This window comes from Ranitomeya variabilis, chromosome 8 (assembly GCF_051348905.1).
Source record: "Ranitomeya variabilis isolate aRanVar5 chromosome 8, aRanVar5.hap1, whole genome shotgun sequence".
Classification (NCBI taxonomy): domain Eukaryota; kingdom Metazoa; phylum Chordata; class Amphibia; order Anura; family Dendrobatidae; genus Ranitomeya; species Ranitomeya variabilis.
Genome location: NC_135239.1, coordinates 78,609,433 through 78,753,611, shown reverse-complemented (window position 1 = coordinate 78,753,611; position 144,179 = coordinate 78,609,433).

The window sequence follows — 144,179 nt, the reverse complement described above, 5'->3', positions numbered from 1 at the left end:
GTGGTACTGAACTTGTGTACTTCATCGCCTCTGTTCACCTGTTTCCATCAGGATGTGGGAGTTGTCTATTTAGCCTTGCTCCTCAGTCATTTCTATGCCGGCCAACAATGTTACCAGAAGCCTTTCTGTTGCATGTTCCTGCTCCTAGACTACTATCAGCTAAGTTGGACTTGTAGTCCTAAGTTTGTTTTGCATTTTTGTTCCAGTTCTCTGTGTTTGAATATTTCTGAGGCTGGAAGCTCTTGTGAGCTGAAATTGCCACTCTGGTGTCATGAGTTGATATTAGAGTCTTAAAGTAATTTCAGGATGGTGTTTTGAAAGGGTTTTCAGCCGACTGTGTAGTTCCCTTTTCTGTCTTCCTACTATCTAGTAAGCGGACCTCAATTTGCTAAACCTATCTTCATACTTCGTATGTCAATTTCCTCTAAAATCACCGACATTATATGTGGGGGCTACTGTCTGCCTTTTGGGGAAAATTTCTCTAGAGGTAAGCCAGGTCTGTATTTTCCTCTGCTAGGGTCAGTCAGTTCTCCGGCTGGCGCTGGGCGTCTAGGGATAAAACGTAGGCACGCTACCCGGCCACTGTTAGTTGTGCGGTAGGTTTAGCTCACAGTCAGCTCGAGTTCCCATCTTCCAAGAGCTAGTCCTTTTGTGTGCTTTACTACGGTCTCTTGCCATTGAGAACCATGACAGCCCCCCTTAGCGGCGGAGCACCAGTACTGCAACGACCAGGACTCTGGGGCGCTGCATATGCAGATGCATCCGGATGTGGAGATTTGAGGTGTGCGGCGACCGCACGGAAACGCAACATTTTTCATTCCCGAACACCTCAAATCACCACATGCGGATGCATCTGCATACAATGCACATCCCTGCGTACCGAATGTTAAAGATAGGTACGAAGGGAGAAGTAGGCAGAGCATGGGCAGGGTTTCAGGGAGAAAGAACGGAGGAAGTACGCTGCCATCCGCAGCCCTCCCGTATACAAGTGTGAAACCAGCCTAAAGGTGGAAAACACCTTTAATTGATATAAATTATTTAACAATTCCCTGACCATAGAAATGTAGATATTCTGTTCCGCTAATCAAGTTCAAAATATTTAAACTACCGTATATACTCGAGTATAAGCCGACCCGAGTTTAAGCCGACCCCCCCTAATTTTGCAACAAAAAACTGGGAAAACTTAGTGACACGAGTATAAGCCTAGGGTGGAAAATGCAGCAGCTACCGGTAAATGTCAAAAATAAAAATAGGTACCAATAAAAGTAAAATTAATTGAGACATCAGTAGGTTAAGTGTTTTTGAATATCCATATTGAATCAGGAGCCCCATATAATGCTCCATACAGTTCTTTATGGCCCCATAAATGCCCCATATAATGCTCTATGCAGTTCTTTATGGCCCCATATAATGCTCCATGCAGTTCTTTATAGCCCCATATAATGCTCCATGCAGTTCATTATGGCCCCATAGATACCCCATATAATGCTCCATGCAGTTATGGCCTCATAGATGCCCCATATAATGCTCCATGCAGTTCTTTATGGCCCCATAGATGCTCCATATAATGCTCCATGCAGTTCTTTATGGCCCCATAGATGCCCCATATAATGCTCCATGCAGTTCTTTATGGCCCCATAGATGCCCCATATAATGCTCCATGCAGTTATGGCCCCATAGATGCTCCATATAATGCTCCATGCAGTTCTTTATGGCCCCAGAGATGCCCCATATAATGCTCCATGCAGTTCTTTATGGCCCTAAAGATGCCCCATATAATGCTCCATGCTGTTCTTTATGGCCCCATAGATGCCCCATATAATGCTCCATGCAGTTCTTTATGGCCCCATAGACGCTCCATATAACATTGTGCCACATGTAATGCTGCTGCTGCACTAAAAAAAAAAAATGACATACTCACCTCTCGTCGCTGCCCGCTGCTCCTCAGCATCCCATCTCTCCGCACTGACAGTTCAGGCAGAGGGCGGCACGCACACTAGTACGTCATCACACCCTCTGACCTGAACAGTCACTGCAGAGGACGCAGAAGACAGGACGGCGGTGGAACGAGGGAAGGTAACTATGAAATACTCACCTGCTCCCGGCGCTCCTGACGTGGTTCCTGCATGTCCCACAGTCTTCGGGAGTGGCAGCTTCTTCCAGTAGTGAGCGGTCACATGGTACCGCTCATTACAGTAATGAATATGCGGCTCCACCCCTATGGGAGTGGAGTCCATGTTCATTACTTTAATGAGTGGTACCAGTGACCGCCGAACAGGGGAAGAAGTGCAGCGCCCGAAGACCGTGGGACATGTGTATTTGACAGGCGTCGCTCCCCCTCACCTGCCGACCCCCCGCGCCTTCCATGACTCGAGCAAAGCTGAGAGGGGCATTATCACCCCATTTTTTTGGACTGAAAATCTCGGCTTATACTCGAGTATATACGGTATATATTCTATATACATTTTTCCCGCCTACAAAGAATGGAGAAGTCTGTAATTTTTATCTTAGATAAACTTCAACTGTTAAAGGCAAAATCGGAAAATAAAAATTGAAAATCACATTGCACGAATTTTTAATAATTAAATTGCATTTTATTGAATAAAAAAAGTATTTGATACAATAGAAACTTAAACAGAACTTAATATTTGGTACAGATACCTTTCTTTGCAATTGAAGAGGTCAGACATTTCCTATAGTTCTTGACCAAGTTTGCACACACTGCAGCAGGAATTTTGGCCCACTCCTCCATACAGATCTTCCAGGTTCTTTCGGGACTGTCACTAGGCAACATTGAGTTTCGGCTCCCTCCAAAGATTTTCTATTGGGTTCAGGTCTGGAGACTGGCTAGGCCAATTCAGGACCTTGAAATCTTTCTTACGGAGCAACTCCTTAGTTGCCCTGGCTGTGTGTTTCAGGTCATTGGCATGATGAAATTCTCAGTCATGACCCATCTTCAATTATTTTAGTGAGGGAAGGAGGTTGTTAAACAAAATCTCCTGATACGTGACCCCATCCATCCTCCCTTCAATACTGTGCAGTCATCCTGTTCCCTTTTGCAGAAAAGCACCCCCAAAGTATGATGTTTCCTCCACCATGATTTAAGGTTGAGACGGAGTTCTTGGGGTTGTGCTCATCCTTCTTCTTCCTCCAAACACGGTGAGAGGAGTTGATACCAAAAAGTCCTATTTTGGTCTCATCTGACCACATGACCTTCTCCCAACCCTCCTCTGGATCATCCAGATGGTTATTGATGAGCTTCATATGGGCCTGGACATGTGGTGGCATGAGCAGGGGGACTTGGCATGTCCGCCAGGATATTAATCCATGACAGCATAGTTGGTTACTAATGGTAATGTTTGAGACTGTTGTCCCAGCTCTCTTCAGGTCATTGACCAGGTCTTCTCATGTAGTTCTGGGATGATTCCTGACTAGTGTTGAGCGATACCTTCTTATATTCAAAAGTATCGTTATCCGATTGCATCGGCCGATATCCAAAAAATATCGGATATCGCCGATATCGATACCCGATACCAATGTAAGTCAATGGGACACAAATATCGGAAGCTATCCTGCATGGTTCCCAGGAAACTCTCCTTCAGGCCCTGGGCTCCATATTCATGTAAAAAATAAAGAATAAAAATAAAAAATATGGATATACTCACCCCTCCGACGGACCCTGGCTCTCACCGGTGCAAGCGTCTGCCTCCGTTCCTAAGAATGCAGTGAGTGAAGGACCTTCGATGACGTCGCAGTCACATGAGCGGTCACGTGAGCGGTCGCGTGACCGCGACGTCATAGAAGGTCCTTCACTCACTGCATTCTTAGGAACGGAGGCAGACGCTTGCACCGGTGAGAGCCAGGGTCCGTCGGAGGGGTGAGTATATCCATATTTATTATTTTTATTCTTTATTTTTTACATGAATATGGATCCCAGGGCCTGAAGGAGAGTCTCCTCTCCTCCAGACCTTGGGAACCATACGCACCGCACACGCCTGGGAACTTATAGGAACTTCCGATTCTGATTTCCGATATCACAAAAATATCGGAACTCGGTATCGGAATTCCGATACAGCGAATATCGGCCGATACCCGATATTTGCAGTATCGGAATGCTCAACACTATTCCTGACCTTTCTCATAATCATTCTTTCCACACAAGGTGAGATCTTGCATGGAGCCCTAGAGAGAGGAAGATTGACAGTCATCTTGTGTGTCACAGGTTTACTGTGACAGAGAGAAGACAGAAGACCACAATATCTAATTTCTCCTACATCTGCACTGATTAGAAGCACTTCACCATCATATTAAATGGTGCAAGTTTCTTTTAGCAGTGCAGGAGTTAATCTGCTCACTTGAGAGCTCTGGGAAGTTTTCCCGCCTTAAGCCTCAGCTGTGCACTGTTTGCCACTCCCATCTCCTATATTATCTGGGCCCTGACTAGAACTCACTGTCAGAGTTAGCTTTTGTTGTATGGCTGGAAGTTATTGGTGGTTGTGAAGACACAACATTGTATCTTTATTAACCAGACAACTATTTTTAGCAAGCCAGGAAGAATAGGCTGTTATCTATATGTTGACTTTTGAATTTAAAGGTACCGTCACACTCAGCGACGCTGCAGTGATATAGACAATGAGCCGATCACTGCAGCGTCGCTGTTTAGGTCGCTGGGGAGCTGTCACACAGACGGCTCTCTCCAGCGACCAACAATCAGGGGAACGACTTCGGCATCGTTGAAACTGTCTTCAACGATGCCGAAGTCCCCCTGCAGCACCCGGGTAACCAGGGTAAACATCGGGTTACTAAGTGCAGGGCCGCGCTTAGTAACCCGATACTTGTTGACTTCGAAAATAGAGGAGCAAAAACCAAGCAAGTAGATTAACCCCTTAATGACCACTAATATGTATTTTTACTGACCTAAGATAAAAGGGAATAGCATCACCATACAGGTGACAATCCAGTAGCTGTCAGCTGTATACTATAAGGGATAACCATAACCAAAGTTGAAAAATTGAATTTTTTTTTACATTTTTGTCAAATTTCTGACATTTTTTATAAATAAACACAAAACATATTGACCTAAAATTACCATTGCCATAAATTACAATGTGCCACAAAAAAATCTCAAAATCAATGAGATCTGCTGAAACATTCCAGAGTTATTACCACATAAAGGGACACTAGTCAGATTTCAAAAATTTGGCCCAGTCACTAATGGGTTAAATAATCAAATAATGCTACTTAATCTCATCTCCATTCTTACCCTTTATGTCAATACTGATTTATAGACACTTGTTAAGTATAAAAAGAGGTTACACACATCTATAAAGAGAGAGACAGAGAGACTGAGCGACAGGGAGAGAGAGAGACTAAGAGACAGAGAGCGAGGCAGCCAGAGATCCTGCCAAGACATCTAAACATCCAAGGGACCCTTCAGGACTGCTGTTAATACATCATGGCTCCCTCATGAGGGACACAGATCTATCATTCTATAGGAAAGAATCTGGGGACCTCGGCCCCAGTTGGAAAAATACAGATCTGCTCCATTGACTATCTCTGAAACATGGATACATTTGCAGAAAGACAGGATTGGGAGCAGCCAGTTGCCTGACTCCATGGAGATGTTCGAAGAAGCCAGGTTGTGACCCTCAGGTCAACTGGCCTTGCACCTCAATGGACTGTCATCTTTCTAAGCTTGTTACCTCCTCTGTGTGTGCATGACACAGGTGGGGTAGTCGACCTTGGAAGATGAAGCCAGGTTTTGACCCTCGGGTCAACTGGTCTTGCACCTCAATGAACTGTCATCTTTCTATGCTTGTCGTTACCTCCTCTCTGTATGAGTTCCACAGGTGGGGTAGTTGAACATGGGAGCTCTGAAGTAACAGCTGCCATTTTCCTGGCTAGTCAGCAGAAGGGTGAGATTCTGTAATGTGCATCATCTTTGGGTAGTGTGCTGGGACTGTTCTATGTGTTATCTGCCTGTTTTGTGGTTCAATAAAGTATTGCCACACTGTTTTACCCTCACCTTGTATTGTCTGAGTAGCGTTATGCCCACATTACAGGGAGAGCGGGTGTTCAGCAGGATGATCCGTGGTCCATGTGGTTTCAACTAGCAGACCTGGGCACCCACCGACCCCTCATGTCTGCACAGTGGTTAATATTGGAGAAGACGTTTGGTGGATTTATTTGTAACTGTTGCTAGGTTTTGGGTGTGTGACAATTCCCTTTCTTCTCCCATTTTGGTTTAACGCCATCCTCTACTCTCGATGCATTCCTCTGTTGTATGTGTGAGTATATTTGTATGTTTGGTATTTTTGTTGGCGAACAGAGCCTGGTAGGGCGCCCCTAGCATTAGGGACCATGAAGGAGCAACTGGTCCCGAGATTTCCAACATCAGAGTTGTGACATTGTGTTTCTTCTATTTTCTAATAATTGTGCCAACATTTGTTGCCTTCTCACCAAGGTGCTTGTCTATAGCACTGAAGCCAATCTTAGCCTGGTGTGAGCAGCTCTTTAGTCTTTACCATGGTGAAGAGGTTGGTGTGTGATTGATTAAATTTGTGGCAGCACAGTGGCGCAGTGGATAGCACAGCAGCCTTGCAGCGCTGGAGTCCTGGGTTCAAACCCCACCAAGGACAACATCTGCAAAGAGTTTGTATGTTCTCTCTGTGTTTGTGTGGGTTTCCTCCAGGCACTCCGGTTTCCTCCCACATTCAAAAAAAAGACATACTGATAGGGAATTTAGATTGTGAGCCCCATCGGGGACAGTGTTGATAATGTGTGCAAAAACTGTAAAGCGCTGCAGAATATGTTAGCGCTATATAAAAATAAAGATTGTTATTATTATTGTGTGGAAAGATGTCTTTTTTCATTCAAACAGGTGAAAATACTAAAGTTTGAGTGCAGAGCAGGTGGGCTTCTTAAAGAAAAACTAACAGGTCAATAAAAAGTATTTTAAGGGATTACATGTTCACACATACTTCATGATAGTGGTAAAATTTCTTTGATATTACCTGCGTTTATTTGTGAAAAAAATGGAAATTTGGCGAAAATTTAGAAAATTTCGCAGTTTTCCAAATTTGAATTTTTATGCAATTAAATCACAGAGATATGTCACACAAAATACTTAATAAGTAACATTTCCCACATGTCTACTTTACATCAGCACAATTTTGGAACCAAAATTGTTTTTTGTTAGGGAGTTATAAGGGTTAAAAATTGACCAGCAATTTCTCATTTTTACAACACCATTTTTTTTTAGGGACCACATCTCATTTGAAGTCATTTTGAGGGGTCTAGATGATACAAAAATATGCAAGTGTGACACCATTCTAAAAACTGCACGCCTCAAGGTGCTCAAAACCACATTCAAGAAGTTTATTAACCCTTCAGGTGTTTCACAGGAATTTTTGGAATGGTTAAATAAAAATGAACATTTAACTTTTTTTCACAAAAAATTTACTTCAGCTCCAATTTGTTTTATTTTACCAAGGGTAACAGGAGTAAATGAGCCCCAAAAGTTGTATAATTTGTCCTGAGTATGCCGATACCCCATATGTGGGGGTAAACCACTGTTTGGGCGCATGGCAGAGCTCAGAAGCGAAGGAGCGCCATTTGACTTTTCAATGCAAAATTGACTGGAATTGAGATGGGACGCCATGTTGCGTTTGGAGAGCCCCTGATGTGCCTAAACATTGAACCCCCCCCCCACAGGTGACACCATTTTGGAAAGTAGACCCCTAAGGAACTTATCTAGATGTATGGTGAGCACTTTGACTCATTAAGTGATCCACAGAAGTTTATAATGCAGAGCCGTAAAAATAAAAAATCATCAATGTTTTCGCCCCCAATTTTTTATTTTCCCAAGGGTAAGAGAAGAAATTGGACCCCAAAAGTTGTACAATTTGTCCTGAGTACGCTGATACCCCATATGTGGGGGTAAACCATTGTTTGGGCACATGGGAGAGCTCGGAAGGGAAGGAGCGCCGTTTGACTTTTCAATGCAAAATTGACAGGAATTGAGATGGGATGCCATGTTGCGTTTGCAGAGCCACTGATGTGCCTAAACATTGAAACCCCCCACAAGTGACACCATTTTGAGAAGTAGACCCCCTAAGGAACTCATCTAGTTGTGTTGTGAGAGTTTTGAACCCCCAAGTGTTTCACTACAGTTTATAACGCAGAGCCGTGAAAATAAATATTCTTTTTTTTCCACAAAAATTATTTTTTAGCCCCCAGTTTTGTATTTTTCCAAGGGTAACAGGTGAAACTGGAACCAAAAAGTTGTTGTCCAATTTGTAATGAGTATGCTGATACCCCATATGTGGGGGGGGAACAACCGTTTGAGTGCATGGCAGAGCTCGGAAGGGAAGGAGCGTCATTTGGAATGCAGACTTAGATGGATTGGTCTGCAGGCGTCACATTGCGTTTGCAGAGCCCCTAATGTACCTAAACAGTAGAAACCCCCACAAGTGACCCCATATTGGAAACTAGATCCCCGAAGAAACTTATCTAGATGTTTTGTGAGAACTTTGAACCCCAAGTGTTTCACTACAGTTTATAACGCAGAGCCGTGAAAATAAAAAATCCTTTTTTTCCACAAAAATTATTTTTTAGCCACCAGTTTTGTATTTTTCCAAGGGTAACAGTTGAAATTAGACCCCAAAAGTTGTTGTCCAATTTGTCCTGAGTTCGCTGATACCCCATATGCGGGGGGAACCACCGTTTGAGCGCATGGCAGAGATCAGAAGGGAAGGAGCGTCATTTGGAATGCAGACTTAGATGAATTGGTCTGCAGGCGTCACATTGCGTTTGCAGAGCCCCTAATGTACCTAAACAGTAGAAACCACCTGCAAGTGACCCCATATTGGAAACTAGACCCCCCAATGAACTTATCTAGATGTGTTGTGAGAGCTTTGAACCCCCAAGTGTTTCACTACAGTTTATAATGCAGAGCCGTGAAAATAAAAAATCCTTTTTTTTCCACAAAAATTATTTTTTAGCCCCCAGTTTTGCATTTTTCTAAGGGTAACAGTTGAAATTAGACCCCAAAATTTGTTGTCCAATTTGTCCTGAGTACGCTGATACCCCATATGCGGGGGGAACCACCGTTTGAGCGCATGGCAGAGCTCGGAAGGGAAGGAGCATCATTTGGAATGCAGACTTAGATGGATTGGTCTGCAGGTGTCACATTGCATTTGCAGAGCCCCTAATGTACCTAAACAGTAGAAACCACCCACAAGTGACCCCATATTGGAATCTAGACCTACCAAGGAACTTATCTAGATGTGTTGTGAGAACTTTGAACCCCCAAGTGTTTCACTACAGTTTATAACGCAGAGCCGTGAAAATAAAAAATATTTTTTTTCCACAAAAATTATTTTTTAGCCCTCAGTTTTGTATTTTCCCAAGGGTAACAGGAGAAATTGGACCTCAAAAGTTATTGTCCAATGTGTCCTGAGTATGCTGATACCCCATATGTTGGGGTAAACCCCTGTTTGGGCGCACATGAGAGCTCGGAAGGGAAGGAGCACTGTTTTACTTTTTCAACGCAGAATTGGCTGGAATTGGGATCGGACGCCATGTCGCGTTTGGAGAGCCCCTGATGTGCCTAAACAGTGGAAACCCCCCAATTATAACTGAAACCCTAATCCAAACAAATCCCTAACCCTAATCCCAACGGTAACCCTAACCACACCCCTAACCCTGACACACCCCTAACCCTAATCCCAACCTTATTCTCAACCGTAAATGTAATCCAAACCCTAACCCTAACTTTAGCCCCAACCCTAACCCTAACTTTAGCCCCAACCCTAGCCCTAACCCTAACCCTAGCCCTAACCCTAACCCTTGCCCTAACCCTAGCCCTAAACCTAGCCCTAACCCTAACCCTAGCCCTAACCCTAACTCTAGCCCTAACCTTAGCCCTAGCTCTAACCCTAACCCTAGCCCTAACCCTAATCCTAACCCTAGCCCTAACTCTAACCCTAATGGGAAAATGGAAATAAATAAATTTTTTTAATTTTTTAATTTTTCGCTAACTAAGGGGGTGATGAAGGCGGGTTTGATTTACTTTTATAGCGGGTTTTTTAGCAGATTTTTATGATTGGCAGCCGTCACACACTGAAAGACGCTTTTTATTGCAAAAAATATGTTTTGCGTTACCACATTTTGAGTGCTATAATTTTTCCATATTTTGGTCCACAGAGTCATGTGAGATCTTGTTTTTGGGGGGATGAGTTGACGTTTTTATTGGTAACATTTTCGGGCACGTGACATTTTTTGATCGCTTTTTATTCCGATTTTTGTGAGGCAGAATGACCAAAAACCAGCTATTCATGAATTTCTTTTGGGGGAGGCGTTTATACTGTTCCGTGTTTGGTAAAATGGATAAAGCAGTTTTATTCTTCGGGTCAGTACGATTACAGCGATACCTCATTTATATCATTTTTTTATGTTTTGGCGCTTTTATACGATAAAAACTATTTTATAGAAAAAATAATTGTTTTTTGCATCGCTTTATTCTGAGGACTATAACTTTTTTATTTTTTTTTTGATGACGCTGTATGGCAGCTCATTTTTTGCGGGACAAGATGACGTTTTCAGAAGTACCATGGTTATTTAGATCCGTCTTTTTGATCGCGTGTTATTCCACTTTTTGTTTGGTAATATGATAATAAAGCATTGTTTTTTGCCTCTTTTTTTTTTTACGGTGTTCACTGAAGGGGTTAACTAGTTGGACAGTTTTATAGGTCGGGTCATTACGGATGCGGCGATACTAAATGTGTACTTTTATTGTTTTTTTATTTAGATAAAGAAATGTATTTATAGGAACAAAATTTTTTTTGGGGGGGGATTTTTTTTGGAATTTTTTTAAATTTTTTTACACATGTGAATATTTTTTTTTTACACTATAACATTGCCACGGGGGTATCATGTTATAGTGTAAGATCGCTGATCTGACACTTTGCTGTGCACTGTGTCAGATCAGTGATCTGACGTGCACTCCTGGAGGCTTCCCGGCGCCTGCTCTGAGCAGGCGCTGTGAAGCCATCTCCCTGCAGGACCCGGATGCCGCAGCCATCTTGGATCCGGGCCTGCTGCAGGGAGGAGTAGGTAAGAGACCCTCAGAGCAACGCGATCACATCGCGTTGCTCCGGGGGTCTCAGGGAAGCACGCAGGGAGCCCCCTCCCTGCGCGATGCTTCCCTATACCGCCGAACCAGTAATCATGTTTCATCGCAGTGTGCCGGGGGTTAATGTGCCGGGGGCAGTCCGTGACCACTCCTGGCACATAGTGCCGGATGTCAGCTGTGATAGTCAGCTGACACCCTTCCGTGATCAGCCGCGCTCCCCCCGTGAGCACGGCCGATCGCATATGACGTACTATCCCGTCACTGGGAACTAAGTTCCAGGTCACCTTGACGGGATAGTACGTCATATGGGATTAAGGGGTTACATTTGTTTGGTGATCTGAAACATTTAAATGTGACAAACATGCGAAAGAATAGAAAATTAGGGAGGGAGCAAACACTTTTTCACACAGCTGTATATAGCAGAGGAGAGTGGCCAACACTGAACAACTGAGACAGTCCCAGTAGGAATGCTTCAAGAGCTTCAACTGAACAGATTAATCTCCACTGTTTAATATGATGACGAAGTACTTTTAAACAATGCACGAGTAAAACCAGACTCTGCGGTCTTCTGAACCCCCTCAGTTGCGGTATCTCCATGACACTTAGTCTACCATCCACAGATGGATGGTTTGGTGGAGAGGTTCAATAAGACCTTGAAGGCCATGCTCAAAAAGGTCATAGAGAAGTACTGCCAAAAGAGACTGGGACTGTTTACCTTACCTTTTATTCTCCATCAGAGAAGTCCCACAGGCCTCTACTGGTTTCTCCCCTTTTGAATTGTTGTATGGCCGCCACCCCTTTAGACTCCTAGATGTAGCCAAAGAGACCTGGTAGGTGGAGTCTACGTCCTACAGCGAGGGTGAGACTCTTTAACCCTGGGTATTGGGTACTAGTGCTGGAACCTATGGTGGAGAGTAGGGTTGAGCGAAACGGGTCGATCATTTTCAAAAGTCGCCGACTTTTGGCTAAGTCGGCGTCTCATGAAACCCGATCCGACCCCTGTGCTTGTTGGCCATGCGGTACGCGACTTTCGCGCCAAAGTCGCGTTTCAATGACGCGAAAAGCGCCATTTCTCAGCCAATGAAGGTGAACGCAGAGTGTGGGCAGCGTGATGACATAGATCCTGGTCCCCACCATCTTAGAGAAGGGCATTGCAGTGATTGGCTTGCTGTCTGCGGCGTCACAGGGGCTATAAAGGGGCGTTCCCGCCGACCGCCATCTTACTGCTGCTGATATGAGCTTAGGGAGAGGTTGCTGCCGCTTCGTCAGAAGCAGGGATAGCGTTAGGCAGGGTCCACTAACCACCAAACCGCTTGTGCTGTAGCGATTTCCACTGTCCAACACCACCTTCGGTGTGCAGGAACAGTGGAAGCTATTTTTATTTTTTTTTTCCTCAGCGCTGTAGCTCATTGGGCTGCCCTAGAAGGCTCCGTGATAGCTGTATTGCTGTGTGTACGCCACTGTGGAAACCAACTGCTTTTTTCAAAGCACATATCCTCTTGTTCCTTTCTGCACAGCTATCTTTTTTGTTTGTCCACACTTTTTATTTAATTTGTGCATCAGTCCACTCCTATTGCTGCCTGCCATACCTGGCTTAGATTACTGCAGGGAGATAGTAATTGTAGGACAGTCCCTGTTTTTTTTTTTTTTTTTTTGTGGGAGATTAAGATTGGCATTTCTGCTACAGTGCCATCCCTGTGTGTGCCATCTCTCACTGAGTGGGCCATAGAAAGCCTATTTATTTTTTCCGTGATTTGTGTTCTAAATTCTACCTCAACACAAAAACACTACATCAATCAGTGGTAGAAAAATATTGGCCTCAGTCAGGGCTTGTGTGCCACTGCTGTGTGTGCTATCTCTCATTCAGTGGGCTATAGAAAGCCTATTTATTTATTTATTTATTTTTCTTATTATTTGGTTTCTAAAGTCTCCCTGAAAAAAAAAAATAAATAAAAAAACAGTGGGAGAGTAATATTGCCCTTTCAGCTTGTGTGCCAGTCTTGACTCCTGGGTGTGCCACCTCTCTCTCATTCAGTGGGCCATAGAAAGGCTATTTATTTTTTTGTTTTTTTTTATATTATTTGGTTTCTAAAGTCTCCCTGAAAATAAAAGAAAAAAAACTTAAAAAAACAGTGGGAGAGTAATATTGCCCTTTCAGCTTGTGCGCCAGTCTTGACTCCTGGGTGTGCCACCTCTCTCTCTCTAATTGTGGGCCATAGAAAGCCTTTTTTTTTTTGTTTTTTTTTTAATATTATTTGGTTTCTAAAGTCTCCCTTAAAAAACAAAAAATACATAAAAAAAACAGTGGGAGAGTAATATTGCCCTTTCAGCTTGTGTGCCAGTCTTGACTCCTGGGTGTGCCACCTCTCTCTCTCATTCAGTGGGCCATAGAAAGCCTATTTATTTTTTTGGTTTTTTTAATATTATTTGGTTTCTAAAGTCTCCCTGAAAAAAAAAAAAACATAAAAAAACAGTGGGAGAGTAATATTGCCCTTTCAGCTTGTGTGCCAGTCTTGACTCCTGGGTGTGCCACCTCTCTCCCTCTCATTCAGTGGGCCATAGAAAGCCTATTTATTTTTTTTTAAATATTATTGGGTTTCTAAAGTCTCCCTTAAAAAACAAAAAATACATAAAAAAACAGTGGGAGAGTAATATTGCCCTTTCAGCTTGTGTGCCAGTCTTGACTCCTGGGTGTGCCACCTCTCTCATTCAGTGGGCCATAGAAAGCATTTTTTTTTTCCTTGATTTGTGTTCTAAAATCTACCTCAACACAAAAACACTACATCAATCAGTGGGAGAAAAATATTGGCCTCAGTCAGGGCTTGTGTGCCACTGCTGTGTGTGCTATCTCTCATTCAGTGGGCTATAGAAAGCCTATTTATTTATTTATTTTTTTTCTTATTATTTGGTTTCTAAAGTCTCCCTGAAAAAAAATAAAAATAAAAAAACAGTGGGAGAGTAATATTGCCCTTTCAGCTTGTGTGCCAGTCTTGACTCCTGGGTGTGCCACCTCTCTCTCTCATTCAGTGGGCCATAGAAAGCCTATTTATTTTTTTGGTTTTTTTAATATTATTTGGTTTCTAAAGTCTCCCTGAAAAAAAAAAAAACATAAAAAAACAGTGGGAGAGTAATATTGCCCTTTCAGCTTGTGTGCCAGTCTTGACTCCTGGGTGTGCCACCTCTCTCATTCAGTGGGCCATAGAAAGCCTATTTATTTTTTTTTTAAATATTATTGGGTTTCTAAAGTCTCCCTTAAAAAACAAAAAATACATAAAAAAAACAGTGGGAGAGTAATATTGCCCTTTCAGCTTGTGTGCCAGTCTTGACTCCTGGGTGTGCCACCTCTCTCTCTCATTCAGTGGGCCATAGAAAGGCTATTTATTTTTTTGTTTTTTTTAATATTATTTGGTTTCTAAAGTCTCCCTTAAAAAACAAAAAATACATAAAAAAACAGTGGGAGAGTAATATTGCCCTTTCAGCTTGTGTGCCAGTCTTGACTCCTGGGTGTGCCACCTCTCTCTCTCATTCAGTGGGCCATAGAAAGCCTATTTATTTTTTTGGTTTTTTTAATATTATTTGGTTTCTAAAGTCTCCCTGAAAAAAAAAAAAACATAAAAAAACAGTGGGAGAGTAATATTGCCCTTTCAGCTTGTGTGCCAGTCTTGACTCCTGGGTGTGCCACCTCTCTCATTCAGTGGGCCATAGAAAGCCTATTTATTTTATTTTTTAAATATTATTGGGTTTCTAAAGTCTCCCTTAAAAAACAAAAAATACATAAAAAAACAGTGGGAGAGTAATATTGCCCTTTCAGCTTGTGTGCCAGTCTTGACTCCTGGGTGTGCCACCTCTCTCTCTCATTCAGTGGGCCATAGAAAGGCTATTTATTTTTTTGGTTTTTTTAATATTATTTGGTTTCTAAAGTCTCCCTTAAAAAACAAAAAATACATAAAAAAACAGTGGGAGAGTAATATTGCCCTTTCAGCTTGTGTGCCAGTCTTGACTCCTGGGTGTGCCACCTCTCTCTCTCATTCAGTGGGCCATAGAAAGCCTATTTATTTTTTTGGTTTTTTTAATATTATTTGGTTTCTAAAGTCTCCCTGAAAAAAAAAAAAACATAAAAAAACAGTGGGAGAGTAATATTGCCCTTTCAGCTTGTGTGCCAGTCTTGACTCCTGGGTGTGCCACCTCTCTCTCTCATTCAGTGGGCCATAGAAAGGCTATTTATTTTTTTGGTTTTTTTAATATTATTTGGTTTCTAAAGTCTCCCTTAAAAAACAAAAAATACATAAAAAAACAGTGGGAGAGTAATATTGCCCTTTCAGCTTGTGTGCCAGTCTTGACTCCTGGGTGTGCCACCTCTCTCTCTCATTCAGTGGGCCATAGAAAGCCTATTTATTTTTTTGGTTTTTTTAATATTATTTGGTTTCTAAAGTCTCCCTGAAAAAAAAAAAACATAAAAAAACAGTGGGAGAGTAATATTGCCCTTTCAGCTTGTGTGCCAGTCTTGACTCCTGGGTGTGCCACCTCTCTCATTCAGTGGGCCATAGAAAGCCTATTTATTTTTTTAAAAAAATATTATTGGGTTTCTAAAGTCTCCCTTAAAAAACAAAAAATACATAAAAAAACAGTGGGAGAGTAATATTGCCCTTTCAGCTTGTGTGCCAGTCTTGACTCCTGGGTGTGCCACCTCTCTCTCTCATTCAGTGGGCCATAGAAAGGCTATTTATTTTTTTGGTTTTTTTAATATTACTTGGTTTCTAAAGTCTCCCTTAAAAAACAAAAAATACATAAAAAAACAGTGGGAGAGTAATATTGCCCTTTCAGCTTGTGTGCCAGTCTTGACTCCTGGGTGTGCCACCTCTCTCTCTCATTCAGTGGGCCATAGAAAGCCTATTTATTTTTTTGGTTTTTTTAATATTATTTGGTTTCTAAAGTCTCCCTGAAAAAAAAAAAACATAAAAAAACAGTGGGAGAGTAATATTGCCCTTTCAGCTTGTGTGCCAGTATTGACTCCTGGGTGTGCCACCTCTCTCTCTCATTCAGTGGGCCATAGAAAGCCTATTTATTTTTTTTGTTTTTTTAATATTATTTGGTTTCTAAAGTCTCCCTGAAAAAAAAAAAAACATAAAAAAACAGTGGGAGAGTAATATTGCCCTTTCAGCTTGTGTGCCAGTCTTGACTCCTGGGTGTGCCACCTCTCTCATTCAGTGGGCCATAGAAAGCCTATTTATTTTTTTTTTAAAATATTATTGGGTTTCTAAAGTCTCCCTTAAAAAACAAAAAATACATAAAAAAACAGTGGGAGAGTAATATTGCCCTTTCAGCTTGTGCGCCAGTCTTGACTCCTGGGTGTGCCACCTCTCTCTCATTCAGTGGGCCATAGAAAGGCTATTTATTTTTTTGGTTTTTTTAATATTATTTGGTTTCTAAAGTCTCCCTTAAAAAACAAAAAATACATAAAAAAACAGTGGGAGAGTAATATTGCCCTTTCAGCTTGTGTGCCAGTCTTGACTCCTGGGTGTGCCACCTCTCTCTCTCATTCAGTGGGCCATAGAAAGCCTATTTATTTTTTTGGTTTTTTTAATATTATTTGGTTTCTAAAGTCTCCCTGAAAAAAAAAAAACATAAAAAAACAGTGGGAGAGTAATATTGCCCTTTCAGCTTGTGTGCCAGTATTGACTCCTGGGTGTGCCACCTCTCTCTCTCATTCAGTGGGCCATAGAAAGCCTATTTATTTTTTTTGTTTTTTTAATATTATTTGGTTTCTAAAGTCTCCCTGAAAAAAAAAAAAACATAAAAAAACAGTGGGAGAGTAATATTGCCCTTTCAGCTTGTGTGCCAGTCTTGACTCCTGGGTGTGCCACCTCTCTCATTCAGTGGGCCATAGAAAGCCTATTTATTTTTTTTTTTAAAATATTATTGGGTTTCTAAAGTCTCCCTTAAAAAACAAAAAATACATAAAAAAACAGTGGGAGAGTAATATTGCCCTTTCAGCTTGTGCGCCAGTCTTGACTCCTGGGTGTGCCACCTCTCTCTCATTCAGTGGGCCATAGAAAGGCTATTTATTTTTTTGGTTTTTTTAATATTATTTGGTTTCTAAAGTCTCCCTTAAAAAACAAAAAATACATAAAAAAACAGTGGGAGAGTAATATTGCCCTTTCAGCTTGTGTGCCAGTCTTGACTCCTGGGTGTGCCACCTCTCTCTCTCATTCAGTGGGCCATAGAAAGCCTATTTATTTTTTTGGTTTTTTTAATATTATTTGGTTTCTAAAGTCTCCCTGAAAATAAAAGAAAAAAAACTTAAAAAAACAGTGGGAGAGTAATATTGCCCTTTCAGCTTGTGCGCCAGTCTTGACTCCTGGGTGTGCCACCTCTCTCTCTCTAATTGTGGGCCATAGAAAGCCTTTTTTTGTTTGTTTTTTTTATATTATTTGGTTTCTAAAGTCTCCCTGAGAAAAAAAATAAAATAAATTAGGTGGGAGATTAATATTGACATTAGTGCTTGAGTGACAGTCCTGCGTGTGTGTCATCTCTGTGATTTTGTGCCACAGAAAACAGAGTGTGTAACATTGTGCCTGATTTTCCTTGTGGTCTCACCAACCTGTTAAGGGATATTGAAATCATACTGAAGTTATAGCTCACCGTGTAAGTTGTTTGACAGCAACAAATAAAGTTACTTTGGTTAAGATTTTAAAACAATGAGGAAGTCTGGTGCAAGAGGTCGTCGTGGGCGTTCATTGTCAGCTGGTAATGATGGTAGTGGTAGTGGAGCATCAGGTGGTCGTGGGGATAAAAATATTCCACCTAAGTCTGGAGCTGTGGAGCCAGTTTCGTCGTCAGGCTACACAAGGCCTCGAACGCTCTCTTTTCTGGGAGTAGGAAAACCGCTTTTAAAGGCGGAGCAGCAACAGCAAGTTTTGGCTTACATTGCAGACTCAGCCTCTAGCTCTTTTGCCTCCTCTTCCGAAACTGGTAAATGTAAAAGCAGCGCGTCGCTTGTGGATGTTCACGGTCAGGGACAAGTCGCTTCCTTGTCCTCCTCAGCAAAAACTACAACAAGAGAGAAGGATGCAGCAGGCGACACAACGGGTCACTCCATGGAGCTCTTTACACATACCGTCCCTGGCTTAGAAAGTGAAACATTTAACAGGCCATGCCCATTACAAGTAGATTCTGACATGGAGTGCACTGATGCACAGCCACAGCCAGAGTACTATGCTGCTCCTTTGACTCAGACCACCACATTGCCCTCTCAGGGTACAGATCCACAATCAGACCCTGATGAGACTATGTTGCCCCGCCACGAACGCTATACCACCGACCGACACAGTGACACAGACGAAGTTGCACACGAGCTCGAAGAGGAGGTAATAGATGACCCAGTTATTGACCCCGATTGGCAGCTATTGGGGGAACAGGGTGCAGGCGGCAGTAGTTCAGAAGCGGAGGTGGAGGAGGGGCCGCAGCAGGCATCAACATCGCAACAGGTTCCATCTGCCGGGCCCGTATCTGGCCCAAAACGCGTGTCAAAGCCAAAACCTGTTGGAGAACAGCGTGGCCATCCGGTTAAAGCTCAGTCTGCAATCCCTGAAAAGGGATCCGAGTCTAGGAAGAGTGCAGTCTGGCATTTTTTTAAACAACATCCAACTGATCAGCGCAAAGTCATCTGTCAAAAATGTTCAACTAGCTTAAGCAGAGGTCAGAATCTGAAAAGTCTAAATACTAGTTGCATGCATAGACACTTAACCACCATGCATTTTCAAGCCTGGACTAACTACCAAACGTCCCTTAAGGTTGTAGCACCCTCGGCCAATGAAGCTAGTCAGCAACGCAACATCCCTTCCGTCACTGTAAGGCCACCATTTTCCGCACCACCGGCAGTATCTGTGCAGGTTTCTTTGCCAGCCAAAAGCAGTCAGGGTCAGGGAACCACCAGTTTTGTAGGAGGAAATATTGCATCTAGGGCACCGACGGAAACAATACCGTCTCCAACCGTCTCTCAGTCTGCCATGTACACCGGCACACCCGAAAGTTCCACGATCTCCAGCTCTCCAGTCCAGCTCACCCTACATGAGACTCTGGTTAGAAAAAGGAAGTACTTATCCTCGCATCCGCGTACACAGGGTTTTAACGCCCACATAGCTAGACTAATCTCGTTAGAGATGATGCCCTACCGGTTAGTTGAAAGCGAAGCTTTCAAAGCCCTGATGGAGTACGCTGAACCACGATACGAGCTACCCAGTCGACACTTTTTTTCCAGAAAAGCCATCCCAGCCCTGCACCAGCATGTTAAACAGCGCATCGTCCATGCACTCAGGCAATCTGTGAGTACAAAGGTGCACCTGACTACAGATGCATGGACCAGTAGGCATGGCCAGGGACGTTATGTGTCCATCACGGCACACTGGGTGAATGTGGTGGATGCAGGGTCCACAGGCGACATCAATTTAGGGACAGTTGTGCCTAGCCCACGGTCTAGGAAACAGTTGGCTGTAGGCGTTCGCACCCCCTCCTCCTCCTCCTCCTCGTCCTCCTGCAGAAGCTACAGCTCTTCCACAGAACGCAGTCTGCCAACCACTCCATCGGCAGATGACACTGTTGCACACCAGTTGTCCCATTATGGGCCAGCTACTGCCAAGCGTCAGCAGGCTGTATTGGCTATGAAGTGTTTGGGCGACAACAGACACACCGCGGAAGTTCTATCCGAGTTCATGCAACAAGAAACGCAGTCGTGGCTGGGCACAGTAGATCTTGAGGCAGGCAAGGTAGTGAGTGATAACGGAAGGAATTTCATGGCTGCCATCTCCCTTTCCCAACTGAAACACATTCCTTGCCTGGCTCACACCTTAAACCTGGTGGTGCAGTGCTTATTGAAAACTTATCCTGGGTTCTCCGACCTGCTCCTCAAAGTGCGTGCACTTTGCTCACATATCCGACGTTCGCCTGTACACGCCAGCCGTATGCAGACCTATCAGCGGTCTTTGAACCTTCCCCAGCATCGCCTAATCATAGACGTTGCAACAAGGTGGAACTCAACACTGCACATGCTTCAGAGACTGTGCGAACAGAGGCGTGCTGTTATTTATTTGTGGGAGGATACACGGGCAGGCAGTAGGATGGCAGACATGGAGTTGTCAGGTGTGCAGTGGTCTAAGATACAAGACATGTGTCAAGTCCTTCAGTGTTTTGAGGAATGCACACGGCTGGTTAGTGCAGACAACGCCGTAATAAGCATGAGCATCCCCCTAAATGTCTGCTGATGCAAAGTTTGACGCACATAAAGGAGCAGGCGTCTGCACCAGAGGAAGAGGAAAGCCTTGATGACAGTCAGCCATTGTCTGGTCAGGGCAGTGTACAGGACGAGGTAGCGGGCGAAGAGGAGGTGGAGGACGAGGAGGATGATGGGGATGAGTATATTTTTAATGCCGAACCTTTCCCGGGGGCACAGGAAATTGGTTGCGTGTCACGGCCGGGTTCTGGTTTTTTGAGGGACACAAGTGACGTAGATTTGCCTGCAACTGCCCCTCAACCAATCACAACCGGAGATTTGACAACTGGAACTTTGGCCCACATGGCGGATTATGCCTTACGTATCCTAAAAAGGGACACACGCATTACGAAAATGATGAACGATGACGATTACTGGTTGGCCTGCCTCCTTGATCCACGCTATAAAGGCAAATTGCAAAATATTATGCCACATGAGAACTTGGAACTAATATTAGCAACCAAACAATCAACTCTTGTTGACCGTTTGCTTCAGGCATTCCCAGCACACAGCGCACGTGATCGTTCTCACACGAGCTCCAGGGGGCAGCAGACTAGGAGTGTTAGGGGTGCACACATCAGAAGTGGCGTTGGACAGAGGGGTTTTCTGACCAGGTTGTGGAGTGATTTTGCTATGACCGCAGACAGGACAGGTACTGCTGCATCAATTGAAAGTGACAGGAGACAACATTTGTCCAGTATGGTTACTAACTATTTTTCATCCCTTATCGATGTTCTCCCTCAACCGTCATTCCCATTTGATTACTGGGCCTCCAAATTAGACACCTGGCCAGAATTGGCAGAATATGCATTGCAGGAGCTTGCTTGCCCGGCAGCAAGTGTCCTATCAGAAAGAGTATTCAGTGCTGCAGGTTCAATATTAACCGAAAAAAGGACTCGTCTGGCTACCCAAAATGTTGACGATCTAACATTCATTAAAATGAACCACAACTGGATTTCGAAATCTTTTGCCCCACCTTGCCCGGCCGACACCTAGCTTTCCTATGAAAAGCTCTTGCCTGTGAATTACTTTTCTAATGTCTAATTTGCTGCAGCTGATTGTACAGCATACGACATGTTTACACCTCCCTAAATGGCCAAACTCCCCACACGGGGCCGTGGTATCGCGACTTGGCGCAAGCACCCGTGAGACTGCTGTTTGTCTGAAGAGGTGGGTGTGCTCGCTTTTGGTTGACGGCATTGCTACTGGGTCCCTCATAGTACAATGTAGTGTCTCTGGCGGTGGTGGTGCGCACCCAACGTCAGACACACCGTTGTAACATGAGGGGCCCTGGGGCGGTCCCGCCGGCCTCAAGAGAGTTCCCCCCTACCCCAGCTCAAAATGTGCTCTACCACGTCCAAAATTATGTCGCACAGCTCCACCAATCTTTAGTCTATTCGCTGACATCATTCAATGTCTGGCACTGACAATACAAATTTGTAGACATCTATGATGCAACTTAAAGTAGTCTGTGTCTGTGTCCTATATTGGCACCATTAAATAGTTACTGCCAAATTACTATGTCAGAAACTCAGTAGATGAGCCCACCCCTGTACCTAAGTATGCCACCTTTTTTTTTGTTTTGGTTGTTTTGCGAGACATTAACATCTATTTATATTTTGGGAGTACTGGGACAGACACTCCTTGCACTACTCCTCCACTCACCACCAAGCTGCCTGTGTATCCATGTAACCGCTGTAAAGCTGCCATGAGCCTATTGTTTGTTATTTTAGGCCTTTGATAGCCTGTCTGCGGTCCCTACTTTAAATACTCCTCCACTCACCACCAAGCTGCCTGTGTATCCATGTAACCGCTGTAAAGCTGCCATGAGCCTATTGTTTGTTATTTTAGGCCTTTGATAGCCTGTCTGCGGTCCCTACTTTAAATACTCCTCCACTCACCACCAAGCTGCCTGTGTATCCATGTAACCGCTGTAAAGCTGCCATGAGCCTATTGTTTGTTATTTTAGGCCTTTGATAGCCTGTCTGCGGTCCCTACTTTAAATACTCCTCCACTCATCACCAGCTGCCTGCCCGTGTATCCATGTAACCGCTGTAAAGCTGCCATGAGCCTATTGTTTGTTATTTTAGGCCTTTGATAGCCTGTCTGCGGTCCCTACTTTAAATACTCCTCCACTCACCACCAAGCTGCCTGTGTATCCATGTAACCGCTGTAAAGCTGCCATGAGCCTATTGTTTGTTATTTTAGGCCTTTGATAGCCTGTCTGCGGTCCCTACTTTAAATACTCCTCCACTCATCACCAGCTGCCTGCCCGTGTATCCATGTAACCGCTGTAAAACTGCCATGAGCCTATTGTTTGTTATTTTAGGCCTTTGATAGCCTGTCTGCGGTCCCTACTTTAAATACTCCTCCACTCATCACCAGCTGCCTGCCCGTGTATCCATGTAACCGCTGTAAAACTGCCATGAGCCTATTGTTTGTTATTTTAGGCCTTTGATAGCCTGTCTGCGGTCCCTACTTTAAATACTCCTCCACTCATCACCAGCTGCCTGCCCGTGTATCCATGTAACCGCTGTAAAGCTGCCATGAGCCTATTGTTTGTTATTTTAGGCCTTTGATAGCCTGTCTGCGGTCCTTACTTTAAATACTCCTCCACTCACCACCAAGCTGCCTGTGTATCCATGTAACCGCTGTAAAGCTGCCATGAGCCTATTGTTTGTTATATTAGGCCTTTGATAGCCTGTCTGCGGTCCCTACTTTAAATACTCCTCCACTCATCACCAGCTGCCTGCCCGTGTATCCATGTAACCGCTGTAAAACTGCCATGAGCCTATTGTTTGTTATTTTAGGCCTTTGATAGCCTGTCTGCGGTCCCTACTTTAAATACTCCTCCACTCATCACCAGCTGCCTGCCTGTGTATCCATGTAACCGCTGTAAAGCTGCCATGAGCCTATTGTTTGTTATTTTAGGCCTTTGATAGCCTGTCTGCGGTCCCTACTTTAAATACTCCTCCACTCACCACCAAGCTGCCTGTGTATCCATGTAACCGCTGTAAAGCTGCCATGAGCCTATTGTTTGTTATTTTAGGCCTTTGATAGCCTGTCTGCGGTCCCTACTTTAAATACTCCTCCACTCATCACCAGCTGCCTGCCCGTGTATCCATGTAACCGCTGTAAAACTGCCATGAGCCTATTGTTTGTTATTTTAGGCCTTTGATAGCCTGTCTGCGGTCCCTACTTTAAATACTCCTCCACTCATCACCAGCTGCCTGCCCGTGTATCCATGTAACCGCTGTAAAACTGCCATGAGCCTATTGTTTGTTATTTTAGGCCTTTGATAGCCTGTCTGCGGTCCCTACTTTAAATACTCCTCCACTCATCACCAGCTGCCTGCCCGTGTATCCATGTAACCGCTGTAAAACTGCCATGAGCCTATTGTTTGTTATTTTAGGCCTTTGATAGCCTGTCTGCGGTCCCTACTTTAAATACTCCTCCACTCATCACCAGCTGCCTGCCCGTGTATCCATGTAACCGCTGTAAAGCTGCCATGAGCCTATTGTTTGTTATTTTAGGCCTTTGATAGCCTGTCTGCGGTCCCTACTTTAAATACTCCTCCACTCACCACCAAGCTGCCTGTGTATCCATGTAACCGCTGTAAAGCTGCCATGAGCCTATTGTTTGTTATTTTAGGCCTTTGATAGCCTGTCTGCGGTCCCTACTTTAAATACTCCTCCACTCATCACCAGCTGCCTGCCCGTGTATCCATGTAACCGCTGTAAAACTGCCATGAGCCTATTGTTTGTTATTTTAGGCCTTTGATAGCCTGTCTGCGGTCCCTACTTTAAATACTCCTCCACTCATCACCAGCTGCCTGCCCGTGTATCCATGTAACCGCTGTAAAACTGCCATGAGCCTATTGTTTGTTATTTTAGGCCTTTGATAGCCTGTCTGCGGTCCCTACTTTAAATACTCCTCCACTCATCACCAGCTGCCTGCCCGTGTATCCATGTAACCGCTGTAAAACTGCCATGAGCCTATTGTTTGTTATTTTAGGCCTTTGATAGCCTGTCTGCGGTCCCTACTTTAAATACTCCTCCACTCATCACCAGCTGCCTGCCCGTGTATCCATGTAACCGCTGTAAAACTGCCATGAGCCTATTGTTTGTTATTTTAGGCCTTTGATAGCCTGTCTGCGGTCCCTACTTTAAATACTCCTCCACTGACCACCAAGCTGCCTGCCCGTGTATCCATGTAACCGATGTAAAACTGCCATAAGCCTATTGTTTGTTATTTTAGGCCTTTGATAGCCTGTCTGCGGTCCCTACTTTAAATACTCCTCCACTGACCACCAAGCTGCCTGCCCGTGTATCCATGTAACCAATGTAAAACAGCCATGAGCCTATTGTTTGTTATTTTAGGCCTTTGATAGCCTGTCTGCGGTCCCTACTTTAAATACTCCTCCACTGACCACCAAGCTGCCTGTGTATCCATGTAACCGATGTAAAACTGCCATGAGCCTATTGTTTGTTATTTTAGGCCTTTGATAGCCTGTCTGCGGTCCCTACTTTAAATACTCCTCCACTCATCACCAGCTGCCTGCCCGTGTATCCATGTAACCGCTGTAAAACTGCCATGAGCCTATTGTTTGTTATTTTAGGCCTTTGATAGCCTGTCTGCGGTCCCTACTTTAAATACTCCTCCACTCACCACCAAGCTGCCTGTGTATCCATGTAACCGATGTAAAACTGCAGTATTTTGCTTATAAAAAAGAAAATACTGGAGAGATATCAAATGCAGACATTTTAACATTAAAAACAAAAACACATACAACAAAAAACTGGTACAGTACAAAAATTGGCCACCAGCTACAAAAACTTTCTCCTGCAAGTAGTTAACTGAAAGGTTTTTTTTCCATTGAAAACACAGATATGGCATCCACCGAGTGTTGTCCTGTCGCGTCTTCTTTATATTATTGCCAAGAAGCTGCAACTGAATAAAGCTGAGCTTCTACCTTCTGCCTCTTATTAACTGCTTTTTTTAAAAAAAATTGTCCACCAGCTACAAAAACTTTCTCCTGCAAGTAGTTAACTGAAAGGTTTTTTTCCATTGAAAACACAGATATGGCATCCACCGAGTGTTGTCCTGTCGCGTCTTCTTTATATTATTGCCAAGAAGCTGCAACTGAATAAAGCTGAGCTTCTACCTTCTGCCTCTTATTAACTGCTTTTTTTTTAAAAAATTGTCCACCAGCTACAAAAACTTGCTCCTGCAAGTAGTTAACTGAAAGGTTTTTTTCCATTGAAAACACAGATATGGCATCCACCGAGTGTTGTCCTGTCGCGTCTTCTTTATATTATTGCCAAGAAGCTGCAACTGAATAAAGCTGAGCTTCTACCTTCTGCCTCTTATTAACTGCTTTTTTTTAAAAAAATTGTCCACCAGCTACAAAAACTTGCTCCTGCAAGTAGTTAACTGAAAGGTTTTTTTCCATTGAAAACACAGATATGGCATCCACCGAGTGTTGTCCTGTCGCGTCTTCTTTATATTATTGCCAAGAAGCTGCAACTGAATAAAGCTGAGCTTCTACCTTCTGCCTCTTATTAACTGCTTTTTTTTAAAAAAATTGTCCACCAGCTACAAAAACTTGCTCCTGCAAGTAGTTAACTGAAAGGTTTTTTTCCATTGAAAACACAGATATGGCATCCACCGAGTGTTGTCCTGTCGCGTCTTCTTTATATTATTGCCAAGAAGCTGCAACTGAATAAAGCTGAGCTTCTACCTTCTGCCTCTTATTAACTGCTTTTTTTTTATAAAATTGGCTGTTCCGGCCTACTAAAGGTGTCTGTCTGCCCCTGCCTGGTGTTGTCCTCAACTGAATAAAGCTGAGCTTCAACCTTCAGTTCCAAATTACCATTTTTAAAAATGCAATTGGCTGTTCCGGCCTACTAAAGGTGTCTGTCTGCCCCTGCCTGGTGTTGTCCTCAACTGAATAAAGCTGAGCTTCAACCTTCAGTTCCAAATTACCATTTTTAAAAATGCAATTGGCTGTTCCGGCCTACTAAAGGTGTCTGTCTGCCCCTGCCTGGTGTTGTCCTCAACTGAATAAAGCTGAGCTTCAACCTTCAGTTCCAAATTACCATTTTTAAAAATGCAATTGGCTGTTCCGGCCTACTAAAGGTGTCTGTCTGCCCCTGCCTGGTGTTGTCCTCAACTGAATAAAGCTGAGCTTCTACCTTCTGCCTCTTACTAACTGCTGTTTTTTTAAAAAATTGGCTGTTCCGGCCTACTAAAGGTGTCTGTCTGCCCCTGCCTGGTGTTGTCCTCAACTGAATAAAGCTGAGCTTCAACCTTCAGTTCCAAATTACCATTTTTAAAAATGCAATTGGCTGTTCCGGCCTACTAAAGGTGTCTGTCTGCCCCTGCCTGGTGTTGTCCTCAACTGAATAAAGCTGAGCTTCTACCTTCTGCCTCTTACTAACTGCTGTTTTTTTAAAAAATTGGCTGTTCCGGCCTACTAAAGGTGAATGTCTGCCCCTGCCTGGTGTTGTCCTCAACTGAATAAAGCTGAGCTTCTACCTTCTGTTCCAAATTACCATTTTTAAAAATGCCATTGGCTGTTCCGGCCTACTAAAGGTGTCTGTCTGCCCCTGCCTGGTGTTGTCCTCAACTGAATAAAGCTGAGCTTCAACCTTCAGTTCCAAATTACCATTTTTAAAAATTCAATTGGCTGTTCCGGCCTACTAAAGGTGAATGTCTGCCCCTGCCTGGTGTTGTCCTCAACTAAATAAAGCTGAGCTTCTACCTTCTGTTCCAAATTACCATTTTTAAAAATGCAATTGGCTGTTCCGGCCTACTAAAGGTGTCTGTCTGCCCCTGCCTGGTGTTGTCCTCAACTGAATAAAGCTGAGCTTCAACCTTCAGTTCCAAATTACCATTTTTAAAAATGCAATTGGCTGTTCCGGCCTACTAAAGGTGAATGTCTGCCCCTGCCTGGTGTTGTCCTCAACTGAATAAAGCTGAGCTTCTACCTTCTGTTCCAAATTACCATTTTTAAAAATGCCATTGGCTGTTCCGGCCTACTAAAGGTTTCTGTCTGCCCCTGCCTGGTGTTGTCCTCAACTGAATAAAGCTGAGCTTCAACCTTCAGTTCCAAATTACCATTTTTAAAAATGCAATTGGCTGTTCCGGCCTACTAAAGGTGTCTGTCTGCCCCTGCCTGGTGTTGTCCTCAACTGAATAAAGCTGAGCTTCTACCTTCTGCCTCTTACTAACTGCTGTTTTTTTAAAAAATTGGCTGTTCCAGCCTACTAAAGGTGAATGTCTGCCCCTGCCTGGTGTTGTCCTCAACTGAATAAAGCTGAGCTTCTACCTTCTGTTCCAAATTACCATTTTTAAAAATGCCATTGGCTGTTCCGGCCTGCTAAAGGTGTCTGTCTGCCCCTGCCTGGTGTTGTCCTCAACTGAATAAAGCTGAGCTTCAACCTTCAGTTCCAAATTACCATTTTTAAAAATGCAATTGGCTGTTCCGGCCTACTAAAGGTGAATGTCTGCCCCTGCCTGGTGTTGTCCTCAACTGAATAAAGCTGAGCTTCTACCTTCTGTTCCAAATTACCATTTTTAAAAATGCAATTGGCTGTTCCGGCCTACTAAAGGTGTCTGTCTGCCCCTGCCTGGTGTTGTCCTCAACTGAATAAAGCTGAGCTTCAACCTTCAGTTCCAAATTACCATTTTTAAAAATGCAATTGGCTGTTCCGGCCTACTAAAGGTGAATGTCTGCCCCTGCCTGGTGTTGTCCTCAACTGAATAAAGCTGAGCTTCTACCTTCTGTTCCAAATTACCATTTTTAAAAATGCCATTGGCTGTTCCGGCCTACTAAAGGTGTCTGTCTGCCCCTGCCTGGTGTTGTCCTCAACTGAATAAAGCTGAGCTTCAACCTTCAGTTCCAAATTACCATTTTTAAAAATGCAATTGGCTGTTCCGGCCTACTAAAGGTGTCTGTCTGCCCCTGCCTGGTGTTGTCCTCAACTGAATAAAGCTGAGCTTCTACCTTCTGCCTCTTACTAACTGCTGTTTTTTTAAAAAATTGGCTGTTCCGGCCTACTAAAGGTGAATGTCTGCCCCTGCCTGGTGTTGTCCTCAACTGAATAAAGCTGAGCTTCTACCTTCTGTTCCAAATTACCATTTTTAAAAATGCAATTGGCTGTTCCGGCCTACTAAAGGTGTCTGTCTGCCCCTGCCTGGTGTTGTCCTCAACTGAATAAAGCTGAGCTTCTACCTTCTGTTCCAAATTACCATTTTTAAAAATGCCATTGGCTGTTCCGGCCTACTAAAGGTGTCTGTCTGCCCCTGCCTGGTGTTGTCCTCAACTGAATAAAGCTGAGCTTCAACCTTCAGTTCCAAATTACCATTTTTAAAAATGCAATTGGCTGTTCCGGCCTACTAAAGGTGAATGTCTGCCCCTGCCTGGTGTTGTCCTCAACTGAATAAAGCTGAGCTTCTACCTTCTGTTCCAAATTACCATTTTTAAAAATGCAATTGGCTGTTCCGGCCTACTAAAGGTGTCTGTCTGCCCCTGCCTGGTGTTGTCCTCAACTGAATAAAGCTGAGCTTCAACCTTCAGTTCCAAATTACCATTTTTAAAAATGCAATTGGCTGTTCCGGCCTACTAAAGGTGTCTGTCTGCCCCTGCCTGGTGTTGTCCTCAACTGAATAAAGCTGAGCTTCTACCTTCTGCCTCTTACTAACTGCTGTTTTTTTAAAAAATTGGCTGTTCCGGCCTACTAAAGGTGTCTGTCTGCCCCTGCCAGGTGTTGTCCTCAACTGAATAAAGCTGAGCTTCAACCTTCAGTTCCAAATTACCATTTTTAAAAATGCCATTGGCTGTTCCGGCCTACTAAAGGTGTCTGTCTGCCCCTGCCTGGTGTTGTCCTCAACTGAATAAAGCTGAGCTTCAACCTTCAGTTCCAAATTACCATTTTTAAAAATGCAATTGGCTGTTCCGGCCTACTAAAGGTGTCTGTCTGCCCCTGCCTGGTGTTGTCCTCAACTGAATAAAGCTGAGCTTCTACCTTCTGCCTCTTACTAACTGCTGTTTTTTTAAAAAATTGGCTGTTCCGGCCTACTAAAGGTGTCTGTCTGCCCCTGCCTGGTGTTGTCCTCAACTGAATAAAGCTGAGCTTCAACCTTCAGTTCCAAATTACCATTTTTAAAAATGCAATTGGCTGTTCCGGCCTACTAAAAGTGTCTGTCTGCCCCTGCCTGGTGTTGTCCTCAACTGAATAAAGCTGAGCTTCTACCTTCTGCCTCTTACTAACTGCTGTTTTTTTAAAAAATTGGCTGTTCCGGCCTACTAAAGGTGAATGTCTGCCCCTGCCTGGTGTTGTCCTCAACTGAATAAAGCTGAGCTTCTACCTTCTGTTCCAAATTACCATTTTTAAAAATGCCATTGGCTGTTCCGGCCTACTAAAGGTGTCTGTCTGCCCCTGCCTGGTGTTGTCCTCAACTGAATAAAGCTGAGCTTCAACCTTCAGTTCCAAATTACCATTTTTAAAAATTCAATTGGCTGTTCCGGCCTACTAAAGGTGAATGTCTGCCCCTGCCTGGTGTTGTCCTCAACTAAATAAAGCTGAGCTTCTACCTTCTGTTCCAAATTACCATTTTTAAAAATGCAATTGGCTGTTCCGGCCTACTAAAGGTGTCTGTCTGCCCCTGCCTGGTGTTGTCCTCAACTGAATAAAGCTGAGCTTCAACCTTCAGTTCCAAATTACCATTTTTAAAAATGCAATTGGCTGTTCCGGCCTACTAAAGGTGAATGTCTGCCCCTGCCTGGTGTTGTCCTCAACTGAATAAAGCTGAGCTTCTACCTTCTGTTCCAAATTACCATTTTTAAAAATGCCATTGGCTGTTCCGGCCTACTAAAGGTTTCTGTCTGCCCCTGCCTGGTGTTGTCCTCAACTGAATAAAGCTGAGCTTCAACCTTCAGTTCCAAATTACCATTTTTAAAAATGCAATTGGCTGTTCCGGCCTACTAAAGGTGTCTGTCTGCCCCTGCCTGGTGTTGTCCTCAACTGAATAAAGCTGAGCTTCTACCTTCTGCCTCTTACTAACTGCTGTTTTTTTAAAAAATTGGCTGTTCCGGCCTACTAAAGGTGAATGTCTGCCCCTGCCTGGTGTTGTCCTCAACTGAATAAAGCTGAGCTTCTACCTTCTGTTCCAAATTACCATTTTTAAAAATGCCATTGGCTGTTCCGGCCTGCTAAAGGTGTCTGTCTGCCCCTGCCTGGTGTTGTCCTCAACTGAATAAAGCTGAGCTTCAACCTTCAGTTCCAAATTACCATTTTTAAAAATGCAATTGGCTGTTCCGGCCTACTAAAGGTGAATGTCTGCCCCTGCCTGGTGTTGTCCTCAACTGAATAAAGCTGAGCTTCTACCTTCTGTTCCAAATTACCATTTTTAAAAATGCAATTGGCTGTTCCGGCCTACTAAAGGTGTCTGTCTGCCCCTGCCTGGTGTTGTCCTCAACTGAATAAAGCTGAGCTTCAACCTTCAGTTCCAAATTACCATTTTTAAAAATGCAATTGGCTGTTCCGGCCTACTAAAGGTGAATGTCTGCCCCTGCCTGGTGTTGTCCTCAACTGAATAAAGCTGAGCTTCTACCTTCTGTTCCAAATTACCATTTTTAAAAATGCCATTGGCTGTTCCGGCCTACTAAAGGTGTCTGTCTGCCCCTGCCTGGTGTTGTCCTCAACTGAATAAAGCTGAGCTTCAACCTTCAGTTCCAAATTACCATTTTTAAAAATGCAATTGGCTGTTCCGGCCTACTAAAGGTGTCTGTCTGCCCCTGCCTGGTGTTGTCCTCAACTGAATAAAGCTGAGCTTCTACCTTCTGCCTCTTACTAACTGCTGTTTTTTTAAAAAATTGGCTGTTCCGGCCTACTAAAGGTGAATGTCTGCCCCTGCCTGGTGTTGTCCTCAACTGAATAAAGCTGAGCTTCTACCTTCTGTTCCAAATTACCATTTTTAAAAATGCAATTGGCTGTTCCGGCCTACTAAAGGTGTCTGTCTGCCCCTGCCTGGTGTTGTCCTCAACTGAATAAAGCTGAGCTTCTACCTTCTGTTCCAAATTACCATTTTTAAAAATGCCATTGGCTGTTCCGGCCTACTAAAGGTGTCTGTCTGCCCCTGCCTGGTGTTGTCCTCAACTGAATAAAGCTGAGCTTCAACCTTCAGTTCCAAATTACCATTTTTAAAAATGCAATTGGCTGTTCCGGCCTACTAAAGGTGAATGTCTGCCCCTGCCTGGTGTTGTCCTCAACTGAATAAAGCTGAGCTTCTACCTTCTGTTCCAAATTACCATTTTTAAAAATGCAATTGGCTGTTCCGGCCTACTAAAGGTGTCTGTCTGCCCCTGCCTGGTGTTGTCCTCAACTGAATAAAGCTGAGCTTCAACCTTCAGTTCCAAATTACCATTTTTAAAAATGCAATTGGCTGTTCCGGCCTACTAAAGGTGTCTGTCTGCCCCTGCCTGGTGTTGTCCTCAACTGAATAAAGCTGAGCTTCTACCTTCTGCCTCTTACTAACTGCTGTTTTTTTAAAAAATTGGCTGTTCCGGCCTACTAAAGGTGAATGTCTGCCCCTGCCTGGTGTTGTCCTCAACTGAATAAAGCTGAGCTTCTACCTTCTGTTCCAAATTACCATTTTTAAAAATGCCATTGGCTGTTCCGGCCTACTAAAGGTGTCTGTCTGCCCCTGCCTGGTGTTGTCCTCAACTGAATAAAGCTGAGCTTCAACCTTCAGTTCCAAATTACCATTTTTAAAAATGCAATTGGCTGTTCCGGCCTACTAAAGGTGTCTGTCTGCCCCTGCCTGGTGTTGTCCTCAACTGAATAAAGCTGAGCTTCTACCTTCTGTTCCAAATTACCATTTTTAAAAATGCAATTGGCTGTTCCGGCCTACTAAAGGTGAATGTCTGCCCCTGCCTGGTGTTGTCCTCAACTGAATAAAGCTGAGCTTCTACCTTCTGTTCCAAATTACCATTTTTAAAAATGCCATTGGCTGTTCCGGCCTACTAAAGGTGTCTGTCTGCCCCTGCCTGGTGTTGTCCTCAACTGAATAAAGCTGAGCTTCAACCTTCAGTTCCAAATTACCATTTTTAAAAATGCAATTGGCTGTTCCGGCCTACTAAAGGTGTCTGTCTGCCCCTGCCTGGTGTTGTCCTCAACTGAATAATGCTGAGCTTCTACCTTCTGCCTCTTACTAACTGCTGTTTTTTTAAAAAATTGGCTGTCCCGGCCTACTAAAGGTGTCTGTCTGCCCCTGCCTGGTGTTGTCCTCAACTGAACAAAGCTGAGCTTCCACATTCTGGCTTTCGCCCTATACTATCAGATATTAAACTGCATTTGGCCTACTAGTGTGGTTAGGCCCTTGAAACAGTGTCTGCTGCTCTTGGGTTTGCTACTCCACTGAACAAAGCAATGCCGCCTGTTTAGTCCTGTTACCAATTTTGAACTGCATTTAGCCTACTTTATTCTTTGGCCCTATATCTGTTTCCTCCTCATCCTGCCCATTGCCCAGCCACTGCTAGATGAGTCTGCTGGTACATTGACCTAGACCACTACATTCCCCTTATACTCTACACAGCCAGAATCTGACCCTGCTGAAAGTAAGGTTCCCCTTCCCGCATGTTATACCACCTTACACAGGGACAGAGAGGAAGGTGCAGATGAAAGTGCAGGTTCCTTCATCAGGTGGGGGGGCATACTCGTTGGCGACGTCACTGGCACAGGGCCCCTCAGAGTACGCAAAAGTGTCGCTGCTGGTGGGAGGCGCCCCCGCCATGCAAACACACATCGCTGTACTTTGAGGGGCCCTGTGCCAGTGCCAATGCGAACGAGTGGGCCCCCCCTGCTTGCTCAGGATCACAGCACTTGCAACGTTGAAATACTTACCTTTCCCTGCAACACCGCCGTGACGTAGTCCGCATTTCCTGGGCCCACGAAAAACTTGAGCCGGCCCTACTCCCCCCACAACTTTTGCCAAATGACCCCCAATTCCCTATGCCCAACTATTATTATAAAGTTAATTAAGATTGACAAGCTTCAGAAACAAGAATGGATGTTTTTGGCATTAAAATGGGCACTGTAGGTGTTTTCCTGGCCTCCACTCACTGCCGACTATGCTTCCCCATTGACTTGCATTGGGTTTCGTGTTTCGGTCGATCCCCGACTTTTAGCGATAATCGGCCGACTGCACTCGACTCGACTCTGGACAAAATCGGGTTTCACAAAACCCGACTCGATCTTAAAAAAATGAAAGTCGCTCAACTCTAGTGGAGAGAATGTTTCTGGCCAAGTGGCAGGAGCCCTATGAAGTAGTTGGAAAGGTTAGCGATGTCAACTGTAAAGTCCACCATCCAGGGAATAGAAAACCCTACCAGGTACACCACGTCAACCTGATTAAGACTTGGCAAGACAGGAAGCCTGTGGAAGCTCCGTGTCTGATGGATAAGTTTGAAGCCAACGTGAAAGAGGTCAAGGTGGCAGAGATGCTGTCATGTGCCAAAACCCAGCAATGCCAAGATCTCCCACATCATAATAGAGGCCTGTTCTCAAAATTACCGGGTTGTTCATAGATCATAGAACATGAGGTTCTCACAGAGCCTCATGGTTGGGTGAACTTGATGCCATATCTGATTCTGGAAGGTGAGCGGATGCTGAGCCTGGGAGTCATTGAAGAGTCCAAGAGTGTCTAGTCCAGTCCCATAGTCTTAGCGCCGAAATCAGATGGAGAATTGTGGTTTTGAAATAACTATAGGAAGCTAAATGAGATCTCTTAGGTTAATGCATACCACCAATGACCCATGTCAATGAACTGACTGAAAGGCTATGGCCGGCCCAGTACATTACTACCCTTGACCTCACAAAAAGGTATTGGCAAATTACCATGTCCCAAGATGTCAAGGAGAAGATGGCCTTCTCAAAGCAGAAGGTTGTTTTCAGTACACCAAGATGCCATTTGGGTTGCAAGGAGCAATGGCCACCTTCCAGAGATCCATGGACCATATCCTAGCTCCCCACAAGACCTACGCGGCTGCCTACCTGGATGACATTGTGATATTCAGCCATGATTGGGGAAGCCATCTCAGCAAAGTCCAGGCGATACTTGATGCTGTACAGAAGGCGGGGTTTGCCAGAAACCTGAAGATATGTGTTATGGGTATAAATAAAGCTAAATTCGTAGGCTATGTCACGGGCAGGGGTGAAATATAGTCTGAAATAAATAAAGTCGACACGATCCAGAGTTGGCCAGAACCTCTATCAATGAAGCAGATTAGAGTGTTCCTGAGCATTGTGCACTACTACAGCTGGTTTATTTATCCATAATTTTACCATAATAGCTGCTCACCTGATGGACCTCTTTAAAGGGATGGTCGGCTATGGCTAAGTGGTCTCTAGAAGCTAAAATGGCCTTCCAAGAACTGAAGCCTCGTGTAAACAGCCAGTGTTAGTGGCACCTGACTTCTTCAAGGAGTTTGTGGTCCAGACAGATGCTTCAGATGTCAGGCTGGGTGCTGTCTTATCACAAGAGGTGAATGGGGAAGAGCTTTTCATAATGTATCTCAGTCAAAAGCTGTCATCCTGCAAGAAAAACTATCCCATAGTGGAGAAGGAAAGTTTGTTCATCAAGTGGTTGTTGGACACTCTAAAGTACCACCTCTTGGGATGGAAATTCAGGCTAGTGTCAGACCATGACCCACTGAGGTGGATATGAGAGAAGAAGGGGAACAATGCCCAAGTGACCAGGTGCTTCCTAGTGCTTCAAGATTTTAGCTTCCATGTAGTGCATAAGCCCGGGAAACTGCTTGGCAATTCTGATGGTCTGTCAAGGGTCCACTATTGGCAGAAGTTGCCTAGCCCCCTGGCTTTGGAGAGAGGGGGGTAAGTAAGAAGGCTGCTAGACAGGTCCATGAGGAGAGATATGTATCATCGAGGTTGGTAGATCCGGAGATATAAGCTCGGGAAAGCAGGCTTCAGGAGGAATAGTGCTGAGAGAGTTAATAAGGCATATTAGCACAGGTTTTAGGAGCAGTCAAAGAGATGGGTGAGACTGGTTGCTCTCATATACCCAGCCCGGGAGCATGGAATGGCAGGTAACAAGCAGACTAGTTGTCTCATTCAGTGTCTGTGTCTACAGGTGTGTATACCTCCAGTATTGCTTGTGTTTGCCAAAGTAATCAAGAGCTGGACACTAACCTGAGTGGGTGAACCCACACCACTGTATGGACCATTTACTTTCTGCTTTCACTGTTTTCCAGAAAAGGCTGTCTTTCCGTTTGATTATGCTGAGTGGTTTGTGAAGTTTTAATAAACCAGCGTGACATTTTACTGAAACCGCTTTCTGTGCCTTCCTCAACCACAGTTGAGAGAGTAGAAATAATACATTATGCAAGAATAAACATACAGTGGGGCAAAAAAGTATTTAGTCAGTCAGCAATAGTGCAAGTTCCACCACTTAAAAAGATGAGAGGCGTCTGTAATTTACATCATAGGTAGACCTCAACTATGGGAGACAAACTGAGTCAAAAAAATCCAGAAAATCACATTGTCTGTTTTTTTAACATTTAATTTGCATATTATGGTGGAAAATAAGTATTTGGTCAGAAACAAACAATCAAGATTTCTGGCTCTCACAGACTTGTAACTTCTTCTTTAAGAGTCTCCTCTTTCCTCCACTCATTACCTGTAGTCATGGCACCTGTTTAAACTTGTTATCAGTATAAAAAGACACCTGTGCACACCCTCAAACAGTCTGACTCCAAACTCCACTATGGTGAAGACCAAAGAGCTGTCAAAGGACACCAGAAACAAAATTGTAGCCCTGCACCAGGCTGGGAAGACTGAATCTGCAATAGCCAACCAGCTTGGAGTGAAGAAATCAACAGTGGGAGCAATAATTAGAAAATGGAAGACATAAAAGACCACTGATAATCTCCCTCGATCTGGGGCTCCACGCAAAATCCCACCCCGTGGGGTCAGAATGATCACAAGAACGGTGAGCAAAAATCCCAGAACCACGCGGGGGGACCTAGTGAATGAACTGCAGAGAGCTGGGACCAATGTAACAAGGCCTACCATAAGTAACACACTACGCCACCATGGACTCAGATCCTGCAGTGCCAGACGTGTCCCACTGCTTAAGCCAGTACATGTCCGGGCCCGTCTGAAGTTTGCTAGAGAGCATTTGGATGATCCAGAGGAGTTTTGGGAGAATGTCCTATGGTCTGATGAAACCAAACTGGAACTGTTTGGTAGAAACACAACTTGTCGTGTTTGGAGGAAAAAGAATACTGAGTTGCATCCATCAAACACCATACCTACTGTAAAGCATGGTGGTGGAAACATCATGCTTTGGGGCTGTTTCTCTGCAAAGGGGCCAGGACGACTGATCTGGGTACATGAAAGAATGAATGGGGCCATGTATCGTGAGATTTTGAGTGCAAACCTCCTTCCATCAGCAAGGGCATTGAAGATGAAGCGTGGCTGGGTCTTTCAACATGACAATGATCCAAAGCACACCGCCAGGGCAACGAAGGAGTGGCTTCGTAAGAAGCATTTCAAGGTCCTGGAGTGGCCTAGCCAGTCTCCAGATCTCAACCCTATAGAAAACCTTTGAAGGGAGTTGAAAGTCCGTGTTGCCAAGCGAAAAGCCAAAAACATCACTGCTCTAGAGGAGATCTGCATGGAGGAATGGGCCAACATACCAACAACAGTGTGTGGCAACCTTGTGAAGACTTACAGAAAACGTTTGACCTCTGTCATTGCCAACAAAGGATATTTTACAAAGTATTGAGATGAAATTTTGTTTCTGACCAAATACTTATTTTCCACCATAATATGCAAATTAAATGTAAAAAAAACAGACAATGTGATTTTCTGGATTTTTTTTTCTCAGTTTGTCTCCCATAGTTGAGGTCTACCTATGAGGTAAATTACAGACGCCTCTCATCTTTTTAAGTGGTGGAACTTGCACTATTGCTGACTGACTAAATACTTTTTTCCCCACTGTATATGTATATCTATATATATACATCATTAGACATATGAAAGGATTTCATGATGATTAAGAAAGATTATTCTAGAAACTGGCAGATACAGTAATTTTGGTTGTAATTTCCAGATTCTAAAAAGTATTGTGTCTATTTTCATGTTGATGGATTTGGTGAACATATACAGTATGTTGTATAGCATGCAAAGGTTAACTTAGTGATTTATTATGTTGCAAATCATAATGTAACTACTTGGGCCTCTGCCACGATTCATGACAAATTCTCAATGTACACTATGTGTGGACATTAGACAGGCCTAAAACTGGAGAAACAGATGTGCAATAATGACATCTGCAGCATATGATTATTCCCTCTACCACTTGTTGTGAATGTATATTATTTTGCTTTAAGTCAATTTAAAAGTCACTTCAAATGCCACTTTCCTTTGTGCTTTATTTTTTCCTGTTTAGCAGTAGTTGATAATCCCACCAATAATAATGTAAAATAGCACTGTAAAGGAGTTTTAGCTGAGTAACTCTAAGGCCGGAGTCACACTACCGGAGAAGATGGACAAGTGCTATGCGATAAAAAATCGCATAGCACTCGGACCAGTATTCATCTATGGGGCAGCTCACATCACCGTTTTTTTTCTCGGCCGTTTTCAGTGTGATTTCATGCTGCGATTGTCACCGACACTCGGCTGAGTCTCGGCTCACTCGCACCCATATAAGCCTATGGGTGCAAGTGAGACAATCCACATCACTCGAGTCATCATCCGAGTGATGTGCGATATACACTGACCGCGACAATGGAGGAGATGGAGAAATTAGTTTCCCGCCTGCTCCGCAGCTGTGCTCCGATCCTCTCTGTACGAGAGGCTCGGAGCATAGACACATGACACTCGGCTCCCGCTCACAGCAGAGCAGGAGCCGAGGGTCATTAGCATATCTCATCCAATGCTCTTGCATTGGATGCCATACACTCGTCTGACTCCGGCCTAAGGCTGAAATCATAAATGCAGTTTTTCACACAGTTTTTTGTACACAGCTTTTTAAGCCAATCCCTGAAGTGGATCTAAATATAAAATACAGTATTAAGGAATGAACCCATATATCCCATTTAAGCTATATTTGCTTCTGCTTTGGTGCAAAACCATTTCAGAATCTATCAAAATATATATGTGCAATAATAGGCTTAACTGTGTGCACACGGTGCGTTTTTGATGCATTTTCGCTGCAATTTTTCCATGTGGAAATGGGCCAAAAACGCCATGGAATCCTTATGCAAGCTAATTCAATGACAATCCTGAAGTGTTGTGCATATGATCAGTAAATTTCCTTTGAGTATTTGCAGTGCATTTTTTTCAGCAGCATGTCAATTCATTGTGCATTTCTGCAGCGTTTTTCACCTATTGACTTCATTTGAGTCAGTTAATATATATACAGCACAAAAATTGCAATAGGGTGCAAAAAACCTTCCAGGCATATACCAAACCTTTACAATAGTTCCAAAACAACAAAGGCAGTACACCAATAGATGTACCTTTCAGGTTATCCCTCAAGTAACCTCACTTGTCTTCCCTTCTTTTAAGGTCCATGCTGTCAGACTCTACATCCCCTTCTCCATGCGAGTGGTGGTGGTGTATCGTCCTCCTGGTCCCTCCCATCAGTTCCTGGATCACTTTGCTACCTGGCTTCCACACTTTCTCTCCTGTGACATCCCCACCCTCATCATGGGTGATTTCAACATCTCCATTGCTTTTCCCCTCTCCCCATCTGCTACTCACCTTTTATCTCTAACCTCCTCTTTTGGCCTTTTGCAGATTACTAACTCTCCAACGTATGAAGACGGAAACTCCCTCTACTTGCTCTTCTCCCAGCTTTGCTCAGTGGATGATATCACAAACTCACCTCTCCCGCTCTCTGACCACAACCTTCTTTTATTCTCTATCAAGAGCTGCCATTGTAATGCTGTAATATCTATTGTATGTACAAGTCTCTCTAAAATGTAAAGTGCTGCAGAATACGTCGGCGACTCGGCGCTATAGAAATAAAATTATTATTATTATTATGAAATACATGTGCAGTTTATTGGCCCAGTTGCGACGTTTCGTTCCCGAGTGTGGACCTTTCTTAAGCAGTTTCAAAAGTGCAAGTGCATGGTATTTTATAACTAACAAATTATTTAAATAATTAGTGACAATTAGCAAAATTGCTTATGATATCTTGATTTTAAGAGAAATACATCAACATGAATTTATAAAGTGCTACAATGTGCAATTAATAAAACATACATACAGATTAATATAACCATCAAAATCATAATTGGTGATCAGTGACATCTGTACATTCATTCAAAGCATGAGTCACCCCATTCATATTCCAAAACTGGCACCGATATGCGGTGTCGTAATCAATCTAATGCGCATGTCAGGAACTGCTTAGACCACATAACAAACTAGTACTTCCGCTCATGCGCGAATATCAGTTGAAACCTCCAGCAACATCTTGAAAATATCTGTGAAATTACGCACACGCTGGAAAGTAAAAATACCAGAGTTCAATGCAAATACTGCACATGCATTTCATCTATTGGTGTGCTGCCTTATTTTTTGGGGAAATATATATATATATATATATATATATATATATATATATATATATATACTCACCGGCCACTTTATTAGGTACACCTGTCCAACTTCTTGTTAACACTTAATTTCTAATCAGCCAATCACATGGCGGCAACTCAGTGCATTTAGGCATGTAGACATGGTCAAGACAATCTCCTGCAGTTCAAACCGAGCATCAGTATGGGGAAGAAAGGTGATTTGAGTGCCTTTGAACGTGGCATGGTTGTTGGTGCCAGAAGGGCTGGTCTGAGTATTTCAGAAACTGCTGATCTACTGGGATTTTCACGCACAACCATCTCTAGGGTTTACAGAGAATGGTCCGAAAAAGAAAAAAAATCCAGTGAGCAGCAGTTCTGTGGGCGGAAATGCCTTGTTGATGCCAGAGGTCAGAGGAGAATGGGCAGACTGGTTCGAGCTGATAGAAAGGCAACAGTGACTCAAATCGCCACCCGTTACAACCAAGGTAGGCCTAAGAGCATCTCTGAACGCACAGTGCGTTGAACTTTGAGGCAGATGGGCTACAGCAGCAGAAGACCACACCGGGTACCACTCCTTTCAGCTAAGAACAGGAAACTGAGGCTACAATTTGTACAAGCTCATCGAAATTGGACAGTAGAAGATTGGAAAAACGTTGCTTGGTCTGATGAGTCTCGATTTCTGCTGCGACATTCGGATGGTAGGGTCAGAATTTGGCGTAAACAACATGAAAGCATGGATCCATCCTGCCTTGTATGGAGCATCTTTGGGATGTGCAGCCGACAAATCTGCGGCAACTGTGTGATGCCATCATGTCAATATGGACCAAAATCTCTGAGGAATGCTTCCAGCACCTTGTTGAATCTATGCCACGAAGAATTGAGGCAGTTCTGAAGGCAAAAGGGGGTCCAACCCGTTACTAGCATGGTGTACCTAATAAAGTGGCCGGTGAGTGTATATGCACTGTATATATACAGCTCTGGCAAAAGTTAAGAGACCACCACATGAAAACCCTGTCATACGTAGCCCAGTCTCCAGACCTGAACCCCATTGAAAACCTCTGGAATGTAATCAAATAACTGCTTACATTTTTGCTCCAGAAGCAGTGTGAAAGCCTGGTGGAAAGCATGACAAGAAAGCATGAAAGCTGTGATTAAAAATCATGGTTATTCCACAAAATATTGATTTCTGAACTCTTACTGAGTTAAAACATTAGTATTGCTGTTTCTAAATGATTATGAACTTGTTTTCTTTGCATTATTTGAGGTCTGAAAGCACTGGGTTTTTTTTAAGTTTGACCATTTCTTCTTTTCAGAAAAAAAACACAAAATTCATTGCTTGGAAATTTGGAGACGTTGTCAGAAGTTTATAAAATAAATGAACAATTTACATTTTACTCCAAAATATACCTATAAAGAGAAAAATCTGAAAAACTGAACAATTTGCAGTGGTCCCTTAATTTTTGCCAGAGCTGTATATATATCTATATATATAATTGTCTAAGGGTCTGTTTGTCTGTAACCGAAATCCCGCATCGCTGATTGGTCGTGCCCGGCTGGCCACGACCAACCAGTGTTCATAAATAAACTATATACATATACTAGAATGAGAATAACATGAAGGACAGTCTGTGAGGGAGATAATAACATGGAGGACAGTCTGTGAGGGAGAGAATAACATGAAGGCCAGTCTGTGAGGGAGAGAATAACATGGAGGACAGTGTGTGAGGGAAAGAATAACATGGAAGACAGTCTGTGAGGGAGAGGATAACATGGAGGACAGTCTGTGAGGGAGAGGATAACATGGAGGACAGTCTGTGAGGGAGAGGATAACATGAAGGACAGTCTGTGAGGGAAAGAATAACATGGAGGACAGTGTGTGAGGGAGAGAATAACATAGAGGACAGTCTGTGAGGGCGAGAATAACATGAAGGACAGTCTGTGAGGGAGAGAATAACATGGAGGACAGTCTGTGAGGGAGAAGATAACATGGAGGACAGTCTGTGAGAGAGAAAATAACATGGAGGGCAGTCTGTGAGGGAGAAAATAACATGAAGGACAGTCTGTGAGGGAGAGGATAACATGGAGGACAGTCTGTGAGGGAGAGAATAACATGGAGGACAGTCTGTGAGGGAGAGAATAACATGGAGGACAGTGTGTGAGGGAGAGAATAACATGGAGGACAGTGTGTGAGGGAGAGAATAACATGGAGGACAATCTGTGAGGGAGAGGATAACATGGAGGACAGTCTGTGAGAGAGAAAATAACATGGAGGACAGTCTGTGAGGGAGAAAATAACATGAAGGACAGTCTGTGAGGGAGAGGATAACATGAAGGACAGTCTGTGAGGGAGAGAATAGCATGGAGGACAGTCTGTGAGGGAGAGAATAACATGGAGGACAGTGTGTGAGGGAGAGAATAACATGGAGGACAGTGTGTAAGGGAAAAAAAAACATTTTCCCCATTTTTAAGTTTATCATATGGTAAAATAAATGGTGTCTTTGAAAACTAGAAGTCATCCTGTAGAAAACAAGCTGTCATACAGCGATAGATGACTAATAAAGTTTTGACTCTTAAAACAAAGACAAGAGAAAAACAATGGCAGTGTGTCCAATGGGTTAAAACATAAATGTAAGCACCAATGTTTATATGAATACTAGATGGTGGCCCGATTCTAACGCATTGGGTATCTGCTATATAATCGTCTAATTCTGTTTGTCTGTAAGGGAAATCCCGTGTCGCTGATTGGTCTCGCCAGCTGCCAGCGACCAATCAGTGACAATCAGTGATATTGGCGCGGGATTTAAACACCGCTTCACTGATAATGTATATATTTTACCCGGAAAATCCTGTGTATTCATTGCATTATTCTTAAATCTTCATAAACTACATACATATTCTAGAATACCCGATGCATTATCTATTCTATTCTAACCTCTCAAGCTGTGATTTTACTGAACCTGGCACATGAATTACCGGCTTTTATTCTATCTTTTACCCAATGTTACCGACTTTTTCCGATTTTAAGAAAAATGCTTGTGTTACCGATCACAAATCCGAATGTACCATATTCGTGCCAAATTTATGTTTGGGGATCGTTTTCCGAACATATTCACTCATCTCTATTAGCAACGACCCTCCTAAGTAAGCCCAGCCCCATGGAACAGTGGGTCCATGAACCATGTGCACCACGTGTGTTTGTGACAATATAAATAGATAGAAGAGCTGGCAGCATTGATTGATAATATTGGAGCAGCAGTTATCATGGTATCATCTGTTTGTCCTACTACTGATGAATGAGACAAGTACACAAACATAAAACACAAAACAAATATCACTCTTTTTTGCACTGGATCCATTTGATGTGCAGTGCACATCAGATTCAGAAAATACACACATTCTGGAGACTTTCTTTATAGTACAGTATATAATCATTTGATTCTAATGTATATGCAGCACCCCCACTGCCGCAGGGCCGAGGGGTACCCGGTACCGGGCCTCTCTGTCTCGGTTCTGGGATTGTCACGGTGGCTAGACCCGGTCCGTGACCCTGCTGAGGGGCGTCCAATGAAAGTTGAGAGAGATAATGATGTGCGGTGCAGGGTGCGATGAATAACGAGGACACAGAGTTGCAGTCTCTTTACCTCTTTACTGAAGGTCTCGAGGTGCTCAATCCAGAGCATTGTTAACAGGGCTGTCTGAGACCGGCCGGTCCGAAGGCACATCCGGAGTTCCCTTAACAGGTGGGAATCAGTGTCTACCTTCTAGCGCCTGTGTGTTGTAGTCCTTCCCTGCTGAGCACCCCGGGATAGTCCTCACAACTGCTGTGTCTGTCTCTGATGTTCGTTCTCTCCGTCCCCCAGATTATATGGTTAGGATGGACCCGTATGACGGGGTAGGCCTGGAGTTCTTCCGGGACCCTAGAGTCGCCCCTCTCCCACAGCTGCCTCCGTTGTCTGCTTAGGTGTTTAAGTGAGACAGCCAACCTATAATTGGCTGTCCTGCCGTGGTTTGAAGTAATGCTTAGAGTCTCTTACTTGCTCGGCATTCCGGCCACCGACTGTTTGCGCCTCAGAAGGATGTTGCCTCGATCTTACAGCATGACTCCTTCTGGTCCTATCGCCTCTTTGCTGTATTCCCGTTTCTTACTTCTTGTCCTTTTCTAGGAATCTGCCAGGATCCCATCCCTGACAGGTCCTCTCTCTAGCTCTTCCCAGTTACTTCTCCCTGTCTTCCTGTCCAACCCCCAGTTTTACCAGAGTGTGAGGAGTGGCCTACAAGATAGAACCACTCCCCCTGGTGGCCGGAGTGTGAAGTGTAGTGTGTGTGATACCTGGTCAGGTGAACTCCTTTAGTGCAATCAGAGGTAACATCACTCCCCTTAGTGGCAGAGCGACATTACTGCAACGACCAGGACTCTGGGTCGTTGCATATACTGTCAGATTTTCTGACCAAACTTAATGTCAGCCTAACCTAACTCTTCATCCAACATGTGATGTTTAGTAACTTGACAAGCCTTGCGCTTCCATACAATCAGATCAGAGGAGGTCAATGATGACATGTTGTATTGTATGTGTTCTCATATTTTTCTTCCTTGATAGCATGCCTTTCTGATATGTAAATTATTCATGAAGTGTTTTCTTTGTGTCCATCTTTTTACAATCTAAAAACAGCTGCTTCATTTGTTACCATGTTGATGGATGTCTCTTCCACTTTACTACAGATGCCATTAAATTAAACATTATGTAAATATTATCATCTCACTATGATGTTTTGAAGAACTCAGTATCTTGTTGGCAGCATCAAATTTTGGATGGAGACAGTAAAAACCCTTACTGAGATAATGACTAAGGAGATAAATTAACTACTTCATTTAAAGGGAACCAATCAGCTGATTTGTGCTGCGCAAACCACAGGTAATATGATTTAGAACCTGACTGTGATTGCTGTCAGGTGTATTTTCTTCGTAAATGCTCCAGCATTTCAGAGAAGTTATAATTTAAAGACCTGGCCAGTGACCATAGTTAATTGACAGGTGTGAGATCTTTTGGAACACCTGGAGTGGACCCGCAGATCCATGACAACAAACCTCCCAAGGGTGAGCTGACCTGGTAGACCACCCAAGAGAGACAATTGCCGCAGAAGCTGGAACCCGGAGACAGGTAGTAGGAGGTACAAAATAGAGAAACTGGGCGTAGGACGGACAGAGCGGGGCAAGATGAAGTACAGTTTGGTAAGAGCTGAGTACAGGCGAGACCAAAGGAGCACTGGGAAGGGGAAGACACAAAGGAAGCAGGACAGGACAGAGACACCAGACTAACAGAGTACGGAGCGGACACTGGGAAGGCTGGACTGGACGAGGAGACAAGGAAGCCTGGGAAAGGCAGAGAAGCTGAACTGGCTAGACAGAGCGGAGACTCAGAACAGGCAGTGCAAAGACAAAGGTGGACCTGAGTCACAGAAGCACAAATGACAGAGAGGCAAGGAGCAGAGGAAGGAATCGCCTTAAATACATGGAGTGCTGAAGAACTTCCGAGTCACGGTCCTCCAGGATCACAGAGAGGAGATACAGAGCACCTGTAAATCAGAACGAGGAAGTGCTGGAGTGGGTGGTGCACACGCGCACCCGACGAGAACCAGGGAGCGGAGAAGAATGAAGGAGAGGACACGCATCTACAGAAGGAGCGCGCCGCAGCGGGTAAGTATGAGCAGGGGGAGCGGCGGTGGTCCTGGCAGCAGGCACGGCCGCAGAAGGAGTGGCCGTGAAAATAGGTCTCTGTCATGACAGATCTGTCAATCACCTGTAAAAGTGCTGGTAAAAGCTGGCCAGGGCAGTTAAGTGTAGACTCAGTACAAACCACTGATAGTTGAATGTGTTACAGCAGAACTTGTGCTGAGCTTTATAGTTCTACTAATACTACAGTATTATCAATCACCCAAGCTGTCACTCAAGGAGGAGAGCCTACCCTCCAATCAACCATAAAGTAAGGAGACCACATTGCTCTGAACTGGCCAAGGGAATACTTGAGGATACACCTTTATGTATGTATTCTGTTACAAGATATATGCACATTATTAAAGTTTATTTGCTGCAATTTCTTCAGTAAGGAAAGAATTAACTATAACGACTGTGTCAGTCCATTTCTCCTCATTACACCTGTAATTTCCAGGTATTTCTTACTAGTAGTGATGATGCTCGTTACTTGAGTTTCTCCAAGCATGCTCAGGTCTTCTCCGAGTATTTTTTGGGTGCTCGGAGATTTAGTTTATGTCGACGCAGCTGCATGATTTATGGATGCTAGACAGCCTCAATACAAGTGGGGATTTCCTAACAAACAGGCCAAAATACTCGGAGAACACCCGAGCATGATCGGAGAAACTCGAGCAACGAGCATACACGCTCATCACTAGTTGCTAGCATATTGCTGTAACGTTGAAGTTTCTTATTTTACTGACTGTTGGCAGATCAAAAGTGTTGCAAGAAGCCGTACAATTTCCTAACATTTAATTTAAAATGATTTTCAGGCCTAACTTAAGTCCAGTATAATACAGGATATGTCCATAATTAAGGCTTTTGCATTTTTGAAGCTTATGGTAAGATTTTTGATACAAGGATGATACCTCAGCAGACGCCTGTGGTATGAAAAGCACGAAGACTAAATATATTTTCTGAACATAATTCTCTATGGGACTTCAGAAATGATATGGTCTGTACAGAGTAAGTATAGTTTGACTCCCAAAGAGATCAAACTATAGCTTAGTGGAGCCACATCAAAGTGCAACAACCCAAGCACATATCATACATGTTAAAAATACTCTTTTTCATTTAGTAAGTTTTCAAAGTAGAGGATATTAGTATATTGCAGAGCAGACGTCCATACACATATATGATTTAAAGTGGATGGTTCAGACCATAAAGTCAAAATTGTATTTGTCCTTCATTTCCATGCTAGCTTGAGATTCTGCACCCCACCATGCGCAGGATTTTATATTAGTCCAAAATTAATACCTGTGCTCAAATGTCTTGATTGAGGGGGTATAAAGGCCACCTGCTATGGGTAAACAGCAATACTAGGAATGACACAAGAAAGATGGGGGGAGACTTCAAATAAACTTTTAACCTCTACACGCCGCAGCCCTTTGTCGCTTTTTAGTTACTGTTTTTCGCTCTCCTTCTTCCCAGAGCCGTAACTTTTCATTTTTCCATCAATATGGCCATGTGAGAGCTTGTTTTTTGCGGTACGAGTTGTACATCATTGGTTTTACAATGTCGTCTACTTGAAAATGGGAAACAAAAATCCAAGTGCGGTGAAATTGTAAAAAAAAGTGCAATTCCACAGCTATTTTTTGGATATTTTTTTTACCATGTTCACCATGCTAAAACGGACCTGTCATTATGATTCTCCAGGTCATTACAAGTTGGTAGATACCAAACACGTATAGATTGTTTTTTATGTAAATGGTGAAAATAAAATCCAAAGTTTGTTTAAAAAAAGCGTCATTTTTCGAGACCCACAGAGTCTCCATTTTTCGTGATTTCGGGTTGGGTGAAGACTTATTTTTTGGGTGCCAAGCTGAAATTTTTATTTATAACATTTTGGTGTGATTACAATCTTTTGAGCGCCCGTTATTGCATTTTAATGCAATGTTGTGGCGACCAAAAAAACGTAATTCTGGCGTTTTTACTTTTTTTTTTGCTACACCGTTTGCCAATCGGATTAATTATTTTTATAGCTTTATATATTGGGCGATTCTGAACGCGGCAATACCAAACATGTGTATATACATATTTTTTTCCATTTGCTGTATTTTGAATGGGGCAGAATGGTGGGTGATTTGAACTTTTATGTATTTTTAATTTTTTTAATATTTTTTTAAAATTTATTTTACTCACTTATATAGCGCCATTAATTCCACAGCGCTTTATGTTTAAAAAACATTTTTTTTACTTTTCACTTGCTTCAATAGTCTCCATGGGAGACTAGAAGCTGTAATTACCCGTTCGCTTCTGCTACACACAGGCGGTGATCAGATCATCTGTGTGTAGCAGAAATGCTCACATGCTATGAGCGCCGTCCACTGGGCAGCACACATTGCAATCTGCTTATGACAAACATAGAAGACTGCTGGAGACATCTGGTTGTCATGCAGACCCATCGGTGACCCATGATCATGTGACAGGGTCACCGTTGGGTGGGATTAGTGATGCACTTCTGGCGCGATCACATTAAATGCCGCTGTCAGAGATTGACAGTGGCATTTAACAGATTAACAGCCGCGGGTGGATCGCGATTCCACCCACAGCAGTTAAAGGCCCATCTCAGCTGTCCAAAAAAGCTGACATGTGCCGGGAAAGATGTAGGTTCAGCGCTGGAGCCAACATCAAAGGGAGGGACACGACTTGTATGTCATGAAGGAGTTAATGACTTTGGCAGGAGCTAAAAGGAGTTCTTCACTTGTGAACAAACGCAGCTTAATGAATTTTGGACCTGAATTAAAATTAAAACAGACAATACTTACCTTCAGCAGTGGAGCCTTTACAGCAATGCCAGTGATGCTGTTCTTGGCAGTGACAGGACATAGCTGTGTCACGTACTGGCCACACACAGTGAGCGTCATCTTGTCACTTGCAGCTTGTATTAATTCATTAAAAAGGACATCCTCCTAAAATCAGCTTATTGACTTCAGTCAACATGAGATACAACCATAATGGAATGGTGCTGCTGAGGGAAGTGACCGGCGTAAACATCACTGAAATGGCATTGTTACAGGAGGTAAGTATCCACTGCTTTTATTTTATTTCAGGTCCAGAATTAGTTAAGCTGGTATTGTCCAGGGATAACCCCTTTAAAGTTTCTAGCTCTAAACATATAAAAATATAACAATCCATACCCTTGATCTATGAAACTGGACCTACTATGACACCTGGTGGAACAGATATAATTCTGTGCTTTAACCCCTTAATGACCAATGATACCCTTCAAAATGGCGGCTTCTAAGGGGCCTTATTCCCTTATCACCATTTTAAAATGGCAATCAAGAATAAGTGAACAACACCCCCTAAAGTCCAGAAACCTTCAGGGTCTCAGCTACCAGTGGTAGATGAGAACCTGGAGAGCACGATCAGGGCCAGTTTTTCCAGTCTCTGACCATGTGATCACCGTAATTCAGTGAATTGATGGTGATCACATAAAAAAGTGTAATACGCTATTAAAAATATTTCTCTTTCTACTGACATTATATAAAATGTCAGAGGAGAGAGAAATGAAGTCCACAAGAATACCTCGGGACCTCTGCCGTCCCTCAGCCCGCCTGCTCCATCCCCCTGCGCTCCGCCTCCTCTGGCACCCAGCAACATTAGGGATTTTTCTTTCTGGTTCCTGACTTTTGATCACTGTGCTCGGGTCTATCATAGTGATCAAAAACCCATGAATTAGTAAATCATCTTCCTTGATTCACCCCCTTAGAATAAATATTTTTTATTTTATAATTATTCTTTCTTTCATTTTTTGCAATTAGGGTTAGGGTTGGGGTTAGGTTTAAGGTTGGGATTAGGTTTAGGCTTAGGGTTCGGCTTAGGATTAGATTTGGATTCTAGGGCTAGGTTTGCATTTTTTTCAAAAGTTAAAAAAAATTATGACGATATGAGGAAATAATCAGTATAACAACTTGCAAAGATGACATGTCGCTTACCATCTATTTCAGGTGATTTATGTTCCAAAATTAAAATAGTGCTCTTTCCCTTCCAAGCCCTTTCCTTCATCCATACAGAACTTTTTGACTACACGTGGGGCTTCACTGCGATCAAAAGAAAGTGGGTAACATACTCTGGGGTCTACTTTTTCGTGTTACTTCTTGAAAAAGTAAAAAAAAATGGGGCTAAAGCAACATTTTAGAGCTATAATTTCATTTTTTTTCATTCCACTTTGCATTAATTCCTGTGCAGAACATGAAGGTTTAAAAAAAATTCTGACAACAGTTTTGAAGTATTTGATGGGTGTGATTTTAAAAATGGTATCACTTTTGGGGAGTTTCCAATATATAGGCCCCTCAAGGTACATTAAAATCTGAATAGGTCCCAAAAGAAATAGATATTGTAAATTTGTTGAAAATATGAGAAATTGCAGCTAAAGTTCTTACTAGTGATGAGCGAGTGTACTCGTTGCTCGGGTGACCTCCGAGTATTTATGACTGCTTGGAGATTTAGTTTTCATCGCGGCAGCTGAATGATTTACAGCTATTAGCCAGCTTAATTACATGTGGGGATTCCCTAGCAACCAGGCAACCCCCACATGTACTCAGCCTGGCTAGTAGCTGTAAATCATTCAGCTGCCGCGATGAAAACTAAATCTCCAAGCAGTCATAAATACTCAAAAGTCACCTGAGCAACGAGTACACTCGCTCATCACTACTTTTTACCCCTCTAAAATCCCAAAAAATAAAAAAATGATGCAGATGTAAACTAGACATATGAGAAATGTTATTTATTAATTATTTTGTGCATCATAACTAACTGGTTAAAGGATATAAAATATTGAAAGTTTGGAAATTGCAATTTGTTTGAAACATTTTCATCAAAATTGCGATAGTTTCACAAATAAATCCAAGTTATATTGAACAAATTTTACCACTGTCATGAAGGATAATGTAACAAAAAAACATTCTCAGAATCACTGGGATACTTTGAAGCGTTCTAGAGTTATTACCACGTAAAATGACACTGGTCCGAAATGTAAAATTTGGCCTGGTCGTTAAGGTCAAAATTGACTTGGTCACTAAAAGGTTAATGGTTAGTGCACTGCTATAGATTATACTATAATGATTGGTAAAAATAATCAGTGTCATCTGAACCAATAACGCTTCACAGGAAGAAGGTCTAAAGGCCATGAGCCACTGTATGGCCAAATAACATGAGGGGGGGACACAACACCTAAAACTAAATATACAGTGGGAAAAAATGTATTTAGTCAGCCACCAGTTGTGCAAGTTCTCCCACTTAAAAAGATGAGCGAGGCCTGTAATTGACATCATAGGTAGACCACAACTATGAGAGTCAAAAGGAGAAAACAAATTCAGAAAATCACCTTGTCTGATTTGGCAAGATTTATTTTGCAAATTATGATGGAAAATAAGTATTTAGTCATTAACAAAAGTTAATCTCTAAAGTTATATATCCTATGTTGGCAATGACAGAGGTCAAACGTTTTCTGTAAGTCTTCACAAGGTTGGCACACACTGTCGGTGGTATGTTGGCCTATTCATCCATACAGATCTCCTTTAGAGCAGTGATGATTTGGGTTTGTTGCTGGGCAACACGGACTTTCAACTGCCTCCAAAGGTTTTCTATGGGGTTGAGATTTGGAGACTGGCTAGGTCACTCCAGGACCTTCATATTCTTCTTACGAAGCCACTACTTCGTTGCCCTGGCGATGTGCTTGGGATCATTATCATGCTGAAAGACCCAATCACATTTCATCTTCACTGCCATTGCTGATGGAAGGAGGCTTGCACTCAAAATCTCAGAATACATGGCCCCATTCATTCTTTCATGTACACGGATCAGTCATCCTGGTCCCTTTGCAGAGAAACAGCCCCAAAGCATAATGTTGCCACCCGCATGCTTCACAGTAGGTATGGTGTTCTTTGGATGCAACTCAGCATCCTGTCTCCTGAAAACATGACGAGTTTTGTTTCTACCAAACAGTTCTACTTTGGTTTCATCAGATCATATGACATTCTCCCAATACTCTTCTGGATAATCCAAACGCTCTCTATCAAACTTCCGACGGGCCCGGACATGTACTGGCTTAAGCAAGGGGACACGTCTGGCACGGCAGGATCTGAGTCCCTGGCAGCGTAGTGTGTTACTGATGGTAGAATTTGTTACAGTAGTCCCAGCTCTATACAGGTGTTGTGAATTCCGCTCTTGGGCTCCCTCCGGTGGTTGTAAGTGGCATATTTGTGAATTCTGTTCTTGGGCTCCCTCCTGTGGTTTTGAGTGGTATGGCTGCTTCTGGGATTTAGCATCAGCAGCTGTTTTCACTGATCGTCTTTCTGGCTCGGCTATATTAGTCTGGCCTGTTCCCTCATTCAATGCCAGTTGTTAATTGTTCCAGCCTGGAGTCACGGCTCTTTGGATTTCCCTGACACTCTGACCAGTTCAGCAAAGCTAAGTCCTTGCTTGTCCTTTTGCAGTTCACTTGTTGTGGACTTTGTTGTTCAGCACTTTCTATGTTTTGCTCATTTGTCCAGCTTATCAGTATGAACCTTTTCAGCTAAGTTGGAAGCTCTGGGCAGCAGAGTTTGCCCTCCACACCTTTAGTCAGGTGTGAAGATTTTTGCATTTCTCTGCGGTGGACTTTTTCTAGTTTTTATTACTGACCGCACAGTGTTCTGTCCTGTACTAATTCTATCTAGCTAGAAGTGGCCTCCTTTGCTAAACCTTGTTTCATACTACGTATGTCATTTCCTTCTCCTCTCACAGTCATTATTTGTGGGGGGCTGTCCTATCCTTTGGGGATTTTCTCTGAGGCAAGATAGCTTTCCTGTTTCTACCTTTAGGGGTAGCTAGTTCTCCGGCTGTGACGAGGTGTCCAGGGAGTGACAGGAACATCCCACGGCTACTGCTAGTGTCTGTGTTAAGATCAGGAACTGCGGTCTGTATAATTACCACCTGCTCTGAGCAAGTCGCATGTCGCTCCTACATCACCAGACCATAACAACAGGTCATTCACTAGGTCCCTCCGTGTGGTTGTGGGATTTTTGCTCACAGTTCTTGTCATTATTTTGACCCCACAGGGTGAGATCTTGCATGGAGCCCCAGATCGAGGGAGATTATCAGTGGTCTTGTATGTCTTCCATTTTTTTATTATTGCTCCCACAGATGATTTTATCACACCAAGCTGCTTGCCTTTTGCAGATTCAGTCTTCCCACCCTGGTGCGGGGCTACAATTTTGTTTTTGGTGTCCTTTGACAGCTCTTTGGTCTTCACCAAAGTGGAGTTTGGCGTGTGACTGTTTGAGGTTGTGGAAGGTGTCTTTTATACTGATAAAAAGTTCAAACAGGTGCCATTACTACAGGTAATGAGTGGAGGACAGAGGATCCTCCTAAAGAAGGAGTCACAGGTTTGTGAGAGCTAGAAATCTTGCATGTTTTTAGGTGTTATTTAAGTGTTATTTACCACCATAATTTGCTAAATAAATCTTGCCAAATCAGACAAGGTGATTTTCTGGATTTGTTTTCTCATTTTGACTCTCATAGTTGTAGTCTACCTATGATGTCAATTACAGGCCTCTCTCATCTTTTTAAGTGGGAGAACTCACACAATTGGTGGCTGACTAAATACTTTTTTTCCCACTGTAGATGCTAGAAAACACAGTCAAAATCCAACAAATCAAAACAGATAAAATAGTTAATGAAGTGGAATGGCTAGAAAAAAGCCTAATTTACACACAGAGGTTCTCTTAAGCCTGTTTTCTGCTCCGTCTGTGTGTCGGAGGATATGGGCCTTTTAGAGTCTGAGCAATTGGTTTGGGGCTCGGGTCCGAGGCCCAACACTAATTAACCAATTGTTTATAAGTGAATTATTCATAAGCTGACTGCTGGTTGTTTTGAACAGTAAGGTCACATTTGTTGTCTGATCCAGAGTCTATTTCATGTAAATTAAAACTGTAAAATAGCAATTGTACCGCATGAGGTGATGGCTATTATACAATAAACTCAATGATGCTAAGGATGATTCACTGTATGGTGAGATTTTTATTGCCAATGGATGAGGTTTTTGTATTATAAGCTGTACCATCAACTTTCTGGTGATTTACAACTTTGAGAAAATGTCTGCATGCTTCATTCCTTAGTAACCTCTGATATATACAGATGTGGCCATTGCTCAAAGCTACCAGTAGGAAATGGCCACTAACAACTATGAATAATGAACAATGAAGCAAAAATAATAAAGATCAAAATGTATCATATTGGGAAAAATACATATGACTTTTTTTCTTTATTAAAAAAACATATTCTTTATGTTCTTTTAGAGGAACTGCTCCTGCACGCAACATTCAGAGGAGCATTCATCTGTAATACAGCATGCCATATATACTGACACATGGAATGGCTATTGCTCCGTCATAAAGCATCCCATGTACAGCTGGGTAAAGAAGATGGCAATTTACTAATTATCCAGGGCCCCTATCTATTGCTGTACCCCAGGAGCAAACTTTGAGTGGAGCAAGTAAACCTGTACATCTATTCTAAAGAACATGTTTACAACTGTGAATATTTATTTTTATTTTTATTGTGAAGTAAACAACAAATAGGACAACATAAATGTAAACTTCAGTGTGCATAAATATTAAACCCCCTAAAGTCAGTACTTTGTAGAGCCTCCTTTTGTCGCAATTAAAGTTGCAAGTAGCTTTGGATAAGCCTCTATGAGCTTGAGGCCTCTTTCACACTAGCGTCGTGCACTGCACGTCGCTATGCGTCGTTTTGCAGAAAAAACGCATCCTGCAAAATTACTTGCAGGATGCGTTTTTTCTCCATAGACTTTTATTAGTGACGCAGTGCGACGCATTGCCACACGTCGCAACCGTCGTGCGATGGTTGCGTCGTGTTGCGTCGGACCGTCGCCACGAAAAAACGTTGTATGTAACGTTTTTTGATGCTTCATCTGCAGCATTTCCGACCGCGCATGGAACTCCGCCCCCGACTCCCCGCACATCACAATGGGGCAGCGGATGCGTTGAAAAACAGCATCCGCTGCCCCCATTGTGCGGCGCTTCCACATTATGCGTCGGTGCGCCGCAAAGTCGCATTGTGATGTGCAGTGCACGACGCTAATGTGAAAGTAGCCTAACTCATATTACCACTGGTATTTTGTGCCCATTCCTCAATTCAAGACTGCTCCAGCTCCTTCAAATTACATGCTTTCAACTAGTGAACAACAATCTTCAAGTCTGACCAGAAATTCTTAATTGGATTAAGGTCTGAACTTTGACTAGGTCACTCCAGAACATTTATAGGTTTCCACGTAAATCACTCACAAGTTGCTCTAGCAGTATGCCTTGGGTCATTGTCTTGTTTGAAGATGAACCTCCATCCCAGTCTTAAATCAGTGACGGACTGAAACAGTTTTCCTCAAGAATATCCCTGTAGTTTGCACCATCCTTCTTCCCCTCGACTCGGACCATTTTCCCTGTCCTTGCTTTCGAAAAACATCTCCACAGCATGATGCTGCCACAACCATGCTGTTCTTGGGGTATGTAGCACTGGCATCTCTGTCCTCTGCCCCTCTTCCCCGGCAGAATCGGTGACTTACTCACCACCATGGCCTCCTTTCCTCATTGTCTGCTTTGGCTCCTGACACCCGGGGTGTGCGCACTTTATGCAGATCCCCGGACTCTGTGCTTAGGGCACGCGCCTGTCTCATCCTCTTAAAGGGACAGCACGCGTCATCCTAAAATGTCCCCAGCCAATGACTGGGAGACACTCATTATTTAAGACCCCACCTGAAGGGAAGTGATTGTGCAACGTTGTAAGTTTGTTCCTAAAAACTCTTGTTAGTTCTCTGGTCCCAGTGCTCGTATTCCTGTATACCTGCCTGTCTATCAGCCATGCCTGCCCGCCTGCCTGTCTGTCTGGTGGTCCAGCAGCACTTGCTAATGCTCATTCCTATGTCATCCGGTCCAGCCACTCTTGCCAATGCCCATCTCTACATCAGTCGGTCCAGCTGCACTTGCCAGCCCATTTCTTTGTTAACCGGTCCAGCTGCACTTGTTACTTCTCATCTCTACGTCAGTCAGTCCAGCAGCACTTGCTAGAGCTTATCTCTATGTCAGCTGGTCCAGTAACACTTTCCAGTTCTCATACCTACGTCAGCAGGTCCAGCCGCACATGTTAGTGCTCATCTCTACGGCAGCCGTTACAGCTGCACTTGCTAGGGCTCATCTCTACATCAGCTGGTCCAGCTACACTTGCCAGTTCCCATCTCTATGTCAGCCACTCCAGTCGCACTTGTCAGTGCTCATGAATATGTCAGCCGATCCAGCCACACTTGCCAGTGCCCATGTCTACATCTGATGGTCCAGCCGCACTTGCTAGTTCTCATCTCTATGTTAACCGGTCCAGCTGCACTTGCTAGGGCTCATCGCTTTGTTAGCTGGTCCAGTTGTGCTTGCCAGTTCTCCTCTCTACATCAGCCGGTTCCAGTCACACTTGCTAGTAGGGTTGAGCGACTTTCATTTTTTTACGGTCGAGTCGGGTTTTGTGAAACCCGACTTTGTCCAGAGTCGAGTCGAGTGCAGTCGGCCGATTATCGCTAAAAGTCGGGGATCGACCGAAACACGAAACCCAATGCAAGTCAATAGGGGAGCATAGTCGGCAGTGAGTGGATGCCAGGAAAACACCTACAGTGCCCATTTTAATGACAAAAACATCCATTCTTGTTTCTGAAGCTTGTCAATCTTAATTAACTTTATAATAATAGTTGGGCATTGGAAATTGGGGTCATTTGGCAAAAGTTGTGGGGGGTAGGGATGGTTCAAGGTTTTAGTGGGCACAGGAAACGTGGACTACGTCACGGCGGTGGAGCAGTGAGAGGTAAGTATGTCAAGTTTGCAAGTGCTGTGATCCTAAGCAAGCAGGGGGGCCCACTCGTTGGCATTGGCACTGGCACAGGGCCCCTCAAAGTACAGCGGTGTGTTTGCACGGCGGGGGTGCCTCCCACCGGCAGCGACACTTTTGCGTACTCTGAGGGGCCCTGTGCCAGTGACGTCGCCAACGAGTATGCCCCCCCCACCTGATGAAGGAACCTGCACTTTCATCTGCACCTTCCTCTTTGTCCCTGTGTAAGGTGGTATAACATGCGGGAAGGGGAACCTTACTTTCAGCAGGGTCAGATTCTGGCTGTGTAGAGTGCAAGGGGAATGTAGTGGTCTAGGTCAATGTACCAGCAGACTCATCTAGCAGTGGCTGGGGAATGGGCAGGATGAGGAGGAAACAGATATAGGGCCAAAGAATAAAGTAGGCTAAATGCAGTTCAAAATTGGTAACAGGACTAAACAGGCGGCATTGCTTTGTTGAGTGGAGTAGCAAACCCAGGAGCAGCAGACACTGTTTTAAGGGCCCAAACACACTAATAGGCCAAATGCAGTTTAATATTTGCTACTGTAGGCCAAAAGCTAGAAGGTAGAAGCTCAGCTTTATTCAGTTGAGGACAACACCAGGCAGGGGCAGACACCGTTAGTAGGCCGGAACCAACAATCTTTTAAAAAACAGCACTTAATGAGAGCCAGAAGGTAGAAGCTCAGCTTTATTCAGTTGAGGACAACACCAGGCAGGGGCAGACACCGTTAGTAGGCCGGAACCACCAATTTTTTTAAAAACAGCAGTTAATCAGAGCCAGAAGGTAGAAGCTCAGCTTTATTCAGTTGAGGACAACACCAGGCAGGGGCAGACACCGTTAGTAGGCCGGAACCACCAATTTTTTTAAAAACAGCAGTTAATCAGAGCCAGAAGGTAGAAGCTCAGCTTTATTCAGTTGAGGACAACACCAGGCAGGGGCAGACACCGTTAGTAGGCGGGAACCACCAATTTTTTTAAAAACAGCAGTTAATCAGAGCCAGAAGGTAGAAGCTCAGCTTTATTTAGTTGAGGACAACACCAGGCAGGGGCAGACACCGTTAGTAGGCGGGAACCACCAATTTTTTTAAAAACAGCAGTTAATCAGAGCCAGAAGGTAGAAGCTCAGCTTTATTCAGTTGAGGACAACACCAGGCAGGGGCAGACACCATTAGTAGGCCGGAACCACCAATTTTTTTAAAAACAGCAGTTAATCAGAGCCAGAAGGTAGAAGCTCAGCTTTATTCAGTTGAGGACAACACCAGGCAGGGGCAGACACCGTTAGTAGGCGGGAACCACCAATTTTTTTAAAAACAGCAGTTAATCAGAGCCAGAAGGTAGAAGCTCAGCTTTATTCAGTTGAGGACAACACCAGGCAGGGGCAGACACCGTTAGTAGGCCGGAACCACCAATTTTTTTAAAAACAGCAGTTAATCAGAGCCAGAAGGTAGAAGCTCAGCTTTATTCAGTTGAGGACAACACCAGGCAGGGGCAGACACCGTTAGTAGGCGGGAACCACCAATTTTTTTAAAAACAGCAGTTAATCAGAGCCAGAAGGTAGAAGCTCAGCTTTATTCAGTTGAGGACAACACCAGGCAGGGGCAGACACCGTTAGTAGGCCGGAACCACCAATTTTTTAAAAACAGCAGTTAATCAGAGCCAGAAGGTAGAAGCTCAGCTTTATTCAGTTGAGGACAACACCAGGCAGGGGCAGACACCATTAGTAGGCCGGAACCACCAATTTTTTTAAAAACAGCAGTTAATCAGAGCCAGAAGGTAGAAGCTCAGCTTTATTCAGTTGAGGACAACACCAGGCAGGGGCAGACACCGTTAGTAGGCGGGAACCACCAATTTTTTTAAAAACAGCAGTTAATCAGAGCCAGAAGGTAGAAGCTCAGCTTTATTCAGTTGAGGACAACACCAGGCAGGGGCAGACACCGTTAGTAGGCCGGAACCACCAATTTTTTTAAAAACAGCAGTTAATCAGAGCCAGAAGGTAGAAGCTCAGCTTTATTCAGTTGAGGACAACACCAGGCAGGGGCAGACACCGTTAGTAGGCCGGAACCACCAATTTTTTTTAAAAACAGCAGTTAATCAGAGCCAGAAGGTAGAAGCTCAGCTTTATTCAGTTGAGGACAACACCAGGCAGGGGCAGACACCGTTAGTAGGCGGGAACCACCAATTTTTTTTAAAAACAGCAGTTAATCAGAGCCAGAAGGTGGAAGCACAGATTTATTCATTTGAGGACAACTTGAATTAGGGACTGCAGACAGACTTACCAGGCTGTCCCCTGTGTGGACCATGCATCCAATACATTAACCCATTGCGCCACAAAGGACACGTAACCTTCCGTGGCCATGCCTACCGCTCCATGTGTCTGTTGTCAGGTGTACCTTTGGACTCACAGATTGACAGAATGAAAGGACAATGTGGTCTTTAACATGCTGGTGGAGTGGTGGGATGGCTTTTCTCGCAAAAGAATTATCAACTGGGTAGCTCATAGCGTGGTACAGCGTAGTCCATCCTTGCTTTATTAATATTAAATAAAATAAAAAAATAGGCTCTATGCACTGTAAAATAGGTTCCAGGGGTACACGGGCAGCAGTGGTCAGGTCAATGGAGGCCTAGTGGAAGGAGGGACCGCAGACAGGCTTCCAAGGCCTAACATAATAAAATGGGCTGGCTGTAGGCACTTTATAATTGGTTCCAGGGGTACACGGGCTGCAGTGGTCTGGTCAGTGGAGGCCTAGTGGAAGGAGGGACCGCAGACAGGCTTCGAAGGCCTAACACAATAAAATGGGCTGGCTGTAGGCACTTTATAATTGGTTCCAGGGGTACACGGGCAGCAGTGGTCTGGTGAGTGGAGGCCTAGTGGAAGGAGGGACCGCAGACAGGCTTCGAAGGCCTAACACAATAAAATGGGCTGGCTGTAGGCACTTTATAATTGGTTCCAGGGGTACACGGGCAGCAGTGGTCTGGTCAGTGGAGGCCTAGTGGAAGGAGGGACCGCAGACAGGCTTCGAAGGCCTAACACAATAAAATGGGCTGGCTGTAGGCACTTTATAATTGGTTCCAGGGGTACACGGGCAGCAGTGGTCTGGTCAGTGGAGGCCTAGTGGAAGGAGGGACCGCAGACAGGCTTCGAAGGCCTAACACAATAAAATGGGCTGGCTGTAGGCACTTTTTAATTGGTTCCAGGGGTTCACGGGCAGCAGTGGTCTGGTCAGTGGAGGCCTAGTGGAAGGAGGGACCGCAGACAGGCTTCGAAGGCCTAACACAATAAAATGGGCTGGCTGTAGGCACTTTTTAATTGGTTCCAGGGGTACACGGGCAGCAGTGGTCTGGTGAGTGGAGGCCTAGTGGAAGGAGGGACAGCAGACAGGCTTCGAAGGCCTAACACAATAAAATGGGCTGGCTGTAGGCACTTTATAATAGGTTCCAGGGGTACACGGGCAGCAGTGGTCAGGTCAATGGAGGCCTAGTGGAAGGAGGGACCGCAGACAGGCTTCGAAGGCCTAACACAATAAAATGGGCTGGCTGTAGGCACTTTATAATTGGTTCCAGGGGTACACGGGCAGCAGTGGTCTGGTCAGTGGAGGCCTAGTGGAAGGAGGGACCGCAGACAGGCTTCGAAGGCCTAACACAATAAAATGGGCTGGCTGTAGGCACTTTATAATTGGTTCCAGGGGTACACGGGCTGCAGTGGTCTGGTCAGTGGAGGCCTAGTGGAAGGAGGGACCGCAGACAGGCTTCGAAGGCCTAACACAATAAAATGGGCTGGCTGTAGGCACTTTATAATTGGTTCCAGGGGTACACGGGCAGCAGTGGTCTGGTCAGTGGAGGCCTAGTGGAAGGAGGAACCGCAGACAGGCTTCGAAGGCCTAACACAATAAAATGGGCTGGCTGTAGGCACTTTATAATTGGTTCCAGGGGTACACGGGCTGCAGTGGTCTGGTCAGTGGAGGCCTAGTGGAAGGAGGGACCGCAGACAGGCTTCGAAGGCCTAACACAATAAAATGGGCTGGCTGTAGGCACTTTATAATTGGTTCCAGGGGTACACGGGCAGCAGTGGTCTGGTCAGTGGAGGCCTAGTGGAAGGAGGGACCGCAGACAGGCTTCGAAGGCCTAACACAATAAAATGGGCTGGCTGTAGGCACTTTTTAATTGGTTCCAGGGGTACACGGGCAGCAGTGGTCTGGTGAGTGGAGGCCTAGTGGAAGGAGGGACTGCAGACAGGCTTCGAAGGCCTAACACAATAAAATGGGCTGGCTGTAGGCACTTTATAATTGGTTCCAGGGGTACACGGGCAGCAGTGGTCTGGTGAGTGGAGGCCTAGTGGAAGGAGGGACTGCAGACAGGCTTCGAAGGCCTAACACAATAAAATGGGCTGGCTGTAGGCACTTTATAATTGGTTCCAGGGGTACACGGGCACCAGTGGTCTGGTCAGTGGAGGCCTAGTGGAAGGAGGGACCGCAGACAGGCTTCGAAGGCCTAACACAATAAAATGGGCTGGCTGTAGGCACTTTTTAATTGGTTCCAGGGGTACACGGGCAGCAGTGGTCTGGTCAGTGGAGGCCTAGTGGAAGGAGGGACCGCAGACAGGCTTCGAAGGCCTAACACAATAAAATGGGCTGGCTGTAGGCACTTTATAATTGGTTCCAGGGGTACACGGGCAGCAGTGGTCTGGGCAGTGGAGGCCTAGTGGAAGGAGGGACCGCAGACAGGCTTCGAATGCCTAACACAATAAAATGGGCTGGCTGTAGGCACTTTATAATTGGTTCCAGGGGTACACGGGCAGCAGTGGTCTGGTCAGTGGAGGCCTAGTGGAAGGAGGGACCGCAGACAGGCTTCGAAGGCCTAACACAATAAAATGGGCTGGCTGTAGGCACTTTTTATTGGTTCCAGGGGTACACGGGCAGCAGTGGTCTGGTGAGTGGAGGCCTAGTGGAAGGAGGGACCGCAGACAGGCTTCGAAGGCCTAACACAATAAAATGGGCTGGCTGTAGGCACTTTTTAATTGGTTCCAGGGGTACACGGGCAGCAGTGGTCTGGTCAGTGGAGGCCTAGTGGAAGGAGGGACCGCAGACAGGCTTCGAAGGCCTAACACAATAAAATGGGCTGGCTGTAGGCACTTTATAATTGGTTCCAGGGGTACACGGGCAGCAGTGGTCTGGTGAGTGGAGGCCTAGTGGAAGGAGGGACCGCAGACAGGCTTCGAAGGCCTAACACAATAAAATGGGCTGGCTGTAGGCACTTTTTAATTGGTTCCAGGGGTACACGGGCAGCAGTGGTCTGGTGAGTGGAGGCCTAGTGGAAGGAGGGACCGCAGACAGGCTTCGAAGGCCTAACACAATAAAATGGGCTGGCTGTAGGCACTAGTGTTGAGCATTCCGATACCGCAAGTATCGGGTATCGGCCGATATTTGCTGTATCGGAATTCCGATACCGAGATCCGATACTTTTGTGGTATCGGGTATCGGTATCGAAACAACATTAATGTGTAAAATAAAGAATTAAAATAAAAAATATTGCTATACTCACCTCTCCGACGCAGCCTGGACCTCACCGAGGGAACCGGCAGCGTTGTTTGCTTAAAATTCGCGCTTTAACTTCCTTACGTGAAGTCCCGGCTTGTGATTGGTCGCGTGCCGCCCATGTGGCCGCGACGCGACCAATCACAGCAAGCCGTGATGTAATTTCAGGTCCTTCAGGATTTTAAAATTACGTTCCGGCTTTGTGATTGGTCGCGTCGCCCATGTGACCGAAATGCTACCTGGCTTCTCAACACTGGGATGGACACCTCTTGATCACCACCTTAAAAGCACCTCTCATCGATCTACCACCACCATCTATTACTCAGTGTTCTTGCTGTGTTGTTAGCTCCGCCCATCACACCGGACTTGTCCCTCTATTCACTAAACTGCAGGACGATCACATTCACCCGTAGTCCCGCCCCTAACAGTAATCCAGGCTCTTCCTATTGGGCGCCTCCTCACTGTCAGTCACCACTGTTCGGTGACATACTTCCGGTATGTCACTTCCGGCGCTTCATGCTGCTCTCATAAAAGAGCGCATACACCGGTTTACAGCACTCCGGTAGATGTTTGGGACTAGCGGTGGACACCGCGTCTGCACCCGGAGACAACACAGGTAATTAGCACAGCCATTATCGGCCTCATGATACCGGCATTAAGCCACGCCCACCGGACTCTGCTATTAGGAGCCGCTCCATATATAAGGACTTTGTCCTTTTCCTATTTACAAGGACTAAGTCCCTTATCACTGTCCTTCATTATTATTCTTCCAGCCTTAAAGCTGAAATCTGGAACTTACTGGATATTAAGGTATTCCCTATGGGGTTTGTGCACACGGATCACTGTATCACTTTAAACCGCAGCACAATAATGTCACTCCTCTCCTCCTTCTTCCCTCCAGTTGTACCAATAGGGCTCTATTGGCAAAAGATACTTACTCCCTACTCATCTCACAAATAGGTATGCTTCGGTTTCTAAGCGTTATAATATGTTCCCTTTGAAACATGACCATATCTTTACCTTGTACATATTGTTACATATTGTTGTATATACCTTGTTTTTTTGTTCATTTTTTTTCCTTCTGTTGAAGCATTTTGTTTATGTTTATTTTTTTATTGTTCTCACCATGTAGTAACTGAGGAAGGTCCACAGGACCGAAACGTTTTAGTGTTAATACTACACAATAAACCTTACAGCATCCATACTTAAGTTGAGTGCCGGGTTTTGTTACTTTTACTATAAGGTGTGGGAGCCTACCCGTGCACCTACGACAGCAGTGCTCACGTCTAGTTCACCGCGTGGAGATGGAAAAAGACTCTTTTGTAAAAACTGTGCTACATTGGGAACCTTTGATCTCTGATGGTACAGGTACTGACCACCATAATACAAGGTATGATAATCCACTAAATGTCATAGCTGCAGGTTATTATGAGGAAGCCATAGAAAAAGACGTTAGCCCGCTGTCTGATGCTTCAGCAATGTGGGAAATGGTGTCAAACATTTTTTTTTTTCGAACCGTAAATCGAATTTAGTTGCAAAGTGTTCAAATTTGCATAAATGTCATGAAATTTGACTCAACTTCATCTTCTGTGGATCGATGTGCTGATGTCTAATAGTATCTTAAAGAGTGGGTTAAGCCAATAAAATTCATGGCTGAATAATGTTTAAATGGTATAGTAGATAAACTTATGAGAAACAAGCAAATAAAAAAATAACATAGTAAGAGCATGTCGCATTTTGAAAAAAACAAAATACACAGACCCTAAAAATACTAACAAAATACACTATGGGAAGCATCTTTTTTACCTTACTATTGCATGTAATATCTGAAAAATTGAAAAAAGAAATGGCTGTAAATTTAACCAACATTAGGGGTGTAATGCTTAGCACTGGATGCCATAGTGAACTAAGGTAAACTGTTTAAGTGATTCATGTGAATAGTCGCTCACAGAGATACAACCAAATCATTCTGTTCAAAACATTAAAAATGAAGATTTATATGCTCTACTTAAGTATGAAATTCCATAGTTGTGATCTATTATAAAACAATAAGGTTATCAGAAGTACAGAAACGATCCACCCATTCCAAAAAAGTGAGATGATTATCTGCAAACCAGAAACGTGCTTGTTCTCGCCAACTTTCTCATCATAATTAGTCATTCTGAAAAGCAATTGAATCTGTTCCCTGTGATTTTAATTGTTATTACTATGTTCATTTGATCTCATAATATTAAGTTCTGGAATAGCCCCAGGAAAAGTAGTCATTTCAGGCCTGCTTCCTTCTTTCTGAGTATTTACTTCTAGCAAGCCATTTCTGCCAGGATCCTAGACAGAATGTGTGAAAATATATAATTGGTTCCAGATGCAGGGGTTTATTGTCCATGGATCTGTGCTTGGTTCTCTTCTGACTGAGACACATAGCCAAAAGTTGATTACAACTTCAGTAGCCACATTTGTATAAAAGAGCATGATACCTGGGAAGCGTATCAGTTATCTCCCACACACGCTATTATCATTACCAGGGTAAATCTAGAGCCAATTTATTAGTTCCAACTACTTGGCATTATGACCCCATATACAGTACTTTAGGTGCAATAATAAGCTACTATTTCTGGCTCAAAGCCATACTAAGGCTAAAATGTATGCTATAGAAAAGTACCGGGCTCCTAGGAGTAGTGTGTCCTTAAAGTGTAACTGTCATTCCAAATAAGCCCTCATATGTATACTTGACAAATACCACTATTTATTGCCACTCCATGACTTCTATTTAGCTCTTTTCACCATTTTACAACTCCACATGCTCTATCTCTAATTGTCAGATGTCTCTGAGCTAGACATACCCATGGCTGCATGAATAATACAGCTGAGACGTTAAGTTCTGGAGATATGTCCAGCGAGGACATTTAGCCAAGGAATGCAGGGCCTCATGGGTTCACATAGAACATGCAGCTCCCATCACAATAAAATACACCTTTGCTGATTGTCAAGTAGCAGGAATTCTTATAAAATATTCCATAGAGCATTCAAATGGATGCCACCAGCATTGCTTAGTGTAGCGGCCTACTAATCCACAGTAGAAAGATATGAGACTATCCATGGGATTAAACAAGACCAGACCAGCAAAGGCAGGCTCGGACTGGCCCACCGGAGAACCGGAGGATTCTCCGGTGGGCCCTGTCACTGACACCTGCTGGCATACTGGCCAGCAGCTGCCTAGGGCCCCCACTGCTCCAGGGCCCCCCCCCCCCCGGCCGCCCGCCTCCCACCCTCCTTGAAGATGATATTCACCCTGCTCCAGCGATGGTCTCGGCGTCTGCAGCGCGTCCTGAATGAGCGGTCCCGTGGTACCGCTCATTAAGGTCTTGAATATGCGCATATTCATGACCTTAATGAGCGGTATCACATGACCGCTCAGGCAGGAATAAGCTGCTGCGCTGGGAGTTGGGACAGAGTGCGGGGGATGTCGGCGCGGCTGTGCAGTGTGGGACAGGTGAGTATGAGGGATGGGGGGATGGGGGGATGGAGGAGGACATAAGCCGGTGTGCCATGCAAGATGGGAGCAGGAGCGGGAGTGGGACCGGGGGGGTGGATGGAGAGATAAGCCATGCATACGGGAGGGGACTATGAGCCATGCATACAAGGGGGAATATGAGCCATTCATACAGGGGGGAATATGAGCCATGCATACAGGGGGGGAATATGAGCCATGCATAGGGGGGGATATGAGCCATGCATACAGGAGGGGGGAATATGAGCCATGCATACAGAGGGGGGAATATGAGCCATGCATACAAGCATACAAGGGGGAATATGAGCCATGCATACGGGGGGGGGGGAATATGAGCCATGCATACAAGGGGGAATATGAGCCATGCATACAGGGGGAATATGAGCCATGCATACAGAGGGGGGAATATGAGCCATGCATACAAGGGGGAATAGCGTCGGACTGGAGCACCTTGGGCCCACCAGAGAAAATCATTCTTGGGCCCACTATGTAGCTACATAGAAATAGATACAAGACCACCAATTGTGCGGTAAAAAGCGCTAATATCAGGGTATAATATAAGGTAGTTCACATCTTAATTATGTAGCAAGGGTTGGGGTAGCCCCCTCACAGAATATAATGTAGCCCCCTCATAAAATCTAATGCAGTCCCCTCTCATAGAATATAATGCAGCACTCCACAAAATATAAAGCAACCCCCTCAGGTATGACACAGTCCCCACCATAGAATATAATGTAGCACCCCCATAGGGTATAATGCAGCCCCCCTCATATAGTATAATGCAACCCACCACAGAATATAATGTAGTCCACCTGAGAGAATGCAGTTCCACCACAGAATATAATGCAGCCCCCCCATAGAGTATACTGTAGCCCCCTCATATAGTATGATGTAGCCCCCCATAATATAATGTAGTACCCTGAGTATAATGCAGTCCCCCCACAGAATATAATGTAGCTCCCCCAGGGCTGTATATAGAGTTTCTGCTGCCCTAGTCACTTTTAGTGCTGCCTCCCCCTTTGGTGAGTATGACACTATCGGCAGTGAATTTGGCAAGAATCGCTGATGTGAAAGTTGCCTTTTGCAGCAGATCCGGCAGTTTTTCTGCATGTGCCGCGTAACGGATCACTGACGGCAACACTGCATTCGGCCTCATTCATTCCCTATGGGATTTGCCGCACTTGCCGTGATCTGGCAAATGTGGTACCACACCTCCCAACTTTTGAAGACGGGAAGGAGGTATAAAGTTTGCGTCGCGCGTAGTGCGCCGTGGCAAATTTTAGGCCACGCCTCTGACCACACCCATTTCACAACTAGTCACACCCATATCCACGTCCCAACCAAAGCCATTTAGCACTGCTGATCACACTGTTTTATATACAATAATTATAAACAAAAAAAAAGGCCACACAGTGCTCCATACTGTATAATGGCCACACACAGTTCTCCATACTGTACAATGGCCACACATAGTGCTCCATACTGTATAACAGCCACACACAGTAGGGTTGAGCGAAACGGGTCGGCAATTTTCAGAAGTCGCCGACTTTTGGCAAAGTCGGGTTTCATGAAACCCGACCCGACCCCTGTGTGGGGTCGGCCATGAAGTCGGCGATCTTCTGAATCTAAAATCGGAATTCCGATACCGATTCCCGATATGTTTAAGATATCGGGAATTGGTATCGGAATTCAGATTTAAGTGTAAAATAAAGAATTAAAATAAAAAATATCGCTATACTTACCCCCTGACGGGCCCTGGTACTAACCGGGAACCTTCCTTCCTTAGAATCAGCCTTCCAGGACCTCGCGGTGACGTCGCGGTGACGTCGCGGCTTGTGATTGGTGCGCGGCCGCCCATGTGACCGTGACGTCACCGGAGGTCCTGGAAGGGCTGATTCTTAGGAAGGAAGGCTGCCGGAACGACGCAGGGCGTGTCCGAGAGTGAGTATATACCTAATAGGAATATACTCACCCTCGGCTTCGTTCCGGCAGCCTTCCTTCCTAGGAATCAGCCATTCCAGGACCTCCGGTGACGTCATGGTCACATGGGCGGCCGCGCACCAATCACAAGCCGCGACGTCACCGCGACGTCACCGCGAGGTCCTGGAAGGCTGATTCTAAGGAAGGAAGGTTCCCGGTTAGTACCAGGGCCCGTCAGAGTGTAAGTATAGCGATATTTTTTATTTTAATTCTTTATTTTACACTTAAATATGGATCCCAGGGCCTGAAGGAGAGTTTCCGCTCCTTCAGACCCTGGGAACCATTGGAAACCCAATGCACTGCATTGGGTTTCGAGTTTCGGCCGACCCCGACCCCGACTTTTTTATAGGATCGGCCGATTTCACTCGACCCGACTTTTGAAAAAGTCGGGTTTCGTGAAACCCGACCCGATCCTATAAAAGTAAAGGTCGCTCAACCCTAACACACAGTTCTCCATACTGTATAATGATCCCACATGATGCTCAATACTGTATAATGGCCACAAATGATGCTCCATACTGTATACCGGCCACACACAGTTCTCCATACTGTATAATGATCCCACATGATGCTTAATACTGTATAATGGCCACACATGATGCTCCATACTGTATAATGGCCACACATGATGCTCAATACTGTATAATGGCCACACAGTTCTCCATACTGTATAATGCCCCCCCCCCCTTCTGTATGCATGGCTCATCTCCCTCCCATCCCATATGCATGGTTCATATTCCCCCCTGTATGCAAGGCCATGGCTCATATTCCCCCAAAGGGATGGGAATAATGAATTAGTTCAATGCCAGAAAATGGTATGGCTTCATGGTAGATTGTTCCTCTAAGCCGAGGTACGGGTGGGCACGTGGAACCTGTGAGTTGATGCAGCAGTTCAGTCATGTGGGAAGTAAGGAATAGCAGGTATGGAGCAGGTACTAGAAGCCCTGGAAGTCACAGGCTAGAAGCTGGCACAACTCGATTGCCTCTGCTACATAGAAGCGATGCTCAGATCGCCTCTATGTAGGAGAATTACAGCATTGCTATGAGCATCGTCCACAGGGCGGCGCTCACAGCAATCCAGCATCAACAACCATAGAGGTCTCAAGGAGACCTCTGGTTGTCATGCCGATGCATCGCTGACCCCCGATCACGTGACGGGGTCAGCGATGGCCGGAAGCGCTAGTTAAATGCCGCTGTCACTGTTTTACAGGGGCTTTTAACTAGTTAATAGAGGGGGGTTAATTGCGATTCCACCCGCTGCTATTGCGAGCACATGTCAGCTGTACAAAACAGCTGACATGTCCCGGCTTTGATGTGGGCTTACCGCCGGAGCCCTGCATCAAAAAGGGGGATCTGACCTTGGACGTACTATCCCATCCGAGGTCAGAAAGGGGTTAAACCTCTCTGCATAATTTGTTGTAATATTAAGTTTACTACCTATTCACTACATGGCTACAAAAGTATAGTGAATAATTTGATTAATCCTCATTAGACAAGGCATTGCTGTAGCAGCACGACATAATGAATTTCATAAAACATACTTAATCATCATGCATATTTAATTCTTTTCCTTTAGTATGAAAAGTAAAATAATACAAATCTTCATATTTTTCTAATTTAAAGCACAGCTTATTTTACTCCTTTGCTGGTGTCGTGCAAAAGATTTTAACTGTTTTAGATACACATGCAAATATTTGTACAACTTTGCTAATTATATGTGTAAGGGAAGTAAGGGAAGTAAAGGAAGTCTACCCCTTTAAGCTTTCTATGCTGATATATATATATATATATATATATATATATATATTGTATGTAATGTATTGTATTAATATTAGTGTGAGGGAGAGAGTAATGCCCATTTTTGGTCACTAGGTGGGGGTATCCTAGTATGTTTAGTAAGGATAGGTTTCCATCCTGTTGATAGTTAAAATATAGAAGGGGTTTACTGGGATAAGGCAGGAGTAGCTTACTGGATAGAGTCAGTTGGGGCCAGGGTGCCCATGCAGCTTGGGTGAGCCGGTGAGCCCAGGTTCCCCAGTAGCCCCACAAAGTTGCACAAGTGAGAGCCCAGCCATCCATAGAAGCAGGCCAGGACAGCATTAGGTCACAGCATCTTTCGACCGCAGTTTGGGAACAAAGACAGGAGAAGGCAGACACACAGGTGGCTCCAGTATGTGGCAGCTCATCGCATGGACCGATATCTTCAGATCCAGTTCGAAATGGCTGAGGGGGACCCCATACGCAGTGAGTGTGAATAAGGAAAATGCTGTGTTACCGTAAGGGACAATGCAGCCGGGCAAGTCGCTCACCTCGTGACGGGTGACTTCAGGGACTGAAGACCTTAAGAGGGTATGCTAAATCATAGCAAAGCTGGACTGGGAGGACGCTGAGGAACTGTGTGATACAGTTCATTCAGGTAACGTGCTGTGTGACAGAGAAAGGAGTACAGAGAAAAAGAAAGGAACATGCTGTGTGAAATCTGCTGTAAATGCTATGGTTACCATGGATGTGCTGTGTAACGAAGTTAGTAAAGATGTTCTTAGAAAAGTTGAAATGGCATGTGTGTCAATCTGCGCAAAACCGTGTGGAGAGTATCTTCAGCAAAGTAGAGAAGATCCTGACGGTGCAGAACATGAAGATGCAGATACGCTGATTTATGGACATTATCTACATGTAACAGGAGGCCAGGCATAGATACATCGCAATACTTGGTCATGGCTACAGCCCTGGTCCTGTCTTTTACATATGCGCCTCCCTAAGTTAGACAGTAATATTCAAAACCTCCATGATTTGCTAATCACAGTATGCTATAACAGAGCAAATCATCAATACTCCACAACTGGGCCAAGCTATGAAAATCCTATGTAGTGCCACTCATAGTGCCACTGTATGTGGATGCTCAACTAGTGCTATCCACATACCAAACCATAGAGTGCCATCAAAACAGCCAAAAGCCCCCTTCACATGTCTGTTTTCTTTGTATCTGGTCCGTTTTTTAAGGACCGCAGTTACGGACACACGCACACCCATTGTATTCAATGGTGATGCGCAATTCTCAGGTTTTTCACACAGACCTTGTGTCTGTGTGAAAAGCCTGCAGAAGATCTGAGGCTAAGCTCCAGAAATGGCACATCTAATGGATGTGCCATTTCTGGGTCAGCTGAGGGCTGGTGTTATTAATCTTGGAGGGAACCAATATCCATGGCCCCTTCCCAGCTTATTATGATCAGCCTGATACTGTCCGTTTGGGCTGCAGCTGGTTATAAAAATTAGGGGGGACCCTATGTCATTTTTTGGGGGTCTTCCCTTTTTGATAACCAGTAAAGGCTATGCAGACAGCTGTGAGTTGTTATTAATAGACTCGGAGTCGGAACATCTATGGATATTGTCCCCTTCCCAGAATAATATCACCAGCCCCAAGCTGTCTGCTTTCCCTCAGCTGGTTAATAAAAATAAGGGGGGCCATGCCATTTTATTTATTTATTCAACAAATACAAGTAAAGAAAACTACACATTCAAAGCACTGATATATCACATTATTTCACAGAGACATATCTATATGTCTCTGTCTCTCTGTTTGTCTGTCTGTTGGTCCATCTGTCTCTCTATCTATATTCCTCTTTGCTATCTATCTTTGAACATCTTTAATACTTAACACTCTTTAATTTCTATGCTGCATTTCATTCCTTACGTGTGACACTGACAGTACATGGACACACAGATATGGACAGCACACGGTAACATGGATGCCACACGAATGTCGCATACATAAACACAGATGGCACTTGGACATGATCCTTGGATTTCACCAGTGTGGGGGTGCCATATAGTGCGCCATCCAGCGCAAGCCAAACAGCTCATATTGACAGCAAGTAGTGCCCCCATAAGGCCTTTTTCACACTTACGTCTTTCACCTCCCATCACAATCCATTGATTTTTGAGAATGCAGGATCCTGCAAAAAAAAATTCACATAAACTTGTATTAGCGATGGATTGTGACGGATGGCCATCCGTTTAATCCGTCGTGCACTGGATCCTGCATAAAAAAACGGTCCATCGGGCAGAGAAAATGTTCAGAGGAACGTTTTTTCTGCACGTCGGAAAATCGGTCAGTGACGCATCCTGTGCTGCCCATCACTGGCTACAATGGAAGCCTATGGGCGCAGGATGCGTCGCTGCCCGTGAAAAGCAGGAATCCAGCGACGGGTCCAGTCTTTTCAAACTGAGCATGCGTGGAAGAATTTCCCATCAGGGAAATTCTCTCTCGCTCACTCTCTTTCTCTTTTTACTATTGATGCTGCCTATGCAGCATCAATAGTAACAAGATATAATGTGAAAAATAATTACAAAAAATTAAAAATCGCAACATTCTCACCTACCGAAGTCCCGCGCAGTGTCACCTATGCTCCCGGCAGCCAGCGTTACTAGTAGTACATTGCGAAATCACGCGAGAAGTCGCGGTCTCGTGAGACTGTGACTTCTCGCGAGATTTCGCAATGTAGTACTAGGAACGCTAGCTGCCGGAAGCATCGCTGCGCGGAAATGCCGATAGGTGAGAATACTGCGATTTTTTTATTTTTTTAACCTGGCTTGTGTTGTGTATGCGTTTTTGCAGCGGAAAACCGCTGTGAAGACACATACACAACAGTTGCACATAGCCTCGATGGGTCCGTCAGAAAGACGCGCCCAGTGCACACGTTTTCCACAATCTGCACAGGATCCGTCATTTCAACGTCTTGACGGATCCTGTGCAGATTTGGAAGACGGAAGCGTGAAAGAAGCCTAAGCTGCCACATACGATCATCCAGATTTTTAGTGGTTATTGGGGAAAAGAGATTTTTTTTACTTAGATACTTAGAAAAGTGATTGACATAATACCTGCTGCTTCTGGAACAGAGACATTGTGTCTTGTGTCCACAGGTCTTTGCTGTGTTCTGCACCTGCAACATGGATTTAATGAGGCATCACTGAAATAAAGTTTAATGGAGATGATTGATTTATCGAAGGATCGAATTTGAATTGAATTTCCTGAAACTCATGTTTCACATGAATTTGACACTTTGAGATTCAATTTGTTTGCTACCCACCGTTTCCCACACTGCTGAACCTTTAGAGAGTGGACTAATGTCTTCTTCTCTGCCCTTGTGGGCCTCCCCATAATGCCCTGCAGCTATGACATCTTACAGTCTCTCATATCTTGCACACTGGTGATCAGTACCTGGGCCATCACAAATCAGTGGACCACAGACTGGGTAAGTCACAGATCAGTGGAGTAACTGGGTAAGTCTCTTCTGTACTGTGTAAGCTCTTATGGGGAGTGGGGTCCTCTCTCTCTTCCTTCTATAGAGTGTAAGCTCTTATAGACAGTGGGGTCCTCTCTCTTACTCTCTTTACCGTAGAATATAAGCCTTTATGATCAGAGCTGTTCTCTCTCTCCTCTTTAGAGTGCAATCTCTTGTGATTATGATGGTCCTCTCTCACTTTTGCATAGAGCATAATATCTTATGATCAGCGAGGTTCTCTCTCTATCTTCCGTAGAGTGTAAGCTCTTAAGATCAGCACGGTTGTTTCTTTCTTCTGCAGAGAATAAGCTCTTATGATCAGCAAGGATCTCTCTCTCTTAAAAAGTGTAAGCTCTTATGATCACCAGGGTCCTCTCTCGTTCCTATAAAGTGTAAGCTCTTATGATCAGCGATGATCTCTCTCTCTTTCCTATAAAGTGTAAGCTTTTATGATCGCCAGGGTCTTCTCTCTTTCCTATAAAGTGTAAGCTCTTATGACCGCCAGGGTCTTCTCTCTTTCCTATAAAGTGTAAGCTCTTATGATATCCAGGGTCCTCTCTCATTCCTGTAAAGTGTAAGCTCTTATGATAGCCATGGTCTTCTCTTTCTCTTTCCTATAAAGTGTAAGATCCTATAATCGCCAGTGTCCTCTCTCTCTCTCTTTCCTATAAAATGTAAGCGCTTATGATTGTCGGGGTCCTCTCTCTTATAATGTCTAAGCTCTTATTTTCTCTGGGGTCTTCTCTCTTTTCTATAAAATGTAAGCTCTTATGATCACCGGGGTCCTCTCTCTCTCTTTCCAATAAAGTGTAAGCTTCTATAATCGCCAGGGTCTTCTCTCTTTTCTATAAAGTGTAAAGCCTTATTGTAACACCCCAGGTAACCAGTTGTTACGGTGGTATTGCCTTCCTCACTGGGAGGGTGATGCCATGCCTGGAAGCGAGGAAAGATCCCTTTAACAGGTAACACATACATGCAACATATTCTGACCTGACTCCAGGCCAGAAGGGGGAGCTCGAGACCCAGATTCAGGGGAACTTCCCTATGTATATTCTGACTGGAGGAGTTAGTCAGTCTGTCAGAGGAAGTCTGTGAGAGAGAGTTCAGGAAGAGAGCTGGGGCCATGTAGATGTAAGGTGCTGCAGCTCCTGTGAGGAAGCTGGGGCTGTGCAGACCCATGGTTCTGCAGCTCCTGGAAAGGAAAGAGAGAGACAGAACAGTCTGTAGAGAGTGTGAAGGAGGAAGGAGCAAAGGAGAAGTGAAAAGCTGGAGGGAAGCTGCGACTTAGCTCCCTCCACACTGAAGCACAGGAACCCGGTGGCCAGAAGACCGGTGTTGTGGGGGTAACTGTATGCCCCACAGCAGAAACCGGTGGACAGCAGATTGCAAGCTGTCTGTCCACCATTACACCTGAAGGCACAGCAACACATAGAGCCCGCAGTCATCTTAGAGACACCTATAAAAAGGCTTGAGTTGCCTGCCCTGCGAGTAGTGTCCTACCAAAAGGGACAGAGAGAAAGTCAGGATCTTGTGCGAGGCCTTCATCAGCAAGGAACTATAACACAGCCCAGAAAGGAAGTCTTCCAACCCCACCTGGCTAGGGGGATCTTAGAATCGCTTCCAGGCTGGCTGGATTGCACCGTCACCTGTGATCCATACCCTGGACTGTGGCTGCCTACTACAGTAAAAAGGTAAAGTGACTGCAACCTTGTGTCCTCCACTTCTTTCCTGCACCACAACATCTTTGCCTAATACACCAGGAGCGCTAGGGTCTAAGCTTCACCTGTGGGAAGTCACACCATCCCTGCTGCATGCAATAACATTGTCCCCAGTGGACCCCTTTAAGCAGCGTCGGTCATACCTGACCGAATACCACAGGTGTTGTCACGAACATTTCTACAGTAGGCTATATTTTCCCCTTTTGTTGGACGCCACGGGCTACGGACCTGGTCACTGCCACCGTGACACATCCCTTTAAGAAACAGGCCCCTTTCCGAGTACCCCACGGTCTCTCTTTCCTATAAAGTATAAGCTGCTATGATAGCCAGGGTCTTCTCTCTTTCCTATAAAGTGTAAGCTCCTATGATAGCCAGGGTCCTCTCTCTTTCCTACAAAGTGTAAACTCTTATAATTGCCAGGGTCTTCTCTCTTTCTTATAAAAGAAGACACAAAAGAGCACAGTAAAACCAAAAACACTCCGTTGAAGAAAAATCACAGTAATCAGCAAGTGCTAGTAAAAAGATGTAAAAACAGGGTATTTGGTTGATACGTTTTTTGCAAAAAATGTATACTAAGCTGCTCCACCAAATGTCAAGGTATACCCATATAGAGCAGTTTCTCTCTTTCTCTCTCTCCTCTAGGGAGTGTATGATCTTAGGGTTTATGGGGTTCTCTCTCTCCTCTCCCCATATACTTTCCAAGCAATTACAAGCTTTCCTGTATTGAGATTCACATAATTTTTTCCACCGTAATCTAACTTTTTGGGAAAGCTCAGTGAAGCTGGCGAACTTGAATGTCAAAATTCATGATATATTCCGAATCTGAACACAACTTTGCTAATATGAAAATAAACAATATTATTTTTCTCATGTTTCCACAAAAGTCAAAATGTGTGCTAAAGGACATAGCATGTGCAATGTGCCAGGATTTTTTCCCCAAATGCTGTACTCCTCCTTTGTAATCTATGGCAGTGAGAACACACACAGTGTCCTTAAACAGAATAGAACAAGAAGATGTATGTCCTCGTCTGACTGTCACATGGCTCATCATTCATAAGTGGTTACAATTACGCCTAGTACAGATCAGTAACACAGTTCTCAGTGTGTCAGGGAGATATCTGGACCAAATCCAGAAGAGCATGCAATGGAAACTGTTATTATGCCAAACACAAAAACTCAAAGCCTAAGAAATAAATAAATGTTAAGAGTAACCTGAAATTAGATATTTCATATATTTATCTCACTGCATGTGCTCTGACAGTGCTGATTTAAGCAGAACATTACCAAGTTATTTCATCCTGCACTTTACAGTTAGGAGTATATTATTTTCCACAATTTAAAGTTATTGCGCAAATGACTGGAGAGTGGAGAGACTCTTATCAGCTTGAATTCCTAGACCTTACTCTACCTCTCATTCTTAAAATCCCCTTCCAGGAATAATGGTCCATTTCCAATGCACAAATATTTTGAAAGAGTGTTCCCAGTAATGCTTGTTTCCTGAAAATCAAGCATTCTACATATGCTGCCTATCATCTGATGAACAGTTAAAATGCTCGTTCATCAAGAGAATTGATCTTATGGGCTGTATGAAAGATTATTATTTACCGCATCATCTTGTATAAATACGACCAGTAAGTGCTCACACACTAAACGTTGTGTCACAGATCGTTTATTGTGCATCTGACCAGTGGTCTGCCTATATAAACAGGCTATAAAACTATCACAAATCAGTAAACATTTACCAATCATTCTATGCCACAAAATTAGCTGATGTAAATGCACCTAAAAGTGAAACTTTCAGCAGGATTTTGCAAAGTAACTTACAGGCATTGTCAGGTTGGTGCTGTTATACTAATTAAAATGATACCTGGGGTGAAGAAATCCGTCTTGGGGTTCTTGTGTAATCAGTGTTAGAAGTTTTCAGTTACTGATATGCCCAAGCATTGGGGCGGGACTGTAGGCAGAGTCTTATCTTCCTGCACTAAGCCAGAGAAACCAAGGAAAGACCAGCCCACAGGCCGCTCTGAAGCGCTAACAGTCTGTCTCTATGATGAAGAACATGTCTGTGCTTAGGGGCAGCCTGTGGGCGGGTCTTTCTTTGGTTTCTCTTGCTTAGATGAGACCCTGCCTACAGTCCCGTTCCGGTAAACGGGCATCTCATTAACTGAAAATGTCTAACACTGATTACACAAGAACCACAACACTGATTTCTTCACCCCAGGTGTCATTCTGATCAGTTTAATGCTGCCAACCTGACAGTGTCTGTAGTTTACTTAGCAAAATCCTGCTGACAGGTTCGCTTTAAGGTCCTGATTTATCAAGATGATGAAGTGGAGGGTGAGGCCCCTGATTCAGTAAGAGGCTACAATCACAACTGAAACGCACTGTCCCCCTCCTACATTGGCACAGCTGGGCAAAAATGGGGAGAAAATGCCAAAAGTCACAACAATTTTTGTGCAACCTTGTGTTGTACCAACATTTTGTGACTTTTCAAAGTTCTCTGGCAAAAAAAAAGAAGGATACCACTTGTACCCATGATAGCCTATGGGGCTTTTCACATGTCCATAGATTGTTCAGTGGAAAATTGCAGAGATATGTCAGACCCCCTGATCAAAATCGACAATGCAAGTCTATGAGTCCATGAAAACATTGATCCATAGTCCAAGTTTCACGTATTATCAAGAAAGAAAAGGTAAAGATTTTTTTTTAGAGCTGAAAAAAAAACGGATGACATTCGGACTACTTTCTGTTCAAGAAAAACGGACGTCTGAATAAGGCCTAATACTTTTAAATCTGATATAAAAGGCCTAATTGATCAAAGTTTTTATGCCACAATTCTGGAAATTCATGTATTTCAAAGCTGCGTTAAAATATTGCAACTTTTGGCATTCTCACGCCATTTTCACCCATCTACAACAAAGTGGGTGGAGCTGGAACATGGTGGGGGTGTATTGACTGCTGCGTATAAAATTCATGATGCACAGCAGTGTTTGATATTCTACAAATCTTACTCCAGCAGCGACTGGAATAAGACTTGTGATGAGGCTCATGTAGAGGTACACGCCATTCATTAGATGCACTTGATTCATTAAGAGTAGTGTTGAGCGATACCTTCCGATATCGGAAAGTATCGGTATCAGAAAGTATCGGCCGATACCGTCAAAATATCGGATCTAATCCGATACCGATACCCGATCCCAATGCAAGTCAATGGGACGAAAATATCGGAATTAAAATAAACCCTTTATAAACTTGTAGGTTCATTCTACATGAAGGAAAACAACTAAGAATAATGTAGGATGTATTGGGGGACGTGGCGGAGACATTAAAGGCACAGAGGTTTAGCCCAATGAAATAGAATAGCAGGATTTTGTTGTTTTTTTATGACGTTCGGCGTTAGAAAGATTTTGACTATGTTAATTTTTTTTTTATTTTGTCAGATATTGATGTTTCACTACTTCCACGCCCTTCACCTTCTTTTTTACTTCTCCCACACTTTCTTCTTCATTATCCTCATCATCAGCTTCTTTGACATCAACTTCTTCACCTTATTCATCTTCTTCTTCATCTTCTACCTATTATTTTTTTGGTTACATTGTTCATATTCTTTTTATTTTACTATTATCTTCATCATATTCTACTTCTTCATCATATTCTTATTTGTGACAGGCATTCCCGTAGTTGTTATCTATAAAAGTTTGAAGATTACACCTTCCGTTCTGCCTGTCACAAAACAGTTACATTTGTCCGCGTTCAGTTTGGCCTGCAGCATCAGGCTTTATCCAGGGGCACCACGAGGAGGAACGGACTCACCCCCATACACTGCTTAGTCTTCTTCTGCTTATAATTTAGATAATATTTTTTGCTCTGATATTTAGTGTTATGCTTAATGTTCTTCTGCTCTTTGTTCTGCAGCCTCTTGTTCTTCTGCTTCTCGGTCTTCCAGGTCGTCGTCGTCTCCAGGGTCGTCGTCTCTGTGGTCGTCGTCATCGGGGTGGTCTTCAGGGTCGTCGTCTCTGGGGTCGTCGTCATCGGGGTGGTCTTCAGGGTCATCGTCTCCAGGGTCGTCGTCATCACGGTGGTTGTCGTCTCTGGTGTCGTCGTCATCTTAGGGGTGGTCTTCCGGGTCATCGTGTTTAGTCTCTTGAACTTGGAAATGTAGCAGAAGGTACAAGAAGGCTGAGAAAATGCCGAGAAACAGCTGATGGAACTGGAACTCGGATGGCTACCCGAAGGTCCAAGAGCCAATGGAACTACCGAGGACCAGCTGACGTTACTGGAACCCGGTTACTAAGCAGGAGGTACCCGTGCCTGAAAGCACTACCAAGGACCACCTGACGTTGGTGGAACTCGGATACCCAGAGGGAGGCACCTAAGCCAAAGGCTCTGCCCGGAACCAGCTGACGGTACTGGAACCAGGATGGGGAGCAGAAGGTACAACAGCAAAAGACAGTGCCGAGAACCAGCTGACGGTGCTGGAACCCGGATGGGTAGCCGAAGGTCCAAGAGCCAATGGAACTACCGAGGACCAGCTGACGTTACTGGAACCCGGTTACTAAGCAGGAGGTACCCGTGCCTGAAAGCACTACCAAGGACCACCTGACGTTGGTGGAACTCGGATACCCAGAGGGAGGCACCTAAGCCAAAGGCTCTGCCCGGAACCAGCTGACGGTACTGGAACCAGGATGGGGAGCAGAAGGTACAAGAGCAAGTGTCTGCGTGGCTTTTGCAGGACACGATGCCGGCTGCACAGCAGGGGAACAGCTGGCGGTGCTGAACCCCACTGACACATTGGCTGGTGTTTTTCTCTGTGCAGCTAGCAGTACCGGGCCCCAACTGACGGTGTTAGAGCCCGGGGTCAGCAGGAGGAGGAGAGGGAGCAGAGTGTAGGCCGAAGCCTGCACTGGCGGCAGCTTTGGGTCTGTTGTGCCTGCGTGGCTGTTGCAGGACACGTTGCCGGCTGCACAGCAGGGGAACAGCTGGCGGTGCTGAACCCCACTGACACATTGGCTGGTGTTTTTCTCTGTGCAGCTAGCAGTACCGGGCCCCAACTGGCGGTGTTGGAGCCCGGGCTCTGCAGGGGGAGCAGAGTGTAGGCCGAAGCCTAATTGAACCAATTTCAAAGGTAACCTTTAACCCCCCCTCAGGGGTTACAAAGTAGAAGAGCCACAGCTTATGCAGCAGTAGTGCTGCACAAGTCAAAGGTTGCTCTTTTAATTTTGCTCCTTGCACACGCTGAATGAAACACGTATAACATTTAGCCCTTTATACAGTCAAACTGTGTTGGAGGCGCGAGTTCCCTTTGTAATGAGACGCAGCACAGATGTCAAGAATCCCACCTTGGTGCTGGGTGCAGCCTCCTGAGCGTTGTTATTTGCTGTACAGGAGTCTGCGCTGTCGTGTTATCCCCTGGCCTAGCGCTGTTACCGCTGCCCATCTTCTGACATCATTTAATGTCGGCCGGTGCGGTTCGCGATGACCATGAATCCCCGCCCCGCAGTGTCTTAACATTGTTAAAACACTGCGGGGCTGGGATTCATGGCCTGGCGCAGCACATATGTTCGCCTCTCACACTCGGGTCCTTACACCCGCTTCAGACTGTGCGGCGTCAGCTGATCCCTTATCGCATGCCACGGCCATGAAGCCGCACAGTCTGAAGAAGGCGGAAGGAGATGAGGGACAGGCGAACTGATGCACTGATCATGCCCATCAATCACACCCTCGCAGTCCCAATAAATAAGACACCGAGGGGCGTTGTGTGGGTCAGGGCGGCCGCAGAGGCGCAGGCAGCCAGACAATGATGCCAGAAGACGGGCAGCGCTACCAAGGGGGTTGCAGCGTGTCATTATAAAGGAAAGTCACACCACCGGGACGGTTAAATGGTCACACAGAGGACACATTTTAGACGTGTTTTCAGTTCCACATGTGCGAGGAGAATACGTTTATGAGCCACCTTGCACACATGCAGCATTACCGCTGTACAAGGTGGCTGTAAAACGTACAAACGCCTGGGGGAGGGGGGACAGGTTCCCTTCAATTTCAGTTCTTGTGTCTGCGTGGCGGTCGCAGGACACGTTGCCGGCTACACAGCAGGGGAACAGCTGGTGGTGCTGAACCCCACTGACACATTGGCTGGTGTTTTTCTCTGTGCAGCTAGCAGTACCGGGCCCCAACTGGCGGTGTTAGAGCCCGGGGTCAGCAGGAGGAGGAGAGGGAGCAGAGTGTAGGCCGAAGCCTGCACTGGCGGCAGCTTTGGGTCTGTTGTGTCTGTGTGGCAGTTGCAGGACACGTTGCCGGCTACACAGCAGGGGAACAGCTGGCGGTGCTGAACCCCACTGACACATTGGCGAGGTGTTTGGCTCTGTGCAGCCAGCACTTCCGGACAGCAACTGGCGGTGTTGGAGCCCGGGCTCTGCAGGCGGAGCAGAGTGTAGGCCGAAGCCTAATTGAACCGATTTTAAAAGTAACCTTTAACCCCCCCTCAGGGGTGAAAAACTACAAGAGCCACAGCTTGGGCAGCAGTAATGCTGCACAAGTGAAAGGTTGCTCTTTTAATTTTGCTCCTTGCACACGCTGAAAGGAACACGTACAACATTTAGGCCCTTACACAGTCAAACTGTTTTGGAGGCGTGAGTTCCCCTCGTAAGGAGACGCAGCACAGCTTGCAAAAATGCCACCTTGGTGCTTTGCGCGGCCTCCTGAGCATCGTTATTTGTTGCACAGGAGTCTGCGCTGTCGTGTTATCCCTTGGCCTTGCGCTGTTAGTGCTGCCCGTCCTCTGACATCATTTGATGTCGGCCGGTGCGGTTCGCGATGCCCATGAATCCCAGCCCCACAGTGTCTTGACATAGTTAAAACACTGCGGGGCTGGGATTAATGGCCTGGCGCAGCACATATGTTCGCCTCTCACACTCGGGTCCTTACACCTGCTTCAGACTATGCGGCGTCAGCTGATCCCTTATCGCATGCCACGGCCATGAAGCCGCACAGTCCGAAGAAGGCGGAAGGAGATGAGGGACAGGCGAAGAAATGCACCGTTCATGCCCGTCAATCACACCCTCGCAGTCAAAATAAATAAGACACCGAGGGGCGTTGTGTGGGGCAAGGCGGCCTCAGAGGCGCACCCAGCCAAACAATGATGCCAGAAGACGGGCAGCGTTACCAAGGAGCTTGTTGCGTGTCAATACAAAGGAAAATCACACCTGAGGGACGTTTTAATGGTCACAGAGGACACATTTTAGACGTGTTCAGTTCCACGAGTGCAAGGAGAATAAGTTTCTGAGCCACCTTGCACACATGCAGCATTACTGCTGTACAAGGTGGCTGTAAAACATAGAAACACCTGGGGGAGGGGGGACAGGTTCCCTTCAATTTCAGTTCTTGTGTCTGCGTGGCGGTCGCAGGACACGTTGCCGGCTACACAGCAGGGGAACAGCTGGCGGTGCTGAACCCCACTGACACATTGGCTGGTGTTTTTCTCTGTGCAGCTAGCACATCTGGGCCAAAACTGGCGGTGTTAGAGCCCAGGGTCAGCAGGAGGAGCAGGGGGAGCGGAGTGTAGGCCGAAGCCTGCACTGGAGCAAGTTGAAAGGAAACCTTTAACCCCCCCCCCCAGGCGTTTGTAGCTAAAAGAGCCATTGTGTACAGCACTAATGCTGGAAAAGGTAAACTTAGCTCTTTTAATTATGGTCCTTGCACATGATGAACCTAACACTTATGAAATGTGTCCCCACACACCGTTAAACCGTCCAGTAGGTGGAACTTTCCTTTGTCGTGTGACGCAGCACAGCCATCATTTTTACCCCCTTGGCGCCGTGCGCCGCCTCCTCAGCATTGTTTGAATCTGTCCCGGAGCCTGCGCTGTTAGGTTAGCCCTTGGCCATGCACACATGTTGCGCTGCCCGTCTTCTGACATCATTTGGTGTCAGGCTGGCTGCGCCTGTGCGGGTGCGCTGGCCGAGATCCCGCCTCACAGTGTCGTCTAATGTAATCCCACCGCGGGCCTGGGATCCGTGGCCATGCGCAGTGCATATCCTCGCCTCTCACTCCCCTCCCTACGGCTTCTTCAGACTGTGCGGTGTCACGGCCGTGGCATGCTATTAGGGATCAGCTGACACCGCACAGTCTGAAGAAGCCGTAGGGAGGGGAGTGAGAGGCGAGGATATGCACTGCGCATGGCCACGGATCCCAGGCCCGCGGTGGGATTACATTAGACGACACTGCGAGGCGGGATCTCGGCCAGCGCACCCGCACAGGCGCAGCCAGCCTGACACCAAACGATGTAAGAAGACGGGCAGCGCAACATGTGTGCATGGCCAAGGGCTAACCTAACAGCGCAGGCTCCGGGACAGATTCAAACAACGCTGAGGAGGCGGCGCACGGCGCCAAGGGGGTAAAAATGATGGCTGTGCTGCGTCACACGACAAAGGAAAGTTCCACCTACCGGACGGTTTAACGGTGTGTGGGGACACATTTCATAAGTGTTAGGTTCAGCATGTGCAAGGAGCACCACGAAAAGAGGCACTTTTTCCCTGTGCATCATTACTGCTGCACAAGGTGGCTCCTTCAGTAACAAACGCCTGGGGGGGGGGGGGGACAGGTTCCCTTAAATTTAACTTGTTGTGCCTGCGTGGCGGTCGCAGTACACGTTGCCGTATACACAGCAGGGGAACAGCTGGCGGTGCTGAACCCCAATAACAGAGGAGGGACTGTTGACTGTGCGTACAGCACTACTGGACGGCAACTAGCGGTGTTGAAGCCCAGGGACAGGTGGAGGAGGAGGAGGTGGAGGAGGTAGGAGGGATTGCCACACACACAGCTGGGGAACAGCTGACGTTACTGAACCCCAATAACAGAGGAGCGACTTGGGACTGTGCGGACAGCACTTCTGGACGGCAACTAGCGGTGTTGGAGCCCAGGGACAGGTGGAGGAGGAGGAGGTGGAGGAGGTAGGAGGGATTGCCACACACACAGCAGGGGAACAGCTGATGTTACTGAACCCCAATAACAGAGGAGGGACTGTTGACTGTGCGTACAGCACTACTGGACGGCAACTAGCGGTGTTGGAGCCCAGGGACAGGTGGAGGAGGAGGAGGTGGAGGAGGTAGGAGGGATTGCCACACACACAGCAGGGGAACAGCTGACGTTACTGAACCCCAATAACAGAGGAGGGACTGTTGACTGTGCGTACAGCACTACTGGACGGCAACTAGCGATGTTGGAGCCCAGGGACAGGTGGAGGAGGAGGAGGTGGAGGAGGTAGGAGGGATTGCCACACACACAGCTGGGGAACAGCTGACGTTACTGAACCCCAATAACAGAGGAGGGACTGTTGACTGTGCGTACAGCACTACTGGACGGCAACTAGCGGTGTTGAAGCCCAGGGACAGGTGGAGGAGGAGGAGGTGGAGGAGGTAGGAGGGATTGCCACACACACAGCTGGGGAACAGCTGACGTTACTGAACCCCAATAACAGAGGAGCGACTTGGGACTGTGCGGACAGCACTTCTGGACGGCAACTAGCGGTGTTGGAGCCCAGGGACAGGTGGAAAAGCAGAGGAACACAATGTAGGCCGAAGCCTGAGAAAGTCGAAAGGGAACCTTTAACCCCCCCCCCAAGGCGTTTGTAGCTGAAAGAGCCAGCTTGTGCAGCACAAAAGATGCAAAAGGAAAAGGTGGCTCTTTTCATCATGCTCCTTGCAAACACAGAACTAAACACTTATAAAATGTGTCCCCTGAAACCGTGAAACCGTCCCGGAGGTGGTACTTTCCTTCGTAATATCCCTAATATTTCCCCTCCCTACGGCTTCTTAAGACTGTGCGGTGTCACGGCCGTGGCATGCTATTAGGGACCAGCTGACACCGAACAGTCTGAAGAAGCCATAGGGAGATGAGTGAGAGGTGGAGGTTCAGATATGCACTGCGCATGTCCATGGATCCCAGGCCCCCAGTGGGATTAAATCAGAAGACACTGTGAGGCGGGCTCTCGGCCAGCGCGGCCGCACAGGCGCAGCCAGCCTGACACCAAATGATGCCAGAAGACGGGCAGCGCTAAGTGTGCCTGGCCACGGAATAACATAACAGCGCAGGCTCCGGGACGGAATCAAACAACGCTGAGGAGCCGGGGCACGGCGCCGGAGGGTAGGAATGACGGCTGTGCTGCGTCATATTACGAAGGAAAGTACCACCTCCGGGACGGTTTTACGGTATCAGTGGACACATTTTATAAGTGTTAAGTTCTGCGTCTGCAAGGAGCTAAACAAAAATAGCTACCTTTTCCTTGTGCAGCATTACTGCTGCACAAGGTGGCTCTTTCAGTAACAAACGCCTTGGGGGGGGGGACAGATTCCCTTACATTTCAGTTGTTGTGTCAGCGTGGCGGTCGCAGGACACATTGCCGGCTACACAGCTGGGGATCAGCTGACGTTACTGAAACCCAATAACACTGGGTCGTATGTTTTGACTGTGCAGACGGCACTTCTGAGCCTCAACTGGCGGTGTTGGAGCCCAGGAATTTAAGTTCAGGTGGTAGAAAGATGAACACAACAGGAGACCTGGATAACGTATACAGTGACCTAATTATTTAATCAGGAAGAGGAGTGGCAAATTCCTGCGAGATCCAGGCCTTGTTCATTTTCAGGAAAGTAAGCCGGTCAACGTTATCGGAGGATAGTCGCATGCGACGGTCAGTTAGTACACCACCTACAGCACTAAAGACGCGTTCCGATAATACACTGGCCGCAGGGCAAGACAGCACCTCCAATGCATACTGGCTTAGCTCTGGCCATGTATCCAGCTTTGAGACCCAAAACTTGAAAGGGGAAGAGCCGTCTGGGAGTACAGCAAGAGGGCAAGACATGTAGTCTGTCACCATCTGACGGAACCGTTGCCTCCTGCTGACTGGAGTCGTCTGTGATGGTGTAGACTTTTGTGGGGGGCACAGAAAACTGTGCCACAGTTGGGCCATACTGGTCTTGCCTTGGGCAGAGGCACTGCTTCTGCTCCCTCTTTGTGCAGAGCCTCCACCACTGCCTGGACGCACTGAGCTGCTTTGGAATGCACTAGCAGCACTTCTCTCAGTTGGAATGGAGAAGATGATGGAATTGACCAGTGTGTCTTGGTACTCCCGCATTTTTCGCTCCCGGTTCAACGGTGTGATGAGGCTTTCTACGTTGTCCCGGTAGCGAGGATCGAGGAGGGTGAACACCCAATAATCAGACATGTTGAGAATGTGGGCGATGCGGCGGTCGTTTCTCAGGCACTGCAGCATGTAATCCACCATGTGCTGCAGACTGCCAACTGCCCAAGAAACGCTGTCCCCTGCTGGAGGCGTGATCTCTGCCCGCTCGTCATCACCCCACCCTCGCTGTACACACTGAGTACTGGACAATTGTGTAACTCCCTCCTCTGGACGGATGTCTTCCTCCTCCATTGACTCCTCCTCATCCTCCTCACAAACTGTCCCCTGCCTACGCGTTTGTGAGGAACCACGTGGCGCTGACTGTCCAGAAGATGATGGAAATGGTGAATCCTCATCCTCCACCTCTTCCACAACATCATCCCTTAGCGCTTGCAGTGATTTTTCAAGCAGGCAGATAAGGGGGACAGTCATGCTGACTAGTGCATCATCTGCACTCGCCATCCGCGTGGAATAATCAAAGGGACGCAAAACCTGGCAGACGTCATTCATAGTGGCCCACTCTGTGGTTGTGAAGTCTGTACGGCGCTGACTGCGACTTCTTTGCGCCTGAAGCAGCTGGTACTCCATTACAGCTTGCTGCTGCTCACACAACCGCTCCAACATATGTAACGTGGAATTCCACTTGATAGGTCACATATGAAGCGATGTTCCGGCAGGCGGTGTCGGCGCTGCAGAGCCGCAATGCGCGCTTTTGCCGTGCTGGAACGCCGCAAGTGAGCACACTCTAGGCGGACCTTGTGCAGCAGTGCATCAAGATCCGGATAGTCCCTCAAAAAGCTCTGCACGACCAAATTGAGCACATGTGCCAGACATGGGATGTGAGTGAGGTTGCCGAGGCCCAGAGCTGCCACCAGATTTCGGCCATTATCACACACTACCATGCCTGGCTGGAGATTCGCTGGCACAAACCACACATCGCTCTCCTGCTTGATGGCATTCCAGAGCTCCTGCGCTGTGTGGCTACGATTCCCCAAAAAAATTAATTTCAAGACGGCCTGTTGACGTTTGGCCACGGCTGTGCTCATGTCGGTCGTAACAGGTACACGTTCATCACGGGTCCATGTGGAGGTGGACTGTGACGGCTCCTGCAGCGATGATTCTGAGGAACTGGTGTAAGAGGAGGAGTCAATGCGTACAGAATGGATTCCTGCAATCCTTGGAGTGGGCAGGACACGTCCTGCGCCACTCGCACGGTCTGTACCCGGCTCAACGACATTAACCCAATGGGCAGTGAGGGAAAGGTATCGCCCCTGTCCATGTTGACTGGTCCACGCATCGGTGGTGAGGTGGACCTTGCTACTGACGGCGTTCAGTAGCGCGTGTTTTATGTGTCCCTCCACATGCTTGTGCAGGGCAGGGACGGCTTGCCTGCTGAAGTAAAAGCGGCTGGGCACATTGTACTGTGGGACTGCCAATGACATCAAGTCACGGAAGCTGTCAGTCTCCACCAGCCTGAATGACAGCATTTCCAGTGACAGAAGTTTGGCAATGCCTGCAGTCAGAGCCTGTGCTCGTGGGTGGTTTGACGAGAAAGGCCGCCTTTTCTCCCATGCCTGTACTACCGATGGCTGTAGACTGGGCTGGGAGTGTGTGGATGACTGGGAAAGTGGTGCTGCGGGTGGAATTACAGCGGGTCTCTGGACAACAGGGCCAGAGGTTCTTCCACGGCGATCCTGGGAGGAAGCCGAACCAGCTGCGTGTGAGCTGGAGGAAGAGGCAACACGAGCTGAAGAGGATGTAGCTGCCGCTGTTGGTTGGCCTAGCTCTTCAGTGTGTTTTTCTAACTCCGCCGGGTGCCTGGTGCGCACATGTTTCCACATGTTGGAGGTATTGAGGTTGCTGACATTTTGCCCTCTTTTGACTTTTTGATGACACACCTTGCATCTGACATAGCAAATGTCATCTGCAACTGTGTCAAAAAAGGACCAGGCACTGCAAGTCTTGGGAGCGCCCTTTTTGGCTTTTGGAAGAGACATGCTCCTAACGGGTGCCAAAGCGGAGGCTGCAGGATCCGCAGTCTTCCCCCTCCCTCTCCCTCTTTGGGCCGTATGGGGAATCTCTTCCTCAGAGCTGCTCCCACCACCTTCCTGTCCCTCACGCCAAGATGGGTCAAGGACCTCATCATCTACACTACCCTCTGCCCCCAACTGCTCCTCCTGGGTAGTCTCAGCAGCAGAGCACGCACCAGTAAGTGGCACCTGAGTGTCATCATCAGCTGATGCGGCCTGCGATGTGGTGACCGGAGCCACTGGCCCACCCGCCTCTTCAGAGGAAGAGAGAAAAAGCTGTTGGGCATCACTGCACCCTGCCTCTTCTTCCATTTCTCCAATGCTGCTTGGCTGGCCCCCTGTTTCCAAGCCAAGAGATTCAGAGAACAGAAGTAGAGACGGCTCCTGTCCTGGGCTCTCTGTCTGCCTGGGCAATTTGGCAGGTGGTGAAGAGACAGATGGCTGCTCTCCAGTGCTCTGTGTCTGAGAGGATGTGGCACTAATTGAAGTTGATGCATTAGCTGCCATCCATCCGACAACGGCTTCAATTTGTTCTTCACGCAGCAGCGGTGTACGGCGCTCTGACACAAAGCTGCGCATGAATGACTGTTGCCTGGTGAAAGTGGGTGCTGATGATTCACCGGTGCCCGCAGCAGGCACAGAATCCCCACGTCCCCTCCCTGCTCCGCGCCCACGCCCACGCCCACGTGCCTTACTCACTGCCTTCTTCATCTTGGTTGACTGATAAAGATAAGCAGAAAAGTACTAACGGCTTTGTGTGCTTATTCCTGAACAACTCCTCCTAACAGGTATAAGAAACACTAATTTTCTGAAGTGTGGACTAGACTTTAATATGAGCTAATGTGGCCTACACAAATGTAAAGTGGTGTAACTGGTGTGTTTGGTGAACTTTATTATTTATTTATTTTTTGGGGGCTGAACTGACAACAGATAGAGCTGCAGTCACACGGAGACCGTGCAGACAGCCGTAAACGGCGCTGCAAGGCCCAAAAAACCTCCTCTACGTTATCCTATATAGTGTTTTTCCACAAGTTAGCTGGAGAAGGGTGGAAAGACACTAATAGGAATTTTTTGAAAAAATGTGCAGCAGCCTGCACTACTTAAAACAAAATGAAAATTGATTTGGCGGTATGACGCAGTGAAGAACCCTGAGCTGGAGACAACCAGGCTATGGCTGCTCACAGACTACAGGGCGAGCTGCAGTCACACGGAGACCGTGCAGACAGCCGTAAACGGCGCTGCAAGGCCCAAAAACCCTCCTCTATGTTATCCTATGTAGTGTTTTTCCACAAATTAGCTGGAGACGGGTGGAAAGACACTAATAGGAATTTTTTGAAAAAATGTGCAGCAGCCTGCACTACTTAAAACAAAATGAAAATTGATTTGGCGGTATGACGCAGTGAAGAACCCTGAGCTGGAGACAACCAGGCTATGGCTGCTCACAGACTACAGGGCGAGCTGCAGTCACACGGAGACCGTGCAGACAGCCGTAAACGGCGCTGCAAGGCCCAAAAACCCTCCTCTACGTTATCCTATGTAGTGTTTTTCCACAAATTAGCTGGAGACGGGTGGAAAGACACTAATAGGATTTTTTTGAAAAAATTAGCAGCAGACTACACTACTTGGAAAAAAAAAAAAAAAAGAACAGTATGAGGCAATGAACCCCCCTCCCTGAACTGAATACAACCAGCTATGGATGGCCTATGTGGCTGCACTCAGACTAGAGAGTGGGCTGCACTCACACACACACACACACAGACCTTGCAGATCGCTGTGAAAACAGCGCTACAAGGCAAAAGCAAGGTGAATAGTAGGTGAACACAGCGGTTGCTAAATTAGCCTTTGGAAAGCACAAAGAAGCAAATCGCTATCTCTAAACTGGCCCTCAGTCAGCAAACAGCGTCCTGTCACTAACTGAATTCACAGCAGAGTGATCGCAAAATGGCGCCAGCGACTTTTAAACTGCATCATGACATCATTTCAGCAGCCAATCACAGCCTTGCCAGTAGTTTCATGCCCTCCATGCTAAACAGGATGTGCCCACACTTGGAATCATTCTCATTGGCTGAATTTGTGCATTTTGAATCTGGGAACTTCCGATTCCGGTATCCGATACGCGGCAAGTATCGGAATCCCGGTATCGGAATTCCGATACCGCAAGTATCGGCCGATACCCGATACTTGCGGTATCGGAATGCTCAACACTAATTAAGAGGCATGTGCCTTTAACATGACTAGGAAATATCCAGAATCTCACAAACAGACAATTGTTTTGGGTTCCTGTACCCATTTCCAATTGGGACAAGCACATGGAGCTGCATACGAAGCTAGTCCCGTTTGTAATTTGCAGACATGACAGTCAGCTACATGACCCTCGCCTAAACCTATAGTGAAGCTACATGACCCTCACCTAAACCTATAGTGAAGCTACATGACCCCCACCTAAACCTATAGTGAAGCTACATGACCCTTGCCTAAACCTATAGTGATTGCTTTCTGCCAAATGAAGAGTTTAGATAATATTGAGCCTCAATCATTAAGGCAATCAAAAATAAAAGCTGCTTTTGTTGCTCATAGCAGCCAATCATAGTACAGCTTTCATTTCTTAAATAGCTCTGGCACAATGAACACTGCCCTGTGAATGGTTACTACTCTATAAACAACAAAGTCCGATTTTCGGTTAGACAGTTTAGACAAATCTGACTCAAAACACCCATAAACAGTTAAAGAAAAGGGCTCACAATTTGTTTCACATACTGTACATTTTATTGGACCAAGATGGAATTATTTCCTTTGTATAAGCAGAAACACATGAGTTTTTCCAGCCGCAAAAATAACTTCTTATAGTGAGATGAAAAACTGAGACATACTCTGAGCTGTACAGTCAATATATGCAGTACACGGAAAATACAGACAGGACTGCTCATTCTTCACAAAACTGCTTTGTTAAAATGTGGTTGGTGCATCTTAGGAACTGTTACACGTACTTATCCGTAGATATTTTGAAGGACCAAGGATCAGTGTAAATGATGTGCCCTTTATGAGATTTTATAAAAGCTTCTTCACCAAAGCCTATTTGTGCTGAAAAAGTTATTGAGGCCTCTGTTACACTTAGTCACACTGTCCGGTAAAAGTACTAAATCATGCATTTGGCTACAGGCTTTATATAAAAATGCCAACATGCTATATTACTAACTAATAAATAAATAAATAAATAAATCCCAGTCATGAAAGTATAACCTTCAATTCATCCAATAGATGCTGTCACCTTCAATTTAGCTCTAAAAATCCATCACATAGATATTTGTAAAACTGATAAATCTCGGCAGAATAGAAAGCAGACGGCAATCATTAGTGTGCACTTACATACTACTGGCCAGTGGATTTATGTAACTCATCAATCATCAATCATTAGATATATCATATTCACTTTAAACTGAGCGGTATAATATAGTCGGCTGTAGATGATGTTAAAGTATGATGGCACTCAACGTCGTGGTATGTCAATAAAAGGTTAAAGGGAGTCTGTCATCCCAAAAAATGCTAATGAAACCTCTTATACAGGTATAAAAATCAAATCTGTAGCATAGATTTTAGTGGTCTAGTTGGTTGAAAAATAATTTATTTTAGATGCAAATAAGGGTTCGGTGCACACTTGGCATGACCAAGAGCTCAGTACACTGTTAGGCTGTGTGAACAAGTTACGTTTTTTATGCATTTCTGCCGCTTTTTTTGCCGCTGTGGAAATGCTTAAAAACGCTTAAAAACCGCATTCCCATGCAATCCTATGGGATTCCGCAGTTGCTGTGCCCATGCTGCGGATTTTCCCGCTGCGGAATCGCATAGCGGTAAAATCCGCAGCATGTTCATTACTTCTGCGTAATCGCGGCGATTCTGCAGCTATAGGATTGCATTGAAATGCTCACTTTATGCATGTGGCTATGCCCACCATCAGTAAAGTGAGCGCTTCATGTGCGCATGCTACCCAGGGTCTGCAGGAGAGGAGACTCTCCTTCAGGCCCTGGGATCCATATTCATGTAAAAAATTAAAAGAATTAAAATAAAAAATAAGGATATACTTACCTTCTGATGGTCCCCAGAGTCCTCCCGCCTCTCAGCGGTGCACGCGGCGGCTTCCGTTCCCAGGGATGCATTGCGCAAATCACCTGAGATGACATCGTGATCATGCGACCGTGATGCCACAAAGGTCCTTTGCGCAACGCATCCCTGGGAACGGAGCGTATCAGGTGCGCCGCTGAGGAGTCCGGGGCCGTCGGAAGGTGAGAATAACCATATTTTTTATTTTTTTTATTATTTTTAACATTCTATCTTTTACTATTGATGCTGCATAGGCAGCATCAATAGTAAAAAGTTGGAAACACTTGTGAAGCACTATGCTTGACAAGTGTGACCAACCTGTCAATCACTTTTCCAAGCGATGCTTCAAATCGTTTGTAAAGCATTCTGCAAGCTAAAAACGCTTGCAAAATGCTTGTGTTTTGCGGGAAAATGCATGTGAATTCTGCATGCGTTTTACTTGCGGCAGGGAGTTGCGGAAATGCTGCGGACATTTCCGCAGCATTTCTGCAATGTGGGCACATAGCCTTAGTGTTATGCCCTCTCCATGTGCATATTGAGCACTCTGTCATATCTCAATTGACCGTTGTCAAGCAAAGTGCTGCCTAAACTCAATCAGTGACTCTACACCTGTACATGTATACTGCAGGAGCCTGAAGTACTGCCATGCTCAGTGTCAGTGTGCACTCTCATCACTGTCTCCTGTCTGTTGTATAGTGCCGGGTGGTGATGTAATAGAGTGTGACATAAAGGATAGAAATCCCTAACGTTGTGCGGCATTTGTGCAGGAAGACTGAGATCTACTGTTCAGGAGGGTGGAGTTTTAATGGAGCATCTTGTCAGATAACCTTGATGACGTAACTCCCAGTAATAAAAAGCCACCGTGCCAAAACGGGAGCAGATTTGGCACTAAGAGAAGGGACAAACAGGACGTGCGAGGTCGGGGTGCCAGGCCATGACAGGAAGCGTGAGCCAGTGTCAAGCAAAACCCAGTCAGCACCAGAAGAGCACAGGAATCTAGACACTGCCAAACAAGGCCAAAAGACCCGACCTGCATCACGAAAATTCCAGAGTCCAGACTATGCAGGTCAAAGTCCAAAGTCCTGCGCCAGTTAAGACCCGGAGCCCAGACAACACCAGTCAAGCCCTCATCACGCAGGGTAAGAGAGACATCTTCTGTAGCTCAAGCAATGAAGATCCGTGAGGAACTATTCTTGGGTGGTGAACAGGAGATGCGAATTAGCCAGTACATTGCTTCTAACACTAATGTACAGTACAGGGGTTGGCCTGGGCTAGTAGAACAGGCAGGGTGGGGGCTAGTTGAAGTGAAGGAGGCACAGTGAGCCATATTAGACTTTGCCTAGTGTGAAAAACAGGGGACCCTCACTAGGGCTCGTGTTAAGGGAAGAAACAGTACTATGACTCTAATGCTACCAGGATCATTATCCCTTTGGGAAAGTTATAAGAATATATAGCGAAGGACTGTTATAATAGCTAGAGTGAACCCATTTTTTTGGTGGGGTCCCCCATTTTAATAACCAGGAAAGGCTAAGTATACAGCTGTGAGCTGATATTAATCATCTTGGAAGCTTTATGAATATTGACTCTTTTCCAGAATATTAATATCAGCCCCCAGCCGTTGGCTTTCCCTCTGGTAATTATGAAAATTGTGGGGTACCTCTACTCATTTTTCTTTCAATAACTTTTTTAATTGTCAACAAGAACAGTAAGATTATATATTATTACAATATTACAGTAATATTAATATCAGAGTCCAGCCATCGGCTTTCCCTCAGCTGTTTATGAAAATTACGGGGATCCCACTCTGTTTTTTTTTTTTTTTTTTATTTATTTACTAGTACAGTAAAATACACACCCAAGATAACCTTAGTTTTCATGTTTTCCAGTAGTTGGAAACTTTAGTAACCTTAAAATGTCACTCAAAGTTTCAAATGAGGTTTCCGGGTCTCGCAACTGCCAGGAAACCCAGTGGCTGTGAACTCTTGTAATCTCAAAGTTTACCTATAACTTCCTATCTGTCAGAAGTTGCATTCACAAGATGGCATATCAGGACTAGAGCGGAGCCTGGAACAGATGAAGATGGTGGTTGGTGAGTATAATACTAGGGGCAAGGAACTTACATTTGTACCACCACGCAAACACTGAAATTAAAGAAACAGTGGAATGGAGCTTTAACTAGAATAGTTGATTCCAGCAGTTTTCAGTGTCAATAGGAATTTCATATATATGTTGTAAATCAATAGTCTCAGTCCTTATATACATAAAGAATGTAAAAAATCCACAAAGTGGCAACATGTTGCTTAAAGGTGATGGAAGATCATGAATATCGGATTGGTGGGGTCTGGTATCAGGCAACCTCACCAATTAGCTGTTATATGGATTTATACAATGTACCTAGCCATAATGGCATCTTATCTCACATTCTCCACTTATCTCACTGATTAGGAGAAGATAAGAGCCCATCAGTTGGAGGTGATAAGATCCGTGTTTGAGATGGAATTTACATCCTTAATAAAGATGCAGAAATACACTAGTATTATGCTCATCTGAAACTGGCATCATTGTCATAGAAGATATACCACCCTCTGACTACACTGTGTTCCAAATTATTATGCAAATAATATTTCCTCATATTTTCTCTAAATTACCTATCTGAATTGCAGTCATTGTTATTTTCCAGTCATCTACTATTCTAGTATAATTGCAATGTTTTGGAACAAACTGCCTATGAAAACAGTATCTTTTAAAAAAAAAAATAAACACTCAAAATGCATGTTCCAAATTATTATGCACAGCAGAGTTTTCAACCTTTTTTTTTATTTTAAATAAAAAATTGGTCAATTGTGAAGTTATAAGCATTATCAGCTTATTACAAAATGAAATCAAACAGTTTTCAAGTGAAAACTTTATTCTAGGTGATGTTACATTTGCACATAGGACCCCTTGTTCGAAAGAAGCTTCTGAACTCTCTCGTCCATTGAATGTCAGTTTTTGGATGGTTTCTGCTTCAGTTGTTTTGCATGTGGACAGAATACCCTCCCAGAGCTGTTGCTTAGATGTGAACTGCCTCCCGCCATCATAGACACTCCTTTTGATGATGCTCCAGAGGTTCTCAATGGGGTTGAGGTCAGGGGAAGATGGTGGCCACACCATAAGTTTGTCCTCTTTCATGCCCATAGCAGCCAGAGATGCAGATGTGTGTTTTTTGCAGCATGAGACGGTGCATTATTATGCATGAAAATGATCTTGCTGCGGAAAGCACGGTTCTTCCTCTTGAATCATGGCAGGAAGTGTTGTTTTAGAAACTCCACATAGATTATAGAGTTCATCTTTACCCCTTCAGGGATCATAAAGGGGCCGACAATCTCTCTCCCCATAATTCCAGCCCAAAACATTACTCCACCTCCTCCTTCTTGGCGCCTTAGCCGTGTTTTCATGGGGTGTCTATCAACCAGCCATCCTTCACTCCATCCATCTGGACCATCGAGCGTTGCACGGCACTCATCGGTGAACAAAACAGTTTGGAAGTCAGTCTTCATGTATCGTTTGGCCCACTGGAGCCGTTTCTGCTTGTGTGCAGTGGATAGAGGTGGTCGACAGGATGGCTTACGCACAGCTGCAAACCTCTGAAGGACCCTGCATCTTGTTGTTCTGGGGACATTGGAGGCACCAGCAGCTTCAAAAACTTGTCTGCTGCTATGACAAGGCATTTTTGCAGCTGCTCTCTTAATCTTACGCAATTGCCTGTTGGAAAGAGTCCTCAATTTTTCCTTATCAGCACGCACACGTGTGTGCTGGGAATCAGCTACATACTTCTTGATTGTGCGATGATCATGATGAAGTGTCTTGGCAATGTTGATTGTAGTCATGCCTTGACCTAAATACTCCACAATTTGTTGCTTCTCAGCAGCCGACACATCCTTTTTCTTTCCCATTTTGGCAAAAAATGTAGGCTGCTTAATAATGTGGAACAGCCTTCTTAAGTAGTCTTGCCTTTATTTGGACACACCTGTTAAACTAATTTGCACAGGTATCTGCAATTGCTTTCAGTGATATAAAGAGCCCTGACACACATCACCATCAACGAGTTTAAATGACAAACAAAAAAATTCTAACCTTATGGGTATGTGTCCACGTTCAGGAAACGCTGCGTTTTTGATGCAGCGTTGTGCCGCAGCATCAAAAACGCAGTGTCCAGATGTTACAGCATAGTGGAGGGGATTTAATGAAATCCCGTCTCCACTGTGCATTAAAAAACGCATGCGTTTTTCCCACGAAAACGCACATGCGGTGCGATTTTTCAGAACGCAGCATGTTGCTACTATGAGCAAAACACGCAGGTACACCGCATGTGACCTTCCAGTGACCTCAGTTGCATTTTTGGTCAGGATTTTACCTGCATAAAATCCTGACCAAAGCCTGAAGCAATCCTGAAGGTGGACACATACCCTATCACTCCTAAACTCTTTGTGCATAATAATTTGGAACACAGTGTACATAAGCACTACATAATTACACCGCTCAAAGGGTAGTCACCCAAACTAGAAGACAAGCAGTTGCTTAGCTATACAGTCTCTAGAATACCTAAAAAAGTGGATTTTGCAACAATACTTACAAGTTATAAAACTATATTAATGTACTGTAGGGAAGTTAGCTAACTACTTAAACTTTCGTATAAATAAAAAAAAAAAAGAAAAGAAAGGTTTAGATTAAAAAAACAAATGGTAGACTTACAGAACAATTCATCCCTCACCTCTTGGGAATTCACACTTTCATCATTATGTGAAAACACTACATAGATTTTCAATGCAAAGATTTGCCTCTTTCTTATACAATTCTTGTTCTGCACACCTGGGACTACAGAAGAAGACAGCCTGTGCTAACCTGCTATTTCTTCCTATTTAAAAAGTTGTTTTACACTTTATACTGGCTGAAGGCGAAAAAGAAAAATTGATTTTAACAATTCTAAAAATAAATCATATTATCAAAGCCAGGTATCTCTATTAAAAGTCGGATGGACATACACTTTATCTTAGCAGCTTCTGCTTAGCAGATTTTCCTAGTGTCAGCATAAATCTCAATGTAGAAGTGAGCTAGTAGGACAGATTTACATAAATGAGATTACTGTACAGCTTGTGAACACATGAAAAATCTGACATTTGCATGCCTTCTCTCCTTTTGGAGTCCATTCATCTAAAGATGTGTGTGAGCTGAAAGATAAATTTAGACCATTTTCTAGAAATGGAGAAGTGTTTTAGGTAGTTTGTAACAAATGACTAGCTCATAGCTTGTGTAATCATTAGGAAACTACTTCCATATATTTCAATGGAGGTTGATGTTGTTTGTTGCATACATGGTATGTTTCTTTACCTGGCTTACGTGCTCATTTAGACAGAGAACCATGTATTTCTAATGTCTTGTGCAAAAAGTTGGGAGCAGACTCCAACAGGTGAACGCAAGAAAACCTTCCTTAAAAAAAGAAGCTTCCTTATTCCATGTAATGACATCTAATTATGTCCAAATGAGGAAAACATAGCCGTGGAAACCAATTGGAAAACCAAGAGGGTCCCCGGCTGATTTTTACAGCCTATTTTATGAAGCAGATGTACGTACAGATGTGGTAGAACTGATTTATTATTTAACTGTTTTTGTGCATCGTGGGAACTTACTAACTCAAGGCAACTCATGTTTAACCTCAGCAACATGAGAAATTAGAGGTCAAACATTGTAAGGCTGGAAGAAGGTGGTAGAGCTTGTGTCCCTCTCTTAGGTCCTGCTCTTACCCTTTTGTTATTTCATTGTTCGGCTATGGAATTAGATTACCTTGTTACCAGTGAGGTTTGTAATGCCATTTTGGCCCAAATACTGTGGGACATTTTGCACACTGATGTAAATCTCAATGGAGTTGATGAGGTTTTAGAGATCAGTCCGTCAATCCCAACGATTTAAATTAGTAAAATAGCAAAAAATAACACAGTATGTTACAATATTGGACACAAACAGAAGAGAGCTAATAATTATGAAACTTAATGTGAACGGAGTGCTTGGTTTACAAGTAATCAGTCCAGTAGAAAATCTAAAGTGAAACAGCAGGTTAAAGCCCTCTTTACATGTCTGTGTTTCCAGTATGCATGGTATCTGTTTTTGGAGTGTCCGCCAGGGCCATGGGGTACTCAGTACTGGATCGGTCGGTCCTTAAAGGGGTGGTTTTCATGGCAGCAGTGACCCGGTCCCTGGCCCTGGGCGTCCAATAAAAGTGTGATGATGAAGGGGAATAAAGTTTATGGGAAAAGGGGAATTGTTCGTGATGCCACCTGTGGTATTCGGCAAATAAGAGGTGTTAGTTGACACTGCTTGAGGAGACAACTGGGGCTGATGGTGAGGCAGCAGTGTTGTTACAGCTCTCCACAGGTAAAGCAACACCTCAAGGCAGATAATGTGTTGTTGATGATGATGGTGGTTGTAGTGCAGGGGAGGTGACGCAGTAATAATTCAGAGGACACAGCAGGGTGCAGTTTCCATTTGTTTACTCACAGTTTTTAGATGTAGTTCCCAGTTGGGGTGCTGTGTCCTTCAGGTCTGTGGTTCGGCCAGCTCTCAGGTAAATTGGGTGCACCTTCCAGAACCCCCTTTCTATGTTCCTTTCCTGGCCATCTCATTGTGCTGCCTGTCACCGTCCTGCCCTGCGCCTTTACACACAGTGTCAAAATCCAGCAGCCTCGGATCTTGTCGGTTGACGTTCTCTAAGTCCCCTGGATCCTATCTGGCTGCCTTTTCTGCGAACGTGTTTGATGTGGCAGGAGCACATGCAGATGCTGCAGCCTCTGGATAGCTAGCTGAGTCCTTAGCTTCTCCACTAGTTTGAGGGCTGGTCCCCCACTGCGACCTGGTCCCTCCACCTGGCGATGGTCAGCACCCCAAGGGTGGATTGCTCACTACCCGTGCCCCTTGGACCCCTTCTTCCTTTCTTCTTTCTGTAGCTTCCCTTTTCTCTAGCTCCCTCTGACAGGGAGCTCCTTTCTGCACATCTCACTTCGTCTCCTCCTCCTCACTCACTGACTACTTTCTCTCCTAATTATCTCCTTCCCTAACTACTGGCTCCACCCACACCCTCTACCTAGTTACTCTCTCCCGACTTGGATGAGGCCATCTTACCTTAGAGTACACCTAGGTGCCCTGACTGGAGTGGTGTGGTGTTGGATGCTGGTGTGGAATCCCAGTCAGTGCTCCCTCCTTACCTGAGAGCGGAGTTCCACACCTCTGGATGAGATGCAGTACTTCTGTGGCGACCAGACCTCAGGGGCACCACATTTTTTCATGGATTCCACACGTACCCTTTATGACCTATGCTGCTATGCACATGTCCATTTTTTTAGTTGGAACGTATAAAAATAGTGTGCCGAGCATCACATCACTGGGTCTTTCATAAGACCAGATGACACGATGCGGCCAAACAATCACATTAATGCCAGTAGCCACGGCATTACCATTTATGACAGGCAATTCATGCAATTCTGCCTGCTTATTGGATGTCTAACAGGCTTGAAACATGTTGGACAGGTATTCAAGCAAGGCACTCGAGGACCTGCAATACTTGATCGATTAACGAGTGCACCAGAGCACCCCGATGCTCGATCGAGTATCAAGTAGTGGTGAGCAAGCTCGCTCGTCACTACCATGGATCTGTCTTCTCCATATGCAGATCAAGTGCACATTCACTTCATTAATTTCCCTGTTATTTTTATTCTAATTTTATTACCTTTGCACATACAGTGGTGGCAAGATCGTTGTATTTGGGGCCATCAGAGCTCTCAGAGTATCACTTCTGGTGGGTCTATCCAACTCAGCGTAAGAGACTCCATACATATTTTATCATCAGCCAATCCTGCCAACACTAATGAGTTCTTTTGACTTTTATCTCATGTGTATGACCTGCTTTAGTCAACTCTAGTAACTTATCATAACAGTCATAACTCAGACTGTTGGTAAATCACATTTTCTAGTATTAAGATAATGTAGCATTAAAAAAAACCCTTGCAATCCAATGATAATGCAATACAATGTATGAAGCATTGGTATTACTGCATTTTAGTTTGTTTCCTGGCAATAATTGTGACAATCAGAAAGAGTTAATAAGAAGCACAACTGAAGCTGTTGTTCTATAATTGCAAGAGGAGTCTAACGACATCAAAAGGAGGACATCCAAATACTTCGATGACCTACATTCCATCCAAAGCCACATAACACCATCATTCTAAATATATGTAACAAATTATAGCCATTACATACTGTATAAGTTGTAAAGATGTGGTGATGTTACGTGAATTTGCTTATTTCCACCTAGCCAACGGTTACTGATATCAGGACATTAATCTGAAATGTGTCTAGTAATTTACTGAGTTATTTAACCCCTTAACCCCTGGAGCTTTTCTCAGTTTTGCGTTTTTCGCTCCTCTTCTTCCCAGAGCCATAACTTTTTTATTTTTCCATCAATATAGCCATGTGCTTGTTTTTTGCAGGACGAGTTGAAGTTTTGAACTACACCATTGGATTTACCATGTCATGTACTAGAAAATGGGAAAAGAGTTCCAAGTGCGGTGAAATTGCAAAAAAAAGTGCAATCCCACATTTGTTTTTTTTGTTTGGCTTTTTTGATAGGTTCACTAAATACTAAAACTGAACTGCTATTATGATTCTCCAGGTCATTATGAGTTCATAGACACCAAACATGTCTAGATTCTTTTTTATCTAACTGGAGGAAAAAATTCCAAACTGTGTTAAAAAAAATAAAAAATTGTGCCATATTCCGTAGCGTCTCCATTTTACGTGATCTCGGGTTGGATGAGGGCTTATTTTTTGCATGCTGAGCTGATGTTTTTAATGATACCATTTTGGTGCAGATACGATCTTTTGATTGCACATTATTGCATTTTAATGCAATGTCATGGTTACCAAAAAAAAGTAATTCTGGCGTTTTGACTTTTTTTCTCGCTACACTGTTTAGTGATCAGGTTAATCCTTCTTTTTATTGATTAGATCGGGTGATTCTGAACTCGGTGTTACCAAATATGTGTATATTTGATTTTATTTTTATTGTTTTATTTTGAATGGGGCAAAATACATGGAGGTGATGTTCAGATCACCTCTATATAGCAGTTTTACTCACTTGCTATGAGCACCGACCACTGGGTGGCGCTCACAGCAAGCCAGCACTGACAATCATAGAGGTCTCCAGGAGACCTCAGGTTGTCATGCCAGCACACTGGTGACCCACAATCATGTGACGGGGGTCACCGGTGTGCGTATATCTGGCACGATTGCCAGAATCGCAATTTAAATGCTACTGTCAGCATTTGACAGCGACATTTAACTGGTTAATAGCCGAAGGTGGATCGCGATTCCTCCTGAGGCTATCTCGGGCACATGTCAGCTGTTCAAAACAGCTGACATGTCCCCAGAAATATGTGAGCTCACCTCTGGAGCCCACATCAAAGGGAGGGTGTACGACATCGGCATAAATGTATGCCCAATGTCGAAATGTGAAATGAAGAAACCCAATAGCAATGAAATACTTATAGTAGCAAAAAGTTACTCTTTCTGTTGTAATATTATATAGTATATTAACATCTTGAAACCATTAACTTAAAAGTGTAATAGTCATTTTTATTTCATAATTCAATAATACAAATGAAAATAAGCAACTTTGTAAAATATCTTATCAGAGAAATCTGCTTCGTTCTCTTCTTAGACTAGTCATTAATTTTCAAAATTCTCAATTCTCACGTAACATCTTTATTCAATGAACACAGATCATTACATTATTGATATAATAGATGACAATTACAACTTGTGAGATATGGGAAAATTATATCTAATTGATCTAATTTTGATATCTGATGGAATTCCCTATCAGATGCAGTTTGGCCCAAAATACTTGCTCCAAACTCAGCCTCCCACCTTCGGCATTTTCCCCAGGCCAAAAGGGAAGTCAAATACACACCGAACAATGGGATCTCATTATCCAGTGAGGGAACTTCCTTGAACAAGGCAGATACATTTTTTTTTAATTAGCTCAAGCAAATAGGCCTTTGAAGCTCTCTCCGGGGGGTAGGCCACAAGGCATAGACCCTCTGTCCCCCAGCATCCAGTAATTATCATAGTGGTGTGAACTCTTGTGCAGTTACCAGCCAACTGGCTTCCTTTGTTGTTCTCAGACATATCTCAAACAACAGCACCAGGCTCTGAGATATTGAATCTAGAAAATGACCTATAATAAAAGAATGCAATATTTTTGCACCTAGCAGAGCACATAATCGGAATCTGCATTCCTTCCCCCACAAGCCCATACCATGCAGCCACCTCTAGAACTCTGCGTTAGTGAATTATAAAGCATAGCTACAAGGAATTAAAAATGGTAGCCTTATTTGGTCTCCCTGCACAGATAAAATCCAGCAGAAACCAGTGGCGCTGCCGCCATCCCATTTAGAGCTTCGGGTGGAAAGTTATGAGCATCCACGGTTCTAGCTGGAAAACTATGCTCTCAGATATGGGAGGAGAGAGGCTGCACAGCCCAGGGGTGGGGTGCAGTGTGTGGGAGGGGGCAGCCTATGAGATAATAGGCAGCTCCTCATTTTGGACTGACTTTCTTCTACTGGCAGGAGGCCCATTAGCTGACGCGGCCAGGGAATTATGTAACAAAGATTTGGATCTGTGATTCATCAGCACCTCCCTGTGGTCACATGCTACATAACACAGTAATTGTAATCCATCTGTACCCTACTCTTGAACTACACTCCTGAATGTATACTTGTATATTGTTCTTGTGTATGTATACCTGTATCTGTCTAGTGCGCCCTTCGATGATTAAATATAAAATTAATCTTGGACTGCTCTTTTATCTCGATTCACGAATCCCCACGTCCGCATGCTCAGTTGGTTACTATACGCTACCCCGGGGTTGGTTTCTGATCCGATATAAGCTTGTTGTCAGACAGGGCTTACATCTAACGAGGAACTGGTGGCAGCATACCGTACTGTGTTATTGAGGAACTCTGACAGTGATAGATGGGAGGTTTATATATATATCCCCAGCCTAGACTGGTGATATATATCCCCCCTCACTGGGAGCACCTCAATAACTCATACCTATAAGAAGCCTTTCTGGTGACTATTTGCCCTCTGTGCAGTTCCCTGACTAACCTAAGGTAAGTGGTGGCACCAGATAGCTGATCCCTGCTGGGTCATTCTCTAGCCTCCCCAGAGGTGAGTGAAGTTGACACACCTCTTCCTCTGTATAATCCGTCACACTACTGATAAGATTCTATAAAAGAAACCCAAAGGTATAAACTGGGATATAAAGTGGTGTGCATGCAACGTGAAAGCGCATGTTCACACAAGCCACTCAACAGAAAATAACAAAAACAGAAACATAAAGACACACAGTCGGTCTCCCTCAGCTGTGTATCCACTAATTGAGCTCAGTCCGTCTCAGCACTTATCTACATGCATGTCACTTGACAAATGGAAAGGTTTTTATATTAGAGTTAGGACTGTCCCAATTACAGTTGTCGTGATATGGCAGGATGGCTTTCACATTTTTTTTTATCAAAAAACATGCTAGCTAAATACTGAATATTATTTTCATGCACAATGCAATTTATTTACTGCAGGGTATTTAATCATGATATTTCTGTCTTTGTTTTTTTTGTTCAGTGGCTTGTGTGAACATGTGATTACACACTGCATGTACACCAGTTTATATCCCAGTTCACACCTTTGGGTTTTTTCCATCTGTCTCCATCATGTGCATATAAAGGTGTTGCCTACCTTTCTCTTGAGCTGGGCACTATTGATGTGGTCTCAGTAATGTAACATTCTGTCTTCACTGAATACAGATATTACCCATAAATTGAGAATTTTGATAATGAATGAGCAGTCATAGTGGAGAAAAAAAGAAAACTGTTTTTTATTAATAAATATTAACCCCTTCACACGGAAGCCTGTTTTCATCTTCCTGACCAGGCCAAATTTTTCAATTCTGACCAGTGTCAATTTATGTGGTTATAACTCTGAAATTCTTCAATGGATCTCACTGATTCTGAATCACGTCTTCTCGTGACATATTGTACTTTAAGATAGTTATCAAATTTATTCGATATGACTGAAAATATCTGAAATTTGGTGTAAATTTGGAAAATTTTGCAATTTTCAAACATTAATTTTTTTTCCCTAAAATCAGATAACTATGTCACACAAATAGCTTATAAATAACATTTCCACATGTCTACTTTACATCAGCATGATTTTTGAAATATTTTTTTTTGTTAGGAAGTTATAAGGGTTAAAATTTGACCAACTATTTTACAACAAAAGTTAAATAGCCATTTTTTGGGACCACATCACATTTGAAGTGACTTTGAGAGGTGTATTTGACAGAAAATACCCAAAAGTGTCACTGTTCTGAAAACTGCACCCTTCAAGTTGTTCAGAACCACATTCAAGAAGTTTATTAACCCTTCAGGTTATTCACAGGTATTAGTGGAATGTAGAAGGAAAAACAACTGCGGGGGAAAACTACTGTTTTGGTGCATGGCAGGGCTCAGAATGGAAGAAGTGCCATTCTACTTTTTGAATGCAACATTTTCTGGAACCATTAACGGACTGTAGAGCTCGTGCTCACTCAGGTGCGACAGGAGACGAGTCTCTTAAAAAAATTCATGCAGGTTTATTTGCTCCATAAACCCCAAATCAACAACAAAAGGTAAATAGCCTATAGAGCCAGCCAAACAACACAAAAATGTCCTTAGTCGGGTTCTGCTTCCTCAGGTCTGTGGGCAGACAGGCTGAGCAATGTCCAGCACCCAGGCTCGCTCTGGAGCCACATACGCAGGAGAGCTTTTCCCTCCCTAGACACAGACCATGTGCCAAACAACAGCCTCCATTATGTAGGCTGTAACCACTCCCACAGGTTAGGTATGTAGGTAGCCAGATCCGCCCATCTCTCATAGCTACCCACAACCCAGACCCAGGTGAACCAAACAACATCCTAGTGCTTACGTGCGCTAGAGAAAAATACTCCGGGTTACATCACAGGGAGCAGCCATCCCTGTGACACATACCTCCCATTGATTATGCGACCATTAGCCTCCTTACATACCTCCCACTCTGCCTAAAGCCGTGGGGCTTGGCACCTTCCTTTACCCGATCTGAGTCCCTTCTCGGTTGCATTTGGAAATAAACCCGTCTGTCAAAATCGGGCCCTGTCGCTGAGCCCTTTTGGAATTACATTATCTGACTCCATCAGCTCCTCTGATAGGGTTCCCTCTTTGTCAGACCACCCCCATTTCCGGCGGTGAGTATGGTGTTGTGATTTTCTTGGCCCCTCTCTGTTCCCATGTCCCAACAGGGTCTCCTGCCTAGGCCACTCAGCCCTGAGCTAACAGGCTCTAACTCTTCCATCCTTTAGGGAACCCCTTCGTCTCTCCAGACTTCAGGTTGAAAGTGGCCGTCATCTTCTTCGCATTTCTTGCAGCTGTTTATTGATCTGTCGCCTGTCCAGTCTTAGCTGCTCAACCTCTCTTAAGTATGCCACACGATATTCAAGGAGTACTCGGATGTTCTTAAGGCTCTCCATTGATCCGACAACGAAGAATGGAACCATCCCATTTTCACCAGCTACCTGAGCTTCGTCATCAGCCGGAATCCTCACACTCGCCACACCAAACTTATCTACAAGCTCCTGCATGACTTTTCCAAGCTTCCCAATGATTTTTCTCTCCAGATTCCTGGGCACTTGAACGATGTCCTCCACCAATTCCAACCGACCTTGTGCTTTCTTTGCATGCTCCAGACATCAAGAGGTTTCCTCATTTCCCAACAAGATCCTCTGTTTTGTGTGAAGACAGTGTAGGTGCATGTCACTTAGGATAGCCACCCACTTCACCGTGACTTCCCTAGTTGACAGTATTACTAACTGCTTAGACTCTGGTGCCCAGTTCTCTCTAGACGCTTCCACCGCCTTTCTAAATGCCTCATGCACAGCCTCACTGGCACAAGCTTCCCATATGTTCTGGGGTACCTCTACCACGCACTGGAAGATTGAAGTCTCACCTCCTTGGATATAGCATGTGATCTTCTCATCCTGAGAGTCAGAGCGGTTTTTCAATGCGTTGACCTCCCTTGTGAGGCCATCTGCAAGGCACTTCCCCTGCTGGCAATCTTCCTCCCTGGAGGCCACGTCTTTGGTTAGACTCTCCAGCTCCCTCTCCTTCATTGCGATCAGATCAAGAGAGCACGACAGTTTGTTCTGTAGAGCGGAGAACTCAGTTTTTCGTCCATCCATGTATTTCTGGAGCTGGGCTTTAGCCTCCTGCTTGATCTTGAGCTCTCAGAGAACTTTATCCTGCTCCCCTGCCAGGCAGTGCCTCTTGTCCTCTTTCCAGAGAAGCTCCTGCTGATGCTTGTCATGGGCCTCTCTGATACATTCGATCTTCTTCTCCAAGTCTGAGGCCATTTCCCAGAGGGCTTGTTCACTTTGTTCTTTCAGATGTTTTAATTCGGCCTGTAAATCTGCCACTTTTTTCTTTTCACAAGAAAACTCTTTGGCGAGGTCCTGGAACTCCTGCATTTGTTTGCAGCAGGTCATTTCCAGCTGAGACACGTGTTCTGTGTCCTCCTGCCGAACAGCATGCAGCTTTTCCTCGTTGGAGCGGATAGTATGAAGCAGCTTCTGTTCCTGCGATTCCTTCTCTCCGAGCTGAGCCTTGGCTATCAAGAGCTCGGACTCCAGGTGATGCACCTGATCCAGCTGCGCAGAGTTGGTGGCTTCCATACTCAACACATTCAACCTCTCGTTCGCCAGCTGTTGACAGACCTTGACGTTCTCTTTTTCCAAGCCTTGGACGTGCCCGGGGTACCCTTTATAAAAATTGAGTGAGGTACATTGATGAAGGTCTATTGTATAGACCGAAACGTCTACTACTGTATGTACTCTACCTCATTAAACCCCTTTCTCACTGCATCTACATATTGGTGTGTGCCAAGTTTATCACTACTGTTCCCTCCCCAGACACAGACCATGTGCCAAACAACAGACTTCAAACAACAGGTTAGGTATGTGGGTAGCAAGACCCACCAATCTGTCATAGCTATCCACCACCCAGATCCAGGTGCACCAAACAACGTCCTAGTGCTTACGTGCACTAGAGAAAAATACTCCGGGTTACATAAAAGGGAGCAGCCATCCCTGTGACACATACCTCCCATTGATTATGCAGCCATTAGCATCCTTACAGGACGTTTAGAAGCTCCTGTTGTGCCTAAAGTGTAGAAACCCCAAATGACCATATTTTAGAAACTAGATCCCTCAATTAACTTATCTAGATATGCTATTAGTACCTTGAGCTCCCAGGTGCTTCAGGATTTTATAACGTTGAGCACTGAAAATAAAAACAAAATCACATTTTCTCCAAAAAATGTTTTTTACCTCCAAATTTTTATTTTGAAAAATGTAGCAGGGAAAATGGTTCCAAAAATTTGCTGTGCAATTTCTCCTGAGTATGCAGATACTCCATATGTGGGGGAAAACTACTGTTTGGGCGCATGGCAGGGCTCAGAATGGATGGAGTAACGTTTTGAAATACAGATTTTGATGGAATGTTCTGCCAGTGTCAAATTGCATTTGGAGAGAACCTGAAGTACTAAAACAGTGGAAACCCTCACAATTGAGGCCATTTTGGAAAATGTCCCCCTCAAGGAACTTATCTAGATGTGTGGTGAGCAACTTGAACCCCCAAGGTGCTTTACAGACGCTAATAACGTTAAGCCATGGAAACAAAAAAAAAAATCAAATTTTTTCCCGCAAAAAATGTTGTTTTAGCTCCAAATTTTTTATTTTTACAAGATTTACAGGGGAAATGGATCCCAAAATGTGCTGTGCAATTTCTCTTGAGTACACCAATGCCCCTTATGTTGCTGAAAACTACTTTTTTGGCACAGTGCAAAGCTCAGAAGGGAAGAAGTGACATATTGAAGTTCAGATTTTGCTGGACTCGTTTGAGGGTGCCATGTCACATTGGTAGAGCTCGTGAGATGCCAGAATAGCAGAACCCTCCATAAGTGACCTCATTTTACAAATTACACCTCTCAATGAATTCATATATGGGTGCAGTGAACATATTGACACCACAGGTGTGTCACAGAATTTTATACTATTGGGCAGTGAAGAAAAAAATTACATTTTTACCACCAAAAACTTTTTTAGCCCCAGATTTTACATTTTCACGCTGGAGTACTATTTTCCTTCTGTAGCGCATATTTTGCAAGAATAGTTTGTGGACTCCATGTACAGAACCCCTAAGTGGTAGAAGAGCAGAATTGCCCCTCAAATTAGCCCATTTTGAAAATTATACTCATTTGGGAATTTATCTACAGATGTAGTGACGATTTTGACTCCATGGGTGTTTTCCAGATACAAGCAGCAGTGGATGCTGCTGAGTGAAAATTGGAAACTGCCATTATAGTGACCACTACGTTGCAGTCACAAGTACGTGATAGTGCCCAGCTCATGCTTCTGGAACACGCACCTGTAAATTAGGTGGGCTTTCATCGCTACAGAAATGCCAAACATGTAAATGCTAAATGTGGTTTAGTCACTCTGTGGGGATCTGAAGAGAAAGGGGCATTTGGATTTGGGAGCACAGAATTTGCTGAATTTCTTTTGGCAGGCGGAGAGCTATAGCGCTTTACTAGAGCCTTTGTAATACCAGTACTTTGGAAGTCCCCTATATTTCCGTTAATAGATGACGGACCTGAGTGGGTACTTGCTTTGTTTGTGGATTGATTTGAAGCTTGTATTGAGAACATTTTACATAACATGTGGGATCATATTTATCCAGCGCTCTACACTGAGCTCTTACATCGTGGTCTCCATCCATATCTCTGAGTGACGTGATTCAGATGAAACCCCTATGAAACCTCACTATAATGAAGCAGCAGAGTTACCCTGGTCTCTGTCTGGCCTCTGCTCAGCGGTGTCCTTCTTTTCAGAAGTGCACAAAACTGTGGTCGACTGTGCTTTTATGCACACCTAAAAAGACACAACTTGTTTTTTGTGGGACAAGATGACATTTTCAGCTGTACCATTATTATGTAGATTGGTGTTTTTGATCATGTTTTACTCCACTTTTTGTTCGGTGGTATGATGATAAAGCATAGTTTTTCACCTCGTTTTTTTTTTCTTACCGTGTTCACCGAAAGGGTTAACTAGACAAGGGTGATAGTTTTATAGGTCATTTTTAAAAATATTTTTACATATTATAGTTATTATAGTTATTTTTATTAACTTTTTTTACATTTTACATTGTCCCAGGATGGGACATCAACTGTGTAATTTCAGACCACTGAAATAATACTTGGCAATGCTTCTGCACTGCAAAGCATTAGAGCAGCATCTCAGATGCAGGGAGGACAAAATGTCAGCTTGTGCTATCAGCACTTGGTGACTCCGTGGCAGGGGCAGGCTGGACCCATTGGCAGAGAGGCAAATGCCCCCTGGGCCGCTCACCCAGCAGCTGTACAGGGCCGGCCACCTGATGGCTATGTGCGTGGCCGTGTCCACTGTACTGTTTCACAGCCAGTAGCAGACACAGCCGCATCACAGTCTATCAGCGCACACATCTGCGCCGGTGCCGGAAGCTGTGCACGGCCGTCTAACCTTGACGGCTGCGCAGCTCCCTCTCCCTCCATGTTCTCTGTACTTCTGTGTCAGGTGTCGGGCATGCGCAATGACATCATCACGCACGCGCCGACATGTCCCGGACGCTGGGAGCAGACAAGCACTGCAGGGGAGCGACTGTGAGGTACGAATGAAAAACGTTTTTGTTTTCTTTATAAAATAAATTCAGTGGGTGAGGGGGTGAGGGGGTGAGGGTAACTGCAAGTGATGAAGTAGGGGGTGTAAGGAGGACTGCACATGATGGAGTTTAGGGGTTAAAGGAGACTGCAAATGATGGAGTGGGGTGCAAGAGGGGCTGCACATCATGGAGTTTGTGGGTTAACGGAGACTGCACTTGATGGAGTGGGGAGGTAAGTGGGGCTGCACATGATGGAGTGGGGGGTAAGTGGGGCTGCACATGATGGAGTTTAGGGGCTAAAGGAGACTGCACATGATGGAGTGGGGGGTAAGTGGGGCTGCACATGATGAAGGGGGAGTGGGGCTGCAGATAATGGAGTTTGGGAGTTAAATGAGACTGCACATGATGGGAGTTTAGAGGTTAAAGGAGACTGCACATAATGGAGTGGGGGTAAGTGGGGCTGCACATGATGAAGGGGGAGTGGGGCTGCACATGATGAAGGGGGAGTGGGGCTGCACATGATGAAAAGGAAGTGGGGCTGCACATGATGGAGTTTGGGGGTTAAAGGAGAGTGTGCATGATGGAGTGGGGGGTAAGTGGGGCTGTACATGATGAAGGAGGTGTGGGGCTGCATATTATGGAGTGGGGCTGCACATAGTGACTTGGGAGGTAAGGGGGATTGCACATGATGAAGGGGAAGTGGGGCTGCACATGAAGTGGGGGTAAGGGGGATTGTACATGATGAAGTGGGGGGAGTAATGGGGACTGCCCATGATGAAGTGGGGGGTAATGGGGACTGTGCATGATGAAGTGTCGGGAAGGGGACTGCACATGATGAAATGTTTCTGAGGGGGACTGCACATGATGAAATGGAAGGGGGATAGGGGGCTGCAAATGATGAAGGGGCTCTGCAGATGAAGTGAGGGGGTGATAGGGGACTGCAATGGATGAAGTAAAGGGACTTCAAATTAAAGTGGTGGATTGCAAATGATGAAGTGGGGAGAGGATGGGGGACTGCAATTGATGAATTCAGTGTGAGGGACGGGGACAGCAATTTAGTTGAAGGTGGGGTGGGGAGAGCAAATGATGAATTGAAGGAGGGGTGGGGAGAGCAAATGATGATCTAAGGGAGAACAAATAATGAATTTTGAGGGTGGGGGAGTAAATGATGCATTGAACGTGGGGTAGAGCAGTTGATAACACTGGTCAACAGCATTTTTGGTGCCAAAGATATTTCATCGAATTTAGGGTATTTTTGGGGTGCTGATTCTGAATATGTCATCAGTTTTGCCAGATTGGCTCAAGTTTTTGAGATTTTTGGTATCTTATTTATAGCACTTGTTGGTAAATGCGACGCATCATCTCATTAATTTCTTTGGATTAGTACTTGAACTGAGCAGTTCTCAATATAGTTTTGTGTTAATTAGTGTTCTAAAAGTTTGTTCATAGCTTGATTTTTGCACTAACTTTATGTTGTTGTCTGTTTTCCAGTGAAAAGCATGAACTCATCAAGAAGAAGTTGTCTTAACGATCCAGACTCATTCTGTTACATTTGTGGTGAATACACACTGCCAAAACATAGAAGAAACATAACAGACTTCGTAAAAAAAAGTGTATTTTGCCTATTTTGGGGTTATGCTTGGGGACCAAGACAAGTTTTGGGCACCACACATAGTGTGCAAAGCATGTATCGAATTATTACGAAAATGGAGCAAAGGACAAAGAAAAAGCTTCAAATTTGGTGTTCCAATGGTGTGGAGAGAGCCAAAAAATCATCATGATGACTGTTATTTATGGTAAACACAGGTACAGGCACATCTTCACAATGAGGGACAGGCCTTCTTGCAGATTCCATGTTACTCCCATTTTCGTTTCTTATGCTTATTGAATCCTTGCACTTGCACTGCACAGAAATAACAGTCATCATGATGATTTTTTGGCTCTCTCCACACCATTGGAACACCAAATTTGAAGCTTTTTCTTTGTCCTTTGCTCCATTTTCGTAATAATTCGATACATGCTTTGCACACTATGTGTGATGCCCAAAACTTGTCTTGGTCCCCAAGCATAACCCCAAAATAGGCAAAATACACTTTTTTTTACGAAGTCTGTTATGTTTCTTCTATGTTTTGGCAGTGTGTATTCACCACAAATGTAACAGAATGAGTCTGGATCGTTAAGACAACTTCTTCTTGATGAGTTCATGCTTTTCACTGGAAAACAGACAACAACATAAAGTTAGTGCAAAAATCAAGCTATGAACAAACTTTTAGAACACTAATTAACACAAAACTATATTGAGAACTGCTCAGTTCAAGTACTAATCCAAAGAAATTAATGAGATGATGCGTCGCATTTACCAACAAGTGCTATAAATAAGATACCAAAAATGTCAAAAACTTGAGCCAATCTGGCAAAACTGATAGCATATTCAGAATCAGCACCCCAAAAATACCCCAAATTCATTAAAATATTTTGGACACCAGAAAAAAATTTTTTTTTTGTTGACCTGTGTAATGAATAGAGGGTGGGAGAGAAAGACATGACAATGAATCGGGGTGGGAGGGGCATGTAAACATAATGAATCAGGGTGTGGGTTAGAGTGGGAGGAACATAGTGGGGGCATTCAGAATGAAGTGACTGGAAATGAATTGGGGAAAGAGCACAGGTGCTAATTAATTTATATATTAAATGAGGAAAGTGGCTATTTATAGTTAGTGGGGGCACAGTGGTGGATTATAATATATACTTGGATTGGTGGATTAATAATAATAATGATAATAATTTTATTTCTATAGCGCCAACATATTCCGAAACATTTTACATTTTAGAGGGGACTTGTACATGCAGCGCCCCAGAGATCTGGTCATTGCAGTAATGTTGCTCTGCCACTAAGGGGAGTGATGTTATGTCTGATTGCACAAAAGGAGTTCACCTGACCAGGTATCACAGTCACACACTACATTTCACACTTCAGCCAGCAGGGGGAGCAAAGGGTTCTATGTATTAGGCCACTCCTCACAATCTGGTAAAACTGGGGGCTGGATAGGAAGTTAGACAGAAGCTGACTGGGTTCGATCCAGGCAACATCCTGTGGCAGAGGGTGTTGCGGGAGAAGATTCAGGGGGGTCTCTGTCAGGGGTGGGACCCTGGCAGTGACCTAGCGAACAGGACAGATCGTTACGGAGCCGCGCCTGCACTTGAATGCGGCGGCATCTTAAGAAAGGATACGAAGCGAGATATATTGTGGAGAAGTGAGAAACGAGATCGCAGCAAAAAGGAGATAAAGCCAGTAGGAGTCGTGCCCCGAGATCGGCAACATCCTACTGAGGCGCGTAGCCGGTGGCCGGAACGCCGAAGAAGTATTGAGCTCCAAGCATTACTTCAAACAGCGGCAGGACAGTTGATTATAGGTTGGCTGTCTCACCTAAAACACCTAAGCAGACATAGGGGGCAATTGTGGGAGAGGGGCGACGCTAGGGTCCCGGAAGAACTCCATACCTACCCGTCATACGGGTGCGTCCTAGCCATATCATCTGGGGGATGGAGAAGAACATCAGAACAGATACGAGTTGTGAGAAAGAACATCAGAAACAGACACAACAGTTGTGAGGACTATTCCGTGGTGCTCAGCAGGGAGGTACTACAACACACAGGCGCTAGAAGGTAGGCACTGATTTCCACCTGCAAAGGGAACTCTGGATGTGCCTTCGGACTGGCCGGTCTCAGCCAGCCCTGTTAGCAGTACTCTGGATTGCGGATCCCGAAGCCTACAGTAAAGAGGTAAAGAGACTGCTACTCTGTGTCCTCGTTATTCATCGCGCCTCGCACCACACACCATCACCTTTCATTGGACGCCCCTTAGCAGGGTCACGGACTGGGTCTAGCCACCGTGACAACCCCAGGACCGAGTACCCCGCGGCCCTGCATCTGGGGGCGCTCCATACAGACAATGAACATTAAGCATAACAATAAACACATAAATCAACAGATACCAAAAGGAAAGAGGGCCCTGCTCGCAAGCTTACAATCTGTGAGGTTGCATAATAACCAATTATATATTGATTGTGGGTGCACCTCTGTATTCAGAGGTGCAGTGTAGAAGAAAGGGAAAAAATGTGGAATGTCCTCTGGAAGCAGTACTCTAGGTAACTGTTTTATTTTATGCAAGGACGAGTCCTGGCTGTAAGAAGTAATGGTGGTCTGTGCTGGATGAAAAATAAAAGCAAAGATCAAGGATTTTAGCTAGAGACGTCACTGTTGAGTCAGTGTTTTACCTGTACACTGACACCATACACTGTATACTATATACAGAGCTCCTGTGTATAATGTCACTGGCAGTGGTGATCACTGTATTACTTGTACACTGACACTTTATACAGAGCTCCTGTGTATAATGTCACTGGTGATCCCTGTATCACCTGTATACTGACACCATATACAGAGCTCTTGTGTATAATGTCACCAGTGATCACTGTATTACCTGTACACTGACAGTAAATACAGAGTTCCTGTATACAATAGCACTCAGTATTGTGATTTTTTTAATTAATGATCAGTATTATAGTATTCAGTCAATATGTGGTGGTAATATGTGCTCTGGTCATGACGTGGCGGTATTTGTTCCTTGCATGTGGTATTATTGGGTCACTATGTGGTGGTAATATGTGGTTTGGTCATGGTGAGACAACAATATTTGTTCCTTGTATGTGGTATTAATCGTTGTTTAAAAGAAATGTAAATGTATGTGACTCATTCCCTTAAAGAAAAATACATAAAAATATATTTATTTTTAATAGTTTAGATTAGACTAGGGCCCGGCCGAAAGAGTCTACTGTTTTGCGGTGTCAGATTAAAAATTCTTTTGGCCAGAACAAAAGCTGCTGGTTATAAATGTGATTTGGTGTTTGATGGGAACTGTTAGTATCTGATTGGTGAAGATGTGATGGTGAAGTTGAGTTTTTCCAAGAGGGGGTGGTGGGACAGTGGAGGAGGAGCTGGTGTGGAGCCTGTGTGGAGTCTCAAGAGAACCCGAAAATTTTGCCAGTATGGGGCCCTGAAATTCCTAGTGGAAGCCCTGGCCTGTCTCATAAGCTGCAGACCGCAGCTTCCTGAGACTTCAGTGTGCTCACACTGGCGTCGCGATGATATTATTGCCTCATGCCGCTCTGCGGACCGGAAGGGAGAATGGAGGCTGCAGTGCCGGCTGTCAGGATGAGGTAAGTATAAACTTCATTATTTTTAATATGGAGAACTGGGGCCATCCTATTATATATATGGGAGAACTAGGGCTATTATACTATATATATGGGGATAACTGGGGCCGTCATACTATATATATGGGGAGAACTGAGGCCATCATGCCAGATATGTGGGGAGAACTGGGACCATCATACTATATATATGGGCAACTGGTGCCATCGTACTATATTTATGGTGGGAACTGGGGCCATCGCACTATATATACTATATATGAGAGTTTGTGGGAACCATCATACTATATATGCGGGGCAGTGGGATACCTTCATACTATATATAATATATATATAAATAAATAAAAGAAACTGTGGGGACCATCATATGGGGCTGTGGGGCCACCATATTCAATATAGGGGGCTGTAGGGACATGATACTCTATATAGAGGGGATGCGGGATCATCATACTATATATAGCTGTGAGGTACATAATATCGCTGTAGGGGACCATCATACTATTTGTAGAGAGCTGTAGGGGACAATCATCTCTAGAGTCCACCCTTTTCTCACCATGGAAGCAACAAAAACCATAATTGTCGCCCTGATCCACTCCCGCCTGGACAACTGTAATGCTCTATTAATTGGCCTCCCCCTCACTCGACTTTCCCCTCTCCAGTCCATCCTTAATGCTGCAGCCAGGGTCGTCCATCTGGCTAATCATTACTCGGACGCATCCGCTCTTCACCAGTCGTTACACTGGCTGCCCATTCATTACAGGATACAATTCAAAGTACTTGTTCTCACCCAAAAAGCTCTCCACAGTGCGGCAACCCCTTACATCTCCTCCCTCATTTCTATCGGCCTAGCAGACCACTGTGCTCTGCGAATGACTTTCGACTAACCTCTGCACTAATCCATACCTCCCACTTCTGACTCCAAGACTTCTCCTGTGCTTCACCAATCCTCTGGAATGCTCTACCCCAAGATATTAGGACCATCCACAATTGCATAGTTTTAGGCGCTCGCTCAAAACACATTTGTTCAGAGCGGCCTATCACGTTCCCTAATCAAAGCCATTTTATGTTTGTGTGTGTGTAGCCCATTCACTATCCCCATCTATCCCCCACCCCCTGAAGATGGCTAGACCATCATTGTAAATACATTATTGCAACTACACACCTGTACTTTGTGTCTCCCCCACCTCATTGTAGATTGTAAGGCCGGTTTCACATTTGCGGTTGGGTCCGCAGCGTTTCTTCTGCAAATATCCGCATGTGTTGTGTATTCCTATCTTTAACATTAGGGACGCATGCGTCTGCAATCGTTCGCGTTTTGCCGCGTTTGACGACGCATGCGTCGTTTCATCGTCTGCGGTTTGGCGCGGAAATGCTACATGTAGTAATTTTTAGAGGCGTCAATTTTCCGCCTAGAAACGTATGCGGTCGATTGCTTAAGGAATGCGCCAAAAAAACGCATTGCTGTCTATATGAACGCATGCGTTCACAAGCACATGCGTTTGCTTGCGTTCGTGAACGCATGCGTTCCACAAGAGAAAAACATGTCTAGACACTGATAAGCCACCCCCCGCATACAAGGTGATAAAGGGAGGGAGTGGACATTTGCAGGTCACTACTCAGCAGACACTGAAGCAGACGAGACGCAGGCTACATCCTTGGAGGAAAACAAGACACTCAACAATGTGAGTATATTAGGTTGTATTGTATTGCCATAATCTGTATATTTCTATTCCACAGGATTTTGCGTCTGGTTAATTTTTGGTATTAATTTTCTTTTTCCTTTTTTCACAGCACATGGAGCAGCACTGTTGGCCCAGGTTCTGGAGCGGTCCCTCATCAGACAGCCACGGACCCGTCCCAGCCATCCAGCAGCGCTGCAGCAAGTGGGCCTGCCACACTAACTGGAGACCAGGAAGCTGGTCCATCAGGTGTTCCCCTTTCCCAGTCCTCTGCCACTGCCCCTTTTTTTTTTTGGGCTCCTCCCGGCAGCAGCAGACGGCATCGGACAGGTCCCTCATGCCCGAGTTTTTGCACTTGAGCTCGGTTTTTCACGGAGGACTCAAGGCTTTGGGTGACCGAATGGATATTTCACTTAGCCACATGAATACACGTATCCAGGAGGTCACCAAAAGCCTTGACCAAGTAAAAGCCGACCTCCAGAGGCCAGCACATCATTTTTTTAACCAAATTGAGCAGGGCATGTCGGAACACCTTACTCCTGATCTCCAGCTGAGTGTCATGCAGGCCTGCAATGCTGCTTACATGCAGGCTATGCAGCAGAGTCGGTATTTTCAGCAGAGAGTGGCGGCATATTCACCTGTGCCTTCACTGTCACGATTAACCTCAATGCCGACCTCTGCTGCATACCACTGCACGGCCATCTCTATTCCTAGCACTGCCGGACACCAGTACAGCACCACCACCATGCCGAGTGCTGTAGGACAGCCCACCGCCACCACCATGACAACCGCTGCTCCTGCTTGGACCTCCTACACTGACACCACGATGCAGCAGGACCCAGGCATGGCCTTCCGTACCGCCACCACCACGATGCAGCAGGACCCTGGCATGGCCTTCCGTACCGCCACCACCACGATGCAGCAGGACCCTGGCATGGCCTTCCGTACCGCCACCACCACGATGCAGCAGGACCCTGGCATGGCCTTCTGTACCGCCACCACCACGATGCAGCAGGACCCTGGCATGGCCTTCTGTATCGCCACCACCACCACGATGCAGCAGGACCCTGGCATGGCCTTCCGTACCACCACCACCACCACCACGATGCAGCAGGACCCTGGCATGGCCTTCCGTACCGCCACCACCACGATGAAGCAGGACCCTGGTATGGCCTTCCATACCTCCACCACCACGATGCAGCAGGACCCAGGCATGGCCTTCTGTACCGCCACCACCACGATGCAGCAGGACCCTGGCATGACCTTCCGCTCTACAAGCGCTATGGACTCTGGCATGGCTGCACGCTCTACGAGCACTATGGTCTGTGGCATGGCTGCACGTTCTACGAGCACTATGGACTCTGGCATGGCTGCACACTCTACGAGCACTATGGACTCTGACACAGTGCAGCCGGACCCTGACAGGTCACCCACCACGACCATGCCATGACATATGAGCCCACCGAGGCTTCCCAGAACCCAGCAAACCCAGAAAGGGAAAAAAAAACAGCAGACTCTTAGTATTCCTCCCCCTTCACCTCCCAGTGTGTCTGTAATGTCAGGTTTGTCTCACCCTTCTAGTGTGTCTCAAGCCTCTCATGTGTCAAGCCCTATCCCCAAACTACCAGACCCCACTAGTTTCATTGCCCCTTCTCCTGCCACCTCTGCGTCGTCCATGGTTAGCCAGGCCTCACTGCTTCACACCCCCCGTTTACATCACTCTACCCCAAGCAGGCGCAGTTAAAGAAATATTTTGGTTGTTAAAATATAAATACAAGTTTTTTTGCCCCAATTATGTTTGGTTTATTGTGTCTTTCGCCGCCGGCAACACACACTGTGCGCCAAATAACAAACTTCGCCACACACTTTTATTTTATGGCCACATCATAGCTCCAGTAGTTAGCAAGTACAAGACTTTGTGTGTCTTTAGTATAGAGATATGAGGTGGACCAAAAAATTTATACTTGTATTTTCTCTTTAATCTCTTCATTCTGCTTAGTCTATGACTAGTGTTGCAGACTGAAGAGAAAATGGTGGCAATACCATGCAAAACTATGCTCTACAGGTCAGGTGTCCAAAAACTCATTAGATGGGACGCCTGACCTGGTGAGTAGAGAAGTGCATTGTATAGCCTCCTTTTTCTCTTCTGTGTAAATAATCTATTTCACACAAACTCAAGGGACGATGGCAGTCATACACGGCATATCTTTGCTCAACTGCACATGTGTCAGACATAGTGAATTCATGAAGCTGTTATGTGCATCATGAACTAATTATTTCTGACACTTGACTTGATGAGTATATATGTGTTTTGTATGACAGCCATTGTCTCTTCAGTCTGTGTCCAATGGATACTGCATAGCAGAACAGAATCAGGACGCAATGACGTCAACAACCTTATCACTAAAACCACATGGCTGCCGTCACACTAGCAGTATGTGGTCAATATTTTATATTGGTATTTGTAAGCCAAAACAAGGAGTGGAACTATTAGAGGAAAAGTATAATATTAGCATATCTAGCACTTCAGCCTTCATCACCCACTCCTGGTTTTGGATTACAAATATTGATAATAAATACAGACCAAATACTGCTAGTGTGAGGACAACCTCGGTTTATAGAGGAAATACATATGAGACACGGTCAAGACAACAAAAAAAAAGTTTATTAACGAGAAACATTAGTAACATGTAAGAAAATAACTGGTACAGATAAAATAACAACAGGACATTTACACAACATTGTCGTGCCATGACACACGTCCAATATCCGAATCAAAAAAGGCAGCAAATTGGTTCCGCATGTGGCCAACTTCAGCTGTTGACCGCAGCGTGTGATGCTAGTAATCGGGCAGTGGCTGTGCAACTGGTTCATCCAGTTCAATGTTGGGCCGCTCCTTAGCCATAATGTAATTGTGCAGAACCACACAGGCTTTGACCACCTCATCAACTGTCTCCATTTTTAGATTAATGGCTGATGCAAGAATGCACCATTTTGAGACTAGAATCCCAAAGGTACACTCTACAGTTCTTTGGGCCCTGGTCAGTCTGTAGTTAAAGATCCTTTTAGTGTGGTTCAAGTCACGACTGGAATATGGTTTCAGTAGGTTTTTGCACATCTGAAAGGCCTCATCCCCAACCATAACAAATGGTATCGGTGGACCTTGAGTGTTGGAGAGAGGTTGTGGCGGTGGAAAATTAAAATTTTTGCCATACACACGGCGGCCCATATCCGAGTTCTTGAAAGCCTGGGAATCGTTGCCATGGCCAAAAGGTCCAATGTCCACGGCGAGGAAGCGACAGTCCACATCTGCCATTGCCATGAGCACAACAGAAAAATATTTTTTTATAGTTGAAGTACTCCGATCCTGTTCTGGCTGGTTTGATAATGCGGATGTGCTTTCCATCCACCGCTCCTAAACAGTTGGGGAAATCACACACACTCCAGAATTTTTCCGCAATTCCAATCCACATGTCCAAGGTGGGTAGGGGTATAAACTCATCCTGGATTACATTCCACAAAAACGGCAGGTGTCCGCAACTATTCCCGACAGGGTGGATATTCCAAGCCGGTATTGGAAATGGAGGGATGATAAACTCTCTCCGGTTGCCAGAAATCTGGAAGAAAAGAATTAAAGAAAAATTACAATCAGTTCTATTTAAGGTGTGGTTATGCTAAAGACAGGAAGGAAAATACCAAACAAAAAAAAGAACATGTTTAGTACACCCAAAATTAGCACTGGCATTGATTTACATTTCTTTCGTACCTTAATGTAACCAGCAGGTGTCCTGTCTCCGTATGGCTTCTTGGACACGAGCAAGCAAATCCCGGAATGAGTCTTGCGACATTATTGTATATTCCGGGAATTTGTCCGGGTTGGCATTAAGCTCGCCATACAGCGTGTGATAGGCTCCACGGCTCTCACGTAGTTCAATAATGGGGTGTCTCCAAAAACGCCTACGTTGTCTCCTTCTCCATCTTTCGCGATTTCTGTCTTGCTCCCAAGCAAATGCACAGGCAAGAAACAGCTTGAAGCTTAAATCCAGGTTGAAATAAAAGCTCTCCATGCGAAGATCCATCATGACACAGGATACAGGAGCAAAATCTGAAGATTTCAGCTGTTCAAGGGTCTATATAAAGATATCCCATAATACACGCCCTCTGTAGTCACATTGGCGGTGTCTGGTTATCTTGATTTTTCTCCTGTAAAATTTGTCAACATGCGCACCAAAAGCGCAAACGCAGAAAAAACCGCATGGAAAAGCATGCAAACACGGCGTTTTTTAAAATGCATGCGTTCCCGCATGCGTCTAAAAAGTGCTGCGTTTGTGTTGTGATCCTAGTGGTAGAGGATCTCTGAAGTTCCAGCTAAGTCCGCAAACACAAAATCTAGCTCATAGGGAGGTGGTAACTAGGCTGACCGAATATCTAATCCTAACACAACAACTAACAGTAGCCGGGGAACGTGCCTACGTTGATTCTAGACGTCTCGCACCAGCTGGAGAACTAACTAACCCTTTCAGAGAAAATAAGACCTCACTTGCCTCCAGAGAAGGGACCCCAAAAGGTATGATACAAGCCCCCAACAAATAATAACGGTGAGGTAAGAAGAAAAGACAAACGTAAGTATGAACTAGATTTAGCAAAGTGAGGCCCACTAATTAATAGCAGAAAATAGAAAGAGGACTTATACAGTCAGCAAAAACCCTACCAAAATATCCACGCTGAATATCCAAGAACCCCCACACCGACTAACGGTGTGGGGGGAGAATATCAGCCCCCTAGAGCTTCCAGCAAAAATCAAGAATCACATTGTAACAAGCTGGAACAAAATAGCAGTAATGCGGATTAACAAAATAAGGAAGCAGGACTTAGCTTATCTTGCAAAAAGCAGGAGACCAGGAGACAGGAGCCAAAAGACATAGACTGATTACATCGATTCCAGGCACTAGACTTAATTTCCAGGAAGTCTAAATAAGAACACCCAAGGCCTAACGACCCAGGTGGGGACAAACCTGGAGAAAGGCAATCCAAGTGTAATACCGCTAGTGATCACAAGAGGGAGCCAAGAAATACAATTCATAACAGTACCCCCCCTTTAAGGAGGGGTCACCGAACCCTCACCACGACCACCAGGGCGATTAGGATGAGCCGCGTGAAAAGCACGAACCAAATCGGCCGCATGAACATCAGAGGCGACCACCCAGGAATTATCCTCCTGACCATAGCCCTTCCATTTGACCAGATACTGAAGCCTCCGTCTAGAGAGACGAGAATCCAAGATCTTCTCCACCACGTACTCCAACTCGCTCTCAACCAAGACCGGAGCAGGAGGGTCAACAGCAGGAACCACAGGCACAACGTACCGCTGCAACAAAGACCTATGGAACACGTTGTGAATGGCAAACGACACCGGAAGATCCAAACGAAAAGAAACCGGATTAAGGATTTGCAACATTTTATAAGGACCAATAAAGCGAGGCTTAAACTTAGGAGAGGAAACCTTAAGAGGGACATACCGAGAAGACAACCAAACCAAATCCCCAACACGAAGTCGGGGACCCACACCGCGGTGGCGGTTGGCAAAACGCTGAGCCTTCTCCTGTGACAATTTCAAGTTGTCCACCACATGACTCCAAATCCGCTGCAATCTATCCACCACGGAATTCACCCCAGGACAGTCAGAAGATTCAACATGACCCGAGGAAAAACGAGGATGAAAACCAGAGTTGCAGAAAAATGGCGAAACCAAAGTAGCGGAACTAGCCCGATTATTGAGGGCAAACTCAGCCAATGGCAAGAAGGTCACCCAATCATCTTGATCTGTAGAAACAAAACATCTCAAATAAGCCTCAAGCGTCTGATTAGTTCGCTCCGTTTGGCCATTAGTCTGAGGATGAAAGGCAGATGAGAACGACAAATCAATGCCCATCTTAGCACAAAAAGATCGCCAGAACCTGGACACAAACTGGGATCCTCTGTCAGACACGATATTCTCAGGAATGCCATGCAAACGAACCACATTCTGAAAGAACAAAGGAACCAGATCGGAAGAGGAAGGCAACTTAGGCAAGGGCACCAAATGGACCATCTTGGAAAAGCGATCACACACCACCCAGATGACAGACATACCTTGAGACACCGGAAGATCTGAAATAAAATCCATGGAAATGTGTGTCCAGGGCCTCTTCGGGACTGGCAAGGGCAAAAGCAACCCGCTGGCATGAGAACAGCAAGGCTTAGCCCGAGCACAAATCCCACAGGACTGCACAAAAGAACACACATCCCGCGACAAGGAAGGCCACCAAAAGGACCTAGCTACCAAATCTCTGGTACCAAAAATCCCAGGATGCCCTGCCAACACCGAGGAATGAACCTCAGAGATAGCTCTGCTGGTCCATTTGTTAGGAACAAACAGTCTATCAGGTGGGCAAGAGTCAGGTCTACCAGCCTGAAATCTCTGCAACACACGTCGCAAATCAGGAGAAATGGCCGACAAAATTACTCCCTCTTTAAGAATACCAGCTGGCTCTGAGACTCCCGGAGAGTCAGGCACAAAACTCCTAGAAAGAGCATCCGCCTTCACATTCTTTGAACCAGGCAGGTATGAGACCACAAAGTCAAAACGGGAGAAAAACAACGACCAGCGAGCCTGTCTAGGATTCAGGCGCTTAGCAGACTCGAGATACATCAAATTTTTGTGATCAGTCAAGACCACCACACGATGCTTAGCTCCCTCGAGCCAATGACGCCACTCCTCAAATGCCCACTTCATGGCCAACAACTCCCGATTACCCACATCATAGTTCCGCTCCGCAGGCGAAAATTTCCTAGAAAAAAAAGCACAAGGTCTCATCACAGAACAACCAGAGCCTTTCTGCGACAAAACAGCCCCTGCACCGATCTCAGAAGCGTCCACTTCAACCTGAAAGGGAAGTGAAACATCAGGCTGGCACAAAACAGGCGCCGAAGTAAACCGGCGCTTCAGCTCCCGGAAAGCCTCTACGGCTGCCGGAGCCCAATTAGCCACATAAGAACCTTTCTTGGTCATATCCGTCAAAGGTTTAACAACGCTAGAGAAATTAGCAATAAAACGACGGTAGAAATTAGCAAAACTCAAGAACTTCTGAAGACTCTTAACGGACGTGGGTTGGGTCCAATCATGAATACCTCAGACCTTGACTGGGTCTATCTCCACTGTGGAAGGGGAGAAAATGAAACCCAGAAAGGAAACCTTCTGCACTCCAAAGAGACACTTTGAGCCCTTCACAAACAAAGCATTATCACGCAAAACCTGAAACACCATCCTGACTTGCTTTACATGAGAATCCCAATCATCAGAAAAAACCAGAATATCATCCAGATAAACAATCATAAATTTATCTAGATACTTCCGGAAGATGTCATGCATAAAAGACTGAAACACTGAAGGAGCATTAGAGAGCCCAAAAGGCATCACCAAGTACTCAAAATGACCTTCGGGCGTATTGAACGCAGTTTTCCATTCATCTCCCTGCTTAATGCGCACAAGGTTGTACGCACCACGAAGATCTATCTTGGTGAACCACTTGGCACCCTTAATCCGAGCAAACAAGTCCGACAACAGTGGCAAAGGATACTGAAATGTAACCGTGATTTTATTCAGAAGCCGATAGTCTATACAAGGTCTCAAAGACCCGTCTTGTTTGGCTACAAAAAAGAATCCCAAGAGGGGAAGAGGATGGACGAATATGTCCCTTCTCTAAAGACTCCTTTATATAAGAACGCATTGCAGCATGTTCAGGCACAGATAGATTAAATAAATGTCCCTTAGGAAATTTACTACCAGGAATCAAATCTATAGCGCAGTCACAGTCCCTATGAGGAGGAAGGGCACTAGACCTGGACTCACTAAATACATCCTGATAGTCCAGCAAATACTCCGGAACTTCAGAAGGAGTAGAAGAAGCAATAGACACCGACGGGGAATCGCAATGAATTCCCTGACAACCCCAACTTGACACAGACATAGCCTTCCAATCCAAGACTGGATTATGGGTCTGTAACCATGGCAGACCTAAAACAACCAAATCATGCATTTTATGCAGAACAAGAAAACGAATCACCTCCCGATGTTCAGGAGTCATGCACATGGCCACTTGTGTCCAATACTGCGGCTTATTCTCCGCCAATAGCGTAGCATCAATTCCTCTAAGAGGAATGGAATTTTTTAAAGGCTCCAGGACAAAACCACAGCGCTTGGCAAACGACAAGTCCATAAGACTCAGGGCAGCACCTGAATCCACAAGTGCCATAGCAGGGTAGGAAGACAATGACGTCTATGATTTCGTCGTTCAGCTCTAGTCTGAATTCTATCACATAACATTGAGTCAGGTGTCTGTTCAGACAGCACTGCCAGAGGATTAGCAGATTTGCGCTCCCGCAAACGCCGATCTATCTGAATGGCCAGAGCCATAGAATCACTCAGACTTGTAGGAATGGTAAAACCCACCATCACATTCTTAATGGCTTCAGAAAGGCCATTTCTGAAATTTGCGGCCAGAGCACACTCATTCCATTGAGTGAGCATGGACCATTTGCGAAATTTTTGGCAATACACTTCAGCCTCATCCTGGCCCTGAGAGATAGCCAGCAACGCTTTTTCTGCCTGAATTTCAAGATTGGGCTCCTCATAAAGTAATCCAAGTGCCAGAAAAAACGCATCAATATTTGCCAATGCCGGATCTCCTGGCGCCAATGCAAAAGCCCAATCCTGAGGGTCGCCACGCAAGAAAGAGATAACAATTTTAACTTGCTGAGCTGAGTCTCCAGACGAATGCGGTCTCAAAGATAGAAACAATTTACAATTATTCCTAAAATTCCTAAATTTAAATCGATCACCAGAGAAAAGCTCAAGAATAGGTATCTTATGCTCTGACATAGGACTACTAGTAACAAAATCCTGAATGCCCTGCACTCGTGCAGCAAGCTGATCCACACTAGTAATCAGAGTCTGAACATTCATGTCTGCAGCAGAGCTTCAAGCCACTCAGAGGAAAAAAGGGGAAGAAGAAAAAAAAAAAAAAAACTCAGAACTTCTTTTCTTTTAATCCCGCTTCAGCAATGCATTAATGGCCTGGAATACTGTTGTGATCTGTTATGACCCCAATGGCGAGGGTCTCAGAGGTACGTGGAAGTCTGCAGAATACAAAAATCCAGCTCATAGGGCAGTGGTAACTGGGTTGACCATATATCTACTCCTAACGCCAACACTAGAAGTAGCCGGGGATCATTCCTACGTTGATTCTAGATGACACGCTCCAGCCGGAGAATCTAGCTACCCCTAGTAGAGGAAAACAAAAGACCTTTCTTGCCTCCAGAGAAGGGGACCCCAAAGCTGGATAGAAGCCCCCCACAAATAATAACGGTGAGGTAAGAGGAAATGACAAACACAGAAATGAACCAGGTTTAGCACAGAGAGGCCCGCTTACTGATAGCAGAATAAAGAAAGGTAACTTATATGGTCAACAAAAACCCTATCAAAATCCACACTGGAAATTCAAGAACCCCCGAACCGTCTAACGGTCCGGGGGGAGAACACCAGCCCCCTAGAGCTTCCAGCAAAGGTCAGGATATAGATTTGGAACAAGCTGGACAAAAATACAAAACCAAAACAAATAGCAAAAAGCAAAAGGCAGACTTAGCTGATATAACTGGAACCAGGATCAGTAGACAAGAGCACAGCAGACTAGCTCTGATAACTACGTTGCCAGGCATTGAACTGAAGGTCCAGGGAGCTTATATAGCAACACCCCTAACTAACGACCAGGTGCGGATAAAAGGAATGACAGAAAAACCAGAGTCAAAAAACTAGTAACCACTAGAGGGAGCAAAAGGCAAATTCACAACAGTACCCCCCCCTTAGTGAGGGGTCACCGAACCCTCACCACGACCACCAGGGCGATCAGGATGAGCGGCATGAAAGGCACGAACTAAATCGGCCGCATGAACATCAGAGGCGACCACCCAGGAATTATCCTCCTGACCATAGCCCTTCCACTTGACCAGGTACTGAAGCCTCCGCCTGGAGAGGCGAGAATCCAAGATCTTCTCCACCACGTACTCCAACTCGCCCTCAACCAACACCGGAGCAGGAGGCTCAGCAGAAGGAACTACAGGCACAATGTACCGCCGCAACAAGGACCTATGAAATACATTGTGAATAGCAAACGACACAGGAAGATCCAGACGAAAAGATACAGGATTAAGGATTTCCAATATCTTGTAAGGCCCAATAAAACGAGGTTTAAATTTGGGAGAGGAGACCTTCATAGGAACAAAGCGGGAAGAAAGCCATACCAAATCCCCAACGCGTAGTCGGGGACCCACACCGCGGCGGCGGTTGGCAAAGCGCTGAGCCCTCTCCTGTGACAACTTCAAGTTGTCCACCACATGATTCCAGATCCGCTGCAACCTATCCACCACAGAATCCACCCCAGGACAGTCAGAAGGCTCCACATGACCCGAAGAAAAGCGAGGATGGAAACCAGAGTTGCAGAAAAAAGGCGAAACCAAGGTGGCGGAACTAGCCCGATTATTAAGGGCAAACTCAGCCAACGGCAAGAATGTCACCCAATCGTCCTGATCAGCAGAGACAAAACACCTCAAATAAGCCTCCAAAGTCTGATTGGTTCGCTCCGTCTGTCCATTAGTCTGAGGATGGAAAGCAGATGAAAACGACAAATCAATGCCCATCCTACTACAAAAGGATAGCCAGAACCTGGAAACGAACTGGGATCCTCTGTCTGACACAATATTCTCAGGGATGCCGTGCAAACGAACCACGTTCTGGAAAAACACAGGAACCAGATCGGAAGAGGAAGGCAGCTTAGGCAAAGGAACCAAATGGACCATCTTGGAGAAGCGATCACATATCACCCAGATAACGGACATGCCCTGAGATAGCGGAAGATCAGAAATGAAATCCATGGAGATATGTGTCCAAGGTCTCTTCGGGACAGGCAAGGGCAAGAGCAAACCGCTGGCACGAGAACAGCAAGGCTTAGCTCGAGCACAAGTCCCACAGGACTGCACAAATGACCGCACATCCCTTGACAAGGAAGGCCACCAAAAGGACCTGGCCACCAGATCTCTGGTGCCAAAAATTCCCGGGTGACCTGCCAACACCGAGGAATGAACCTCGGAAATGACTTTGCTGGTCCACTTATCCGGGACAAACAGTCTGTCAGGTGGACAAGACTCAGGCCTATCAGCCTGAAATCTCTGCAACACACGTCGCAGATCCGGAGAAATAGCTGACAAGATAACTCCATCTTTAAGAATACCAACAGGATCAGCGACTCCAGGAGCATCAGGCACAAAGCTCCTAGAAAGAGCATCGGCCTTCACATTCTTTGAACCTGGTAAATACGAGACAACAAAATCAAAGCGGGAGAAAAACAATGACCAGCGGGCCTGTCTCGGATTAAGGCGTTTAGCAGACTCGAGATACATCAGATTTTTGTGATCAGTCAAGACCACCACACGATGCTTAGCACCCTCGAGCCAATGACGCCACTCCTCAAATGCCCATTTCATGGCCAACAACTCCCGATTGCCCACATCATAATTTCGCTCGGCAGGCGAAAACTTCCTAGAGAAAAAGGCACAAGGTTTCATAACAGAGCAACCAGGGCCTCTCTGCGACAAAACGGCCCCTGCTCCAATCTCTGAAGCATCCACCTCAACCTGAAAGGGAAGTGAGACATCGGGCTGGCACAAAACAGGCGCCGAAGTAAACCGGCGTTTCAACTCCTGGAAAGCCTCCACGGCAGCAGGAGCCCAGTTAGCTACATCGGAGCCCTTCTTGGTCATATCCGTCAAAGGTTTCACAATGCTAGAAAAATTAGCGATAAAACGACGGTAGAAGTTAGCGAAACCCAAGAACTTCTGAAGACTCTTAACTGACGAGGGCTGAGTCCAATCAAGAATAGCTCGGACCTTGACTGGGTCCATCTCCACAGCAGAAGGGGAAAAAATGAACCCCAAAAAGGGAACCTTCTGTACACCAAAGAGACACTTTGAGCCCTTGACAAACAATTTTCACGCAAAATTTTAAAGACCAACCTGACCTGCTCCACATGCGAATCCCAATTATCAGAAAAAACCAAAATATCATCCAGATAAACAATCAAAAATTTATCCAGATACTTCCGGAAAATGTCATGCATAAAGGACTGAAAAACTGAAGGCGCATTGGAGAGCCCAAAAGGCATCACCAAGTACTCAAAATGACCTTCGGGCGTATTGAATGCGGTTTTCCATTCATCACCTTGCTTAATGCGCACAAGGTTGTACGCACCACGAAGGTCTATCTTGGTGAACCACTTGGCACCTTTAATCCGGGCAAACAAGTCAGACAACAGCGGTAAAGGATACTGAAATTTGACAGTGATCTTATTTAAAAGCCGATAATCAATACAAGGTCTCAAAGATCCGTCCTTTTTTGCCACAAAAAAGAATCCCGCACCAAGAGGGGAAGAAGACGGACGAATATGTCCTTTCTCCAGAGACTCCTTGATATATGAACGCATAGCGGTATGTTCAGGTACCGACAGATTAAACAGTCTTCCCTTAGGAAATTTACTGCCTGGGATCAAATCTATAGCACAGTCACAGTCCCTATGAGGAGGCAGTGCACTGGACTCAGACTCACTGAAGACATCCTGATAATCAGACAAATACTCCGGAACTTCCGAAGGCGTAGAAGAAGCAATAGACACAGGCAGGGAATCCCCATGAATACCCCGACAGCCCCAACTTGAGACTGACATAGCCTTCCAGTCCAGGACTGGATTATGGGTCTGTAACCATGGCAGCCCTAAAACAACCAAATCATGCATTTTATGTAAAACCAGGAAACGTATCACCTCGCGGTGTTCAGGAGTCATGCACATGGTAACCTGTGTCCAATACTGCGGTTTATTTGCTGCCAATGGCGTAGCATCAATACCCCTAAGAGGAATAGGATTTTCTAAAGGTTCAAGAGTAAAACCACAGTGCTTAGCAAATGACAGATCCATAAGACTCAGGGCAGCACCTGAATCTACAAACGCCATGACAGGATAAGACGACAGTGAGCAAATCAAAGTTACAGACAGAATAAATTTAGGTTGCAAATTACCAACGGTGACAGGACTAACAACCTTAGCTTTACGTTTAGAGCATGCTGAGATAACATGTGTAGACTCACCACAGTAGTAGCACAAGCCATTCCGGCGTCTATGAATTTTCCGCTCATTTCTAGTCAGGATTCTATCACATTGCATTAAATCAGGTGTCTGTTCAGACAACACCATGAGGGAATTTGCGGTTTTTCTATCACATTGCACCGAATTAGGTGTCTGTTCAGACAACACCATGAGGGAATTTGCGGTTTTGCGCTCCCGCAACCGCCGGTCAATTTGAATAGCCAGTGCCATAGTATCATTCAGACCTGTGGGAATGGGAAAACCCACCATAACATTCTTAATGGCTTCAGAAAGGCCATTTCTAAAATTAGCGGCCAGTGCACACTCGTTCCAATGTGTCAGCACGGACCATTTCCGAAATTTTTGGCAATACACTTCAGCCTCGTCCTGCCCCTGAGACATAGCCAGCAAGGCCTTTTCTGCCTGAATCTCAAGATTGGGTTCCTCATAAAGTAAACCGAGCGCCAGAAAAAACGCATTAATATCAGCCAATGCCGGATCTCCTGGCGCCAGCGAAAAAGCCCAATCCTGAGGGTCGCCCCGTAAGAACGAAATAACAATTTTTACTTGCTGAGCAGAGTCTCCAGATGAACAGGGTCTCAGGGACAAAAACAATTTACAATTATTCATGAAATTCCTAAACTTAAACCTGTCTCCGGAAAACAGTTCAGGAATCGGTATTTTAGGTTCTGACCTAGGATTTCTGATAACATAGTCTTGTATGCCCTGCACACGAGTAGCCAGCTGGTCCACACTTGTAATCAAGGTCTGGACATTCATGTCTGCAGCAAGCATAGCCACTCTGAGGTAAAGGGGAAGAAGAAAAAAAAAAAAACTCAGAATCTTCTTTCTTATAATCCCTCTTCTGCAATGCATTAAACATTTAATACTGGCCTGGCAAACTGTTATGACCCCAATGGCGAGGGTCTCAGAGGTACGTGGAAGTCTGCAGAATACAAAAATCCAGCTCATAGGGCAGTGGTAACTGGGTTGACCATATATCTACTCCTAACGCCAACACTAGAAGTAGCCGGGGATCATTCCTACGTTGATTCTAGATGACACGCTCCAGCCGGAGAATCTAGCTACCCCTAGTAGAGGAAAACAAAAGACCTTTCTTGCCTCCAGAGAAGGGGACCCCAAAGCTGGATAGAAGCCCCCCACAAATAATAACGGTGAGGTAAGAGGAAATGACAAACACAGAAATGAACCAGGTTTAGCAGAGAGGCCCGCTTACTGATAGCAGAATAAAGAAAGGTAACTTATATGGTCAATAAAAACCCTATCAAAATCCACACTGGAAATTCAAGAACCCCCGAACCGTCTAACGGTCCGGGGGGAGAACACCAGCCCCCTAGAGCTTCCAGCAAAGGTCAGGATATAGATTTGGAACAAGCTGGACAAAAATACAAAACCAAAACAAATAGCAAAAAGCAAAAGGCAGACTTAGCTGATATAACTGGAACCAGGATCAGTAGACAAGAGCACAGCAGACTAGCTCTGATAACTACGTTGCCAGGCATTGAACTGAAGGTCCAGGGAGCTTATATAGCAACACCCCTAACTAACGACCAGGTGCGGATAAAAGGAATGACAGAAAAACCAGAGTCAAAAAACTAGTAACCACTAGAGGGAGCAAAAGGCAAATTCACAACAGTGATCCTAGTGGTAGAGGATCTCTGAAGTTCCAGCTAAGTCCGCAAACACAAAATCTAGCTCATAGGGAGGTGGTAACTAGGCTGACCGAATATCTAATCCTAACACAACAACTAACAGTAGCCGGGGAACGTGCCTACGTTGATTCTAGACATCTCGCACCAGCCGGAGAACTAACTAACCCTTTCAGAGAAAATAAGACCTCACTTGCCTCCAGAGAAGGGACCCCAAAAGGTATGATACAAGCCCCCAACAAATAATAACGGTGAGGTAAGAAGAAAAGACAAACGTAAGTATGAACTAGATTTAGCAAAGTGAGGCCCACTAATTAATAGCAGAAAATAGAAAGAGGACTTATACGGTCAGCAAAAACCCTACCAAAATATCCACGCTGAATATCCAAGAACCCGCGCACCGACTAACGGTGTGGGGGGAGAATATCAGCCCCCTAGAGCTTCCAGCAAAAATCATGAATCACATTGTAACAAGCTGGAACAAAATAGCAGTAATGCGGATTAACAAAATAAGGAAGCAGGACTTAGCTTATCTTGCAAAAAGCAGGAGACCAGGAGACAGGAGCCAAAAGACATAGACTGATTACATCGATTCCAGGCACTAGACTGAATTTCCAGGAAGTCTAAATAAGAACACCCAAGGCCTAACGACCCAGGTGGGGACAAACCTGGAGAAAGGCAATCCAAGTGTAATACCGCTAGTGATCACAAGAGGGAGCCAAGAAATACAATTCATAACACGTTTGTACGCGTTTATATGCGTTTTTTCCAGCACTTGCGAATGCGGATTAAACGCTGCGGATTCTAACGCAAATGTTAAACTATCCTAAGCTCTCACGAGCAGGGTCATCTTATTTCGCTTTAATTATTGTGTCGGGGTCATCACGACAATAATCCTCATTCACCAGTCATTCCAAATTAAAGTGTGTGCAGAGCATCTGGTACCAGGTAAGAATGAGTCAGACAAATAGCTGGTTCAATCTCAGTTGATGCCCGTGCGTCCACAAGTGTCAGCAACAATCACAACAACTGCGTTTATTTCCGGATACAAAGTACTATATTGTTCTAGGAAAGGAATGCAATAGGCGGGGTTTAAGCAGTATATGTCTAGTATTCAGTCCTTTCTGATTTGTCCTAACATCTCCTGGCGTATCCTCCTTTCTTCACATTCCTTAAGTTTCGATTTCAGAAGAAATGATACTTAACTCCTTGGAAACGAAACTAGAGTAAAGGTGAACACTGGCAGCCATCTTTAATACAATTACATGTGCAAGCAAGGGAAAAATCTTATTGTTTCACAGTATAAGATATATAAAAGTACAAAAAGGTATAAAGATATATATTTTCACCTTGACAATCCCCCCTAAACACTAAGTTTTTCCCTTAAACAAAGATCCTTCGAGACTGTCCATGTGATGGGAAAAGGCGAGGTGGATTTCTTCATCCAGACACCTCAGAAGCTCTCCCCCTGCCTCCAGGCAGCTGAACCCTTCACTAACCTCACATGGAGTTCTCCCACTGTCCCTAAACTAGATGTCTTAGTATCATCTGAGAATAGGGGGTTTTGTCTACTTTCTTGAGGGGGACATACTTAGGGATCTCCCCTGGATCAGTACCGTCGTACGCTGGTGAGTCTACTTCTTGATTGAGGAAGGTGCCAGTCGGAATTGCTTTGGCAATAACCTTTTTATACAAGGGAATAACACAACAGAGAATTATTGATCCAATTATAAGGAGGGCAATCAGTACCAGACAAGCTTGTTGAAGGAATCCCTTGAGCCCACCCAACCAACTGGAAAAGAAAGATGTGTCCACTCCAGCATTAGTTTTTAATTCTGCTGCTAACCCAGTTATCTTTTTAAGGGCTATCATAGTTTTTACATTTACTCCAGAGTTCTGAGGGATATAGGTACAGTATTCTTCTCCTACCATCCCACAAACTCCTCCTTTCTCAGCCAAGATCATATCAAGGGCTAGTCGGTTTTGGAGAGTCATTCTAGTGTTAGGGCCCAATTCCTCAACTATACACTGGAAGGCATCTTGGCTAAAATTGACGAACCTTTGTTCACTGTAATATATATAATTGATCCATTCAACATTTTTATTAATCTGCACCTGTGGGATTATAGAAGCAAAGCCGGCATAAATCTGGTTCTGAGCTTTAAACTGGTCAGGCACCCCCCTTGGCACTCCGATAGCATCAATATATACTAGTGGATCTTCTTCATAACTCATATGAAGCTGATCGAGACTTCTCCTCTTTCTGGTAGGTTCATCAGGTGTCTCTGGATCCCAAGGTAAAATCTTGAACTGCATGGCTAGTTTAACAAGGGCGCATTGGCCTGTCCAGGCATTAGGCAACCTAGGACGGAGCTTACCATCTCCACATAACCAATAAATGTCATACATATATTGTGTATGTTTGATTAGCAAGTCAGTATCTAAAGAACTATTCTCCTTGCAGAAACCTGTCTCGAAGATCCCTACTGGTGTACCTGTGGTGTTGTGGGAATTATAGCAGGTGTAATTGTCAGCTAATACGGTTACTTCTCCTGGGACCTTTAGTCTGGGTCCCTCATGAATTAGTGGGACGTACTCTGGGCAATTAGTGGGCTTCAGACCTTTCAACAGATTCATGACACAGGCAGTGGTGTTGTCATCATGAAAAAGCAATGCATGTGTGTATAGGTGTGTATTCGCAGCAGCACAAGCAATACATCCTACAGAGATATTCTGGACTCTTACATTGTATCTCACCCATTCTAACCATAGGTTTTTCATTGGGGCTGTTTGTGTTTCTATGGAGAAAACTTCTTGCCAACTGAGACCTGGAATGGGGATTACTTCATTAACTACATTTTGCAAACGCTCACCTGGGCCTGTCTTAGCTGTACTGGTAACAGGGGCCTTGGTTTGTCTGAAGCTAATATCCTGGAGCTGTATATGGCCTAAATTCCCATGGTATCCACTATTAAATATGTAATGAAAATGCCTTCCCAGTACAAATGTCTGCAGGTCAGCAGATTGGGGGCTTTCAAGATTTAGGAGGAGGGGGTGACAGTTTCTACCCCATTTACAGCCCCTAAGTGGTTGCAGAAGGGCTGTAAGATGCATTCTCTCACGAAGACTCCTACCTGTCCCATCCTTAGGGAACATGGCTTCGCTAGGTTTATATCCCCAATCATCCCCTGTATTCCAGGCAGCATCTGTCCAATAATAACAATTATTGTTGTCATTTCTGGTAACACATATGTAAAACTGGATGATTCCCTCTACCACTCGTTGAGTCTCGGGGCAGTTGACTACGTCACTAAAATCAAATCGCCAGATATTTACTGGGGCTGTCAGGTTTACCCAGAGAATAGTGGGACCAGGATTCTTATTTACAATAGGGGCCGAAGAGGTAGGGGCGAGGATGGCCCTCAACCCCAGGACTAAAAACAACAGCAACATTTCCCTTCAGTCACTACTGTGACTAAACACTGGTTCGGTCTCTTTTACAGTGTGAGGCGTGGATCCAGGTGCTCTTTCCTTCAAGTTTTACTGCAGTGGGGGTAACCAGGATCACCGTGTGGGGTCGTTCAAATTTTGGCTGAAGACAATCTCTGCGCACAAACTTTTTCACATACACAAGGTCTCCTGGCACAAAGGGATGGTGTCCAGGAACCTTGTCTGGGTCTGGAAGAGAACTGAAGACAGTTAAATGCACTTTGGCAAGGTGTCCATGTAAGGCCTGCACATAGCTAGTCAAGTCCTGGTACTTGAGTTGCAACTGTTGTGGAAAGAAACATTCAAGATTGGGGCTCCTGCCAAACAGAATCTCATACGGTGACAGTCCTGTCTTCCTGTTTGGGGTATATCTTACTGAAAACAAAGCTAGAGGAAGGCATTCTGTCCATGGTTTACCAGTCTTTGCCATTGCCTTCTGGATTTTAAGCTTAAGAGTTCCATTTAGTCTCTCCACTTTTCCACTGCTCTGCGGATGGTATGGAGTGTGCAATGCTTGACTTACCCCCAGTGCTGCCATTACCTCTGACATGATCTCTCCAGTAAAATGGGAGCCCCGATCGCTTTCAATGACTTCAGGAACTCCATACCTGCATATGATCTCAGCCATCAGTTTCTTCGCCGTTGTCTTAGCCATAGCTTTGGCAACTGGGTAGGCTTCTGGCCAACCTGAAAATAAATCAATGCAGACCAACACATACTCATATGTCCCTACCCTAGGCAACTGAATATAATCAATCTGCAGTCTCTGGAATGGGTAAAGGGGCCGGGGAGTGTGTTTGGATGGGGTTTTCACTGTCCTACTCTGATTATGTGTGGCACATATCATGCAGCTCTGTACCTGCCTTTCTGCGCAGGTGGAAAACCCGGGGGCAATCCATTGTTTCTGTAGGGTGTCACACATGGCCGTCTTCGAGTGGTGCACATTCCCGTGCAGAACCTGTGCCATCATTGGGTACAGTACCTGTGGTAGGCAGACCTTTTCACCCCTCCCCCATAGTCCAGTGACGGTATCAGAGCAAGCCCCTATCTTTTGCCACCTATTTTTCTCCTCCTTACTTGCCTGTTCTTGTAACCGGGCTAAGATGTCTTTCAACACAAGTGGAGATGGTGGGGTGTCTAGGTGTGGGGTGTCCAGGTGATGTACTTTAGAGGCTACAGGAGTGCTTGCTGCTTTCTTGGCAGCCTGGTCTGCCAGTGCGTTACCCTTTGTCCGTCCATCAGTGCCTTTGGTATGTGCCTTTACCTTTATGATGCCTGCTTGGGTGGGAAGCTGTAGTGCATTCATAAGTTGCTGGACTGCCTCAGCATGTTTAATAGGGTGGCCATTTGCTGTCAGGAAAGCCCTGGCTCTCCAGATAGGCCCATAATCGTGTGCAATGCCAAAAAGCATACCTGGAATCAGTGTAGATATTTACAGTCTTACCTTCTGCTAGTTTGCACGCTTCTGTGAGCGCCTTGAGCTCTGCTTCTTGTGCAGACATATGAGCTGGCATTGACTCTGCCTTGATTACCTCATGTTCTGAGACCACAGCATATCTGGTACAGAAGCGTCCTTGGTCATCTTGGTGACGGGATCCATCTACAAAAAGCTCAAAATCAGCATTAGATATCGGCACACTAAAAACAATAGGGAGACCAGCCGTTTCCTAAGACATCAATTCTAGACAATCATGTGGTTTGGAAACCTGATCTTGTTCCTCTGGATCCATTTTAGAAAGAAAAAGAGTGTCCTTTTCATGTCACCTACTCCTCCCCCCTTTGGATCCATAGGAACTAGGAGAAGAGTAGCAGGGTTTAGGACAGTGCACCTTTTCAAAGTCACATTAGTAGGCATGAGAATGGCACACTGAATTCGCAGCTGTCCAGCCATGGACATGTGGCTAGGTTGTACTTGGTTAAGGATACTATGGACATCATGTGGGGTATGGACCGTCAGTGGGTGATCCAAAACAATCTCTGAAAACTTGTGTAGCAACAGCTGGACAGACAACACAGGCCGAACACAGGAGGAACTTCCTCTTGCCACCGTATCCAGGCGGCCGCTGTAATAAACAACATATCTCTGTATTTGCATCTCATAAGTCTTTGGTCATACCGTCAATTAATGTATTTACCAATACTCTAACATCAAGTGGGTTTATGGGACTGTACCCCATGTCTTCCCATTTCAGCTGCAACCGTCCAAAGTATAGCTCTACACTCCCTCCTTTTGTCACATCTGTAAAAAGTCTTAATTTGCGTCCTAGTACATCACCTGTTTTTGTGTTCACCAACTCTCTAGGTCTGCCTAGGTGCACTTATACATCCATCATATGGTCATTATTTGTCTGTAAAATGAGAAAAGTTGGTTCTCAGGGTCAGCCAATTGTTTTTGCATAGCTAGCTAGTCAGAGGGCCTCCAGGGATAATACTCCTGTATCTGTCTTACCCTACCTGATGTGGTTGGTTCTCTGGTGGTGGGGGTGACATGACATGCTGGTCTACAGCTCCTTCCCAAAAGGATTACTGTCAGCCTACTCCCAAAAGTTAATGTCCCCACTATCCACCAACCACAATCCTGTGTCAGCTTCTTATGTCACTACATGTGATCTTGTCTGGACAGGATTCAGTGCAATTCTCTTAGGTTGGGTTGCAGCACAGATCATACAAGTATTTCTCCAGTCTGGGTTTGTCTGATCACAGTCCATCTGTCTTGTCTGGGTCTCTGGTTATACAAAGGTATGACCGTAGCAGTAATGTGTCAATCATAGTCGGACTTTTAAGCATCAAAACATTCATAATACACCTTACTTTCGTCCTGCTGCACTCTCTCAGACACCATTTATTCACTTGCTATTTTCCTCCTTTGTTGATCCTCAATTTGCTATATATCAACAACTCAACTTGAAACAGATAAATCTTTTACCAATCTATCAATCACACTAATAACCAAATAATCACTTACAAATTTCCTTCTAAAACTAGACACTAGATTTCACTTTCAATTTACAATATTTCTTTGTACTTCAAAACAATATTGTCGCCTTAAACAAAACACAGATCTACCAGCGCGTACTACACCAAGAAAATACAGAGAAACTCAAGAGCGCAGCCACATTCTGCCCCCCTTCCTCTGACACGCAGCACAGATGAGGAGAAGAGAGGAGAAATCTCAAACAAGTCGCGCAGTGGTCCGCTCCCTCCTCCCATCTGCTACACAGCACTGATAAGAGCTCAGTATCTTCTACACAGAAACGGAATACAGCAATTCTCAGACTTAATTTTTACAAAACATTCCTCTGATCTTCCCTCTCCATCAACCTCTTTCCATGCTTCGTTCTTTAAGCCTCGCGCAACTCATAAATGAGCTTGCGCTTGTTCTAACAATCCTTTATCTTTCAACATGCCCCTTTTATTTTCTATGAGATTGCGCCATGTAGACGGCTGCAATCTCCCTGACGAGGGCAGTCCTTCATGCTTATACAACCTCTCAACATTCTTGACTGCCTTCTTGCCCTCCCGTGACTATTGTCTTGACTTCCACAGCATCCTCATTTAACTTGTGGGGCACGGACTTTTTCTGCTTTAAGAGACGCAACATGACTCACAGAATACTACGCCCTGCTATAGCTCAGGATCGCTGACAGCGATAACAACACTGTGTCCTAAAATACGGAGCCTCTCGCTCAACATATGAGGAAAAGAGCCTCGCGCTCAATGTTTCCTGTCCCTAACCTGAACACCAGTGATTAACAGTCTATCCTGTCACGATATTCTAAACAGTCGGGAGGCGGTCTCCTAGTGAGAGCCCTCCACAGAAATACAGCTGGTCCCCTCTCGGGATGTCTTAATTACCTAGTTGGTACAATATCACAGAGGCTGCATCTCCTATCCCTTTCTCTAAGCCGCCCCACAATCTACAACTTGCTCAATCTTTCACTCCACTTCACTACTAGACAATAGTCACGGGTAGGGTGGTTGAACGGAGTACAATGACCGGTGGAGGAGGTGTGGTGTACACGAGGACGCGCAGGATGCGACGTCTCTCAGTTGCTGGTTCAGAGCGTGGCACAGGATCGCGCTCGGTCTCACCACTCGACCGGTCACCCCTCGGACCCAAGGAGACCACAGACAAACCAATAACGGCTGAGACACTAGCAAGTGTGACACATACAAAGTATATGATTTCCACTTACCGTGTTTGGAGGGTGATCAGTCCTCGAGGTCAGCCACTATGGGTGTCATCCACAGACATCCAGGGATGGGTCCAGGGGGTCTCGGATCGCTGTCTGTTATGACCCCAATGGCAGAGGGTCTCAGAGATAATTACTAAGTCTGCAAACACAAAAAACCAGCTCATAGGGCAGTGGTAACTGAGCTAACCATATATCTAATCCTAGCACCACAAATAGCAGCAGCCGGGGAACGTGCCTACGTTGGTTCTAGACGTCTCGCGCCAGCCGGAGAACTAACTAACCCTAGAAGGGAAAAGAAAGACCTTTCTTGCCTCCAGAGAAAAGACCCAAAAAGTTGGATACAAGCCCCCAACAAATAATAGCAGTGAGGTAAGAGGAAAAGACAAACGTAAGAATGAGCTAGGTATTTAGCAAAGAGAGGCCCACTGTTATGACCCCAATGGCAGAGGGTCTCAAAAGTACATACCAAGTCTGCAAACACAAAAAACCAGCTCATAGGGCAGTGGTAACTGGGCTGACCATATATCTAATCCTAGCACCACAAATAGCAGCAGCCGGGGAACGTGCCTACGTTGGTTCTAGACGTCTCGCGCCAGCCGGAGAACTAACTAACCCTAGAAGGGAAAAGATAGACCTTTCTTGCCTCCAGAGAAAAGACCCCAAAAGTTGGATACAAGCCCCCAACAAATAATAACGGTGAGGTAAGGAGAAAAGACAAACGTAAGAATGAACTAGATATTTAGCAAAGAGAGGCCCACTGACTAATAGCAGAATATAGTAAGATGACTTATATGGTCAGCAAAAACCCTATCAAAATTTCCACGCTGGAAATTCAAGAATCCCCGAACCGTCTAACGGCCCGGGGGAAGAACACCAGCCCCCCAGAGCTTCCAGCAAAATCAGGAATCACATTTAGTACAAGCTGGACAAAAAATAAGAGCAAAGCAAATAACCAAAAAACAAGGAAGCAGGACTTAGCTTAATTTTGCAAGATCCAAGACCAGCAGACAGGAGCAAACAGAAAGGAACTGATTACAACGATGCCAGGCACTGGACTGAGAAACCAGGAAGTTTATATAGCAACACCCCTGGACTAACGACCCAGGTGGGTGCCAAACTGAGGAAAGACAATCCCAGAGTCATATCACTAGTGACCACAAGAGGGAGCCAAAAAAGTCTAATTCACAACAGTACCCCCCCTTTAAGGAGGGGTCACCGAACCCTCACCATGACCACCAGGGCGATCAGGATGAGCAGCGTGAAAGGCACGAACTAAATCGGCCGCATGCACATCAGAGGCAACCACCCAGGAATTATCCTCCTGACCATAGCCCTTCCACTTGACCAGATACTGAAGCCTCCGCCTGGAGAGACGAGAATCCAAGATCTTCTCCACCACGTACTCCAACTCGCCCTCAACCAACACCGGAGCAGGAGGCTCAACAGAAGGAACCACAGGTACAACGTACCGCCGCAACAAAGACCTATGGAACACGTTGTGAATGGCAAACAACACCGGAAGATCCAAGCGAAAGGACACAGGATTAAGGATTTCCAATATCTTGTAAGGAGCGATGAAGCGAGGCTTAAATTTAGGAGAGGAGACCTTCATAGGAACAAATCGAGAAGACAGCCATACCAAATCCCCAACACGAAGTCGGGGACCCACACCACGGCGGCGGTTGGCAAAACGCTGAGCCTTCTCCTGTGACAACTTCAAGTTGTCCACCACATGATTCCAGATCCACCACGGAATCTACCCCAGGACAGTCAGAAGGCTCCACATGTCCCGAGGAAAAACGAGGATGGAAACCAGAGTTGCAAAAAAATGGCGAAACCAAAGTAGCGGAACTAGCCCGATTATTAAGGGCAAACTCAGCCAACGGCAAGAAGGTCACCCAATCATCCTGATCTGCAGAAACAAAACACCTCAAATAAGCCTCCAGAGTCTGATTAGTTCGCTCCGTTTTTCCATTAGTCTGAGGATGAAAGGCAGATGAAAACGACAAATCAATGCCCATCTTAGCACAAAAGGATCGCCAGAACCTGGAAACAAACTGGGATCCTCTGTCAGACACAATATTCTCAGGAATGCCGTGTAAACGAACCACATTCTGAAAAAACAAAGGAACCAGATCAGAAGAGGAAGGCAGCTTAGGCAAAGATACCAAATGGACCATCTTGGAAAAGCGATCACATACCACCCAGATGACAGACATGCCCTGAGACACCGGAAGATCTGAAATGAAATCCATGGAAATGTGTGTCCAAGGCCTCTTTGGGACAGGCAAGGGCAAGAGCAACCCGCTGGCACGAGAACAGCAAGGCTTAGCTCGAGCACAAGTCCCACAGGACTGCACAAATGACCGCACATCCCGTGACAAGGAAGGCCACCAAAAGGACCTAGCCACCAGATCTCTGGTGCCAAAAATTCCCGGATGCCCTGCCAACACCGAGGAATGAACCTCGGAAATGACTCTGCTGGTCCACTTATCAGGAACAAACAGTCTGTCAGGTGGACAAGAGTCAGGTCTACCAGCCTGAAATCTCTGCAACACATGTCGCAAATCCAGAGAAATGGCTGACAGGATAACTCCCTCTTTGAGAATACCAACTGGTTCTGCGACTCCAGGAGAGTCAGGCGCAAAACTCCTTGAAAGAGCATCAGCCTTTACATTCTTTGAACTTGGTAAATACGAGACCACAAAGTCAAAACGGGAGAAAAACAATGACCAGCGGGCCTGTCTAGGATTCAGGCGTTTAGCAGACTCGAGATACATCAGATTTTTGTGATCAGTCAAGACCACCACACGATGCTTAGCACCCTCGAGCCAATGACGCCACTCCTCAAATGCCCACTTCATGGCTAACAACTCCCGATTGCCAACATCATAATTCCGCTCAGCAGGCGAAAACTTCCTAGAGAAAAAGCACATGGTCTCATTACAGAGCAACCAGGGCCTCTCTGCGACAAAACGGCCCCTGCCCCAATCTCAGAAGCATCCACTTCAACCTGAAAGGGAAGTGAGACATCAGGCTGGCACAAAACAGGCGCCGAAGTAAACCGGCGCTTCAACTCTTGAAAGGCTTCCACGGCTGCAGGAGCCCAGTTAGCAACATCAGAACCTTTCTTGGTCATATCCGTCAAAGGTTTAACAACGCTAGAAAAATTAGCGATAAAACGACGGTAGAAGTTAGCAAAACCCAAGAACTTCTGAAGACTCTTAACTGACGTGGGTTGAGTCCAATCATGAATAGCTCGGACCTTGACTGGGTCCATCTCCACCGCAGAAGGGGAAAAAATAAAACCCAAAAAGGGAACCTTCTGTACTCCAAAGAGACACTTTGAGCCCTTAACAAACAAAGCATTCTCACGCAAAACCTGAAACACCATCCTGACCTGCTCTACATGCGAGTCCCAATCATCAGAAAAAACAGAATATCATCCAGATAAACAATCATAAATTTATCCAGATACTTCCGGAAAATATCATGCATAAAGGACTGAAACACTGAAGGAGCATTAGAGAGCCCGAAAGGCATCACCAAGTACTCAAAATGACCTTCGGGCGTATTAAATGCAGTTTTCCATTCATCTCCTTGCTTAATGCGCACAAGGTTGTACGCACCACGAAGATCTATCTTGGTGAACCACTTGGCACCTTTAATCCGGGCAAACAAGTCCGACAACAGAGGCAAAGGATACTGAAATTTAACAATGATTTTATTCAGAAGCCGATAGTCAATACAAGGTCTCAAAGATCCGTCCTTCTTGGCCACAAAATAGAATCCCGCACCAAGAGGGGAAGAGGATGGACGGATATGCCCCTTCTCCAGAGATTCCTTGATATACGAACGCATTGCGGTATGCTCAGGTACAGACAGATTAAATAATCTTCCCTTAGGAAATTTACTACCTGGAATCAAATCTATAGCGCAGTCACAGTCCCTATGAGGAGGAAGAGCACTGGACCTGGACTCGCTGAATACATCCTGGTAATCAGACAAATACTCAGGAACTTCCGAAGGAGTAGAGGAAGCAATAGACACCGGCGGGGAATCAGCATGAATTCCCTGACAGCCCCAACTTGACACAGACATTGCCTTCCAATCCAAGACTGGATTATGGGTCTGTAACCATGGCAGACCCAAAACGACCAAATCATGCATTTTATGCAGAACAAGAAAACGAATCACCTCCCGATGTTCAGGAGTCATGCACATGGTTACCTGTGTCCAAAACTGCGGTTTATTTTCCGCCAATGGCGTAGCATCAATACCTCTAAGAGGTATAGGATTTACCAACGGCTCAAGAACAAAACCACAGCGCTTGGCAAACGACAGATCCATAAGACTCAGGGCAGCACCTGAATCCACAAACGCCATAACAGGGTAGGAGGACAATGAGCAAATTAAAGTCACAGACAAAATAAATTTAGGTTGCAAATTACCAATGGCGACAGGACTAACAACCCTTGTAAGGCGTTTAGAGCATGCTGATATAACATGTGTAGAATCACCACAGTAAAAACACAACCCATTCTGACGTCTATGATTTTTCCGTTCATTTCTAGTCTGAATTCTACCACATTGCATTAAATCAGGTGTTTGTTCAGACAACACCACAAGAGAATTCGCGGCTTTGCGCTCCCGCAAACGCCGGTCAATTTGAATAGCCAGCGCCATGGAATCATTCAGACCTGTAGGAATGGAGAAACCCACCATCATATTCTTAATGGCTTCAGAAAGGCCATTTCTGAAATTTGCGGCCAGAGCACACTCATTCCACTGAGTACGCACGGACCATTTCCGAAATTTTTGGCAATACACTTCAGCTTCATCCTGACCCTGAGAAATAGCCAGCAAGGCTTTTTCTGCCTGAATTTC